Source organism: Carassius carassius, chromosome 46 (assembly GCF_963082965.1).
Source record: "Carassius carassius chromosome 46, fCarCar2.1, whole genome shotgun sequence".
In the NCBI taxonomy this organism is placed as follows: domain Eukaryota; kingdom Metazoa; phylum Chordata; class Actinopteri; order Cypriniformes; family Cyprinidae; genus Carassius; species Carassius carassius.
This window is the reverse complement of record NC_081800.1, coordinates 6,179,754-6,323,932: the sequence shown is the minus strand read 5'-3', so window position 1 is coordinate 6,323,932 and position 144,179 is coordinate 6,179,754. Positions and strand designations below refer to the sequence as shown.

General features: G+C 37.8%; 7 protein-coding genes and 1 long non-coding RNA gene across 10 annotated transcripts; 6 read left to right on the top strand and 2 right to left on the bottom strand.

Moving 5' to 3' along the window:
- The first annotated feature begins 89 nt into the window (after positions 1 to 89).
- LOC132129357 (cysteine and glycine-rich protein 1-like) lies at positions 90 to 6,856 on the top strand. The gene is made up of 6 exons (XM_059540920.1): positions 90 to 264; positions 2,923 to 3,032; positions 4,252 to 4,420; positions 5,020 to 5,149; positions 5,280 to 5,373; positions 6,213 to 6,856. Exons 2-6 carry the CDS (start codon positions 2,924 to 2,926, stop codon positions 6,287 to 6,289), a joined length of 579 nt encoding a protein of 192 aa, XP_059396903.1. The 5' UTR covers positions 90 to 264; position 2,923; the 3' UTR covers positions 6,290 to 6,856.
- Positions 6,857 to 10,491: 3,635 nt separating this feature from the next.
- Positions 10,492 to 13,203, top strand: LOC132129497 (pleckstrin homology-like domain family A member 3). 2 transcript variants are annotated; one of them, XR_009428527.1, is made up of 3 exons: positions 10,492 to 11,235; positions 11,986 to 12,039; positions 12,083 to 13,203. XR_009428527.1 is itself a non-coding variant. In XM_059541127.1 (2 exons), the coding sequence occupies exon 1, from the start codon at positions 10,839 to 10,841 to the stop codon at positions 11,220 to 11,222; it is 384 nt and encodes a 127-aa protein (XP_059397110.1). In that variant the 5' UTR covers positions 10,492 to 10,838; the 3' UTR covers positions 11,223 to 11,224; positions 11,977 to 12,039. The 2 variants fall into 2 exon arrangements, 1 of the variants encoding a protein (XP_059397110.1); XM_059541127.1 differs by lacking the exon at positions 12,083 to 13,203 and having other exon boundaries at positions 10,492 to 11,224; positions 11,977 to 12,039.
- A 1,034-nt stretch (positions 13,204 to 14,237) lies between these two features.
- LOC132129509 (uncharacterized) lies at positions 14,238 to 16,522 on the top strand. The gene is made up of 3 exons (XR_009428534.1): positions 14,238 to 14,661; positions 16,108 to 16,195; positions 16,245 to 16,522. It is a non-coding gene; the product is annotated as an uncharacterized LOC132129509 (long non-coding RNA).
- Positions 16,523 to 40,258: 23,736 nt separating this feature from the next.
- Positions 40,259 to 46,322, top strand: LOC132128986 (troponin I, slow skeletal muscle-like). The gene is made up of 6 exons (XM_059540402.1): positions 40,259 to 40,272; positions 40,359 to 40,509; positions 41,180 to 41,311; positions 43,557 to 43,646; positions 45,020 to 45,196; positions 46,072 to 46,322. The coding sequence occupies exons 1-6, from the start codon at positions 40,259 to 40,261 to the stop codon at positions 46,174 to 46,176; spliced, it is 669 nt and encodes a 222-aa protein (XP_059396385.1). The 3' UTR covers positions 46,177 to 46,322.
- Positions 46,323 to 47,947: 1,625 nt separating this feature from the next.
- On the top strand, positions 47,948 to 59,871 carry LOC132129128 (ladinin-1-like). Its single transcript, XM_059540591.1, has 14 exons — positions 47,948 to 48,018; positions 48,918 to 49,043; positions 51,633 to 51,945; positions 54,112 to 54,185; positions 54,362 to 54,530; positions 55,811 to 55,897; positions 56,154 to 56,197; positions 57,137 to 57,179; positions 57,261 to 57,304; positions 57,400 to 57,466; positions 58,464 to 58,592; positions 58,661 to 58,777; positions 59,455 to 59,539; positions 59,613 to 59,871. Exons 1-13 carry the CDS (start codon positions 47,981 to 47,983, stop codon positions 59,527 to 59,529), a joined length of 1,326 nt encoding a protein of 441 aa, XP_059396574.1. The 5' UTR covers positions 47,948 to 47,980; the 3' UTR covers positions 59,530 to 59,539; positions 59,613 to 59,871.
- Positions 59,872 to 61,618: 1,747 nt separating this feature from the next.
- LOC132129450 (troponin T, cardiac muscle isoforms-like) lies at positions 61,619 to 78,958 on the top strand. 2 transcript variants are annotated; one of them, XM_059541064.1, is made up of 13 exons: positions 61,619 to 61,643; positions 66,629 to 66,683; positions 68,480 to 68,530; positions 69,666 to 69,695; positions 70,111 to 70,132; positions 70,243 to 70,306; positions 71,711 to 71,827; positions 72,140 to 72,217; positions 72,296 to 72,403; positions 72,959 to 73,068; positions 76,021 to 76,111; positions 76,597 to 76,637; positions 78,735 to 78,958. In XM_059541064.1, exons 1-13 carry the CDS (start codon positions 61,626 to 61,628, stop codon positions 78,766 to 78,768), a joined length of 819 nt encoding a protein of 272 aa, XP_059397047.1. In that variant the 5' UTR covers positions 61,619 to 61,625; the 3' UTR covers positions 78,769 to 78,958. The 2 variants fall into 2 exon arrangements, with proteins under 2 accessions (XP_059397047.1, XP_059397046.1); XM_059541063.1 differs by having other exon boundaries at positions 70,108 to 70,132.
- Positions 78,959 to 82,690: 3,732 nt separating this feature from the next.
- Positions 82,691 to 96,558, bottom strand: LOC132128984 (plakophilin-1-like). The gene is made up of 13 exons (XM_059540401.1): positions 96,156 to 96,558; positions 94,774 to 94,889; positions 89,126 to 89,319; positions 88,700 to 88,835; positions 88,355 to 88,562; positions 87,963 to 88,131; positions 86,575 to 86,692; positions 86,106 to 86,264; positions 85,867 to 86,061; positions 85,637 to 85,790; positions 84,336 to 84,522; positions 84,093 to 84,177; positions 82,691 to 82,783 (listed from the first exon to the last, which is right to left on the bottom strand). Exons 1-13 carry the CDS (start codon positions 96,331 to 96,333, stop codon positions 82,691 to 82,693), a joined length of 1,992 nt encoding a protein of 663 aa, XP_059396384.1. The 5' UTR covers positions 96,334 to 96,558.
- A 34,750-nt stretch (positions 96,559 to 131,308) lies between these two features.
- Positions 131,309 to 142,777, bottom strand: LOC132129467 (sphingomyelin phosphodiesterase 2-like). The gene is made up of 11 exons (XM_059541085.1): positions 142,652 to 142,777; positions 142,337 to 142,511; positions 140,664 to 140,760; positions 139,706 to 139,782; positions 138,585 to 138,678; positions 138,252 to 138,341; positions 138,055 to 138,137; positions 137,837 to 137,969; positions 137,649 to 137,753; positions 132,494 to 132,656; positions 131,309 to 132,159 (listed from the first exon to the last, which is right to left on the bottom strand). The coding sequence occupies exons 2-11, from the start codon at positions 142,384 to 142,386 to the stop codon at positions 131,750 to 131,752; spliced, it is 1,302 nt and encodes a 433-aa protein (XP_059397068.1). The 5' UTR covers positions 142,387 to 142,511; positions 142,652 to 142,777; the 3' UTR covers positions 131,309 to 131,749.
- Between the last annotated feature and the right edge of the window lie 1,402 nt (positions 142,778 to 144,179).

The window sequence follows — 144,179 nt, the reverse complement described above, 5'->3', positions numbered from 1 at the left end:
GTTCAGGATGTCTGTGAGTGTCAGAGAGCAAACAAACAGCAGGGTCATGAGGAAGCGCTGTTGCTTTAACAACTGACCACAGAACACAGTTTGACTCACTTCCCTCTCTGCCCCACCCCAGAGCTCCTGTGCTGAAGTTTGACACAGAGCCCTCCACCGTTACGTGTGTTAGGACAGGAGAATCTGCTCTCATTCCCACAGTCTGCTGGACTTTGACTGCTGATTTCTGTCCTTATCAACACCTGGTACAGAAGATTACTTCAGGTAAGAAACTCTTCCACGTCACACATCCCTTGCGTAATGGCTCTGGAAGCTTGTGTGCAACACATAAGTCTGAAACTGTTTCTGAGGTTTTGGAATTCTTTAAATTCTTTCCACCTCATCAACTTTTTGATTTTGTTTAACTTAATAAATTCTTTGCATTCATCAGGAAGCAACAAGTTCAGTTCTTCCCTTTCTCAGTTACGAACTACCATTAACTTTTCTGATCTAGAACCAGGAATGTGACTTGTCTAGTCTTGCTTTGTAGTGGAATAACTGAACTCATTCTGTCCAAAACTTATTCAGTCTATGCAACGTTTTGACCAAGATTTTCAACTGAGTGTCATTTATCACTATGTCTGAGGAAACAATAATCTGCCACAAAATGTCTTTCCTAAACAACATTACTTATATAACTCGATTTAGATTCTTAAATGTGTTACAAATAGTAGATCTTGGATGTCCAATCTTAGTCTTACTCTACAGTTAACAATAAATCCCATAAAGGTGATTTTTTTTATAGTGATATCACAGGTGAACTGAGTTCTCCGGAGAACCTTTAAAATAAAAATAAAAGCTTTAAAATAGTTTTAAAATGACATTTTAATGATTTAAAGACCATTTACACTATAAACTGTAAAAGTTCCATGGATGTTAAAGGAGCCATTGATGCCAATAAAGAGCCTTTATTTTTGTGTGTAGTTGAGTTTTTGTAAAATGTTGCTACAGTATTTTTTGGTTATTGTTAGCGGAGGAAAGTGTGTTTAGATTTTGTTTCCTGGCTTTGCTTAATTTTGCAAGTTTGAAGACATACAGTATAGTTTTACTTAGTCCACGTGGAAATGAGACTAATGCAGCATGGTGGATTTGTACCCATGAATAAAGCTCAAGAATTCTGACATCACGGGAAGTGTGAAGTAGATTGAATCAGAATCTGCTGAGACCACTTCCTTAAACAGTTTAGCAGTACTGTCTAACTTCCTTGAATCTGGCTGTCTACCTTTTCATGACCTTCTGTGGCAACATCAGAAAAGCATGTGCTTGCAATGGAAGAGAAATGGCCATAACAGAGCACAACTTGTGTAATAGTGCAGAACGTTATCAACATGCCGAGTTATGACATTTCCTCACAACCTTGACAACCCAGCATGCTTGGAGTCGGGGCCGGAATTAGTGTTTAGACTGGAGACAGCAGAACTATGCAGGAATGTCTCGATTACAACCACCCATCCCTTTTATGGACAAAACAATTGAGACCTTTACCAGCTATTACAGCCGATCAGACAGCAAGATTCACAGTCAAAAGGGTAGGTGTTAATTAAAATGTACAATCCAGAACCCATACTGAGTCAAAAAAACTTGATTTGGTTTTTTTTGTTTGTTTTGTATAGCCTGAATATAGCCCAACACCGCTTTGGATGAAAGTGTCTGCTAAATGAATAAATGTAATTGTATATCAGAAATCAGAGTGAACAAAATGAAGTGAGCAAATTCAGATGCTGATGTAGGCCTATGCTACAGGTCATAGAGCTGGAGCAGAATCATCTCATGTGTACTTTTATCTTATATGCATTTTCTTTTTGAAAATAATATTAATAATAATAAAACTCTACAATAAAACAAAAATATTATGCACACCTCTAGGCCAGCCTTGTGGTTTAATTGATCAAAAATATTTAATTGCTTTGTAATGCTTAATATAATCATTAGATATTATTAAAATACTGGAAACAAAGTTACACATATTAACAAGTGTTCATAATTTTATGAGGAAGTGGTTTCAGACAGCTTCAGTCTCAATGCATATCTGGATAAAACAAAAAAACAAAGCACCTGATCCTTGTTTTGTGTTTTTTGTTTTGTTTTATGTTATGTTATGTTATATGTTATGTTATGTTATGTTATGTTATGTTATGTTATGTTATGTTATGTTATATGTTATGTTATGTTATGTTATGTTTTAGTTATGTTATGTTATGTTATGTTTTTTGTTTTTTTTTGCAGTTGTGGGTTCTGAATTGTAACATTTTCATCATGCTTTTAAGGTCGGATTAAATTAATTCTGGTTGACTGGAGAACCATTGCAATGTTAGTCTAGTGAAGCGAGAGGCATATTTAGAAAAGAAAACATAAACTTGGCAAGCAGTGTTCAATTTGTTCTCTGGAATCACAATAAGTATGTGCTTTTGAAAGTCCAAATGCGCTTTTACATCAAAATCGCCGAGTTTCAGATTTTAGACGTGCATGTTTTAATAATCTCAATGCCTTTTTGGGCATTGCATTTCTCTTGTGGTATGTCATCACGTTTATGTAAAGTTCTTGTTTTTTTCTTTGCTAAGGACCAACTACAGTATAATTACATACAAATATAGTATTTACAAAACTTCAGGACTTCTCATTGACTTTAATTGTTTGTGACACTCTTATCCTACACCTGCTCCTACACTTAAACTTAACACACATTTTCTGGAATTGAATGAAATATTGTTTGTACCATTAAGATGCCCACCGAAAGTAGGTGATTCAGGTCAGGTTTGTGTGTGTGTGTTTGTTTGTGTTTGTGTGTGTGTGTGTGTGTGTGTGTGTGTGTGTGTGTGTGTGTGTGTGTGTGTGTGTGTGTGTGTGTGTGTGTGTGGGCGTGCGTGTGTGTGTGTGTTACAGGATGCCTCTTGGGGGTGGAAGCAAATGTGGCTGCTGCCAGAAAACAGTCTACTTTGCAGAAGAAGTGCAGTGTGAAGGGCGGAGCTTCCACAGATCCTGCTTCCTGTGCAGTAAGTCCTGTTCATTTTCCTGTGTCCAGTGCCATGACATTGGCCATGAGTCCACAGTACCAGTACTGTAGGTCAGTTTGTTTGACAAAGTTTACCAAGGGCAGAATAAGGATTAATATATAATTTGTTTGTTAATAATTATTCATCTTTTGTACAACTGCAGGCACAACACAAAATGTGTGCAAGAATGCTTTTAAAGCTGTATTGAAAGAGCAAGCTGTCAGATTTTGATAGTTTCATGGTTATTATAATATAATATTTATATATTACAAATTATAACGTTTGTTGCTTATGAAAAGGTATATACTTTTGGTTGTGAAAATAATCTTTTAAAATGGCATCTTGATACCAGTTCAATATTACTTATTTTTTTCTTTCATTTAATAATTAGGGCATCTGCTATTATTTAGGAGAAACTAATTCTAATTATGGATAATGTTATGAACTGGGTCACAGTCATAGTTTAGGTGGTAACATTTTTTCAACAGATGTCAGGATTGTTCTCTGGTGCTCTCTTCTGGTTGTTTCTATAATTCACTTAGGAAAAATAATATTACCCTGATTTTGGCCCTGAAAGGGCTCTGCATTCAAGACAAACTATCTGCAAAATCAAAAATCAGAGTCCCTATAATTATTCAATTAAACACAGAACCTTGCTGAGGTGTTCCTCTAGACAAACAAGACTTTATGCTCACAGACTGCACAAAACTAGCACATATAGCAAATTTTCAGGGAAAGAAATTGACCTATCTTTATCTAATATTAAACTATGAAAAAATACTTTCTCATTGAAATAATGTCTTTCAAACAACAATATATTATGATATCAGCAGCTGTGGCCTAATGGTTAGAGAGCCGGACTAGTTACCAGAAGGTTGCAGGTTCGAGTCTCGGTGCTGGCAGGAGTTGTAGGTGAGAGGGAGTGAATAAGCAGCGCTGTCTTCCACCCTCAATACTCATGACTGAAGTGCCCTTGTGCAAGTTGTGCGTGCTTGGATGGGTTAAATGCAGAGCACCAATTCTGAGTACTGGTTGCCATACTTGGCAAATGTCACGACTTTCATATCCTTTCAGATATCTAAATTGGCTTAAGCAACAGGTTTGCTTTGGTGACCAGGTTACTGTCATTATTATGTTTTTGAAACTTTGAAGCTGAAGGTCACTGCAGAAGACTTTCATCTATGAATTTTGTTATATTGACTCATCCTTGTCATTTCAGTGGTGTGCAGGAAATGTCTAGACAGCACTACTGTAGCCGTCCATGAGAGTGAGGTCTACTGCAAGGCCTGCTACGGCAAAAAGTATGGGCCCAAAGGCTACGGCTACGGCGCTGGCGCAGGAACTCTGAGCATGGATAAAGGAGAGTCACTGGGAATTAAACATGTGGAGTAAGAATACACTTCATTTGCATTTTGATTCTTAAATATTACTTCATATTTATTCTTTTGACATCTAGTCTCACAAAATTAGACTTCTGACTGTTGGCATAACGTCTACTTCATAGCCTGTTATGGCCAAGTAGGACATACTTACTGTAGGTGGAAAGGGACCATTTGAGCAACATATAAAGTAATCAACTATAGTTTATCATGTTTTACACATTTATAGCACAATCTCCAAGCTGTTCTTTTACATGATATGAACACGAATGGTGACTGTCTGTAAAAATTTCACTCTATTCCTCACACAAAGCTATCATATGACTGCAGAAAATTTGGAATATAGCTCACAAGATGCCTTTTTGGAGCTTGACAGCTCTTGTTCTCCTTTCACTTTCATTGAATGGAAAAGAGCAGAATGAACATTCTTCAAAACTACTTCTTTTGTGTTCCACAGGAGAAAGGCAGTTGTGGAAAATGTTTAAGATATCGCAGAATATAATATTTTGAAGAACTATTCCTTTAAAGATTTGGTGGCATGAATCTCGCAGATGTGGCCAGTCTGGTGACTGTTCAGCATCTGACTCTTGTGTGTCTCCTGTTTGCAGGCCTCAGGAACACCGGCCAACCAATAACCCCAACGCATCCAAGTTTGCTCAAAAGTTTGGTGGCTCTGATAAATGTCCTCGGTGTAGCAAGGCCGTCTACGCAGCTGAAAAAGTCATAGGGGCAGGAAATGTAAGCCAAAAGCAGAAACGACAGGAGGAAATGCTGTCGTGACGCACCAAAATGAACTAAGCCACTATTTATGATTCTGCATGCTCTGGACATGGTCTTCATTGAGTGAATGTGGTCTTCTTCTCTGCAGGCATGGCACAAGGCTTGTTTCCGATGTGCAAATTGCGGCAAGGGGCTGGAATCTACAACTTTAGCTGACAAGGATGGTGAAATCTACTGCAAAGGCAGAGTATCCAATGTTATCCTGTCTCTTTTTAGTCATTCATGCCATGCAACCACCTAGAAAACACCCAGAACCACATAATGAACTAAAAACTCTCAGAACAGCAGCTTGGGCTGGGTTGACTACAGTATATTGATTAACTGATTTGAATCAATTTTCATTTTCATGAACCAATAACAATTCCTAAATCCCAAGATCGATTTTTGAGTCAGTGTTGTGTATGTTTGTGCTTATGCGTTTAACAAAACCTCACTGAACATCATTTGCACTGTGACTCCCATTTAATATTCACAATAAGTTACTCAGTAATTACAAAGTCTGTGCTTTAAAATTCTGTCATTTTCATCACATATAGTTACATCTTTTAATGGTTTTAATGGTTATAATTGGTATTGTTGTATTGGTTTTAATGGAAACTGAATTTGTCTCTGTTGTTCTCTACTTGTAATTTGTCGCCTTCTATTGGTAGCATGTTAGAACCACTAAATCCTAAAGTAATATGACCAAAAACACACTACTGGACAGGATTACTAGGTCTGTGTAACAAAACCAGCCCAAAGGTCAATCAAAAATAGCCCCCAAAAAGCCCAACAACCCTATCCAACTATCAAAACAGCATATTCCCCTCCCATGCATAAAATACATATTTGACAGTCAATGTTATGCGTTATATTCAATTTCTCTTTGAAAATAAGCAACAAATCAGCAAATCAGAAACACCCTGGATACCACTTAACATCACCGTAGCGAGATTTGCAACAACACCAGTCGCATTTTCTTCATAATTTGTAAAAAGCATTGTCATGGTGCCATATTTACTTCATTTTGTGCTCTACACAGGTTGCTATGCCAAAAACTTTGGACCAAAGGGCTTTGGATACGGTCAAGGTGCTGGAGCGCTGTCACACACTCAATAGATCAGCGTGACACCAATCGTAAGCATGCTCATGTATATGTGCATGAACGAGTGCATGTTACTGTCTTCAAAACGGAAACCAGTGTAAGTCAAGAAGGAAACCAGAGTCCAGATGATTCTGTCTAAATCTCAAACCAGACACATTCCACATTTCAACACGTTCCACATCATGTCATTGTCTTAAACCCATAAACATCTCTTCTTAACACTTGAAAGAATGTCAAGTATGTAAACAAAACACAGGATTAGTCTTAATCTGCTCAGAGAGGATGATCACTTGAGTTTGGTCAGATTAAGTGGAACCTGATCTGTGCTGTCTGTATTCTTCTGCTTAGATGTACTGTCTGTTCTCTAATGGATCTGCATGAGTTTACTAGTTTGCCACATGATTGTTTGAGCTTCACTCACAGTAATCTTCAGCTCTGTTCAAAGCTTGAATAAGTCAAAAGTACTCCCTGGCTTAAGATGAGTTAAATTTATTTCACTATCATTGGAAAAATATCCCACATATGCATTCTGCACGTACTTTAAGAAGATGTTATGGAAGTAAATGTAAAAAAAAAAAGCACAGTTTTGGTGTCTTTTTTATTTGTGTCCATTAAACTGAATAGCTGGTGAATGTAAATGTTTGTAAGATTTATTTTATGTGAAATGAATGTGCCTTGCAAGTAAGCAGAGCTAGTTTCAATGTATATTTCTAGTAGAGGGAATATGGTATAACACACTGAAAAAACAAAACAAATGAACAGATTTTCACTTGGTTTTTTAACTTTTTTTTTCATTGTATGATGTACACTACCATTAAAAAGTTTGGGGTCTGTACGCTTTTTAAAATATTTTTAAAGAAGCCTCTTCTGCTCACCAAGGCTGCATTTGTTTGATTAAAAATACACTAAAAACTTTAATACTGTGTAATATTTTTACAAATTAAAATAATTGTTTTCTATGTGAATAGTTATTGAATTTTCAGCATCATTACTCCAGTCTTCAGTGTCACATGATCCTTTGGAAATCATTCTAATATGCTAAGAAATATTTATTTTTATCAGTGTTTAAAATAGTTGTGCTGTTTTTATTTTGTGGAAATTGTGCTACTTTTTCCAGTAGTCTTTAATAAATAGAAATGTACATTTCAAAAGTTTTTTTTTTTTTGTAACATTATAAATGTCTTTAGATCAACTGAATGCATCTTCGCAGATGTATTCATTTCTTATTAAAAATATCTTCCTGACCTCAAACTTTTGAACCATAGTGTATATTGAATCACATATCTAAATGACATATAACCTATTGTTTCATATACAGTACATCATTTATACTTACCATTTATCAGACAGTTTTTTATTTACATTTTCTGTATTAACTTGACCAAACAATCAACTGGTCATATGAATTATTCATATAAACTCTCATTGTCTACGCATCAATGTTCTCTGCATTTGTTGCATGTGAATGGTTATCTGTAAAGTGAATAGCACGTAAGCACATTCCGTTCGCATGATCTCAATGACATGTGCTAAGTTCATAACCTAATCATTTTACAATTTTAGAAATGTCCTATGAGTCACTCTTTTATTGAGTTACATTGTGACTGAAAGCTGAACTATCTGACACTTACAGTCAGGTCACTTCCTCCTGGGAAGCAACCAATAATCCTTTAAAAAGTCGCAAACATTTCACTGGTTAAGAACATCGAGCTCTGCTGACTGTGAACAGTCTGTGAATCATCACCCTCACTACTGCTGTATTTCTAGATATAATGCACATTTTAATAGTTATACTTATTAAATTTGTCAGCCAAAAGGGAGTTTTACGTTATTTTAGGATGTTTTGAACATTTATTGCATTATTTTAGTGTCGTGTGTGTTGTGAAGGTTACACTCAGCTCTGTGTATATTCAAGCACTGTTCCTGGATATGCCAGTTTCAATGAACATCAAGTGGCCTGTTCTGCCACATGTATTATTTTTTCAGTATATTCGTTTTTATTACATTCAGGATCTGTATATATATTAAAGTTCCCTAAAAAAAAAAAAAAAAAATTATATATATATTTACTGAAATTGTACTCACCCTGAAGCCATCCATTCTATTTCTTCATGGCAACAGATTTGGAGAAATGTAGCATTGCGTCACTTTGTCACCAGTGGATGCTCTGCAGTGAATGGGTGCCGTCAGAATGAGAGTCCAAACAGCTGATAAAAACATCACAAAAAACAGCTGTGTGTTTGTAGTAAACAAGTACGTCATTAAAGTGTTTTACCTTTGAACCATTAAAACTCTCATTCTGACGGCACCCATTCACTGCAGAGGTGAGCAAGTGATGTGATTTCCTCCAAATCTTTTCCCATGAAGAAACAAACTCATCTACATCTTGGATGACCTGAGGATGAGTACATTTTCAGCAAATTTTCATTTTTGGGTGAACTATTCCAAACAGATTTAAGTATTTAAAAAAAAGGAAAAAAGTGCTTCTGATACAGTTACACCCCACTGCAGCACACCGGCTTGGTTAAACTTTTCACCTGAAACAGAAAAGTTAAATTAATGACTGGAATATGATTAATCTGTCAAACATTACAAACTAAATCCACAGTGTTGTGTGGGTGTAACGCTGTTCATGTTACAAGCTGTCTGCATAATGGTTGTTGAACTCAGGGAAGGAAAAGAGCCGCTGCCAAATCTAGCAATCTAGCATCTAGCAAAATCTTACTGTAGCCGTGCATTCTATTTGTAGCAAATGTGGATGATCTTTAATAACACAAGGTACATCTTTGTGTTTTCCAGTGATTATGTCAGACATTGGTTCCAATAAGAGCAGATGACCTAAATGTTTTTATTTAATGTGGCATGTGTGAAACAACACAGTATGGACCCTTCCAATTAGGTTTCACATGCTACGAAGTAAAGATTGTCCTCTAGTGGACAGAATGCAAAAATAAAACAATGTCTCAACAATGAATAAGAGCAACTATTTCCCACGACCAACAGTGACTTTCGAAGATGTTCATCATTCCATTTTAGTTGTAAGACAGCACTATCGGATGAGTTTCGCTTCCTGCTCTGAAGAGACACGACTTTAAGAGCTTTCAGTCCACCAGTGTTTTGAACTGAGTAACAAGACTCTTCAGGGGTTTTTTCAGTAAATTCATGATTTGGTCATATTTGGTCAGTGGATTTGGAAGTGGATTTACTTTACATAGTGGAAACTAAAGTTATAACGAACATTGTAATGTTCCAGGCAGATGTCAAAACAGTAGACCAGACGTTTTTAAAATGAGCAGTTCATTCATAAATGTTCACACTGTTGAAATACAAGAGGAAGGAGAGCAGCGCTGAAAAGGTGCAGAGCTACATAAGGTCTCTATCTACTTGAGCATAGGCCATATGTTTAAATTATTTGGTAAGGGACTTTTTGTGTAAGTGAAGTATCACATGGTACAGAGCAGGAAAACTAAAATACTAAACAACAGTAACAGCAAAAAAAAAAAAACACCAAAACAAACAAGCCACAAATATCATACTGGTGAAAAATAAAATATCAATGTAAATATCAATGGGGCAAATGTAAGACTGTGTCAAATCAAAGATTTGGTGAGGGGTTTTATTTATTTATTTATTATTATTATTATTATTTTGTAGTGCACTGAAAGTTAAAGGGAGTTTTTGGCCTCAGTTATTAAACAGAAAAAGGCTTGAACAAGAGTAAACTTTGAACAAGAATAACTATTCACCCTCACCTACTACTTTTTACTTTTTTCCTACAATTTTCTATGGGATATTCTTCTGTCAGAACCCATATTTTTTAAATGTTTTGAAACTATAGTAGAGCTTTAGGATTTTTTTTTATTTTTATCTTTTTAAAGATAAGATTATTTTCCTTGTCCTACAGAGACTATCATAACTTGTATAATCAAAATAGAAGATCTAGTTTTAATTTTGTGTTGTATCGGGGTCTTATAAAAAAATTATAATAAATAAAAAATCATATTAGGATCCTTTGGTTCTAAATTAACAGGAATTCTGAAAAAAAAATGACTGAGGGATTAATAAGAGCAGTCAGACGTTAAGTATCCCGTCAAAGAGATTCAACAGAATAAAAGAAAGGCCCTTCACCCAAAAAGCCGTCTGAGGTGAAGATGTCATGACATGAACTAACGTCCAGCAGTAATCCCCATGACGTCACGAGCGGGTGGGGAGCGCCTTCAGAAACACGAGAAGAGTCGCTTTCAAGAGGAGCAAGCACCAACATGCCCAGATTACGGGACTTCAAGTAGACTGTAACAGTGTTTAAAACAGGAAACTGATCTTAACCACAGAGGAGTCTGGCGCGGCAATGCAGCGAATCAAGACTCTTCAGGGGAATTATTTCCAGCAGAAACCTTTAAACTTGAGCGAATGGAGATAAATGAGGTCGTTGTGTACTGTATGTAGCGGGCGCACGGCGGTTACGCGCGTTTGCGTGCAATGTTCGGTCGTTAACGCTGCGCGGATAAAGCAGTGAACGCTTCGCCGATTCTCGTTTTTGTTTCACTCCGACCTTTATTCAGAATGAACCAGTGTAAAGTCATGAAGGACGGCTATCTGGAGAAGAGGAGTAATGGAGTTCTGCAGCTGTGGAAGAAGAAGCGTTGCGTCCTGACGGAGGACGGGCTCCGGCTGTACGACTGTAAAGGAGAGAGCGGTAAAGAGATGCACTTCGAGCAGATGACCACGCTGGACTGCGTGGAGTATAAACGGGGTCTGGTGTACTTCACCATCGTGATGGACGGCGGGAAGGAGATTGACTTCAGGTGCCAGCAGGAGGGAACGGCGTGGAACGCGGAGATCGCGCTCGCGCTCGTGCGCTTCAAAAACCGCGTCGCCGTTCAGACCGGCAGGAACAGACATCTGTCACATCTGGGCAGCTGCGGCGAAGGAGACGTCGAGCTCTGAGGGTAAAGACGACGTTTATGCTTCCTAGCATGGAGAAGCGTTCTGAGGAATCAGTTCTCCTGAATAACATCTGCTATTGATTTACTGGATTGAGCTCTGAAAGACCGCTCTGTCCGGTCTGACACACCGAAAATCAGGACTAAATATTCCTTTAGAGTTTTGAGAGGCTTGTGTATGAAATATCTGCCAGAGTCAAAAAATAAATACATAAATCAATACATAAATAAAAACCCTTCCCAGTTGGAATTTCGATGATAATTTGGAGTCAATTCTAATAGATCATATTGGGAATTTGCTTAAAATTCAATTCCAAATGTTCCCAAATTCCCTAAACAAAGGTGGGATATTTTAAAGCGCATTGCTCTCAATAGGAGAATTATATCTATATAGGAAATATACTGTACACATATGAAACATCATTAATCAATTCAAAAGGGTTCCCAAACACACTTTATTAATAAATAGTTATAAAATCCTGTTGGAAAATTCTTATTTGATCCCATTAGAATCCTTTACAATTGGTTACAGATTTTATTTGAAAATCCAACAGACATTTTAAACACATTCTTTAAGGATTTTTATTTATAAAGGCATTCATGCTGAATGAAACGTGGAAATCAGATCAGATATCACATTTTATTTGCTAATAACAGTAAAAATGTATAAAAATGTAAAAAATAATAGAAAAAATGATTTGACTGGATGAACCTCACAAGTCTTTAAACTAATTCAGTATGCCTGTTGTATCCCCCAGATTTCTCAGCCCAGATGCAGGACCGGATCCAAAAGAGAAGAACCCATAGACAAGAAAGTGAAGGCAGGAGCTCAATGTTAAGAAAACACCTGATAAAAAAACGCAGAGTACTTTAAAACTCATTTATTTCTTTTCTTCTGTGCTTCCTCCATTTATCAAAGTGACACCTCTTGGCGTGCTCACAGACGCAGTGAATGGATTTGTACATGTGGGTGTCACGCCATGGATGTTTTGTGCACTGGCGTTTTTCCATGGCACTTTTATTGCAGAAGTCATCGGCAACAGAGACCCAGTGGATTGCTCTTCACTAAATCAATGCTAATTACACTCCTCACAACGCCAGAGTGGATTTTGGCATGGACTTTATACTTTTAAGAGACATATTTACCTCGTGCTAAATGGAGGACTCCCGTTCAGTATTATAAGTAAAAGCATGACGCTGCTGTAGGAGACATTAACCATAGATGAAGTATGATTTACAGCTGCAATGTTTAACATTTCATAAGTATTTGAAAAGCAAATCTGGATTCATTCACTTGTAAAGGTTTTTAAACCACACAGAAAGCACGGCAGGCTGCTGTTCCTTGGAATGAATCCCGGCTAAACAGAAAACTTGATGGATGTGTTTTAATTAGTTTTTCTCTGGGCAATGCTGTTATTACTACAATTGTCTCCATATTCTGCCTGCATAACTAGAGCGGCTGCCAAAGTTTGAAATTAATCATCTGCATTGTGATGGGTAAAAAAGATTATAGAGGAAATGTGTTCTGCACATGTCTCATTATGCCATTAGGTAAGCATTGTCCAAATAAAAATGATTTTTGAAAGACATATCGGTGAGAATCTCTCTTAATTAGTTTGTCGAGGCCCGAGGCGGCAGCAGGATTTTGAATGCTAATTAGAAGCAGTGTTTTAGCTCTCAGTCGCTTTCTCAACTCTCAACCTCAAGTGTCTCTGCAGCACATGCCCGGACAATGGCCTCGCTGACTAATAATGTCCCGCCTTGCCTGCTTTCCCCAGCTGTCAGTTTAACAGTGAGACCATCAAAGAAGTTGTCAAACAGGGCTTTGTTTTTCATCTGGATGAATGTGTTTTGCTGTTGTGCATAGTAATCTGTGGAAGTGCATGCATTAACAAACTAAGGCGTGAAAGGAAGTGTAGTATTAATCTGAAACATGCCACAACCGGTTTGGTATCATAATAAATGCCTAAATTAAATGACAGAAATTGTGAAAAATCCGTTCAAAGTCAGTGAGAATCTGATGAAATCTTCACATATGCTTCTGATAAGTCCCAAACTAATAATAACTTGCTATGCGTATAACTATGGTAAATGCAAACAATTAGGCAAATCCTTAAATACACATAAAGGTTATATTAGCTCACTGTGTTTTGTCTGAAGCACAGATTTCATTGATAAATGGAGTGAATTGATAAAATGAAGTAGATAATACCCATTAGTCACTGCACATCAGTTCCAGAACAATATAAGGGTCCGGCACCGTTTCATATTAAACATGGCACCAGACATTTATCAACGAATTTAGAGGTTTTGTGGACGACAAAAAAAAAGAAAATCCACAAAAAATAGGAAGTATTATCTGTTTTCAACATTGATAATAAATGCTCTTTGCCAATCAGCATATTAAAATGATTTCTGAAGGATCATGTGACACTAAAAATATTTTACAAATATGTTCAAAATCAAATACAAAAGAGGATTTAACTTGTAATACGCTTCCACAATATTACAGTTTTAACTGTATTTTTATCATAAAATGCAGCCTAGGTGAGCCATGTCTGTATATATATATATATATATATATATATAATATCAGATCTGATAAGGGCTAAAGATGAAACTATTTAATTTTTCAACAGGATCTGTATTTTATGGGTTTAAATAAACTATAATGAACAAAAAAAAAATTTGAAAGTGAATTGAATAACATGATTTTTTAGGCCCCAAAATAAACTTAAAATAAAAGAAGTATAATGAACTAAGTAAAGGGTATTTGGAGCATCTCCATCATGTTTTATAATACCCAAAAATCAAACATAGTTCACCCCCACACATATTAAAATGTCCGTCAAAAAATGTAGGCTTGCTGTTGATCGCAATATTAGAACTAAAAAAATACAAACACTAAGACAAACACACACTCATGGGCATCACTCACTGTAACTGTATTTACATTACTCTGCGTTTCATGATGTTGCAATCAGTTCCAAATCAACAAAAGCACTGGAGTGAACTTCTAATGTCCCCCGATGAGTGCGTAGGCAGCACTGAAGACTGTGTAGGCACTGATCGTTTGTCATATTCCACGCTCTCCAGTGTAGCTCTGGTCTCATCTCCAGGCCATTCGGTGCCCTGGGCTGTGCCTTTCAATAATAGACAGATTGTGTGTGGAAAGCCCCAGAGCCAGAGCTACTGAGGACGCTCTGTTAAAAAAAGTCACAGTCTTGAGATGACTCAGCAGTCTGGCAGCTTCCTTAAAGCCTGCTGGACCTCACCACATGTACGCAATGGCCTTGCTGTGTTGTGTACAGCAGTTTAAGAATAGAGTCCTCTTTGATTGTATGTATAAAGAGTTGAACTGTAATTAGAGTAAAATACAGGCTTCTAATTGTTCTGTAGAGGTCGCTAAACTTTAATTTGCTCCGTCGCAAGTCCTTCAGACAGTGCCGGCCTGAGCCTCTTGGGGGCCCTAAGCAGAATTTGATTTGGGGGCCCCCCTCCCACCACGCGGAGTCACCTGTGCTTCAAGACTATTGACACAAATGTCACGCTATAATGTTACATTATAAATGAATACAGTGAGGTTATGTATTAATACAAAATAAATAAATAAAAATCAATACTTAAATAACATACTTTACTCTTAAACTTCTGAATACAAACTGTCACAAAACATGAAATAAATAATTTGCAAATGTGCATTAAATGTGCAATCTTTTAAATGAAACCAAAATAGACAAATATTAATATAATAAAAAATATAATGTTACAAAAAATAGCCACTGATGACATAAGGACAGCAGGATGGCAAACAGTGTCATCTATAGCAAAAATGTAACAGCAGCAATTACATGGCGTTTGGCTCCCTGTGCAGGCATTTGTAATAACATGTACATAAATTGTTTATTATGTATGTGCCTACATTAAGTATTTTAACAGTGTTATTATTAACCAATCATTATTGCCTCATAGTTTTTTAATATAATGCATTTTAAGTCATTTTAAAGGCTATTGATGGCTTAGGTCTGTTTTTATAGCAACAACGACAACAAAAAAATATTAATACTTCTTTGTAAATTATTATTTGAAGTAACAAAAACATGGTTAATTTGCAGTTGCCATGGCTAAAAGAACTATGATTTGTAGTGTTATTGATAAAACCATGGGTAATTTTCGTGAGGGAACCTGAAAAAAAAGAAAAAAAACTTCCTTTAACAGGAATGTGTCTGAAAGTGATAAACGGGCCTCGTTTTTACCTGAATGATTTATAATTTATTTTAATATATATTAAAAATGTATAAGGTGTGCATTGTAGCTGACACCTGAATGAACACATTACAATACATCCTTTTTGTGACATGGCTTATCATTTATTACAGTGACGCGCACTTGCGCGCCGGCGCGAATTGTCAATGCACGCGAGATGTTTATGCACAATTGCGCATGACTCAAACGCTAGCAGACACAGCAGCAGTTGTCGGTAAATAAGAATTTTCTTGTCTTGAATTATTCATTTATTCGTTCATTATTCATTCATTCATTCATTTATATCACTTGTTTAAGTTATTTAATTGTAAAAAAAAAAAAAAAAAAAAATTGGGGGGCCCCCTGGCTTAGTTCGTATGCCTCGGGCCGGTGTTCTGACAAATAATGCTACCTATCAGATTATGCTACCAACACTGTATTTATCATACTGTAAGGGTAGGTTTAGGGTTGGGGTAGGTGTACATGTTAATAAAGCCTCACACCTTATTAATATCATGCATGAAGCAAAATCTGATAGGTAACACTTTTCGCTATCGAATTATGCTACCATTGGTTTTAATGGGAGGTAGCATTTTTCGACAAGGCAGCACAAATCGACAGAACACCGGCCCTGCCTTCAGAAGTAGATAAGAGCTACACATGTGTGTTTAGTTATTTACTCTAAATATATTATGTCACAACAGAGTTTTCTGATTGTTCAGAGTGAATCAGGTTGCCTCATTTGATTCATGTTGAATGCCACACACATACAGACATACAGTCTCTCCCAGTTACGTAATGCTTCAGTCTGCACCTGGACATGTTGTGACATCTTTTCCCAAAGGTGCAAAGGTGTCTCTGCGGCTTCAATGGGGTTAGAGGCGTCCCGCTCATAAACACACTCACGGGTCATGAGAGCAATGACCTGCAGTAAAACACGTCAACTGTGCTCAACAGCTGAGCTCTGATGATAAACACTGCAGGAAGACTGCTCATATATGCACATCCATCCACAACGAATTAGTTTGAACTGGTAGATAATACGTTTGGTTGAGTCAGAAAACAACATTTTAAAACAAAATTAAAACATACAATAAAAATAACTAAAAACTAAATTAAATTAATTAATAATAATCCAACTATCTTTAGATTAAAAATTCAATTAAAAATTCAATTAAAAATGGTAAAAAAAGAATATATATATTCTCACGATATATATATATATATATATATATATATATATATATATATATATATATATATATGGTGACCACATGTTAACGCTGATTAATTTATTTAAGTAATTTATTGATGGATTTAAAAAATGGGTTCGAAGTAATAGTTCACTCAAAAAAATCAATCAATTACTCATCCTCATGTTTTGCTAAATCAGTATGACTTTCTTTATCAGTGGAACAAGAAGATCATTTGAGAAAAGTCTTTGTGATTTTTTCATACACTTTCAGAAAAAGTGGTACCTTTTCAAAGCTACTAATATTTAGGTACTAATATGTACCCTTAAGGTATAATATGTGAGCTACAGTATATATGCTTCGTTTAGAGGCAAAAAAAGGCTGTAAAGATGCACATTTAGAAAAAAGTACCGCCTCTTATTCCTTTTTTTCTTTTATTTTGAGAGAGTTCATTTAAAGACTTTACCAGCATTGCTCAAATGATCTTCTTTTGAGTTTCACAGAAGAAAGTAAGGAGCAGATATCTTCATGTTAATGTGCTATTTGTTTCTTCTCTTGACTGTGGTTGTCGTGTCTGTCTTCAGACCCATTCCAGAAGGTTGTGTGTGTCATTGACAGAGGCATGTGTGGAGCAGAGGGACCATGTGTGTAAACGCTGTTAAAGTAGCAAACAAGTGTGAGCCTGATGATTTTAACATGACCCTTTAACCTGCTGCTCATGTGTTAATAAAACAGAAAACAACTTTCCTGAAACAACTTGACATTTTCCTGAATGATCTGTGAATAAAGTGTGAATTCTCCTGAAAACTAAAGCCGCACTTGAGTTTTTAACCACCATGAAATATTAGACTATTAAAACTCTCCCAGTTACACAATGCTTCAGTCTGCACCTGGATATATATTAAGACGTGAACGTATGTATAAATGGAAAGTTAGACATAATTAGTGCATTGGTAAATTTTTGTTCAGATTGTTAGTATATATATTTTTATATGTATTAATAATGTACATACTTACCATGTCTTAAATAGGCATGTATTTAAGAATATATATATATATTTTATATTTATTAAGTTATATTTTTATTATATCATATTATAATTTGTCAAAGAAGGGGTTTGTGAGTTAATGAAAAGCTGATCATTAATTAAATAATAATAAAAAATAATATAAATAATAAAAAATGATTTTAAACAATTAAATATTTTATTTGTTTACTTGAATGTCATGTGACCATTACCCAACGTCGGAGAACTGTGAACGTGAAAATGTGTTGTTAATTTATTAAGATATTGATTTAAAATCTCAGGGGTACTTCAAATAAGTATTTTAGATAGACAGTTTCCTGACAAAAAAAGTTTGGTAGTCCCTGAGTTACATAATACAATTTAAAAGTCACATTTGATTAGATGAAAGTGCACATATATCTCCAGCAGAGGGCAGACTGACTCAAAAATCATGTAAACTGATGGTTCCGATGAAGAAATTCTGCAGCTCAAATGTCTAATAATATCACGGGCGTAATTTCCTATGGGGACAGGGGGGACATGTCCCCCCCGCTTTTCAAAATCCCGTTCGTGCCCCCCCCCCCCCCACTTTCAAATTAGTTTGATATTATTTTTTTTACCGCGCGCCGTCATGGTCACGGAGGAGCAGGACCGAGCAGAACAGACATCCTGCCTGTCTGTGTCGATGCGCGCGTCCGTGTACAGGCAGGTACGTCTCGTGCACACTCTTAATAGTGTAAGCGCACTGAAAGTTCTACTGAGCAGCCGGTATCGCAGTCAGTCATGAAACGCCAGCAACAAATGACTTTAATGTCTTCATGGATGAAAAAAAAAAGAAAGGAGATGTGAGTTGGTTGATTCAGCAAATTAGCTCAGGTCAGGGTAATCAAAATGTCTGTCTACTTATTTTTTTACAGTCTATGGTCTACACCTGTTGATGAGCTAACGTTAACATACACTGTTGCTAGGTAACTTCAGCCCGTTAGCTAGCTAACCTAAACATTTAATGTTGCCTAGAACATTCTGTGTCCACTTTAAACAGCAGCGTTTTCTGTCAGCAATGTATGACAAACAGATGCTGTTATAGGCTACTCAACTCATTATACTCAGATGCAGAAATAAAATAAGTCTTAATAATAAATGTTTTTCTAAACTTGAGCTATTGTTGTTGACTTACAATATTTGTTCATTTAAAATGGAAGTTAATTTGTAAAAATTGTTTAACTTGTTCAAAGAAAAGGCTTAATGTCGAGCTAGCCTGAGTTAGCCTATATTTTATATAGTGTTATGGTTATGTGGTGAGCCTGAGTATAGTTTTACACATCAGCCCAGTCTAGTCTGTAAAGTTATTGATACGCAGTCAGGGTTTTTTTTACACATTAATCTGAAAATGAATGTGGCACACCCAGTTTTTAAAATGTACATCCAAAGACTCTTTTCTGGCTATGTGGACTCAATATGATCATAACTCAGTTGTTTTCATATCAGAGAACAGATGAGGTGAAGCTGCTTAAATACAGGGAGTGTGAGACAGGGAGAAGTAGCTCAGAGTTGCAGGTATGTGCTGTGTAAAGGGTCAGGTACTTCATTTTAATTATGTCATGTCAGAAACAGGCTAGCACATTTTCATATTTCATAGGTGAGACAGGGAACAGGCGCAAGAGAAGAAGTGCAGGTAGGCAGGCAGGATGCTGAACCCAACCATGCTAACCCGAAGCTCATTGCAGTGCAGCAGCTCACCAACAAAACTCTAAGGTTCCAAGAAAAGTGGAACCGCGAATTTCCTTGGCTCCACTACAGTTCAGGAGTCAATGGAATCCTATGTTTTTTCTGTGCTCAAGCTTTTGGGCATGAAAAATCAAATTTGGCCAAGAATGCAGATCCAACATTTGTCAAAACTGGTTTCCGAAACTGGAAAAAGGCAACTCAAAAATTTGCAGAACATGTCCAAAGCAATGCACACAAAGTTGCTGTCACTACCCACTGCCAAAAAACAAAACCAGTAGATGTCCAGTTATCTTCAGCCAAAGCTGCACAGCAACAGGAATCAAGATGGTGTCTCCTGAAAATTGCAGGCTCTGTACAGCTCTTGGCACGCCAGGGAGCTGCTCTTAGGGGCCATGAAGCTGAAGAGGGTAACTTAAACCAATTACTGAAAGTAAGATGTGAAGATGACCCTTTCAATTTTGCATCTTGTGTAACAAATAATCTTGTGTACCTGCGGTTTGGTGGATGTGTCTCTGACAAATGTCAGATTTAACAGTTAGTTTGAAATAAAAGTTTGTTTAACAGTGGAAATTGTGTTTCACATTATTTAAATTATATTCACACACAAAACGTGAAAATTTTTAGTGAAAGTTTTTGACTTTCACTAAAAATTATTCCCTCAATAATTATTCCCTCAAGTCTTGGCTATTCAACAATAAATAAAGTAAGACATCTTTTTCTTATACATAGTAGCCTATTATTCTTTTTGGCATAATTTATCATTATTAACAACTTAATTATTTCCTGGATTTTGTATCACCATAGTCCCTAACTGTATGTAAATGGAGGAAATGGGATTCAAATCGAAAACATTTTTCCCCATTTTGTGTCCCCCCCACTTCTCAAACCAAAGTTACACCCTTGAATAATATAATATAATATATGTCAAATGTAACATATATATATATATATATATATATATATATATATATATATATATATATATATATATACCAGGTTTGACCTCATTTTTCCTTCAGAACTGCATTTATTCTTCATGGCATAGATTCAAGGTGTTGGAAACATTTCTCAGAGATTTTGTTCCATATTGATATGAGAGCATCACGCAGTTGCTGCAGATTTGTCGGCTGCACATCCATGATGTGAATCTCCCATTCCTCCACATCCCAAAGCTGCTCTATTGAGATCTGGTGACTGTGGGGGCCATTTGAGTAAAGTCAACTCATTGTCATGTTCAAGAAACCAGTCTGAGATGATTTGAGCTTTGTGACATGGTCCATTATCCTGCTGTAAGTAGCCATCAGAGGATGGTACTTTGTTCATTAAGGGATTGGAGATGATCAGCAACAATACTCAGGTATTCTGTGGTGTTTAAACGATGCTCAATTGGTACTGAGGGGCCCAAAGTGTGCCAAGAAAACATCCTCCACACTATTACACCACCAGCACCAGCCTGAACCATAGAGACAAGGCAGGATGGATCCATGCTTTCATGTTCTTTATGACAAATTCTGACCCTACCATCTGAACGTCGAAGCAGAAATCAAGACTAATTTTTTGAGTCTGTGTGAACTGTAGCCTCAGTGTCCTGTTCTTAGCTGACAGGAGCAGCACCCGGTGTGGTCTTCTGCTGCTGTAGCTCATCTGCTTCAGGGTTCGACGTGGTGTGTGTTCAGAGATGGTATTCTGCTACCTTGGTTGTAACGAGTGCTTATGTGAGTAACTGCTGCCTTTCTGTCGTCTTTAACCATTCTTTTCTGACCTCTGACATCAACAAGGCATTTTCATTCACACAACTGCTGCTCTCTGGGTATTTTCTCTTTTTCAGACCGTTCTCTGTATGTGTGTCAAAATCCCAGTAGATCAACAGTTTTTGAAATACTCAGATCATCCGTCTGGAACCAACAACCATTCCACGTTCAAAGTCTCTTAAATCCCCTTTCCTCCCCGTTCAGACGCACGGTTTGAACTTCAGCAAGTCGTCTTCACCACATCTAGATGCCTAAATGCATTGAGTTGCTGCCGTGTGATTGGCTGATTAGCAATTTGTGTTACCAAGCAATTGCACAGGTGTACTTAATAAAGTGGATGGTGAGTGTTTTATATATATAACTCTAAGAAATAATTCCGTAAAATAACAGAAAAAGTACTGGCAGCTCATTACCCGGACTTTGTCCCGTAATTAAAAAACGAAAATGTTCTGTCAATTCAGTGTGCCCACTGTAAATAAAACAGAAATCTTCTGTTATTTAATGGTGTATCTATGGTAAAAAAAAAAAAAACCTTATGAATTTAGGCAAGTAGAAATGTTACTTTTCTGTTAGTTAACAGTGTACCTATAATCATAATAACTCTTGGTTGTAAACATTCCAAACAGAAATATAGACCCATTTCCCTGGAGGTTAGGGGTTGGCCTTCTAAAGCTCTTGGTGTCATCTTGGAGATGTAATGCAATACGGAGGGCTTGTTCGGACAGTTTGGTCATAGACACAGTGATATTTTGTTCTCGAAGCTGAAATAAATGCTCTTACATAAAATGGTAAATATTAATTCATTTATTATTATTTATTTATATCCAATATTTTGTCAAACCACTGTTGTATTAAACATCTCCAGGGGTTAAAGTGGAAAAAAAATCCTGAGCCTGAATCCTGAGTGCTTAGAAAATGGTAAACAGACTGATATAGACATGAATCTCTTCAATGATTATGTTTGGCACCATTTATTTAAAAGTAGGCCTACTATGTCAAATAAAGTGTTTTCTTCTAAACAATAACAAGTGCTTAAAGTGCTTAAATAATTAAGTGCTCAAAGTGCTAAAGAACTGAACTGCTAAACTGATGATTAGAAGTGAAATCAAGGCTATTATCACTTTTTTTTCTGGGATGTAACTCGCATGTTGATTTGAAACCAACAGGCTAGTGAACGCTTTTTTTGTCTTCTGCCAGTTTTCTACACAGGGTGACCAGTGGCTGCGAAATTCTGAATAACAAATCATTTTCTGCTATAAATGTGCACACACATATTTTTTAATCGCAGACATGGTCAGTTATAGACAACGGTGTGTCAGCTAATAGTTGCTTCCGGCTAGAGACCTGCACTCCCGCGGGAGTACCGTGGGACCCAGCGCCACCGATTGCGGCGCGGGACAATATTTGATGGGTGAATGCGGACGCGGGCGGCAAGATACTATTGTGTGCGGGTTGCGGGAAAATAAAATTATTTGCGGGACAAATAAAAGACAAAATAACAAAACAAAATAAAATAACTAGATACAAATAGACCTTTGTTTATAATGAAATTAAATAGACTTTGCGGAATGGGAGGATGCGGATGATACCATAGACAGCGACGTGTAGGCCTAATTCGATTCCGTAATAGCGATATATTTAAATGTCAAATTGGATGGATTAGAAGCACACAGACCGGATGATGTCCTCCAGTGGTGGAAAAGACGAATTACCGAGATTAAGCAAACACGCCATGTACTTTGCATTCCAGCTAGCGCACCATCGGAGAGGGCTTTCAGTATTTGCGGTCGCATACTGGAGCAGAGACGGATTAAACTGAAGCTCTCAACAGAGAACGACATGATATTCCTGCATGGGCACATTAAAGAGCATATTGCAGGTTAGAAGACCCAACGAGTCAATGTATAGAAAAATAATGTAGGAACTAGATTTTCTTAAAAAAAAAATATATAAATACGCTACAGTGGCTTCTGGAGTCGTTTTTGTGATAAAATTTTACTTCCGCATCTGAAAATGGGCGTGACGGGCGTGACGTAGCAAGAGGGAGAGCGGTCGATTCAAACAACAGGGGGAAAAATGGACCGCAATGACGTTTCAGACGCTGAGGAAATTGTTCATACTTACTTGTATGACGGACCACAGCCATACAATTATGAACCTGCTAGGCTGCCAAGAGAGCAGGGACAGGCCAGGATTAATGTTAGACAGAACAACGGTCAGAGGAGACAAATTGAGTTGTGGTGTGAGGAGAACCAGTGGAGAACAGGGCAGGTGTCTTGGTGAGAGACCAGTGTTAGCTTATAGATACACGTTCGCTAACGATATAAACTGTGCTCACAATATTGTACAGATTATTACCATCGTATAACAGTTAATAGCAAATATATTATTGGTCATCTGGGCGTATTGGAACTTACAATAACAGAAACTAAGCTTTGATCAGGCGTTTGTCATGCTCATTAATATCCGTCCAGACTTACGTTACGTGATATAACTTAGCAGTTTCTCATCGAGACAGAGATATTTTTATTCCTGATACAATTTTTTGTTCCATAGGTGCATGTGTGGGAAATGTGAGGCAATGTTTAAAGCTGAGGAAAGTCAGTGTTGCAGGGAGGTGGATGCCTACTGGGCCTTAGTGGAAAATGTCACACCCAGACTTGATGTGCAGTGCCTGACTCTGCACCCAGGCTTCGAGGCTTGCTGTCTGAACCCATATGTGCTACAGATAGCCTATATGCACTTCAGACAGGAGCATGGACCTCTCCAGGCCAGCAGACATGAGTATGTTTATGGTAGAGATAATTTATTACTTTTGAGCTAAAAAGACATGTTCTAAGCGATCTCACGCGTTTTTTAGGCCAAAACATTTTTCACATACCGCAAACATCTATATCTCCTCACCATCTGCTAGCTGCCTGTCCCCTGAACACAAACGCAGCTAAAACATATATCACACTATTTGATGCCATTGGTATAAGACTATCAATATTGATATTTCTTCCATGTCTCAAAGCAATACCGCTACACTGCATACCGACAGGTTGTCCGCTGGGCCTATGGCATTCTGGGCAGGCACATCAGGAAGCCCTTACCTGCATGTGTTGTGTCAGCCATTAGAAGACAGTTTCCAGAGGAAGGAGGACTCTATAAAGGTTTTGAATGGCTCAATTTTGTTGACAATCAATAGAAAATAAACAAATCACAAATTGTTGTATAAAACTTTTTATGATCATATATACAATTTAACAATCTTTCGGGTATCACACTAAGATTTCGTTAACGTGTTAAATCGTGAATGCTGTGTTATATACACGCCAACAGCCTCATCCTTGTTGATCCTCTGGAGGGATCTGGAAAGGGGAGCAGGTGTAGTGGAAAACAAAACTGTGCTGCGTTCTCGTAGAGCCTGTGGTGACCTGGAGTATTCCTCTCTCAGAGACTCCATGAGGGCTGATGCATATGCTGGGAGAAGGAAGCAAAAGTGTAGATCACATTCATTGCTAACTCGTGGTCTGACTTGCTTAATATTTAAGAACTGACTGAAACTGCCCACCATATGATGGCTTTTCCTTAACAGGACGGACTACCCAGCCACCTTTGCGGAACCTTGGGTAGCGAACCGCATAACACGCCTCACCATCACTGGTTCCAGCAACTTCTCTGCTGCCATTGTGGTTGAAATGCAGGGCTGCCAAGAGAAGTCTGTAGAAAAAAAAGTCATTTTACCCATTACAAGTTGTGCATATGTAAATAAACCCAGAAGTAAAAAACTGGGGGAAAAAAGCATTGCTTACTGCAAATTTAATGAAATTTGGGCTGCTGTGTTAGACTGCATTAGTTTCAGAAAGTACTCATTCTTTCACATCACACACTTACCTGCTGTACATCCCAAGAAAGGAGAACCCAGTGTGCTTTGGTGCAAAGTGCAGGATAAGGGAGTGAAATGCCTCCAGTGAAAAAGTCTGATGCTGTGGGGACAACTGCCGAACATCCTTTACCAGTGCTGTTCTAGTAGCTACACTCTCCAGTTTAACTGCTACAGTTGATCCTGCATAAACAAACATTTTGTTTTTAAGATGAGTCATGAGTGTATGACCACAATGAGGTGGGATTTTTTACAGACAACTTCATTATAAAGAAAAACAACACATCTAAAAAATAATTTATCATAATCTGTGACAAAAATGCTATTATAAACTACATTAGTGGATAAATCAGCAGTAAAATTTAATCTAGAAAAATCTGAACATTTAGGGAAGAAAAAAAATAATTTAGTGGGAAACAAATAAGAGACAATAAGTTTAACGCCTAATCTGGTAAAACAGCTGTTTAATGAGTCACTGTATTATGATATGAAAGGCTCCAATACAGTGCGGCACAAAGCGCTTATACGATACCCGATCTGGCAAAAATGGCAGTATCGAATCCGATACTCAGCATAGGCATCGGCTTGGGCATCCCTAATAAACAGTATTTTGTACCTGGTTCCAGCCATTCCTTGTTCCTTGCTTCGCCCTCCAGAGGTGGATGTGCACAGCAGGGAAACGTAGGAGTGCCATGTTCGTGGATGTCCTGAACGTGGTTGACCATGCTCTTCCACTTGGCCTCCATCACATCTGCATCTCCATTAGGAGTGGAAGCGGCAGTCCAGTAGAGGTGGTTAATAACAGCTGGCCTCCACAGCTTCAGTTCTTCACACTCCCTCTCCTTTGCAGCAGCATCCAATGCTTTCCCTAGACCTGTTTCACAACAGAAACACAAAATGTTAAAAAGGAAAATGTAATTATAGACAATATAAACAAAACTACCTTCATCAAGATACATACTTTTTCCAATATGCCAGATGTCAAAGAAATGGCTTGTTCCTTTGGGACACAACTCCTCCCGCACCCACTTGGCAACCTGAAATGTTTGAAAAAACACATTGATTACAAGAACATTTGATTTTAGCTGTAAATAGAGTCAGGGGCAAGATTCATGTGCGTTTCTTTACCTGCCGATTTCTGTCTGTGATCAGGGCTGACACTTGCATATGTTGCCGAGTCAGAAAACTTATGCTGCGCTTTAGGCCCTCTAACTCACACCAGCTGCTACTTGGGACCTCGGAGCTCTATAAAAAATATTTTGTCATCTCACTGTGTAACATTAAACAGGTGATATGTGTGTTTGATAATATTAACTTACCTGGACAAGTTGAAGATCTAAAACCTTGTTGATTCTGTCCTCAATCAAAGAGTATGTGCCATATTTTGCACAATGGCCAGGAGAATCTGACCTATGAATGTCAAAAACAGTTTAATTCATATGGTTAAGCACAAAAACTAATACATTAAACTATATTATCCAGTTTAGACTTGTTTTCCATTGTAATGATATAAGCTGAAGTGTGCTACCTGCAGTCACCAGACAGGATCAGTCCACCCCTCATCTCTTTCAGATCTCTGATGATCCCTGCCTGCTCATTCTGCCACGCCTGCACGATGGTTGGAATCGTGTACAAGCGCTGATGGCGAAAGAAGGTGCTGGCAGTGATGCTCTGAAGCCCAAACAGCTTCAACATCCTGATGGTCTGGGTAGCCATGCAACCTGAAAAGTGGATGGCCCCACTCAGTAATAGGTTGCAGGCTGGCATATTGCGATGCAGCATTGGCTGGTTCTGCCAAAAACGCTGATACCCACATGCTGCACAGACCTAAGAGATGTATGTGAAAGGCAGAAAATGACTATAACATACAAACAACAAAGTATAATGATTAAAACAAACTATACAAGTTATGTTACAACATCATTTTCTACCAGAAAACACAAATAGTTTCTTACTTGCTTTATTTTTACAAAAGTTCCCTCCTGCTTCTCAACATTGCCTTGGGTTTCCCCACAACCGGCTGGGCAAATGGTAAAGAGAGACATCAACTGGCTTTGGCACACAATGAACTTATCAGCAGCACTGAAAAAAAAAGAAAAACATTATTTTTGACTTGACACAATTTGATCATATAAAAACTTAAATAAAAGAAAAATAACTTTTACTTGAGGTCAGGGTGAGATTCCTGCTGTGGTTCCTCATCAGATGAATCACTTGTCATTTCCCCCTCTGGGATCCATGACATATCACCAGGTTTGTCCATGAAAACAGAGGATGACTCATCATCGGTATGCACAGGACTGGGCAGTGGAGTTGACGTTGATTTCTCAAACCTTTCTGTCCGAGTCCCCACACTGACCATCTTGGACTGTGCCTGGACAGCTAGAATAAAAATAAGTCCAGTTATACAATTGTGTAACAGCATGTATATGATACATCATAAATATATTTTTTTACTTTGAGCAATGATGGAGCTATAACGTAACTTGACTCTTCTTAGAAGCAAATAAAAGAAAACAGCTTCTTGGAAAAAATGAAATTTAATATTGTAACGTTAGTAGGCTAGTTATTAAAGTTGCTGATCTGTGGACACTGGATAGTTCATTCATTGCACATCATATTTAATGTAAAATGTTAATCCACCTGATGAACGATGTGAAGGTCTGAGGTCACACTGTGAGCCAAAGTGATGCACAGATGATTGAGGGGCCAGTGGAGAGAAAGGCTCTTGCTCTGGGTCAGCAACAAACACTGCAGCACTGGCTGAAGATGTATCTCCCACTTCATTACTTGCAATTTCTGATAAATCCTTATAAACAAACATGACAAATTACGAATTAGCTGTGCTAGCAACTAGCATTAGTTATTATGCCTAACAAGCTAGCTGCGGTACTTTACAACAACTTATACACGCCACGTTGCTTCTCATTATTTAAATCATTATGTTGACTGATTTGTTAGTTAGTAAATGTAAAAAAAAAAAAAAAAAAAGACTTACGTTGCACAGTTCACGTTTTCGTCGAGCTGCATCTCTGACGGATCCGTGACCACCGTGTTTCCCGCCGGCGGGAGAACCCGAAGCTACGTGCACTGAAGGAACCGCACCAGCTCTGAGTCTCACTCGGTTCTTACTTCGGTATCCCATGTTGAACTCCATCATATCGCCGGGACGATAATCCTCCGATCTGAAGTGAACGCTACACACGACCGCGTTTTCCGAAGCCGAAGCGGAAGAGAAATCCCGTCTCTTCACCTGCACAAACCGCACCCAGGCACGAAAGATAGCACCGTCCTTTTTCTTGTTAGGAAACCGGTGGACTCGATGTCCTGACAGGCTGGATTTTTTGCAAGCTTCACAAACACAATAATTTACCATGACGATGATAAATTGAAATACAAAACCTACTGAAAACACACTGACTCACGACCGCTCTTACTGAATACCAACCTACTCTGCACTGAGCAGCGGCAGCGCACAGCAGCACACGTCTCCCTCTTGTGACGTAAAATGACGCGATGTTGGAAAAAAAAGCGTTTTTTACGAGCATTCAAAGAAACGCTCACTTTATCTACTAAATTGGTGTCCTTATGTCATTTTAAACCATTTTAAATCCTGCATTATCTTTTTATATGGTATTTTCATACACGGTTAAATATTAATTTAGATTTTTTTTTAACCTGCAATATGCTCTTTAAACCCACATTCTGCAGGCTCCTGTGGCAACACAAAAGATGTTTAATGTCACTTTGGCATGGCATTGCAAAACTAAGTAACTAAGAACTTTGTCAAAGGCCTACCTCTGGATAAATTCCAGAGTCCGGGTTGCTCCCTTGGGGTAAATGATGTTCTGCACGTAGAAGAGGCTGAACACATAGTTAACAGCAAACAGAAAACAGCTGATGATGTGGTTTCTGATATTTTGTTTCTTCCTTCATCTGCAAAACATGTAAATTACGACAATACAATTCAATGAAACAAATAAACAGCACTTTCAAATATTTAAGAGCAGACATGAATATCCTTACCCACAACTATGATGCACGGGTTGCTTGGCAGTTCTGCTAAGGCATCCTAAAAGAGAGGTGAAGACACGGACACATTTGAATCACAAAATGTTGTTTTTCTGTGGAATTTCCCTGCAATGCTCAGGACTCTGTATTGGCAGTGGTAACATTGTTACCAGTGTGTCACTTCCTTCCCTACCTACTAAACCAGATTCCAATAAAATGATGAGCTTTCTTATGCTGTGTGCTTGCTTACTTCTTCATTTAGCAGCAGCACCTTTGGCTCCTCCACAAAGTACTCCATCAGGTCCTGGAGTTTTATTTGATCTGTAGAATCTCCTCTGATTCCCATATATCTTTCTGCAAAATCATCAACAAGTATGTACTTTTGAGTCTTAGACCTTTCCAACAATATATAGTTTGTCATGATTAGATTAGGATTTAGTAGTAAAATATTGAAGTAAACTTAGCCTACAGTTAAACAGTTAAAAGACACACACAGAAAAGACAGACATCTACAGCAAGCAACAGTTAATTTAACCTTACTAACGAACGTGAATAATGGATTAAGGTAGCGTTTTTCGCCCACTCAAAATGGCCCATAATTACATTAAAAGAGAGCCTTCATTTAACGTTCAGCCCCCAAAAAGACACCACTGATGTCGCACATCAACACGTTGGCGTTACTGTCTTAACCACGAACGAACATTTAACAGTTAATGTTTGCAGCTTACAATACCAAGAAAACACTAACGTTAACTTCTATGACATTTCAAAATTACCTTTTACACACAAAGTGGAGCCAGAGATGAAGATTTTGCGCGTTCACAGTCAGTTTGTTAACACAAGAGGAGAGGCTGTGTTTTTTTTTTTTCCAAGCAGTCAAAATCTCCCGCTCCAAATAAAAATACGGACATTAGTTCCGTAAATTAACATAACTAACGTTACTGCCACAAAGAATGGAGAAGTGAAATAAGCGTTGATAGATTGCTCTGACCTAATATAAAAACTCATACAAACCTGATCAGTTTTAAATATTCTAAGAAAAAACATCTCTTTAATCTCCCTAACCAAGCGCTGGTTAATAACAGCAGCTCACGAACGTTACGGTTAAACGTTAAAGTTAGCAATAACCAACGGAAATTCAAAATTGTATACACACGATGAACCCAGACAATATAACATTTAAAACTACTGCAAACAAAAGAGTCACTTGGATAACGTACACCCCCCCCCCAAAAAAAAACTGAAAGGCAGACCATTGCAAATTCTTTTTTGACGTTCTGCTTGGATCCGTCTCTGTCCAAGGCAGTTGGCAGTTGCAGGAGAGATCAAGGTCCCATAATGCAATTCGAAACGTAAATTAACAGAAATACACCCGTAAATGACCTTATATGGACAATTTCTGTAAAAATATACAGTAATACAACTGTTAATAAACAGATATTTCTTAGAGCGTGTGTGTGTGTGTGTGTGTGTGTGTGTGTGTATATATATATATATATATATATATATATATATATGTATGTATATATATATATATATATATATGTATATAATATATATATATATATATATATATATATATATATATATATACACTTTGGTTTAAATATTTTCATAACATTGACCTATGTGTTTACCACATGCTGTTTTTTTAATCTAAGGTCAGGTCTACTGTTAGAGGACACGGTATCAAGCGGCTTCATAAAACTATCACTGAAATCTGGTGTTCCTGCTTGACTCTACAGACATTTTTGGGTTATTTAGCTTTTCATAACATGTTGTTTCAGACTAATGGAAAGAAAACAACTTAAATATAATAATAAAAAAAAATCTATTACACTTTTTTCATTTAAAGATATCTAAAATCAACTTTCCAAAAATCTTTAATATAGTAAATTACTTTACTAGTAAATTTAGTCAAGTAAATTAATACATTTTTTAACCTTGCTTTAAACAATGTTCAGATTTCTTATCTGGAAAATTATGCAAATTAGTGCATAATATTAAATTCGATAATGCCTCTTCTGCACATTTAAAGTCTGTGTAAAGCGATATTAAATACGTGTTCTCAGTTTGTCACACCTCTGACAAATGTGTTAATAACCACCCAGCCATATTTGATAAAAAAAAATAATAATAAAACCGACGGTAAATAAAATAAATTATCAAAATCTTGAAAAATGAGCCGTAATCTCTGCTCTCAAACACTGGGGGCGTGTCTGCTGTCGGCGCTGAAACCACGCGCTCTCGCGGGAAAAGTGCCGCCTCTCTCTGTCAAATACTGCCACAATCTGAATGGACCAGACAAGATTTCAGCACTGCCCAAAATAAACCATGAATACAAAAATGGTGAAAAACTATTTAACGCCTTTACAAGGACTTTAATGTTTGCTAATATTTCAGCTGGGGAAAGTAAGATATCTTTTTTCTTATTACAATTTTACCCTATTCACCCATGGTGCCTGTACTGTATCTTTAGTTCTGCTCCAAAACACATATTCACTGCAGATGAGACCATCATACAGTGTTAGTGTTTTTCTAGGTCAACATACAACTTATCATGTCACAGATGACATTAATTGATGGACTGGAGTGGTGTGGATAACTTGTGGATTATTGTGATGTTTTTATCAGCTGTTTGGACTCTCATTCTGACGGCACCCATTCACTGCAGAGGATCCACTGGTGAGCAAGTGATACAATGCTACATTTCTCTGAATCTGTTCTGATGAAGAAACAAACTCGTCTAAATCTTGGATGGCCTGAGGCTGAGTACATTTTTTGCAAATTTTCATTTATGAGTGAACTATTCCTTTAATTCTAACATTTTATTGCTGCCAGATATTAGTGGGCCATGTTGATAGGTAATGTAATGATCTAAATCCTGTGTTTATTCCAACAGGACACCTGTGTGGAAAAATCACAGTAAAACGCCTCAGAAAAGCACTGTTAGTCCTGAGAAAATCTCCAGCAACATATGTTTTGATATTTCATATCTAATACAATGACATTCTGAATTAAGAATGGCTTAAGTGTCCAAATACTTTTTGGAGCCACTGTATAATGACATTTCACAGCATAGCAGACATGAGCAGATAAACTGGCACAGCAGACAGATAGTAAAGAGCCATGGAGCCATGAGATGAACCGAACGTGTAAGGAGAGAGAGAGGGGAAAGATTTGTGCTCTAATAATATCCTCCACTGACAGATTAGAGATAAAGAGACGTGTGGGTTAAATAAGGGAGCACATCTCGATTCTGTTATCAATAATCAGTTTGAGGACAACTCCATACAAACCCATTGTAAGGTAAGATGCTTCTACTGATGGGAACTCTGCTGATCACAAGAGACATTGAAAACATATATATCTCATGATAAACTAAATGTAAACATTCTTCCGTTAATTTTGAGGTACTCTTGGTTTTTTATATTTAACTTTTAGACACTGTTTAATTGAGTTCGTAATAGCTTTTTGAAATATTGAAAGTCTCATTTTATCAGCATTCTTCATCTTTGCCTAATAATTTTCATAACGAATTAGAGTCTCTTGTTATGGTCGGGTAATTATATGGGTTATTATGATGAGAAAAATATTAGTAGTTTTATCAATTCAGTTGATGCATCTCATCAAGAGGACTGTTTATTGTGAATAAATTTCTGCAGATAGATTGAATAATCTAATCTAATCGAATATATCAAATAATTTACCCTGTGTTGATTTTTGTAAGTAATTGACGGTTACAAGCATTTTGTACTGTTCTTAGTGTAGTTTATTTTTAGAGCCACTAGATGGTGCTAGTCCATTTATGTTTATTGATGTTGTCAGAGAGAGTAACCTCTGACCTTAATTGCAGTCATCTTGTTTTACTCAGTTGATTCTGATAATCACACGGTTAAAGCAGCTCAATCTCTTCATCATCCTTGCAAACATTTATAGAAGCTTTGTCTGTAAGTATTAATGTGTTTATTAGAAGCTTGTTTTTTCATCTTTTGTTGGAATTAGTGCCAGTAATTTAAGGATGAAACTGATATTAATAGAGACTTTTCAGTACGATGTTACATGCATCTAGATTATTATTGTAACGTTATATATTATGTTCAGTTATACCTTAAGCGAACTGTTACAATTATTAATGTACAGTCTTTGGAAAACTACTTTTTCCTTTTTTCTGTATTTCAGTTTTACTCTGTTCCACTTGCATTTGAAGTGGTGGTGTCAATAAATCCATGCTTCAGTTCAACTGTCTTGTGGAAGGAGTCATCTATCTGTCTAGTTGAAGAAGGGGAACTCTTTTACGAGGGCAGAATAGTAAAAAGACACTTAACGGTGATTGCTGCATCAGTGATTGAGATTTCAAGCCCTGCTTTCATATCAGAATGTCATCGAAAGAGAAACATAGTCTGAAAACCAGATCAGTGACTTCACGATCATCAAGACATTCAAGCAAGTCAGCAGCAAGCGTGGCTGCATTAGAGGCTCGTGCAAAGGCAGAAGCAGCACTGACTAGAGCCACATATGCACAAAAGGAGATAGAAGTGAGAGTGAAGCAAGCTCAAGTGCAAGCTCAGCTTAAAGTAGAGGAGACTCGTTTAGATGCTACACTGAATGCTCTCCATCATGAAAGCGAAGCAGAAGCTGCTGCAGCTGAGGCATTAGTGTTTGAGGCAGCTGCAGATACCGGGGAAATAGAACAGCAATCTGAAAGCAAAGAGCCCCATTCTTCACATGAGTCATTGGAAAGGACTAAGAAATATGTAGAAGATCAGCATAGATATAATAAAGAGATGCAGATACCAAGGCTTCCAGAGAACTCTGTTCCTAATACTGTACACAAGCCGCTAGCTCCATTCTGTGTTGATCAGCCACAGACTGTTTCCTTCAATCAGAATAGTCCTTTTCAGGACTTGCCGGAGAGACAACGTTCTGCTCGTGTTCTCACTCACTCTGAGACACTCCTCAGCTGCCACCCCATGCATACTCAAGCTGAATCAGTCAAGCATGCAGGCGAGATCACATCACAGTTTAAATCCACATTGCATGATGCTTCAGCTCCAAGACACAACATTAAATTGACAAGCCACTCACCCTCAAATCACAATGAGTCCCATACTGCTCACTCAAATGTATTTGAACTCGCAAAGTTCCTGGCTCGCCGTGATCTTTTGACAGGTGGACTCTCAAGGTTTAATGATAAGCCTGAGAACTATTGGGCATGGAAGTCTAGCTTTTGCAATGCTATTGAAGGGCTCGATCTTAAGCCTAGTGAAGAACTCGACCTGCTCATAAAGTGGCTTGGCCCTGATTCTACTGAGCATGCAAGACGCATCAGGTCGGTTCACATCAATTATCCAGACGTTGGCCTCAGCATGGTCTGGAAACGGCTAGAGGAATGTTACGGCTCTGCCGAAGCCATGGAGGCAGCGCTCTTTAACAAACTTGAGCATTTCCCAAAGCTGTCTACCAAGGACCCTCAACGTCTCAGAGAGTTAGGGGACCTACTTCTTGAGCTGCAGGCAGCAAAAGCAGAAGGTTATCTACATGGCTTGACCTTCCTGGATACGGCACGTGGCCTCAGCTCCATATTAGAAAAACTCCCATATAGCCTACAAGAGAAATGGATGTTGCAGGGAACTCGTTATAAACAAGAGAATGGTGTCAGCTTTCCCCCTTTTTCATTCTTCTGCGATTTTATTCATTGTGAGGCCCGCATGAGGAATGATCATAGCTTTAACATGAGTATGCACACTGTTGCACCATCTAAAGGTGAGAGATTCTTCTCAAAGACAATCAGAGCTCCTGTTACAGTTCACAAGACAGAAATAGACAATGCCACACAAAAGGACGAATTTAACAAGACAAGTGACAACCTCAACAGACAATGTCCTATACATAAAAAGCCACATCCCCTCAGAAAGTGTAGAGGTTTTAGGGAAAAGACCTTGCAGGAACGGAAAGCTTACCTCCGAGAGAATTCCATATGCTTTAGATGCTGCTCCTCAACTACACACCAGGCAAAGGACTGTACAGTGTTAATCCAGTGCTCTGAATGCAATAGCGACAAGCATATAGCTGCACTTCACTATGGCCCAGCCCCCTGGTCAAAAAAGGAAGATAACAGCCCCTCTACAAGCTATGGCGGGGAGCAAGAAGAGTTGCCTCCCTCCCCAATCGCTACATCCACCTGCACAGAAGTGTGTGGAGATCACAACAGTGGAAAGTCCTGCTCAAAGATCTGCCTGGTAAATGTGTACCTGGAAGGTGAGCCTCAGAACAAACAAAGGGTTTATGCAATCATAGATGATCAGAGTAATCGATCCCTGGCGAGATCTGCCTTCTTTGAGATGTTTAATGTTGCAGACAATGCATCACCTTACACACTCAGGACGTGTGCCGGTGTCACGGAGGCTGAAGGGCGTAGAGCGGAAGGATTTATGGTGGAGTCCTTTGATGGAAAGACATGCCTTGCTCTTCCATCCCTCATTGAATGCAACCTCATCCCAAATAACAGAGCAGAGATTCCTACTCCAGACGCAGCACAATACCACAACCACCTAAGATCAGTAGCCTCCAAAATTCCATGTCTAGATCCCAAGGCCAAAATTCTGCTTCTTCTCGGAAGAGACCTCATTCAGGCGCACAAGGTGCTGGAACAATGCAACGGACCACAACATGCTCCCTTCGCTCAGAGGTTGGCCCTTGGGTGGGTGATAGTTGGAGATGTATGCCTCAATGGAGCTCACAAGCCTTCGTCAGTGGATGTTTTCAAAACTCATATACTAGGAAATGGGCGTCCCAGCTACATGAGTCCATGTCCAAACAGTATGCATGTGAAAGACCATTTCAACCGTCATAATGAGCCTCAGATATCCTCTGCCCTGAACCTTAAACAGAGAAGCTTGCCCATACATGATGAATGTCCCATAGGCGAATCAGTTTTCTGCAACACTAAGAATGACGACAAACCAGCTCCCTCTATGGATGACCTTGCCTTCCTGAACATTATGGAAAGAGAGTTCCATCAGGATGAGTCAAATAGCTGGGTTGCCCCACTTCCGTTCCGTAGCCCACGGCAACACCTCCCTAATAACAAGATTCAGGCCAGCAAACGGCTCACTTTTCTGACTCGTAAGCTTGAAAAACACCCTGAGGTAAAGGAGCACTTTGTTGATTTTATGCAAAAGATACTTGAGAATGGGCATGCAGAGTTGGCACCACGATTACAGAATGATGAAGAGTGCTGGTATCTGCCAATGTTCGGGGTGTACCATCCAAAGAAGCCTGGCCAGATAAGAGTAGTGTTCGACTCTAGTGCTCGACATGAAGGTGTATCATTAAATGATGTCCTCCTTACTGGCCCTAATGTAAACAATAGTCTTTTGGGAGTTCTACTGCGGTTCAGGAAGGAACGTGTGGCAGTGATGGCTGATATCCAGCAAATGTTCCATTCCTTTGTGGTCACAAAAGAGCATCGGAACTTTCTACGCTTCCTTTGGTATGACAACAATGACTTAAACAACAAGGTATTGGAGTACCAGATGCGAGTTCATGTTTTTGGTAATAGCCCGTCACCAGCAGTTGCCATATATGGGCTCAGGAGAGCTGCCCTCTCAGGTGAAAAAGACTATGGACCAGAGGCAAGACACTTTGTGGAAAGGAACTTTTATGTGGATGATGGACTTACTTCCCTCCCCACAGAAGAGAAAGCCATCAAGCTGCTCAAAGCCACCCAGGAAATGCTGGCTCTGTCTAATCTTCATCTTCACAAGATTGCCTCCAACAAAGTGGAGGTCATGAAAGCATTTCTTGCAGAGGACCTTGCAAAGGAGATTAAGAATCTGGATCTGAGCACTGGCCTCCCTCCAGTTCACAGAAGTTTGGGGGTGAGCTGGAATTTGTCTGAGGATATGTTCATTTTCCAGGTTGCAGACCAGGTGAAACCTTACACCAGACGTGGGGTTCTGTCTACGATTAACAGTTTGTTTGACCCACTTGGGTTTGCTGCACCTGTCGTCCTTCAGGGAAGACTCCTGCTCAGAGCGCTTACCACAGGGTCTTGTGACTGGGATGCACCTCTGCCTGATGAGAAATATAAGGAATGGAAGGTTTGGAGAGATTCATTAAAGGAGCTTGAGTGTGTCAAAATTCCCCGCACATATGCCACTATCTCTCTCAGTCAAACACAAGGCAAAGAGATGTGCGTCTTCTGTGATGCATCCACAAATGCTATTGCAGCTGTTGCTTACATCAGGGTTACCGATATGAGCGGAAATGTAGAAGTTGGCTTCATCTTTGGTAAGGCTAAACTAGCTCCCCTACTTGAGATCTCTGTCCCCAGACTTGAGCTGTGTGCAGCTGTTCTAGCTGTGGAAATAGCTGAAACCATTGAAGATGAGATTGACACCAAGCTGGATGCTGTAACATTCTATTCTGACAGTAAGGTCGTCTTAGGCTACATTTGTAATGAATCCAGGAAATTCTATGTGTATGTCAACAATAGAGTGCAAAGGATACGGAAATCTACACGCCCTGAACAGTGGAAATACGTACCTACCGATCAAAACCCTGCCGACCATGCCACAAGATCAGTTAAGGCAGCTGACCTTCCCCGTAGCATGTGGCTGACTGGTCCAACATTCTTGACTAAATCAACACAGCCTGAAACTCACATGGGTCTCTTCAGTATGATCGACCCAGAAGTAGACATTGAAGTACGTCCTCAAGTCACTTCTTGCGCTACACATACTTCAAGAAAGGAGTTAAACCCCAAACGGTTCGAAAGATTCTCAAGCTGGCGATCACTGACTCATGCAATAGCAAGACTTGTGCACATAACTCACTCCTTCAAGCAGGATAGTAACAAGAGTACTTGCAGGGGCTGGCATATATGTGACAAACCCTGCTCAGTTCAAGATCTAGAAAAGGCCAAGTCTGTTATCATCCACAGCGTGCAAACAGAAGCCTTCTCTGAGGAATTGAAATGCCTTCAAACAGGCACAGCGATTTCCAATCAAAGCCCTCTCTTTAAACTATCCCCCTACATTGACAGTTTTGGCGTACTCAGGGTTGGCGGACGCCTTTCAGAAGCAAACCTTAGAAGAGATGAAGTGTGTCCTCTAATTCTCCCTGGTCGTTGTCACATCACATCACTGCTCATTCAACATTATCATAAACAGGTCGAACATCAGGGACGCGTCTTCACTGAGGGTGCAGTGAGAGAGGCTGGTTTCTGGATCATAGGTGGTAAGAGACGCATCAGTAGTATGATCTTTCAATGTGTTCAGTGTCGCAGACTGCGGGGAAAGATTTTGATTCAGAAGATGTCTGACCTACCTCCTGAACGGCTCAGTATGGACCCTCCATTCTCCTTTGTAGGGTTGGATGTTTTCGGGCCTTGGATGGTCACCTCACGTCGAACTAGAGGAGGACAAGCGAACTCCAAACGCTGGGCAGTGCTGTTTACATGTATGAGCACTAGGGCCATACATATCGAAGTCATAGAGTCGATGGATAGCTCCAGCTTTATAAATGCTCTCCGCAGATTCTTCGCTGTTCGAGGTCCAGCAAAGCAGTTGCGGTCGGACTGTGGCACCAACTTTGTTGGAGCATGCAAGGAGTTGAAGATGGAGTCAGTCACAGAAGACAGAAGGGTACAAGAGTATCTGAGTGACATTGGATGTACTTGGGTGTTCAACCCTCCCCACTCATCTCACATGGGTGGAAGTTGGGAACGTATGATCGGAGTCTCAAGGCGGATCCTTGAATCCATGCTACAAGGTCTTGGACCATCAAAGTTGTCCCATGAGGTTTTGACAACCTTCATGGCTGAAGTCACAGCCATAGTAAATGCTCGTCCCCTGGTACCTGTATCCACAGATCCAGACGCTCCATTTATTCTGTCCCCAGCAACTCTACTCACTCAAAAGACTTCTGTAGTACCTTCTCCATCAGGTGAATTTGGAGAAAAGGACCTCTTCAGTCGTCAGTGGAGGCAAGTCCAAGGCTTGGCCACTACATTCTGGCATCGCTGGAGAAAGGAATATCTTGCAACCTTACAAGGCCGAAGAAAATGGCAGAATGAGAGCGGCAATCTTCAAGTGGGAGACGTTGTGCTATTGAAAAACAGTCAAGCCAAAAGGAATGACTGGCCCATGGGAATGGTATTGAAGACATTTCCTGGGAGAGATGGGCGAGTGAGGAAAGTTGAGGTCAAGATGGTCAAAGAGGGATCATCTAAGGTGTTTCTGCGACCTATATCAGATGTTGTCTTACTGTTGTCTCCTGAGACTGAATAGACAAGCTTAATTATGTTTAATGATGGCATCTTACAGATACCAGACGGGGAGTGTACTGTTCTTAGTGTAGTTTATTTTTAGAGCCACTAGATGGTGCTAGTCCATTTATGTTTATTGATGTTGTCAGAGAGAGTAACCTCTGACCTTAATTGCAGTCATCTTGTTTTACTCAGTTGATTCTGATAATCACACGGTTAAAGCAGCTCAATCTCTTCATCATCCTTGCAAACATTTATAGAAGCTTTGTCTGTAAGTATTAATGTGTTTATTAGAAGCTTGTTTTTTCATCTTTTGTTGGAATTAGTGCCAGTAATTTAAGGATGAAACTGATATTAATAGAGACTTTTCAGTACGATGTTACATGCATCTAGATTATTATTGTAACGTTATATATTATGTTCAGTTATACCTTAAGCGAACTGTTACAATTATTAATGTACAGTCTTTGGAAAACTACTTTTTCCTTTTTTCTGTATTTCAGTTTTACTCTGTTCCACTTGCATTTGAAGTGGTGGTGTCAATAAATCCATGCTTCAGTTCAACTGTCTTGTGGAAGGAGTCATCTATCTGTCTAGTTGAAGAAGGGGAACTCTTTTACGAGGGCAGAATACATTTCTTTTTTCCAAAATTCACCCTTCACCACATGCTTAACATCTTTAGATAACTTTCTATTTGTGGAACCGGACAGGTTTTGTGTTAACCCAACTGAAAATGTGGTAGGATCACTCATGACTTTGTTTGAGGGGTGTTTCGGTCACTGACTAGGCATATGCAGAAAATGTAAATGTGGGTCAGATGAGGACAGGATGTGGCCATGATGTATTCCTAAAATCAGTCAGTGGGAGTTCAGTGGGAGTTCGTTTTGATTTGATGTGTCAAATTCAACTAGAAATCACTGAATAAAACGATTGTGCTCTATTTTTTTTTTTTTTTGTAGAAAAGATGCCTGAACAAGGGTAAGTGTGGATCTCTAATACCAACAATAATCTCTGGTAATACGTTGCCAATATATACTAAGGTATATTTTATGCTGTATTTTCAGGCAAGAGGTAAGTTATGCATTTTTTCCCCTAACAAATCAACTAAAACTTAGATTATTTGATCATCTGTGCTACCTGTGCTGTGGTTTAACTGTCACATCTCTGGCCCAGAGGGAGTACAAGATCTCAGCCTCAAGAAAGCTTATGCTAAAGGTTGGTTTGCAGCACATATCAATTCAACATTATTTTTTTTTTCCATCTCGACAATATAGAATATTTGAGATTCAAGATTATAATACTTTGAGGTTAAAGGTTAGTTCAAATCACTAATTCATCAGGATAGTATAAACATTTATTTTTATAAAAAAATATTTTTTGGAGTCAATAACACACCACTAGATGGCAGACATGTGTCTTAACCAAGATAATGTTGGGACTGTCCCAATTCAACACTTCTAGTCTTAAAAGTACATGGGTTAGGGTTAGGACTGAAAAATACCAAATCTTAATGAAAACTAAATCCACACTTCAGAGCAGTATTTGTGTATCCCATCATTCATCATATTAAGATATTACATATAATTTGGTAGTTGCAAGGGATTTTTATCACTTTATTGGAACCAGCACAATTAATAAACAATGTGGTGTTATATAGGGATACTAAACAGGCATTAAGAAATTTATTTGAAGTATTGAAAACCAAAATGTGCAAATGCTCTGTAAAAGCTTTACTTGGATTTTTATACAACACATTATGGTCCCACTTGAACACTTGGGCCAAATACCCCAAATATGCCACACAAGTAGACAAGATGTCAAAAGCAAAAAACACAAATTGGGTATTGGGACAGGCTCATTGACATTTAGATGTGTGTGTTTTCAGAGTTTGATGGTGGCAAAAGCCAAAGAGGAGCTGGATCAGGAGATGTTGGATAGAGAGGAGGAGAAGCAGGGGTATCTGATGGAGAAAATTCCTCCTCTGAAAACACAGGGCATGTCATTCACTGAGCTTCAGGTAACCATGTTAAATCAAGCCCACCTTCAGACTTACAGGTTTGCTTATTTGATGCCACACCAAAATCCTCCTGACTTGAAATCTAAAGGTACAATCACTGCTCCTTGTGCTACTGAAACCTTTGCTTTATTTGCATATTAGCTTCCATAAGGCTGATGCAAATGTCTTGCCCAATGCCTATCTTCATTTGACTAATTGCAATGTAAATAGCCATCCATGGATATTTCAATGAGATGTATGTTTGTGTGAAACGATAAGTAGGAAAATTGCCATATGATATTTGTCTTCTTAACAAAAAACCTTTTAGTTGAGCTGGTATGCAGTGTTGGGGAGTAACTAGTTACATGTAACGGCGTTACGTAATTTAATTACAAAATAAATGTAACAGTAATCAGTTACAGTTACTAAGAAAAAATGAGTAATTAAATTACAGTTACTTATGAAAATTGTAACGATTACAAAGAGGATTACATTTGAATATTTACACACATCCACATACAGCTTATTTCTTTCCCAAATTGCACTAAGACATATGGCCCATAAACTCCGCGACGCGGAAAACACATTCGTAGAATCCAGTCATAAAAATGGAGTTCAGCCTATAACGCGGACGCAATATGCCACATTTTGGACGAATATATCAAAAGTAGGTCAGTACACTTGAATCAAAACCCGATTTGGACTGATGTCTGTGAATATTAAGCCGCAAAAAGACTGAATATGAATCCTGCACGTTCTGCGTGTCTGTGGAAATCAGGCGCTGACTGGACATCGGGAGAACCGGGACTATTCCCGGTGGCCTGGCAGACGATTTGGCCTTCTACTTTAATATTGTTATTGTATAATTGCAGGCCGAATATACTAAAGCGATTATTTCCGAATCCGCCATTCGATAATTAAATCTCTAATAAATCATGGATCGGTTAGTCGTGACTGGCAATGGTTGGGCTCGCGCGCTCTCCGCGCCTCCGCCGAACGGTTTGGATCAGACTCCGAGTAATCAATGCGAGAGAGAGAGACCGGAGTGAACTGTGTAAGCGCACAGCTCGAGCAGAGAAGCGACACTTCTGTTCAGGGTTTCAGGTGCAGGTCAGTTTCATCTGTAAAGATGCTAATGTAGTTTTGTCTTTGTTTACTTAGTCAAGCAGCAGCACACTGCTCGCAATCACACAAAATACTGTATAAACGACGTCATTATTATCTTTTGTAATGTTACAGTAGTAAGTTAGCAGACAAATCATCATATTTTATCATAGGTTTAGGGGGAGCTAGTGGATACAAAAACACAACCCTGAGGAAAATTAATGTAGCCTATGGTATGGCACTAACCGTGGTTTAACTATGGAATTTATAGTAAAAATAAATACAAGTGGTAATTCATTTGCCAAAAAAACAAAATTGCACTTACAAAACATGGTAAAAGTCAAATAAAAATCTTCAGTATTAAAGTCATGAGAGAGATGGGTTGTGGGTGTATGAGTGTGAGATTTCCCAGCCTATTTTTTTTCCCAGTCCGCCCCTCATGGAAATTAATCTCTAGAACAGTCACTTCATGAGCATTTTTTACTTATTTTGAGAAACTATCATCATATCATATACAAAGAGACAGCAATGTTTCAGAAAGACACCAATGTTTCAGGAGTTTAGTACACAAAATAGGACACATGCTTATTAGATAACCGTATTTGAGTTGATGTATATGCTTTTATTTTTTTTCCCCAAACCATTGTTAGATGCAGTTAGATGCCTGTAGTTATGCAAAGATTTGGTTTCGAAAACAGTATCTATAAACTATTTCTTTTGATTTTAAATCTGCTTTGAACTTCAGATCAATCTCTAAGTAAAGTCTGATTGTGTGGTGGATGTGTTCAAATTTGATCATCTTAATTCAGGTGATGAAGAATGATGAAAGTCTGACAGTATTGAGCACTACTGTTAAGGTTAAACCTGCATGGTGTAAAATGGTTGAAGATGATTAACAGTTGCAAATTAACATTCATTAGAAATTTATAAAAGTAATCAAAATGTACTCAAAAGTAATTAGTTACATTACTTTATTAAAGTAATTAAAAAAGTTACACTACTATTACATTACAACAGGGTAACTTGTAATCTGTAACCTATTACATTTCCAAAGTAACCTTCCCAACACTGCTGGTATGTTGTTAGTCGGCACCCGGTGTAATATAGCACACATTTGCATCAAGGATTCCTGAAATTCAGTTAACATTTCTGTCTCTTTTAGGAACTCTGTCAAGAGCTTCATGCTAAGATTGATGTGGTGGATGAGGAGCGCTATGATATTGAAGCCAAAGTCTTACTGAATAAGCGTGAGGTATGAAAATCCACATAAGCCATAGTTTAATAACCAGCAGGACAATGGCACAACTTGCCATCTTCATCTGCTCTATTTGTAGGCTTCTAATATTAGCATGCAGTTGGGAGTAATTGCGATAGTGATTTCATAAAAAGTTGGTATGAATTTTGGTATAGAAAACTAAGCGAGCTGCCTTGCTGTCTACTCCCTACATAGTCAATTGCCTTCTAAGGGAACATACGAACTGAAATGGAACCTAATTAGATGCAATGTAGATAGACTACAACTGTGTCATACAAAAAGTGCTACTCGTGGGAATCAACTCCCCATTGATTCCAGTACAGTTTGGCATTAGCAATGTTGATAAGCTAACAACATGAGACTCTAATCAGCATAAAAATGACATCGAAGTACACACAAACATTTGCTAAAATAGTAAATTTTAATTAATATGAAATATATTTAGATACACTATTCACTTTTGAAAAGAATTTTTTTTTCCATTATTGACATTTCTCTTGCTTCGCTTGCTATCTTGCATGGATTTTTACATTGCAGTGCATTATGGGATTGCCTTCTCCACAACTAATACATGAGCTGCATTCGAAATCTCACGGTGTCATAGTACTACAGTGGACAGTATGAATTTGTGTAATTTAATCCGCACATACTACATTCGTCATGCTGTCACTAGCTGTTTCCAATCAAAGCTGCGAATTTAAATTATGCGCAAAATTGGAATATTGCATAAAACATTCGCATGTGAAACACCATTTCCATCCAGCAAGATGGAGAGAACATCCTCACGTCCTGATAAACTGGTGCCAAATATCACTAAGAAAAATATAATTTTCTGTATGAGAACCCACTGCGAGTCTTAATCATATAATAACAATTTATTTGGTAAATGTGTTGACATCGTGTTTTTGCTGCATGTTTTATTATCGGATAAAAATCTATCCGAATCAGTTGAGTGCATTTTTTTTATGTATGTTTTTTAGACTCTATACATATCTTGGCATTTCCAGTAAGCATTTTTTTAAAAGCGATATCCCAAAATGCTCATAAAAAATAGGTGGATTGAAACAGGTGGACGCTATTGTCGTGACTTACTGTAAGCTGTCATTTGCAGACAATAGCATCGCTAGGGATTCTGGGCCCTTTGTCCTTATTTTGCTATGGGGTCCTCTCAAAATAACATTCAGTGGGGGGATAGGGTCATCATTTTTTTTCTACTGAATACTATGATTATGAATTCGGAATTTTTTTTAGCTATGCTACCTTTGAACCTGTGAAGGCATAATTATGCTATTTATGTTATTTATTGGAACAAATCTTTATGCATATAGGTATCTAATAAGTAACTAAACAAATAACCGTCCATCCTCTAGGTCAAAGACCTGAACATCAAGGTTCTGGACCTGAGGGGGAAGTTCAAGCGGCCCACCCTGAGGAGGGTGAGGGTTTCTGCAGACGCCATCCTCCGATCTCTCCTAGGCTCAAAGCACAAAGTCTCAATGGACCTACGAGCCAACCTCAAATCTGTAAAGAAAGAGGATACTGAGAAGGTATGACGTCATCTGAACATGTAATGTTATACGACCAACCCATCCAAGCCATGTCAAATGGGGTACGAGAGAAACCTTCTAAAACAAAACTACTCAAGAAGAAACATCATGGAATGTTCCATGTAAGATAATAGGAGAAATCTGTTAATCCTTCAAGGTTACACCAGTTAAAACATTACTAACCTTCTATCTGGACTGGCACTTGGACAAGATGAGGATCGAGCAACAGGCGATGAAAAGAAACAAAGTACCCTGAATATTCAGAGCTCAGACAGAAGGTTGACATCACCAGAAGCAGCTGTCTGAAAGGCAGAGGCTCATGGGATGTGAAGCGGAGGAGTAAAAGGCAATGATTTTGGAGAGCAAACAGTGACAATGTTCATTCTTTTCAGCGTTTGTCTCACAAGAGACAAAACCTTCAATAGTGTAGTGAAACCAGTAAATTAAATGGATGTTCAGTTGAACGTCTTTGCACAAGCTGATTCTTTCAATGAACATGTTGAATCAGTTGGCAAATCGCACTGAATGATTTATTCCAGAATGGGCTAAACCAATTCTTGGAGCTGTTCACAAGCCAACAAACAACTTATTGATTCAGTGATCTGGATCCAGATAAAGTCGGTATGAAATCAAAAGCAAGACTTGCATTCATCTCAGTGCCACGCCCACATCTCCACATCCAATCAACAACTATCCATAGAACCAAGTGACAATCGCTTTATCTCTCGTTAATCCATTACTTTTGAATTTCCGTTATAAAAGATCTGTCGCTACTTCACCCAAATGGCTAAACTAAAATTACTGCTAGTGATCATACAATCATGTTTAATCACAGCTACAGTAGTTAGTAGTAACCCTTCTGTTTCGTTCTGCAGAAGAGGCCAGTTGAGGACAGCGACTGGAGGAAGAACGTGGAGGCCATGTCTGGTATGGAGGGAAGAAAGAAGATGTTTGATGCAGCAAAAGGCCCCACCCAGTGAAACCTTGTCGAGTACAGTTAACACACAAGATTATGACACTCATTGTTTGGCAACTAAAAAGGATTAGGTTTTGAGCTACATACTAAATATACTATTAAATACCAGATATACTGTTATTTCAGATGCCACTGATATTGTAATTCATTGCAGCTGCTTTAGCATTGTTACAAATGATTGTGCAACTTCCATGTGGCCAATAAGTAAATAATTACTAGCTTAGTCGATCTTTTATCATGTCAATATTCAGTTATTAGGAAGAGTCAAAGGAAGATGTAGATGCATCATTAGGATAAACTAAGAGAAATATGTATTGAGGTGCAAGGCTCATTATATATGTTTAATCTTTCCAACAGGATCCCATGCTCAGTTTGGCATGTTTTTTTCTGATAGTCTGGCTGTGAATTATTGTTTAGGAAAGCTCTCGCAGTGCTGAAATTAAACATATAAAATAAAAAGCACAAAAAGCTTGTCAAAACTATATGTAACTATACTTGGAAAAAAACAGTGTATACTAACACAGCCAGGATTGTGTGAGAATGTCCTTTTGCATGCTGTTAAGTAGCTGAAGAATTTAAACAGATGTGTTGTGTTTCTTTGTTTAGTCTAATTTGATGCAAATGTTTAAAATGCTATTGTGCAGGATCATGCAGGAGATAGGGAGCTCGTTCAGGAAGTGAAGCGTTAACTATGAAGGCTGTCATTTGAAGACAGTGGACTCCAACCCTAATTTGCATATTGGATATCTCTGTCTTCCCTGTGTTGGCATTGGGTGGGGTGTTCAGGCCACTTATCCATACTGTACTTATTTAACGTTTAACAGTCAAAGTTTATTGTGACACTCCTTACTTGGAATGTTTTTTTCTCTCTACTTGCATGAGTGAATAAAGAGGCAATTGTAAACTAAACAATATAGCGGAAGCATGCCACAGCAGCTGACTATTATTTCCTTTAAGACCAAACCCTGTGGTGTACTGGATGGTCTACTATGGCTTTCATATTGCTCTGGGCAAAGTACAGCAGGTCTAGCTGTCTCTTATAGGTGTGGCACAGGGAATAAAGCAAACACCTCTAGCCTTTGAGCTTCAATTAATTCTGAACTTTAGAGCAAATGCAACTGTGAACGATATAGAGTGATGCCCTATATGCTTGACTTCATGTAAAATGCAAAGATATCAGTGTCTGTATAGGATGAGATTGATTTATAGTAGGAATGGTCTTTGTTTTCATTGAGTCACTCGTGTGAAAAAATTGATAACTAAAAGCTAAGTATATGTAATGTTATAGGTAAAATATTATGTTTTTGTATTTTATATATATATATATTAAGTATTCTAAAATACTGTACTTAAGGCAAATAATATTATGTAACAATTGAAACATTTGGCTTATAGCTTTCTTACATTTTATTTAACTAAAACCATTATGATTATATAAAAAAGTTTATATACTCTACCGTAAAATTTCAATATATTTTTGCCCATTTATTTTATTGCTTCTAGATTTTTGACATTGTATTTAACTAAAACAATATAAGTTTTACGATTTTAGCCATTTATATTTTTTATTTATATTTATCCTAAAAAAAATACGAAAAATAATATGTATATAATATTAAATTGCTCAAAGATTTTAATAGGATGTCCGAGTAGTGGACAACATAGATGCAGTATCAAGTCTGAAGATGATGATGCTGGTCACGTGACGCGCCTCTGCTGAAGGTGCGGGGTAAAGGTAAAGGTGACACACCGCGAAGAGCGCGACACTTCACACTCTCCAGCCGACTGCAACACGACGACACAAAATAATGTCTATTAGCCGGAAAAACTGGTCTGCTTTGTCGACGTAAGTAGATTGAAATATACATGTAGCGTTTATTTTGTCTGATCTGAACGGTTTTGCAATCTAACAGAGAAGTATCCGAGCTATAACCGGGGTGTCTACGTTTTTATTTCTTCGCTCAAAACTGTGAATGAAAAAAAAAACTAATATATATATATATATATATATATATATATATATATATATATATATATATATATATAATGAATGAAACCTTAAGACTTTGAAATAAGCAAAAAAGCCAAAGGGGCACTTGAGTTTCAGAAATATAGCACCCACGGCAACACTTCCAATATGATAGTTAACATTTATAATCCTCATCCATTGCATTTTGGACGCCAGCTGTATGACTGAAATTAAAGCTGAATGTCTGGACATGCACTTGTGGTTATTTTGACAGTGCAATGCACTCATATGGAAAGTAATGTCACGCTTTCAGATTGAAGGAAATTAGTATCCTTTTACCAAAACAGAGCTTGAAGAACCAGTTTATTGCACAATGAAACACTGTTTTCAAACTGAAATACAATAGTCCACCTCTGGGGTATATCATCGAGACCTTTGATCGCTATGCATCTTCTCATACTTTCAGAAAGACTGACGGGATGGATTTCAGTCGTCAGCAGCTCAGAGCGTCCCTGCCATTTCTTTCCTTTTGCCTCCGTGTGAATAGAGCTTTAAATCAGTTCAATGAAAACAGTTTGAATTAAATGCTTTTATAATGAAAGTGGTTGGAGCCAAAAGTTCCAATGTTTTTAAAGCTTCCAGGCGACATGGGCAAAATTATATTTTGGGGATGCAGTAGTAAAAGACGATCTACCTTTCTACCTCTCGTTTAACACCAGTGTTCACAGAGAAGTGGAATGCTGAAAAGCGTATGTTTCTATGTGTTTGATCTTCAGGCTGGCTCGACAGTGGACTGTGGAGGATGAGGAAGAGGTGGAGAGAGAGAGGAGGAGGAAGACAAGGGAGTCTACAGCAGACACGGATGAAAGTCCCACTGAAGAGACCAAACCACAAACCAGTAGGTGCGAGATCAAAAAATTACAGAGAAAACCCAACTTTAGACAACATTAAAGGTGGATTTATGCTCTCTCTTTTCACTTCAAATTGCTTAAGACCCGTAATGGGCTTGAGACTCAGTGATATATATCAAATTTATGCAAAATTAGTGTTAAATATTTGCATGAAGCAATTGACCTCACAGAACATAATGATGAGCGCTTTAGAGTGCTTTAGATAAAGGTTTATGGTATCATAAAAGCAAATATGAATAGGATCTACATGTGATGTTGTAATTTGGTCTCATAAGACCATATGTGGACACTGCCCCCCAAAAAAGCAGTTTGCACCAAAATAAGAATCTTGTCTGATTAACAAGTTAAGTTTACAAGTATAGTTTCGTCTGATGGCCGGGTGGCAGAAATGGGTGATGAATCTATCAAAGTACAAAGTACTTTAAAAGTACAAAGACAATGGAATTCAGATCCCCAGTGGAGGAGAACGGGAAGAAAGATCATGTCAGTTTACTAGTGCTGTCATCTATGGGTAAAAAAACAAAAAACATTCTGCATACCCTTGTGAAAAGAATTTGTACTGAATGTGCACTTGTCAACAAATGTATAATTACAAATATATTTAAATGATTCAATAGAAATTGCACTAAATCCATAAACATTGCTAGATTCATCAGTGCACTTAAACCATATTTCAAAGACAACAGAAGTGATTATGAGATTACATTAAAGGATGTACTAAAGTGGTTCAAAAACAGCACTCTGAAGTTAAGTTAAGCTAACTGCATTTAACATACATTTAAACTATCGTACATTTTCACTGAATCTCAATTTACATGCAGGTGTCCGAAAACAATGCATTCAGTTTACACTTATATTCTTTTAAAGTGTATTATTTCTGTAATAAGTCGTCGTTCTACAACCCGAATTCCGGAAAAGTTGGGACGTTTTTTAAATTTTAATAAAATGAAAACTAAAGGAATTTCAAATCACACGAGCCACTATTTTATTCACAATAGAACATAGATAACGTAGCAAATGTTTAAACTGAGAAATTTTACACTTTTATCCACTTAATTAGCTCATTTAAAATTTAATGCCTGCTACAGGTCTCAAAAAAGTTGGCACGGGGGCAACAAATGGCTAAAAAAGCAAGCAGTTTTGAAAAGATTCAGCTGGGAGAACATCTAGTGATTAATTAAGTTAATTGATATCAGGTCTGTAACATGATTAGCTATAAAAGCTTTGTCTTAGAGAAGCAGAGTCTCTCAGAAGTAAAGATGGGCAGAGGCTCTCCAATCTGTGAAAGACTGCGTAAAAAAATTGTGGAAAACTTTAAAAACAATGTTCCTCAACGTCAAATTGCAAAGGCTTTGCAAATCTCATCATCTACAGTGCATAACATCATCAAAAGATTCAGAGAAACTGGAGAAATCTCTGTGCGTAAGGGACAAGGCCGGAGACCTTTATTGGATGCCCGTGGTCTTCGGGCTCTCAGACGACACTGCATCACTCATCGGCATGATTGTGTCAATGACATTACTAAATGGGCCCAGGAATACTTTCAGAAACCACTGTCGGTAAACACAATCCGCCGTGCCATCAGCAGATGCCAACTAAAGCTCGATCATGCAAAAAGGAAGCCATATGTGAACATGGTCCAGAAGCGCCATAGTGTCCTGTGGGCCAAGGCTCATTTAAAATGGACTATTTCAAAGTGGAATAGTGTTTTATGGTCAGACGAGTCCAAATTTGACATTCTTGTTGGAAATCACGGACGCCGTGTCCTCCGGGCTAAAGAGGAGGGAGACCTTCCAGCATGTTATCAGCGTTCAGTTCAAAAGCCAGCATCTCTGATGGTATGGGGGTGCATAAGTGCATACGGTATGGGCAGCTTGCATGTTTTGGAAGGCTCTGTGAATGCTGAAAGGTATATAAAGGTTTTAGAGCAACATATGCTTCCCTCCAAACAACGTCTATTTCAGGGAAGGCCTTGTTTATTTCAGCAGGACAATGCAAAACCACATACTGCAGCTATAACAACAGCATGGCTTCGTCGTAGAAGAGTCCGGGTGCTAACCTGGCCTGCCTGCAGTCCAGATCTTTCACCTATAGAGAACATTTGGCGCATCATTAAACGAAAAATACGTCAAAGACGACCACGAACTCTTCAGCAGCTGGAAATCTATATAAGGCAAGAATGGGACCAAATTCCAACAGCAAAACTCCAGCAACTCATAGCCTCAATGCCCAGACGTCTTCAAACTGTTTTGAAAAGAAAAGGAGATGCTACACCATGGTAAACATGCCCCGTCCCAACTATTTTGAGACCTGTAGCAGAAATCAAAATTGAAATGAGCTCATTTTGTGCATAAAATTGTAAACTTTCTCAGTTTAAACATTTGCTATGTTATCTATGTTCTATTGTGAATAAAATATTGGCTCATGTGATTTGAAAGTCTTTTAGTTTTCATTTTATTAAAATTTAAAAAACGTCCCAACTTTTCCGGAATTCGGGTTGTAAAAGTATCCTGAAGTGTACTTATTTTTCACAAGATTGTAACCCCTCGAAACGACGTCTCACTAATATAATGTTTCCAGTGTTAGCGGTCCTGCTGATGCTGGCGACTCCGGTGGGGACTCCGGTGGCGGTCTGGCCCAGCTGCAGCTGGACTTTGTGGAGATGCTTCGAGTCCGTGACGAACGGCGGAGGATGAGGCACGTTGAAACCCTGAGGAAGAATAAGGAGGAAGATGATGGATGCAGAGAGAGCAGCCCGGATAAGGAGCCCCACGTGGAGCTGCTGGGGGAACAGCAGGACGAGGAACTCTTCGAGAGCGTGCAGCGCTGCGTGGAGACCTTCATGTCTCCAGATCCTCCCTCCAACTCCACAGACTCAGAGACACAGGAGAAGGTAGGAAGACATGGGTTCTCAATCTACAGAGGTTCCTCCGTGTGATGTGATGCTTTTAGAGGATGTTTTTTTAGAGGAAGCACCCCATCACTACACATATTCAGACTCGTCCTAATCAAAAGTCATCTGCTCATCAGTTCATTATTCATATAAGAGACTTCAGTACATGAAATAATAGATAATGGAGACATCCAAACTATGTACTGCTAGGGGGACTCCAGGATATTCGAAAGCTAGACAATCCTAGTTTCTGTAAATTAATTTAAAGCTGCGTGTTCTCTAAGGTTCTCACTCTATGTAAGCAATAAATTGGCATAAATAGAAAAATGCATTTTGATTATAATATTTCCTACGGAGCCCCGCACATGACATGCAGGAAAAAATATTAGGCTAAATCGTGTGCACGATTTACTAATTCGTTCCTTCAATGTACTAAAATGTGCACACGATTACTATTTAGTTCCCTCGATTTATAAATTGTGCGCACAATTTAGCAAATCGAGCGAACGCAGTAGTAAATCGAGGGAATGCAATAGTAATTGTGTGCACGATTTAGTACATTGAGGGAACAAATTAGTAAATCGTGCACACAATTCTTTTTTTCTTGCATGTGTGGGGCTCCGTAATTTCCCACTGAGTTTTAGGATTTTATTAATTGACATGACTTTGCAGGTCTAGAAATCACGTTGGAAGTTTGGCCCCTGGTTGAGCACACTGTTTAAGAGCTAGATCCTCTTATGTCAGTACCAAAATACCAATTGCTTCATCAGTGGACAATAACTGATGTTTTGGATTTTTTTTCCCCCTTAAGTAGTACTAGAAGTAGTTATTTATTTTTGTTGCCATGTCATTAAGGCTATCTTCAGGGCAAAAACTGATTTGCAGTAATACAAGAGTTACATAAACACAAAATAAAAACCAAGCAAAAAATACAGCAGTTACAATCATACAAGATTTTTTAAATTACCATATGAATAAAAAATTCTAAAATCTTTTCTGGTAAAAAAACTTACTAAACAAGTCCCTAAGTGAGCGTACTTCATAAAAGAGTTGGATCTCCACTTTTTAGCAAGAAAGGCATGGATGAATATCTTGTATGACCTATATACGTCTCGTAAACACAACTTGATCAAATCTTATTTTATGGGAGAGGAAAAGTCTCTTTGAGATTTTAGGATAAAAAGTGGTGTTATTTGAATAGGTATTCAAGAGAAATCTAAGGTTAACTATGTGTTCTCTAAGTGAAAATGAACTTGTCGGATGAACATGTTTTGTAGTGGTTTAATCACAAAAGGTCCTCTCTGTTGCTTTGTAAGTTGTCAGTTCTGCGCAGTGTAAATCTGACAGGTTTCATCATGTGGCTAGGGGTCAGAGGTCATCTGCTTGCTCTAAGTTGTCTCTGTCGTTTGAGTGTGTAATTAATCATCTACAGAATTAACAGAAATAGCTGTGGGAGGCCCAGTCTCCCTGACACACACCTTCAGGGCCTCCGCATGAGAGAACATGAAGTCATCTGACCCACTTCTGAAGTGTGGCATCACTAATGTGAAAGATCAAATGCACAGCAGTGCTGAAGAACTATTAAAGGACCAAAATAAATCCATTCAAATGTTTTCACTGTAATAATGAATCTGTAGTTTGAATTATTAATCTGCTTATGTTTTTTCGAAGCAATGTTACTAGCATCAGCCACTTACTGTATGTCAGCCAATAATTGTAAATGTGTTATTGATCTTTAATCAAATGTGCCTGGATTGAAATCCAAACTACAGAATTCTTAAAGATTTTCTCAGAAATAGTTTGGAAATATCGTTTCAGTTTGAGGTTGGTGGCATGACCAATATCTTAGTGGTGTACACTATAGTGCAAAGGTTTGATTTTATTAACTAATGCTTTTATTGAGCAAGGACACAATAAATGCATCAGTAAAGACATAATATAGTAATATAACACATATAATGCTGATTAGGATTTCTATTTCAGATAAACGGTGTTCTTTTAAAAGTTTCGTTTTGTTCTTTCCATTCATCAAAGCAAATTGAAATCAGAATATCAGAATGATTTCTGAAGGATCGTGTGACAATGAAGGCTGGAGTAATGATGCGGACAATTCTAGAACAAATAACTTTTTTGCAAATACGAAATACTTTTTTTGTCTGTTTATAGCAAAAAAATGGAGGCACGAACCAAGATTCAACAAACTCTCAAACTCCCCCGAAGGCATCCCGAAAGTTTGTGAGGTACTACATTTCTAACTATTCTAAACAGTTGAATTAGCCTTTGAGCTCACAGTAGTGTATTATTTCCATTTTTTTTTATTGGATAATCAGATCTGTTTGCAGTTGCTGACTATGATGATGAAAGCACAATCTTTGCCCTGCTAAAATTATATCATACTGTCGTTCTCTTTTATCAGCTCTCTCTCCGTCTCCTTTGATAAGAGTCCCACATCACCCTCAGCAACCAGCAGACTGGTTTCTCCCCTGAGCCCCAAGTCTCCGCCCCCTCAGTCTCAGAGGGCGGAGTCACCTCACAGCCCCGCCCACTCTGGCTCGGTGAGCCCCACACCGAATGGAGACACAGAGGTGAGACAGCCACAGATGCACACAAACAGCACTGCTGTCTTGTTTAGTGTAGAATCAGTTGCACTTTGTTACAGTATGTGTTCTTACCTAAGAAAGTATTGGATAATATAAGCTAACTTTATGAGTTAGAGTTTAGGGGTAGGTAGTTGTTACCCAGATTTTGCAATTACTAAAAAAAGTAAATAGTATGTACAGGCGGAACAGGAGAGTATGACCATAGTTTCCCTACAAGCTGTACTATGGTGATACCATGGTACGTTGACATATGTATGTACCAGTGGCATTTATATAGCACTTTAAAGAATAGTATAATATTCCCTTTGTACTAAAGAAGAATGATGTTAGGGCTCCCTCTAGAGGAACATTTATGCTATGACAATTACTGTTATACTTGTAGCCAAAAAAAGCGGGAAATTTTCACAGATATGATATATAATAAAGGGGACCATATACATTGAAATGTGTAGGATTTAGTTTAACACAGTTTTCACTCAAAAATGTATAGTAAATTTCATAGTTACTTACAAAGAAATGGCACTGGATTAAATGTGAAATAGTATTTTCTTATAAAAAAAAAAACTCCAGTAATATTTGTCTTATGCCAGCAATTTAAGTAAAAGTTTCAATTCAAATAACATTGAATTGAACGTGAAATTTTGAAGAAGACTGAAATAGTACTTTCTTATAAAATAGTAAGCAATCGTCTTTGTTTTATTTACAACTTTGAAGTCTTTTTTTATGTTTATTTTCTTTTCTTTTTTCTACTGAGATTTTTTTTTTTTTTTTAATAGGATTGACTTTGTAATTATTTGTGAAGTTATCAGCAATTTCTGAGTGAATGTTTCAAATAAATGACAAATAACACATTTAATTAAATATGCAATTCTGAAGTAGAAAGACTGAAATAGCATTTTATTGTGAAAATACTTTGTTTTTTTTTTTTTTACAAACAAACTTTTTAACAAAGAGTGTTTAAAACAAAATTGCACCCAGAAATTGCTAGTAAATCTCACAAATAATTAAAAAGTAACAGTAAGCAACAAACTGAATTAAACATGAAATCTTGACGACAGATAAAATATGCTTGTCATTCCTCTAATGCCTCTTTAATCGCATTCTGTACACAGATGTCTGTTTTTTTTTTAATTCCAGAATAATATGGGTCAATTCTAGAGATCTAAAAGACTTCATTTATTGACTGATTTTACATGTGGAATTCATTATGCATTCTCTCACAGTTTCTCCTCTTACTGCCTTATTTTATTTGCATGTGTGCACAGACACATGAAAATGGGTCACCGAGTAATTTCGAACCAACTGCGAAACCTGCGTTCACACGGCAGAGCTCCAGAACGGTGTCCTTCAGGGTAAAGCTCTAATTAAGGATGAGAGTCAAGATGTTACATAACACAGTGTTAACATTTGTATTTCATGTGGACTGTATATACTGTCACATTTGCTTGTGTCAATAACCTTATACGATAGTGATGCATCATATACAGCTTTCATTATTTATGGCATGTGCTGTCAGGACTCATTTGTTAAATATTTGACTAACTCAACACACACACACACACACACAGACTGTACTGCTTTGTGCCTGAGTGTCATTATCCGTTTCAGATGATGAAGAAGAAGGAGGAAGAAGACATACCGTTACAGAGAAGGTACTGATAAACACACAGATAAAAAAAGAAATGTGCATGTGCAATTTTACCTTTCGGGGAAAAAACAAGCGTGCTCACTTGAACTAAATGTGCACTTGTACTTCAAATCTTAGAATATATATATTTTTAAACTGTACTTGCAGATAACATAATATTAATGAATTATGAGGCCACTTAAGTGTATTTAAGTTTACTTTCATGACTGATTCTTAACACACTTAAGTACACTTCGTCATAATGGCAAATTAAAAGATTTATATGAAATCACTGTTATAATAATCTTTAAAGAAGTGCATATATTTTGATGTGTTGACTAACATACTAAAGCACATGTAAAGGACTTGATTAGAATTTGAACTGCGGCATGTTATTCAAGATCACATTTTAAATCGAGTTAATATATTTTAAATCTTTGACACCTCAACTTCATCATTACCAATGTGCAATTTTATATGTTAAGATACATGACATTCAAGATTTAATGACATTCAATTATATTTTAGTTTACCATAAACGCTTGCCAGGTATATTATGCATTATATTTTAGGCTTATTTCAAAAACTGAAATTACTTATAAACATGTACTAAAATGAGTTTGTAAAAAACATGGGTTCAGTTGACTGCATTTATTAGAAATTTAAACTGTAATACATTTTAATTTAATTGCAAGTGACATGCAATTTAATTAGATTCAACAGTAGTTTACAATACATCTTCAAGAAATCATTTAGTTTGGCATTTTATGCACAATGAATGACCTAAAGAAAATATGATTATTTCCATAGACTCTTTCTATACTTGTGTTGTATTTTTTTTATTCTACTTTAGAGTTTATTTGATGTTTTCCAAATAGCATAATCTTTGTTTTGCTTATAATCTACAACAGTACTGTATAAATGACAACAATCTGTGTTGACTACGATCCAATCTGATCCACAGTGCAAGTGTGCGGATTGCAGCGAAGACCTTTGAATCCAGTAAGGTAAAACGATCCAAGTCAGATCTGCTATAAACACAGACAGCCCAGTCTCAATCTCACACTGATGAATGTTCTGGCCCACAGAGCTCCAGCCAGGAGGAGGAGCAGCAGAGCCCGTTTCAGAGAAAGTGAGAGTGTTTGTATGAGCACGTTTACAGCGAGCTGTCAGTTTCAGTAAAATGAGGTTGTGTTGAATGAACTGCTGTCTGTGCTGTTTCATAAGCTCCCGGCAGAGGCTGTCATCTCACTCCATTCAGGAGAAAATGGAACGACTGGCTCAAGCCTCACAGGTCTGGATTTCCACAAAGTTCATCTGAAACGACAAAAAAGTTGTCTAATGATAAAAAAAAAAATGCATTATAGATAAAAATGCATTTTTTAACTGTGAGAACTATGTTTGAAAATCAAGGTTTCAAATTGAGGCCTAAAATGGCAGCAGAAAGTCTTAAATTCATAAAGACATTACAGTATATAATGTCACATACACTGCAAAAAAAAAAAAAAATATCTTCCTCAGTGTTTTTGTTCTGTTTTCTAATAAATGTATCTAGACATTCGTAAATCAAGATACATTTACTCAAGATGCAAATTGAAGATTTCTGGAAAACTGAACAAAAATAAATGAGTATCTGCTTAAAAATAAAAATCTGTCAGTGAGGTATTAAAACCTTTTCATTTGGATTAAGTAGTGTTCTGAGCCCATTGGCAAATATTTGTTCTTGTTTTAATCATGACCTCACTTTATTTGGTCATTTTGCATCTCTGGTAAATATATCTTGATTTTTCATCTTTGATTTGGACATTTGCATTGGAAAACTAGACACAAATACAGAGAAAGAACAGAGAAAAAAACAAGAACAGAACTTGTTTTGTGATCAGAAGGTACAGGTAAATACATTTACATAGTTTTTGTTAGTAGCAGAGTAATTCAAGTCATCAAATTTCTTTTTCTTTTTTCTTTTTTTTCTGAGATCTGTTGGATGTTGTATTTTCAATTAAGAGACCATACTGACATATTCTGTCCGGTTTATTCCTTACATTTTCCTAAAAAGCTCTTTAAAGTCTTACATTTACCTATATTATAAAACCTGCAGAAACCCTGAAACTGTTACAAGAAAATTAACCTACAGCATAAAAGGTTGTTAGTTTCCAAACAAATAAAAAGTTGCTCATTTAATCAGTTGTTGAAAGAGTTTTAGGCCCATTTTGTGATCCGCACCAGATACTGCTGAACGTGTGAAGAACAGAATCATGCTTGAGAAATGTATTGCTCTGTCTAACTTTTAGAAATGGGAAATCTCCAAATCCCCAGCGGTTCACAAGACTGTGTGTTTAGCGGATGAGGTGCAGAGGAAGAGGGAGCTGTTTGAGAAAGAGCAGGAGGGATCCGACAGAAGCCATGTGTTCTCCAGACAGGTGAGCAGCGTTTCATCTCTGGAACATGGCCTTTCAATCATTGGTTAACATCATTTACTTTGTTTCAGGAATTTCGCAGCTTTTCTTCGGGAATCTCTGATCGAATTAATCGCTGGGTTCAGAAGAAACCATTTCCTGAGTCCTCATCGTCATCACCATCTTCATCATCATCTCATGGTCCTTTGGTAAGTGCTGCTTTATGTAGGCATGAGCTTACATTTATCTTTTTCTGTGTTTCATTTTTTTATAAATTGTATCACAGGGAAAACATGATTAGTGTCCCACTGTTCTTCTCCAGGCTTCGTCTTGGTGGCAGTATTTCACTTCGCACAGAGCCTGTTTCACTCCCTCATTTGACCTTGTTAGTAATCACACAAATATGTGTAGCGTTTTTGGTGAATTTGGAGTAATTATTCCCACAAATCAAATGACAGGTTTGAACCATCATTTATGCAGTCTATGTAATGATACGTGGCCTCACACTACTTTTTTCATTTTCCAAAAAGATCTTTAAACAAGCAATCATTTACAGAACAATAATTGACCTGTTCATTTTTCACAGTAAACATGCTGCAGTTAAAGTTCATGTAGTATTTCGTTGCTGCCGTGGATGCAGTCAACTACATTTGTCGTAAAGAAACATCCCCGGTTTAAAATAAAAATAGATACTTATGTTTTTTATATATAAAGTGAAACCTGATTTATTTAACTGTATTTCTGTTTGCGGTGAAAGTGTGATCAGCGGTCATGAAAATACTGTTGCATTATAAATACAAATCTTAATAGTCCTAAAACAGGCTCTTGCCAAACTTGACCTGAATGCGTTAAAAGCTTAAAACACATCTCATTTGTTTATGCTCAGGATCTGAGACACGTGAACATCTCCATTAAGAAAAGTTTGTTTGAAAGAGGACAAGACCAGGAGGACCACAAGTGACACTCTCAAAGTAACACAAATTGTATTATTTAATGATTGTAGATAATGTGTGCATGTTCATTTTTTTTCCCCCTGCATTACAGCTCTAATGAGATTCATTTCATAATGTATCTCTGCAGTTTCTGAAGATTTTGAAGGAAGCGCGATCGACTCTTTCAGACACTCAGTGCCAAGGATTGTCTCTAAACTCCCTCTCCTTCTGCTTCTTTTCATTGGCTAATTCCTCAGCACTTTTAAGGCCTAGGACTGATCTACATTATTTGGGTATATTCAAGGCTTACATTTTATGGTTGTGAATGTGTGTACTAATGGATTGAGGAATGTAGCAGGACTGTATTACCGGGTCTTCCCAGGGTTTATCATACAGCAGGAATACAAACATACAGCTTCATACTGCTGTTGATAAGTAAGTTATTAGGAGAAAGAGACATAATCTGTGACCTCAGCTGTAACTCGTAACAGTCCGAGGTCAACTGTAATATCATGAATGTCTGTTTCAGTGAAGCGACTGGAAGTAAGCTTGATAATTAATTTTTTAATGAAGTGGGAATCACGCTGAAGCTCACATATGCTCTCACTGCTGTTGTTTCAACTTGCCGGAGACTTGAGTCATGAAAAGGAAATGTCATTTAGATGTAATCTTAGTAGTGAAATGTGTCCTATCAAGCCCTTTGAAAACTGACTTCAATCCATTCCAACTCAATCAAAGCCTACATTTGTTTTTTTTTGTTTTTTGCTGAACAAGCTGTCATGTAATTATCTTTTGCCCAGAAGGGTTATGCTGTTGACAAATACAATTTTTATACCAGTGGTGATATTGTCTCATGTTTTCAAATGATGCAGGCTTATGAGGATGTGAATTTGTGTATTTATTTTTATAAATAACAACAACAGTAATGTAATATTACCAGCAATAATAATTATATTATAATTATAACATTGGTTATATGTGGCTATGTTGTCTTATGTTTTCAGTAATGATATGCTAAAATAATTTAATTATAATTAACTATATTTTCAATTCATTAATAAAAAAACAACTATTGTTAATACTAAAAACTCATGTTTTCAGTAACGATATGCTAGAAGAAACATTTTTCATGTTGTACAAAAATAATGTTTAAATGATAAAGACTTTAAAGTTAACTGACTATGAAAATTAGAAATATATATTATGATATTTTTTCAAAATAGTCACAAAAATGTTATCATTAATACTGTTTTGTCGTTAATACTAATACAATTAATACTATATTATTGCTATTACTAGTAACATTAATATTTCCCACTTTTTTGTGCAGACCTTTGAGTTCCACATTACATGAATATTTAAGTGTCTCTCTCGATCAACCATCTAGTAACCATCCAAAGCAGATTAGCAACCGCATAGAAAACTCAGAGCATCAAACAAAGGCCTAAAAACTTAAAATAAATGCAAAAAAAAAAAAGAAATAAAAAATACAACATGAAGGTATTCAAACAACATAAGGCCTAAGTTCAAACTAACCTTGAAAGCTTGTTTTAAACCTTCCATCATAGCTGGACTAAACTGTAGATCTGAACGTGTTGGCGTGAGTGAGATCTGGAATGGTAAGCATGCTGCCATGAAGTGAGTCAGACTAACAGTCCCTCGTGTTATCAGAGACACGTCTAAGAGACTCGTGTTGATATGGACATTAGCCATCGCCATTCTCTGCATCATAACAATGACAGCTGCCTTTTAGGGAGTGTTTGCTCGACTGTTCTCCACTTATCTCTGAGGGTAAAAATAACCACAATGAGCCCCAGCATATGAGATCGTATAAGAATCAAGAGGAGAGCCAGAGCTCGCCTCTGGGACAGACAGCCTTCCTTCACACATCTCTGCTGCTATATCAGGTAAGAGTATTGTGTGTCATGTAGTATATTACTGATGTATTACGTACAGAACAACGGATGCATAATAGTACAAAAAGTTCATTTCAAATTAGAATAAATAATTTTTTTTTTTAGAATGTTTAGAAAAGCAAAAATGTGTGTTTTTGGATCACTTTTGACATTGATTATTCTATTAAATATATTATATCATTTTTATGCATTTTTATTTTAGAGTAAAAATGTCAGACAACGAAGAAGTGGAGGAGTACGAGTAAGTGTTCCTGTTCATTGTTCAAGAATCATCCATCCATCAGTGACAAATTGGTCTCTTACGACATTTCTTTTCTAGTAATATTAAGTAAAAAAAAAAATAAATGACTGTGCATTAACTGTGTACAACAGTGATATAGGTTATTTTAATAGCATCTGCTTGTCATATATCCCACTCATCTGATAATATATTTGATCTGAGAGTTCAGGCAGCTGTTGGGAAGGTACTTGAGCTATGAACAATGGAAATAACAGCACTATTCTGTCTTGTTCTCTAGGGAGCAGGAGGGTAAGTCTTGTGTTTCGAAATATTTCTCTCATACCTCCACTGTAAACAAAAATAAGTCATAAATATTGGCCTTGCAGCTACATAGCTTTAGAAAAGTGAAGTGGCCGACCATATGCTGATATAATGATACTTCAATAAAACCTTCAAAAATACCAGTTGATCAGGTTTTTTGCACTGCATGCGTTACGGTCACGGTTACTGAGGGAGAGGACCCAGATGCAGAATGAACAAGGGACGTTTATTGACAATTTAGACAAAGCACGATAGGGGGGAGTGGTTTAAACAGTCCAGACAATAGGATGGGGCATACAACAATGGAGCAGGCAGATGGGGGGGGGGGGTGGTGACCGCTGAGGGGGGCCCTGGGTGACAACCGAGTGCAGGACTGTAGAGGAGGCTGTGCAAGGGACCAGACCACAGCACCAGGAACCAAGGGCACTTGGCTATGGAGGTGAAGCCACACACGTCAGACCTCCAGGCGGGGAGACCCAGTGGCCAGGGAGAAAGCAGCAGGCAAGACAGGAACAGACAGAACTCACAAAACACTAGACAAGACTTAAGATAACAAGAGAACAACAACAACAACAATAATAATAATAATAATAATAATAGGCAAAAAGTCAGACAAGAATGCTATGACCTAGAAACAAGATAAAAGGGGAACTAGAGAAATAACCAAAGCTAACTAACTAAAGTTAACTAAAAAGGTAAAGAAACAAATACCAAATAAAGTTCTAGAAATAACTGGAAAAACCAACCAAGAAAATAACTCAAAGGGGAAAATACTTTAAGGAACAAGTCAAACTCACGAGAAAATAAAAATGAGATCCAAACAAAAAGAAACACTTAAACTAGAATAAACAATGACAAGAGAAACTTAAACTAATAAATACCAGACTTTAACAGACAAGGAAAAACTCTATAGTATAGATCAGCTAGCAAGCTAAGCAAACACTAACTCGCGTACAAAACGAACCAGCAACCACAAGAGGGAAATGATCACAATAAATAGGAAGGAAAGCACACAAACACAAGGTGAGAACAATCAATTAATGAGCACCAAACAAGGACTAAACAAGGGGGCGTGGTAAAGTGAAACAAGGTGGCAGGACGAAAGGAGCACATGGCCAACATAAACAGAGACAAAGCCATGTGGTCATACACAGGGAAAACAGAGAAACACTAAACAAAGACAAAATAGACACAGCTGCCAGGGCAGAACCCTGACAGTACCCCTCTCCCAAAGGACGCCTCCTGGCGTCCAAACCAGGCAAACAAGTCCAGGGGGGTGCAGATGTTGCAGGACCAAAGCAACCAGGCAGCACATGAGAGGGGGTGGGAGTAAGTCCAGGGGTGTAGCCTGACAGGGTAGAACTGAAGGCAGTAGGCATGGTTTGAGTATGGTTAAAGCCTCGCCGGAGAGAAGACGGGGCCATAGGGATACAGGTGGTGGCATCAGTAGAAGTACTGACCGGTTTGACAAGTGATGGCTTGAAAGTGGTAGGTGAAGTGGGGAGTTCTGGAGATTTGGAGTTTGGAAGTTGGAGTATGGTAAGGTACCCCTTCCTGAAGTTGGACTGGATCAGGAATGAGTGCTGGGACTGGCTCTGAGGGCTCTTGGATTGAATCTGTAGCAGACTTTGACAGACTCTTGAATGAAGCAGACTCGGGAGCTGGAGCCGACAATGGAGCGGGTTCAGGGGCAGACCCTTGGCCTTCCACAGGAGCTGCAGAACTGCCCTCCAGGACCTCTGGAATGGACTCCGGAATAGGTTCTGGACTGCCCTCCGGGGCTACTGGAACAGACTCGTGAGTGGATTCTTGAACACCCTCAGGGGCTGTGGAGCTGCCCTCCGGGGCTACTGGAACAGACTCGTGAGTGGATTCTTGAACACCCTCAGGGGCTGTGGAGCTGCCCTCCGGGGCTACTGAAACAGACTCGGGAGTGGATTCTTGACTGCCCTCGGGGGCTGCTGAGCTGCTCTCTGAGGCTACTGGAATGGACTCGTCAGTGGACTCTTGACCGCCCTTGGGGGCTGTGGAATTGCCCACCGTGGTGATAGTTACATCTTGACCACCCCCGAGGGCTGTGGAATTGCCCAATGGGGCCACCGAGATTGGAGTCCTCTCTGGGCTAGACACAGAGGCTGGAGCCGACACAGAAATGAGCTCTGGGGCTGGCTGCTCGCCACTGGACTCCAGGGTCATGACTGAAGCAGCTGACCACTTGATATCTTCCAGGGAAACTGCAGGATGGATCTCCAGACTAAGGTCTCTAGCACTCCTGGCGCGGGCCCTCCTACCCCTTCGTCTCCTGGGCCTGCAAGCGTTCACATCACCTACATCTTGACTTACTTGAACTGACGTTGACACAGAACTTTCAGAACTGGACTCGACTGGCTTTGAATGACCTAGAACAGGTTTGACTGGCACAGGAACACGGGCTAACAGGGGAACCTCCCTCACAGCTTCCTTGAGCTTGACTGCTTCAGAGCACTTGGTTGATTCCGATGTGACTGTGAGGGGTTCAGCAGAGTCGGAGGCTGGAACCAGCACAGAGGCCTCCATGGTAGATGCAGCAGCTTTGGCCGCCCTCATTCTTCTGTCTCTCCTCTTCTCAGTGGGAGTTGGAAGACGATCAGGGACTTGACTCGATGGATGAGGGAGAGTGGGGTGATCACTGCAGGGGGACTCTGGTGGTGTAAGTATCTGCCAATCCTTGCGGTGGTGCAAATAATTAGAAAAGTTCCAAAAGTCCAAGATCCTCAATTGCTCCATCTCCCACTGAGGCAGTGGATCATCCAAAAAGAGGTTGAAGACATCCTTAGGGGCTGCATCCTGGTAATCAAGGCCCCTGGACATAGTCCAAAAGAATTGGGCAAAGGCCCTCACCTCTTGCCCCTGCTGCCGAAGAGCACCCAGGCCTTGCTGGCGGGCCAGTCTCTCCTGAGCATTTGCAGGGGGTAGAAACTTGACTCATTCTGCTGGGTCCTGACTTGGCTGGTTCGTTCTGTCACGGTTACTGAGGGAGAGGACCCAGATGCAGAATGAACAAGGGACGTTTATTGACAAATTAGACAGCACGATAGGGGGGAGTGGTTTGAACAGTCCAGACAATAGGATGGGGCATACAACAATGGAGCAGGCAGATGGGGGGGGGGGGGGGGCTGTGACCGCTGAGGGGGGCCCTGGGTGACAACCGAGTGCAGGACTGTAGAGGAGGCTGTGCAAGGGACCAGACCACAGCACCAGGAACCAAGGGCACTTGGCTATGGAGGTGAAGCCAAACGCGTCAGACCTCCAGGCGGGGAGACCCAGTGGCCAGGGAGAAAGCAGCAGGCAAGACAGGAACAGACAGAACTCACAAAACACTAGACAAGACTTAAGATAACAAGAGAACAACAATAATAATAATAGGCAAAAAGTCAGAGAAGAATGCTATGACCTAGAAACAAGATAAAAGGGGAACTAGAGAAATAACCAAAGCTAACTAACTAAAGTTAACTAAAAAGGTAAAGAAACAAATACCAAATAAAGTTCTAGAAATAACTGGAAAAACTAACCAAGAAAATAACTCCAAGGGGAAAATAAATACTTTAAGGAACAAGTCAAACTCACAAGAAAATAAAAATGAGATCGAAACAAAAAGAAACACTTAAACTAGAATAAACAATGACAAGACAAACTTAAACTAATAAATACCAGACTTTAACAGACAAGGAAAAACTCTATAGTATAGATCAGCTAGCAAGCTAAGCAAACACTAACTCACGTACAAAACGAACCAGCAACCACAAGAGGGAAATGATCACAATAAATAGGAAGGAAAGCACACAAACACAAGGTGAGAACAATCAATTAATGAGCACCAAACAAGGACTAAACAAGGGGGCGTGGTAAAGTGAAACAAGGTGGCAGGACGAAAGGAGCACATGGCCAACATAAACAGAGACAAAGCCATGTGGTCATACACAGGGAAAACAGAGAAACACTAAACAAAGACAAAATAGACACAGCTGCCAGGGCAGAACCCTGACAATTACACCTTTCAGATTAAAAACTAATAATCAAATATTCTGACATGTAAGTGCGGTTGGAAAATATGGTGACCTGTCACATAGATTTACGAGCTTGAAAGCTTAGCTTTTCTTATGAGTTGCAGCAGCTCTGTTTATTCTGTGTTACATTCCTGCTCACGGAAGTAACAAAATAAAGGGATCAGAGTCCAAAATTAAATTAAACAAAATATTTATTTTACATCTAGGGGTTATATCATAAAGAAAAAAGATGTTCGACAAAAAATAAACAAACAATAAAGAAAAAAACAATATGAAGGTCCAGCTCCTGAGCACAACTGCAGGATAGGGGTCAGAGCTCCTTCCCACAAAGGACAGCCATCTTAAATACTGCTTTCCAAATTCAACACAGGTGTGGATCCTTACCTAGCAACCTATAGGAAAAAGAGAAAACAACAGAACAAACCCAAAACAAAACTGAGCCGTAACATCTGCTTGCTAGAAACATCACACATGGATTAAAGCAGAAAGTTCTGAAGTATCTGCATATCATCACTAATCCATTACGGTCTCTCAGTGTGAACAGACCTCCTAGCTTCCATCTCTGTGATGTGTTTTTGTTTGTTTACTCACCTAACCTGCATGATGTGGCTTAGAGGTGCAAGAGGATGAGCAGCAGGAGGAGCAGGAGGAGGTGCAGGAGGAGGCGCAGCATGAGGAAGGTAGTTACTGCTTATCTGCTAAAGGCAAAGGGCACAAGCCATTCACAAACATTAAAAAATACTAAAGTAGCATGGTATATACCATGGTATATATATATATGTATATACCATGATATTCTGTGAGTAAATACCGTAGTATGGTATATTCAAACAATTTTGCATGAACAAGAAAGCTGTTGTTTTGAGGTGGCAAAAGGTAATAAGCCTCACTGCCGATATTCCCACCAGCAGCACGACTGTGACTGTGTTAATAAAGATGCTGTCACATTAGCGAAACTGTAAGATCAAAAGAGACACTGGTTAATCAAAAATAAAATAACAATAATAGCAACCGCTCCCATAGAAGACACTCAAATTCACTCGCCCAATTTGAAATGAGCGAAATCCTTGTGGGGAACTTTCTCGCCCCTACTTAAAACTCCCAATCGCGCAGATTCTTATTGCAATGTCTGATTTTAATCTGAGCAACAGTACATTTGACCTCTCTTAACAGTCATAATAAACAAGAAGAAAAAGTTTACTGAAATTTAGACAGAAATTTGTGGGCCAAAAAGTTCGTTGTCAATAGTGTAGAGATTTATGAAACACAGCTTACACTAAAGTTATTACAGCTTTCTGTTGGTCAACATCAGTGTTGCCAAGTCCTTGGTTTTCTCATTGAATTGGGCTATTTTTCTACTATTTCCTGGGTGTCTGCCCATTGAAGTCAAACCCCCCGTCCCCCTGGAACATTTCAACCTTGGTGGAACCCCCTGGAAGGAGGTTTTGACCCCCTGGAATTAGGGTTGGGCAATGTCTACAAAATTGTCATCGGACAATGTCTGCATTTTCCTCTCATCTCGTATGTATTCCATTTAGGGATTCCGTATACAGGTCATTTTCTTTCCGAACACGATATCGGGATGTGCTGGATTGTGGGGGTATGGGGGTATGCACCCCATTACAAAGTGTGGATTCCTGTTGAAATGACTGGATTTAGCTGAAAATGTGCAGGCATACAGTATTTACCATTGTTCAGTGAATTTCCAGTCATTTCAATAGGAATCCACACCGCTGGGAATTTCACACAGATTTCACTCATGTTCAATTATGTGAAGTAAATTCACAACAATTACAAAAAAGTAAGCTACTTGGCTTGAAAGCAACTTCAGGCGAGCCATGATTATGTCACTACACTATCAACAATTGAAAGGGACCCTTTCTGCCCAAGAAATTTCGCTAATGTTTTTAGATAATCTTGTAATTTTTTTAGACAGATTTTTTTTTCATTGGTGAAGTGAATAATTCAAACAGTATTCACACAAAAAAGGATTAATATAAAATGAACATTCTAACAACGATCCGCATTTTGTTACGTTTTCAAATATTGCTCGGTGAATCAGACTTGACGAAAGGAACTACCCCGGAGTATGGTATTACCATCTACAATACTTTTTAAGGGTGGTCTGACTTCAGATATGCCGGCACATTTATATCATAGACAACAGTTGTGCGGCTGGGCAGAGACATGTGTATTGCTGTGTGTAAGTGTGTAACCATCTGAGAGATTTGAGGTATGCGTAATCTAACAAGTCTGCCATCTGTACCCATCATGCCCAGGCTGGTATACAGCTCCTTGGCCCACGGGAATTAACTCACATCTTCCAAATAAGCTTTCTCACACACTCTTACACACGTACTTCTATTAGAGTTTGTCTTTTTGGAATTGTTATGTAATTTGATACCTAAAGAATGGAAAACAAATGATTCATAGTTCACGGTAATGCTAACTACATCCGTCCTCCAACCTTCTCCAGAGGCTCATGAGGAGGAAGCAGGAGAACAGGAAGAGACCACTCAGGAACATGGTGAGTCCTGCTGGTGAGACCCTCAGTTTGACCGCAAACCCCTCCAGAGCTACATAGCCCAAATAACCAGTTTGCGAATACTGACAGCTTTGCCAGAAAATGTAACAAATCATTTATAGAACTTACAATTTACATTTGAAAAGAAACTGATTATTGATTTGTTCCAATAACTTTAGCAAGCAAAGACAATTCAGAGTTCTGCTGAGAAGTGTTTCCATTCATTCATTCCCTCATTCATTCATTTAGATTAAATAAACTACTAAAAATATTCAAAAATAGATTTTGGTCAATAAACAAATCAATAATAATGATGTGAGGAGATCATGAAGAGTTATAAAAAAAGAAAACAAAAAAAAGAGAAACTATTAGTAATTTAAGTAATTTACAGTATTACAGTACAGATTTTCTCACAAAATAATGGCATATTCTCTCTCTCTCTCTCTCTCTCTCTATATATATATATATATATATATAGCAAAAAGCAAAACCAATTTTGTAAATTTGTATTATTTCAAAATAAAATAGTTTTTAGGTGAGAAGTGAAAAAAAAAATAATTCAATTGAAAACCTTGGTATTATATTTTGAAGCGAAATTATTTTTTTCCCCCAAAAATTAATTTGATCCATTCAGTCTCAAATCAAGTCGATGTAGTAAAATACACTGAAACTAGAGTTCGACCTGTCATCATAACACTTTTTAAAACGAGTGTTTTAAATGCTAAACATTTAATTGAAATCTACATCAAATCTACTTTGTCCAACTTCCTGCAAACTTCACATCTTAAGGGTTAAAACAAGAAACAGATTACTTTTTTTTTTCCAAAATATATTATTTTCTGTTCTATAGAAGACAAAAAAAGTTTTTTGTGTTTGTGTGTGTGTTTTTTTTTTTACTATTATATAGTTATAAATAAATCCCCAGCTGTTTCATTTCTGTTTTATTTTTCTGTTTATCATTTAATTGAACTCATGAGAAACATGTAGAGTTGTAGAGTTGAAGTGACGAGTGTTTGGTATGTGACAGCAAATTTTCCACCATTCTTCCGTTATCAGTTTCTATTTTTGCCCCTCTGTTTTCTGTGGGACCGTCAGTGATGCAGAATACCCCTAACCTCCTTTCCTTTCCTTCCTTTAGATGGCGAAGAAGACACCGAAGATGGAGGAGGTATTTGGTCTTTATTGCACTTCACAGACAGGAAACCTGAGATTTATAGCTCTGAAGTAATTGTTCGAAACATGTAGAAACCTGTATTATGACACACACCCTTCTGGATAACTGTATCTCCAAATCTTTAGATCATCCCAAATCCTCTTATGATAACATTCATTCCATCAGAAATAAGACATCTGTATACCGTTTATAATCTCGTCCCTGGATTTAATGACACATTCTTCTTCACCTGTAACGGTTTGCTATTGTGCAATAACTGCCATGAGAACACAAAGACAAGATTAGCCTTCAGATATCTTTAATCAGACATGACTTTTTTACGAAGAATTAAACAAAAAAAGTATTTTTAAAAAGTCCCTCATATAACTTTGAATAACTTCTGTTGTTTGTATGGTTGATTCTTCAGAAGAGGCGAAACCCAAATTCCTAAAGTAAGTTTAAATGAATAACCATGGATTGGTTTTATGTTTTTATTTTAAAGATCAACAAACTTGTTTTCATTTCATACAGAATTTTGACACATCATCATTATATTTTCCAGACCATTTATGTTGCCGAACCTGGTGCCCCCAAAGATTCCAGACGGAGAAAGAGTTGATTTTGATGTGAGTACAATTACCAGAGCAAGACCCACAGCACCATTAAACTGTCTTATGGCATTTGTCTTTTAATAACCATGCCATCACTTTGACATTATAAGCATATTTGCCATATTATTTCAGAACTGAAATGGATTCTACAAGTTATTTTCTTATTAATAATGGATGTCAAACCACTCGTGTCATGTCAGGTCAAGTCAACTGTATTTATATAGTGCTTTATACATAACAGATTGGGTCAAAGCAGCTTGACAGTATTAAACCGGAAAATACATGTCTACAATGCAAGAGAACAATAGTAAACACAATGCAAAAATAAAAAAATAAATAACATTAATAATGTATATAAATAAAAGATAACAAAAAATAAATAAAATTCTTTAATCAATAGAAACTTCAAAATAGCAGCAATCAATCAATTTAAGTTGTCATTGCTTTAAACCAAATATGAATTCCTTTCATAATAATAATAATAATAATAAAATCTGTGACTAATATTTTTAAATGGTGGTATCTGTCATATAACAGATGTTATGAAATATTAGATAATAAAATATAACATAATAATAAAACTTTTTTTTTTGTATAATTAAAACAATTATCATTTAAAATATGTAAACTATATTTATAATTGTATAATTACTGTCATGTATTTTTTTTTTTTAATCATTTTAAATATCTGGGGTAATTTCTAAAGCCGAGAGACAATCAGTCTCGCTTTTCTGATTAAAATATTTCAAAATACGGGTAAATTCTGTGCCATCATTAACCAGAAACGACCTCTAAACGGCTGCGTGTCCCGGTGTTGTGTTTGGAGCGTTAAACGCGGTCTGTGTTATTGCTGATGTTTTCATCTTTGTGTCAAACGTTCACATTCATGCAGCTGCTTTTGGCCCAGAGACATCGTATGAGACGACTTCAGACATTTCTATGACTTCTGTAAATCTGTGTCAGAGTGTTATGATTGGCCCAGAGGAGACGTCTTACGTCAGCACTTTCTGAACTCGTACTCGTTCATACTCGATTCAAACGGAGCACATCACCGCTAATTTACTGCTAATGTTACAACTTCTCATACAACTGCTGAAACGAAAGTAGCGTTATTTCTGTAATCTACCCCTGACTGTATGTGAGAAAGGGGCTCTTCTCTGACCACCCATTTACTTATTAGAGAGTAGACAGATGTTTTGAAGTACTGAAATACCCTGACCAATGAAAACATGCATTATAAGATTTGTAGAAACCAGCAATTCTATGAATTCAACAGAATGTTTCACTGAACACAGACAGTTCAAGATGCAAATTACTGAAACATTTCAGCTTTTGATTTATGCTTTTGTATACCTGCACATTTTTGTCAGGCAAACTGTCTCAGTCTCAATCTCAAAGGCCAAATGTTCTCCCCCTCAGGACATCCATCGTAAACGTATGGAGAAAGACCTGAATGAGCTCCAGACTCTGATTGAAGCTCACTTTGAAAGCCGTAAGAAGGAGGAGGAGGAACTCATCAGTCTTAAAGATAGGATTGTGAGTGAGCAATGTTGTTCTGTTACATCACAGCTGCTTATTACCACGTCAACAGACTCGTGCATTAATCCTAAATTAATGAATCCCTAAAGACAGAGAAATTATAAATATGCAATCATTAGGGCAAACATGTCACCCAGAGTAAAAATATTCCAACAGGTCTATTAAGGGTCAGTTCAAGCCTGGATGAGCCTGAAAAGGACTTAACAGACATTAAATGTCAAATCTATCAGCTCTGTCATTTTCTAGAATAAACGTCCCCATAAGCTCTTGTTGAGTGATCTCTGAGTTGTAATGTGAGTGACTGTGCAGGAGAAACGGCGCTCGGAGCGAGCGGAGCAGCAGAGGATCCGTAGCGAGCGCGAGAGGGAACGACAGAGGCGTCTGGAGGTGAGCGCAAGGGATTTCTGGGACCACACACTGATGGCCATTAGCTTTACAAATCCTTTCCTCTTTTCAAATGTTCAGGAGGAAAGAGCTCGCAAGGAGGAAGAGGAAGCCAAAAAGAGAGCGGAGGACGACGCCAAGAAGAAGAAGACGCTCACCAGTCTGCACTTCGGTGGATACATGCAGAAGGTCAGAGATGAGAGAGGAGACAGTATGATAAAGACCGATACATTTCTGAGTTTAGTGACAGAAATCGGACAATATTTAAAAAAATAAAATAAAGGCCATGGTTCAATGTTCTACTTGACTGGGATGGCTTTTAGAAATGTTATGTAATTAAAAGCATTTAAACCATTAGCTATGGCACTTCTGAAACACAATATGCATTGTTTAACAACTATCATAATTTACACTACTGTTCAATTTTTTTTAGGAAAAAAATCATTACATTGTTAAAAAAAATATTCACTCTGTTATCAAAAAAAATCTTTTATTTTTTACATAATTTATTTGAAGTAAATTAAATTTTATATATATATCAAATACATTCTGTAAAAAAAAAAAAAGATCACAAAGATCAACATTGATGATACTTTTTCTTGAGCAGGAAAAATCAGCAAATAAGAATGATGTGCATTTTAAAATATACAGACACTAAAAAAGGTAAACAGGAAATACATCATCAGTATCAATGCTTTATTAAAATAGATTGTCAATACTGTTGTCTCTGATGTTGTCTTGCAGATAGAGAGACGGAGTGGAAAGAAACAGACTGAGAGAGAGAAGAAGAAGAAGATTCTTAGTGATCGCCGCAAATCTTTGGACATCGACAATGCCAGCGACTCTGCTCTCAGGTTTGAAGAGTGATTGTTAATATAACTCATTAATATGCAGTGTTGGGAAGGTTACTTTGGAAATGTAATAGGTTACAGATTACAAGTTACCCTGTTTAAAATGTAATAGTAGTGTAACTTTTTCAATTACTTTATTAAAGTAATGTAACTAATTACTTTTGAGTACTTTTTGATTACTTTTCTAAATTTGTGAAAATTAAAGAATAATAAATAAAAGCATATACATCAACTTAAATACAGTTATCTAATAAGCATGTGATGTATTCTGTGTAATAAACTCCTGAAACATTGGTGTTTTTTTGAAACTGCTGTCTCTGTATATGATGATAGTTTTCTCAAAATAAGTAAAATGCACATGAAGTGACACAGAGCAGTTCTAGAAATTATGTTTATGTGCTCGTGTACTCCTATATTGAGGCGGCAGAGGTTGAAAACACTGCGAGCTTCAGTAGGACAATGTGTAGTAAATGAAACCATGTCTTTGCCATTAATTTACAGGAGGGGCGGAAGGGGAAAAAAATTCAGACTGGAAAATTCAAACTCATACAAACAAATTCATGGACAAAACTATTTTTTGTATGGACCTGACATAAAAAAAGGTTTAAATCTTTAATTTGGGGACATGCAAAATAATTTAAAGTTCTCTCCTGAACTGCACCTTCACTTCTATTTTTCTCTTCAGTCTTTTTATTTTGCTCTGTTATCCATCTCTCTCATGACTTTAATACTCAAGATTGAACAAAACTATACTTTACAATACAATACTCTACAATACTACAATATCTTTATAGAAAAATCCTAATACTGTACACGAGTCATGTTTTTCCCTTACAAAAATTAACCTTGCTTTTATTAGCCTATATAAAAGTAAAATAACCTTGTTTTGTTTTTGTTTTTTTTGCAAATGGATTTGTATTTATTTTTAAATAAATACATTTGTAAAATAATTTTACATTTTTGGTAACCACAGTTAAACAATAGTAACCATTTTCTCTGGATTTATAGTTAAATATTAAAATGTTAATTTTCGTAAGGGTTGTGTTGATGTCTGTCGTAGCTCCCCCTAAACCTATAAAAAAATCTGATTATTTTTCAGCTAAATTACTACTGTAACATTACAACAGATAATAATGATGTCCTTTATATAGTATTTTGAGTGATGACTGATGAGCAACGTGCTGCTGCTTGATTAATTAAATAAAAAAACAAAGACAAAAAAGCATCTTTACAGATGAAACTGACCTAAAACCCTGAACAGTAGTTCTGCTTCTCTGCTCCAGCTGTACGCTTCCATAGTCTCTCTCTCTCTCTCTCTCTCTCTCCCTCTCTCTCTCTCTCTCTCTCCCTCTCTCTCTCTCTCTCTCTCTCTCTCTCTCCCTCTCCCTCTCTCTCTCTCCCTCTCTCCCTCTCTCTCTCTCTCTCTCTCTCTCTCTCTCTCTCTCTCTCTCCCTCTCCCTCTCCCTCTCTCTCTCTCTCTCTCTCCCTCTCTCTCTCTCTCTCTCTCTCTCTCTCCCTCTCCCTCTCTCTCTCTCCCTCTCTCCCTCTCTCTCTCTCTCTCTCTCTCTCTCTCTCTCTCTCTCTCTCTCTCTCTCTCCCTCTCTCTCTCTCTCTCTCTCTCTCTCTCTCTCTCTCTTTCTCTCTCTCTCCCTCTCTCTCTCTCTCTCTCTCTCTCTCTCTCCCTCTCCCTCTATCTCTCCCTCTCTCTCTCTCTCTCTCTCTCTCTCTCTCTCTCTCTTTCTCTCTCTCTCCCTCTCTCTCTCTCTCTCTCTCTATCTCTCCCTCTCTCTCTCTCTCTCTCTCTCTCTCTCTCTCTCTCTTTCTCTCTCTCTCCCTCTCTCTCTCTCCCTCTCTCTCTCTCTCTCTCTCTCTCTCTCTCTCTCTCGCATGTATTACTCTGAGTCTGATCCAAACCGTTTGGCGCAGGCGCGGAGAGCGCGCAAGTCATGACTAACACTTCATGACTTATTAGAGATTTAATTGTCAAATGGCGGATTCGCAAATGATCGCTTTAGTACATTCGGCAGGCAATTATACAATAATGATATTAAATAGTGGGGCAAAATCGGCTGCCAGGCCATCGGGAATTGTCCCGGTTCTCCCGGTGTCCAGTCCGCGCCTGATTTCCACAGACACGCAGAATGTGCAAGTCATATATTGCATTTTTGGGGCTTAATATTCACAGACACTAGTCGATGTCATGCTTTGATTCAAGTGTACTGACCTACTTTTGATTTAGTCATCCAAAATGTGGCATATTCCTTCCGCGTTAGGCATTTCGTTTTTATGACTGGATTCTACGAACCAGACTGTATTTCTGCATCCCGGAAATTATTAGGGCGGTATGTCTCTGAATAGTCAGTGCAATTTGGGAAAGAAATCAGTTAAATCTGTATGTGGATGTGTGTAAATATTCAAATGTAATCCCCTTTGTAATCGTTAAAAATTTCATAAGTAACTGTAACTAATTACAGTTACAATAATTTTGTAATTAAATTACGTAACGCCGTTACATGTAACTAGTTACTCCCCAACACTGTTAATATGGCACATCAAGCATGAAGTAATGGAAATTGGCTCGTTGGCAATTTAGCACCGACATGTAGCGCCGTTGTGCTTCGGGCATCCCCAGTTCGAGTCCCAACTTGTGGACCTTTACCGATCCCGCCCCCCTTCTCTCTGTCCCACTTCACTTCCTGTCAAGGCAGCAATGCCAAAAAATAAAGTTTTGGTTACCATACGAAAAAAAAAAAATCTGAATATACTTTTTGATCCACTTTTTTTTATGACATGATGGTTTATAATGACAGAACTGTAATGTTTATAGTGTTCTGAAAATTATTATTATTATTATTATTTTTACCAATCTTTAACTTTTGTAATAGAATTCCATAGACTAAAAATTAAATAAAGTAATTCAGTGATATAAAACAATGCTACTTTCTTTTTCATCAGGGAGAAAGCAAAGGAACTGTGGAGCTGGATGCGTCAACTGGAAGCAGAGAAGTTTGAGTTACAGTACCAGTTTACCAAACAGAAATATGAGGTCAGCTCAAGACTAGATCACTCATGACTAGAGTCAACATGACATCCGAAATGACCCTGTTTTGGTCTCAATGTATAGGAATCATCACTGCATGTTATATAAATGTAATATCTTGGTCTTCAACAGATTTCCTTACTGGCCGTGTCACTGTGTGCAAGCTATTGATAATGTAAAGCAATAGTCAGTTGACTCTACTAGTGTCAGCACTTCAGGCTTACAGTTAAAGCAGTAAATAAATGCCAGGTTACACCAATATGATAAAGTCTGCAGCATCATATTATGTAAGTGAAATGGGTTATGCAAATCATTTCATGTTAACTCTGTTGAAATGATTTCGAAGAAAAGCACTTGCATCAAATGTTTTCCTGGATCTAATTATATGGGGAAAGAAATGTAAGCATTGCTCAGAGTTTGCACACATAACTCATTCATCGCAATCTCATAACCCTGTGTTCACTGAGATGTGATTGCGGATCTCTCTACAGATCAATGTCCTGAGGAACAGAGTCAGTGACCACCAGAAAACGTGAGTTCATCTGTGTCTGTCCAACATGATTTCATTAGAAAGCTATTTTACGAGATGTTGATTTTGTATGAATTCACCCAGTGTGCTTTATATGGCAACGTACACGGAAAAAACACCCCTACATTTAACCAGCTATGTTCACATGCACTAATTTCAGCAAACAGAATATATTCACATACAGTTTCCATGCAATGCGTTAAGATTTGGAGAAAGCCACTGCAATAATGTCACTGGAGCTACCGTGAGAATAACATATCTGAAAAGCTAACACTTATGTACTGTAAGACTAGGGCTGGGTGATAAAACCATAACAATAATTATCTCCATATAATTTCCATCTAATTACACAAGTTTCTTAATATTCATGTTCATAATGCACTATGCAAATATTAGTAAGACACCAAAATGAAAGCCAGTTTTAGCCAAAATAACTCTGTAGGGCATTTTTTTTTTTTGCATTTTGACTGTGATTGTGTCTTTTTCATGCACACAACATAAATGAACTACAACAATAAGTGTTTGTCAGTCTGACTGAGCCATCAGTTCAGTTATTAACTGATTATGTGGGTGCATGTAAATAATATAGCTATAGTGTGGTGTTAGCAGATTACACCAATTTTTTTTTATAATAATAATAAAATATTTAAAATAAAAATAAAATATTCATGGGATCATACAAATTTATAAGAATTACCCACCAACTCATCAAAACCTAAAATAGTTGAATTGTATTATTAAATGTTGAGCTCCATTTTTACACATCTACCCATCATTGAATTTGCATGCAGATTAAAAATCTTGGCACTCAGAAGGTTGGCAAGTTGGTGTTTGTTCTCCACTGAAATGAATCTGGCATTTCCCAGAGTTTGGTATAGGTTTTTTTTGTTTTTTTGTTTACCCTTGTTATACTTCCCAGAAGGCTTTCTCATTCAAACCAAGCTGACTCATCCGCTCCTGCCTCAGGCATGTAACACAGACACAGTCTTTGTGAAAGCAGTTCAGAGCGTCAGTCCTGTCAGCTGGCTGAGCTGCTTCTGCAGCAGAAAACGATTGTGGGTGCCAGAACTAAAGAGCTTGAGGGCATGGAGGTTTGGGCTGCAATCTGCTGCTGCAAAATCAGCATTTACCCGTGCATGTCCAGCACTGACCTCAGTCACCTGATTATTCAGTCAGCAGAGATCTGTTCTAAAACCTTGTGAGCTGCCTGTTCATACAGCATTTAAGACATCAGTGCACTCTTATATCTTAAAAAATGCATTTCAGCCAAATGTAAGGGTGCATTCAGTAGTTTTTCAGCTAGCATCAGCATTAAACAATGCTTTTGAATGCTATCAGCACGAGTTATGTAAATTACAGTGAGTACTGCTGAGATAATCACTCTCTTACCTGTCTTAAAAAAAAAAAACCTTTTGCAACTTTAGCGTCACTACTCTTGCCACTCGGATTTTCTCCGTCACCTAATGTTTCCATATTGTTTTTGACGTAGGTCATGTTTATGTTTGTTTTGTGATTTCGGAGCTTCTGCTTCTTCGACCGCACATGCACTGATTCTCCCATTCTCACTGCTGGTACGTCGCGATAATAAGTGTTCGTTCGTCATGAAAGCATAGTTTGGATGAAAACCGGGAGGCTTGTGACTGTCCCATTGACTGCCAAGTAAATTACTGTAATGATAAAACCTTCCTAATCGTCGGGAAGAAGGAGGCGGGAACCGGCGAACAATCAAAATGAAACTTTAAATTACAAAACAAACACAAAACAGCGCACCAGCCCCTCACGGACGACTGGTGCGCGCAAATAAAAACCAAAACAGAACTAAAACATCTAGGACAACTAGGACATCGTCAGAATAGTCCATCTGCCATCAGTGATTCAACTGTAACATTATAAAGTGACGTGAATACTTTATGTACGTGGAGTAAACAAAAATAACGACTTTATTCAACAATTCGTTAAATTAAATCACAATATAAGATAAGTGTATACGTCACCCATTACAAATAAATGTTTTTGTTTTCAGTGGTTTTTGCATGTACTTCAACAGGAGAAAACAGACAAACAACAAAATGAACATACCTACATTATTTCTTTCTATAGGTCAAAGAGAACCAAGAGGGGCCTCAGGAAGTGACTGCTGTGTGGAAAGACAAACTGGACTCCTCTCAAACCCACAGAAATCATGAAGAGAATGCCCAGGAGAGCCATGTGTACTACTTTACAGATTCTGTAGCTTTTATTTAGTCCTCGCTGAATAAACACTGTAGATTTTGACTGAACAATTGAACAAAAATAATAAAAATGAGAAAATGAAGAAGCAAAAATGAATTTGTTAGTTTGTGTAGGTCTGCACAACTTAATAATAATAAAAGAAAAAATCTTTTTTTTAATAAAAAAAATATTTTTATTAAGCAAGGATGCATTAAATCTAAATTTCTATTTCAAATGCTATAATCACCTTTGCATCACAGGAATAAATACAATTTTCAAATACAATAAATTAGTGTTATTTCAAATTGTACTGTAAATTTGACTGTATTTTTAATCAAATGCAGCCTAGGTGAGCATAAGAGACTTTGCCAAAAAACATTGATTAATTGATAAATTAGTAATTTTGTCTGCTATCTTTTTATAAATGTAGAACTGTAAAGTCAAAGAACTAACTTGCATATAAATGCATGACTGAAACTAGAAAATAACCACTCACTACATGAGCTTCAGGTTGTGTGTTAAATTCAGTGGTGCCCAATTATCTTATTATATTATAATCTTATAATTATCTATCATAAAAAGCTCAATTGCATTTTAAATCTTCAAGTAAACGCGTTAAATAACTATAATAACACACACCCAACTGTTCTCCGTTAATGTCCCCTCAGGCCTTTCTGTAGTTTTAGGGTTAAAAACGTCAGGAGATTCTCATCTCAAATGATTTGCATATTAACATATATACTGTACGAACACTCTGCTATTCACATTGACTTTCTGCTTGAGCTCTGCCCATCTGAAACAAAACTTAGTGGAGAACCAAGAATGTTTTTAGACTAATATTGGCACAAAAAGAATTATTGATTATGAGCAGAACATGCCTAACGCAGCACCAAAGCGATGTGCACAGCTGTCATGTTTGGATTAGCAGTCCAGTGTTCAAGCTCTCTGATATTATGAAAGGAAAGGAGGAACTTTATAATTGCACAAAGGAATGTGTGTGACTCATAAAAGCATCTCCTGGCTCATCGCCAACCGTTTCTAGTGTAGGGTGGAGATCTTATGTAAATATGAAACAAGCATATCAATTTAAAGGACTACTTTCTTAAGAAGTAATAAAAGTCTTCCTTCTGATGGGGAAATGACTTTCTATAATCTGTCTGTACAATGAAGACATATGTTTAACAACTGTTGGTGTCAACTGCATTTTGGCTTCTAATGAAATCACCAAAAGGAAAAGAATCCTTGTCATCCACCACGCCATGTTTCTCATGCCGAGTGATTTGAGGTGAAAAATGTATGAGAGGGTTTCTCCACCTTTTAACATTCATATGCACTCACATTGTAAATGTATGTATTGCTTACACATGTAAAAAACTGACAACTTAATTATAAAAGTCATTATATTTATGTCTAACTGCATAGACATATAATAGTCAAAAGCAACACACCACAAAAGCATTTCTTGTTGATTTTTTATTTATTTAAATCTTTTATTTTAGAAATACATTTTAATGCAAGATTAAAATGTACATTTTGGTCATGTACTGTAGATGCAAAATGTAATTTTACACAGCCACATTTAATATTTTTATACAAAAATATGATTTTGTTTATCAATTTTCTATTTGTCCGTTTCCATATATTTTTTTTTTTGGATAAAAAAGAAAACTAACAAAAACACTAGACATTTCCCCACGAGCAGAGATGCAACACAATCCAGCCAAAGTAACATCAAATAAAAATAGAACTCGCATAGTACAATATCACACATTAAGGCAATAGTATACAAAAAAAGGTTTTGCTTACAAAAGGGATTTCAATCAAAATATTAGATTAGAAAACAATTAATTAATTCAACTGTGCAGAGTTATTTTTCATATAATGTATTTAACAGAGGAACAGAAACAACAGAAATTACCATGAGAACTTCAAAGTTTAAGGTGATTCTGATTCTATAACAGGTGAGACTGGGTTTAATACAGTGTTTAATCCACATAAGTTGAAGAAGGCAAAAGATCCAGAGCTGTGAGTGTAACCAAAAGTTCATTAAGTTCCAATGCAGCCGTCATTCCACTGATCGGTCTCTCTTGATTTCATTTAGATGTTTGTGCCCCAAATCACAATGTTCCAACATGTTTCTGCACAGATCTTATTAAAATGTAAAAATTGATTCATTGGCGTTTTTACTTAAAAAAAAAAAAAAAAAAACATGCTTTCAACATTTTTTCAACGTTAATACAACCACTGACATTATTCTATCTCCATTTCAACATTGAAGGTCTGTTACATACTAGCTGTGAAGTGTTTTAAACATTTGTGCTGGTTCGCATTCCTAAATCTACCACAGAACAACTTAAAGGGACATTGAGAAGAAAAAAGAAAGTAGTGCACTTATATATTTAAGCTTTTAATAACTGCTACATAAAAGCACATTTAGAAACCAACAACTATCCAGGCACCAAAATCCAAAAGCTTTAGCCAACGTGTATTACAATCCCCAATGTGCCTAGTATTATGAATATACAGCACAGCAGGACAGGGGAAGGAAAGCAGCAGCAGCAGCAGCGGGATTGGAGGGCGGGATTGTTTCTCCGCAGGACTTGTAATGCAAGTTTGTCAAGCCTAAGTGTACAAACGCTTTCCCATTATAAATGTGCATATCGGTGTATTAGGCACTGAACAGGCCTGAACTAGAAGTACAGAGAGCCACATCATCCAGAAATCCCAGAAACAGGGATTTTAATCATAAAAACAGATGGCTGATTACTCAATTTCTCCACCTGTGGATGTCAAGCTAAAAAAAATAAAAATGACAGAAAAGCGCCATACAAATATAATAATTAAAAAAAAAACATCTGTGTGACCTGTGTGCTAAATTCCAGATCAGTCCAATTCATGAATGAATCAATCTCTGCGTGTAAACCTCTTCACTGAAAAGATCGGAGAGGATATGTAGTGAATGACAATTTTTGGTGTTTTGTTTACACCGATCACCTGGTATATAGCATCACGCAAACACTTTTATGATTTTTGTGGGGATTTATGAGACTTTTTCGTCATTTTTGCCCACATGACACAGTGAGAATATAACAGTTCTTAAGCAACATTTTTTTTGCAAAAAATACAAAAATTAAACTTTGCAGAAATTGTTTTCCATATGTCCTGTATATAACCATAATGTCCTGCAATGTACAGTGGAGATCAAAATTAGAGAACAACCTACAATTTCCTACACTTCAGGGTGACTGCTTAGCCCTATTTTTTAAGCATATTTAGTTGTATTACAAATTAGTTGTATTCTGAAGCACAGTATAAAAAAATGTGTATTTGAAAAAGAAATCTGATCAATATTAGAGAAAACTTACAGATGCCTCCAAGTTATTGGTGTTAATCTAGTACCTGTTGCCAATTTCTTTAATTATATAACGAACCCTATTTAACTTCATTCATTCAATCATTCATTCATTCAAGTTCCCCAAAAAGGCTGGTCATGCACGAAAGACAAATGCATGAGAGGAAAGTATAATGCAAAGGCTCTCAATAGGGAATCAGTTCAACACTGCAGCTGGAATTGCTCAGCAAAAAACTGGCAGCAGAGTGGACAAAGAGACCAGCGAAGTTTGAGTAACTATAGAAGTCCTGCGGCCGTGAACACACCCCCGGAGCAGTGGGCAGCTATAGATCCATTAGGCCACAGCTGACTCCTTATAGATTCTCTAATTTTGATCTCCACTGCACGAAAACAGGGCAGTATTCGGAAACTCTGTGGCTTCCTGCAGAACTGAAAAAAAGATCATATTAAGTAGAAGTATGAAAGGTTTCAGAATCAAGCCAATAAAATAAAACTAAATTATCTTTCGGCTTGCTTTCATGCCTGTTGCTTCCTCGTATGCTACAGCAGTAACGGGATTTATAAATGTGTCCTTGTTCATCTTTTGCTGCAAAAGAATAAAAAAGGACAAAACTATAAAAGGAGCATCATTGTCTTGTCAAAATCACACACATCACAATCACAATTAACAGTGTGAAAGCTTTCAGAGCTGAATGCATGTCGTGGTTCTCCACTGAATCACTGCTTCATCATCACGTGTTCATGTATGCATGTCTGTTTGTTTTTCTTCTGTCACTGGGTATAACTAAAATAAATCTAATAATATATATGGTGTTATATTACTGGAAAATATTATTCTCCTGTTATTACAAGTATCTACTGTAATAATGCAAATTTCTGCATCACAACATTATCATGAAACGTATGAAAAATGGATATTCATTTTAAAATTTGCTACATTTCACAGGGTTATTAAATTATTAGGGTTTTTAAGATTGCATTTAAGTGAGCACTAGATGATGACACCGCTCATTTAATAATAAAAATCAAGTAAATATGTTGATCTAAATATCCAGCATCAAGTCAATTATATATAAACAAATATATACGTTTTATTCTAATATACTGTATGTTTTTTTGAAATGCCAAAATACACAATGAGCATTATAATTATAGTCCATGAGCATGTGGATGTGGTATACTGTATGTTCGTATCTTCCAGTAGATGAGTGTGTGTGTGTGTGTGTGAGTGTGTGTGAGTGTGAGTGTGTCTGTGTGTGTGTGGGTGTGTGTGTGTGGGTGTCAGAGGGTCACATTGGGAGGAGTGTGTTGTGTGAAAGCTGTTTGCTCCGCCCAGAAAGAGCTCATAACTCGTCTCCCTGGATTCCTCTCTTATCCCGTTGAACCTCTTCCAAGGTTGGGTGGAGTACATGTCAGGGCCTGGATGTGTGTGTGTGTGTTTGTGTGTGTGTGTGTGTGTGTGTGGGCGGGTGGGTGGGTGTGAAGACTATTCACGCAACCAAGTGAGAGTCTTGTCTGATGTGTAAACTTCCATACAGACAGAAAGATGGATCGCAGCCTAGGGATTTTTTTTTCTTTTATATTTTTTTCTGCTTTGAGGTAAAAGCTCCAAATGTGTGTGTACACACACCTTACCACACCCTTCTTTCTTAGAACCAGATGTTGTTTCCTTTTCTTTGCCCTCCCATCTTATATCCTTCCAAAATTGAGGAGATATTAAAAAAAATATATACCTTCACTCCTCCTCTTAACAGCATCTTGTGATGAACCACTCTGAACAAGCGTATCTTAAGCATGTCGTTTTGGTAACACTTTAGAATAAGGAAGACGTATTCACGGTTAACTATAAGGCCTGATTTCTCTCCAGTGTATAGATCGAGTCAGGACAGTCTTACCTTTTTCAGCACACTCTGGATGTCTTTTTGTCCCCACATACTCCAGAGTAGAAATCCAGCAGCTTTTCTGCCTGTCTCGAATGACCTGCAGAAAAACAAGTGATTATCTGCTAATACACATCAAATTCTTACAGAATTCTTACAGAACTAGAGTCGGCTGTACTGTAGGTTTCCTGCCCTCGAACTCCTAACAGCTGCTTGCTAATGTTTGCGAATGCCGCATTTTCCTTTGGAAATACTTACATATTTGAGCTGAGCGCGGTCAGAGAGTCGACGAGTTTGTAGTTGATCAGCTTCTTGCTAGTGTTGGGCTCTGCCAGCATGAGCATCTGCATCACACGGCACATTGTAGCGACGGAGCTGTCAGACTTCCCCATGTCCGGCGTCACATTCGAGAGAACAGAACCGAGTGTGGGAATAATTTCCTTGGCTGTGGTTGACAAGAACATCAGGGACATCAGGGATCAATGAAATGCTGCCATGTTCAATATTCATGTATGGTACAGTGTACTGTGTATTGTAATATTTAACTGCTTCTTTTGTTTTCTGCATTTGTAAGTCACTTTGGATAAAGGCGTCTTCTAAATGATTACATGTAAATGTAATATTCAATTCTGTACGTTTCTTTGTTGACTTGCATGCTTAATGCTTTGGCTTTTTTTTTTTTTTTTTTTTGCTCTTCCACTGGAAACACAAGTTACTGGCCTTTTTAAAATTAATTTCTTGCACTTCTCATTATTTCTGTACTTTTTGTATACATAATAGAATACATTTTAACATAGCAATAATTTAATACATATTAAAATGAATAAAATCACACTTACAGAAAGTATACTGGCCTGATATTAATTACAGGTGTATTTGTTGTATACATAATGCAAATAAAAATCGAATAAATATTTAACTAGCAAATGAATGTCAAAAAAAAAAAAAGGCAATAAAAAACTCAATGTATTTTTGGGGCAATTGAAATGTGATTATATATAATAAATGAATAAATAAAATGTTATATGTTGTAAAGCAAACAAATAAACACATATGAGCATACATTTATTCATAAATGTTTTATATATATATATATATATATATATATATAAAAATAAATAAAAAATTCACACTAACATGACATGTTTTGGGTAAGTTGCTTTGATATTAATTATAAATCACACGCTTGCAGGCCATATATGTTAATGCTACCATTTATACAGTTCATATCAGCTGGCCTAAATAGTAAACACAGTTTTAGTAAAGTTATTTTCAGAAATGGCACTGGGTAAGAGTATTTTTACTACCTCTGGGGTATCATTTGACAATCTGCTAGTGTCCATTCACACAAACACAGACCTGCTATTGAGAGAAGGAGAAACAAAAGCACCCTCAGCAAGCAGATGTTCAGGAGACTCATTGTAGAGCACACTACTTTTTCTTGTCTGTTCCTGCGCTTGTGCAGATGTTGCTAAACAGGCACACGCAAACTAAAGCACAGAGCTGACATCACTCTTTCATAGTTCATCTTTAGTAGTGTTAAAAAAAAAGACTCTTACCCATAGTTCCCCGCAGAAATGACACCCGGGACATGTTGCCCACTAAAGACATGGCGGTCTTCTGTAGGCCTGGGTTTGCTGATTTCAGCAGGGGCGAAATGAAACACAGGCCTTGCAGCTTCTCGATGATGTTTTGACTCATCAGAGTGGAAAGCTGCGCAGAGGTCAAAACACAAGTTAAAGAACGAGTTCAGCTGCATGTGTATTTCCAGTAAGTGTACAGTACATACGGGGCTCTTTGAAGCGGTCAGGTTCTGCAGGGCTCCACAGCACGCCTCCAGAGTGGCCTCCTTCTGACTTTGGCTCAGCAGAGACAGATACAGCTGAAGGGACTTCCGGTGGTACAACCAATTCACTCCTTCAGGAGGTTCCCTCTCCATGGCTGGGAAGATGATGTCCTGATAACAAAAATGTCTGTGAATGTACTGAAGATGGCTTTTAAACACTCAGTTTGGACAGCAGTTCGTACCTCTTGGGTCTTGGACCTCTTGGTGCTGAAGATGCTCTTCTTGCTATTGTTATTGTTCTCCTTCGGTTTGTCTCCTTCGAGTGATTTGAAGTGTTCGGGAGCCTCTGTCTCCAGCTGGTAGCTCAAGTTATGAAGTATGCAGACACAGTTTTCCACCGACTGCTCCCACATCACCAAAACAAACAGAACCAGGTCACAGAAGTCACTTTTAGCTTGTTGCACTACATTTTTGTCAATATACTGAAGTATTCTTGTATACGTTAAAAAAAAGTATTTAATAACATGTTAAGTAAAGATGAAATTAAAATACATTAATTTCAAATACAGAAGATCACTTGATATGTGCATTTAATAATTTCAGAGTAAATCAGTTTTAGAGAACTTTGGGGCGTCTGTTTCGCTGTCCATGTAATTTTCCATGTGGTGTAAGAGCATGGAGATCATGCAGTATAAATGAAAGCATGATAACCTTGTCATCTGGCTCGCCTCTATCCATCTGAGTCTGAACGTAAGAAATGAGAGAGTCGATAAGTTGCGGGCAGCTCCTCATTGATATTCTCTCCTCCTCGCTAGCACTGCTGAGGTTTCTGCGAGAGCACAACCAAAACTTAACATTAAACCCGACAATGCTTCTGTAAAGCAGCACAATGATTAAACGCATGTCAGTCTGTGGTGTAACAGTCTGCCAACGCAAGTACGTCAACATCTTGTGATATGCCGCCGATAACAAACAACTTTCAACACTGGTATGAAAACATGCACGAAACAACATGACAGCTCCAAGAAATCTGCTGCTATGAGCACAGATGAATTACCAGGCATCACTCAGGTGCTTCGAGTGTTTTCAACCCATTGTCCGAGTGAGGGAGGTGTTAAAGATGACATCATTTGATAAACAGTGTGAGTATGACTATTGGGCTTGAATACTGGTGCATATTTCACTTTTTCTTGCTAAAAACAACCCACTGAGCCTGAAAACAGCACTACTGGCATAATAAGCCACCATATAAGAAAGTGAAAGCAAAGTTGTAGTACAGCGCGAGCGGAGCCACTGATGTGTGGTTTCACTCTGGGTAAGTTACAGAGACAGAGAACTGAGCTGTGCGTCATCTGAAGCTTTTAGATCCAGTCAATGTTCTTCACTGGAGCGATTTCTTGTTCTGTGCATGACGAGATGCTGAAAAAGATGCAAGTGCATGTACAGGCTTTTATTCAAGACCCTACTGTTAGCTGCTTTGGAGCTCTTTAAAGAGTTCAGATGCTTTCTAAATTACTTGCTTCTGTACTAGGATCTTTTCTTTGATTGTGTAAGGGGAAACGCCCACATTTCAAAGAATTTTCTTAGAATTTTGTCAGTAGGAACAATTGTTTGCTTAGTGCCATGATAATATTCATGAAAATACAGGCCCTGATTTTTATCAAGGTATTAAGCAAACATTAAGGTGTATACATGGTTATGACTTTGACAAAGTAAGAGTTATGTACTCATCTCATTTAAAACCGCATGTTATTTTTCTGTGGAATGATATAAGCTACAGTATTAATTGTTACTTTTATGGTGCTTTTCTTATATATACATATAATAGAAATGTATAATATAATTATTAATTATAATTCTATATAAATAATAATAATAAAAAAGAAAAAGAAAAAAAAAGAAATATATATATATATATATATATATAATATAACGTTTGGAATGACAAAAGGGTGCCTAATTTAAATGACAGACATTCCATTTTAGAATGAACTGTGACTTTAAGTGAAAGCAGCAAGTAAATCAATTATTGCATTTTGTTTAAAAATATAATTGCATTCATGTCACTGTGTTCTTGTTTCTCTGACAGTGTAACACACCTCAAACAGCCGGTGGTGTTGTAGAACACCTCGGGGTCAATGTGTTTGTTAGCATTGCTGTCAGTCCAAACGTTGTACGGCACCACAATGGTTTCTGTAAGCAGCGGCAGGGCCTTCTCGATCAGCTCGGTCTTCAGTTTATCAGTCGAGGACAGATTCCACAACAGACCTGAACACCAAAGGGTCATACTGCATACTTCATTCTGATTTTTTCTTTTAAACAGCTTTTGATAAACACATAACTATTTAACACAATCCTAATTCCAGCCATTTTCTTTTGTTTTAACTATAAAGGACACCATTCACATACAGTGTGATGAGATCATATAACAACAGATGACACACAACTCATTAAGCACAGGAAAGAGTCGAATGAGAGATGCACGTCTTACCAGTGAGTTGTTTATGCGTTTCTGTATTGTTGGTGTTTCTGAGCAAGGTCAGAATGGTCTCTATTCCTTCACAATGGTCCACTTCAATCTTGTTATTGTCGTCTTTAAAAACCAAGTTGCGTAGTGCAGCGGCAGCGGTCTGTTGCAGCTGTGAATTGTCGATTTTCAGCAACTGAATGAGAGCAGGTATCCCTCCCAAACGCCAAACCTTTCAATGATGCAAAACAAGACGGATAGATAGATATATAAATGGACGGACGGACAGATAGAGACAAGACATTTTATCAGAATATGCATCTATAGGCAGGTTTAATTCTGACTGAAATCTTGTTTTAGTTTGCAGACCTCTTGTTTGATGTGGTCTTCGTTGAAGCTGTGGTGCTGTATGAATGAAGCTCCACACAGCTGATAGCTGATGTCTGAGTGTGACAGATACTCCACTGCCTCCGGCAGAGTGATGTTAGACATAGATCCAAACGCACTGAACAATGTTCATCAAACAAGGGACAGACACAGATATAAAGACGGTGTAATGTGTATTTGCCAATAAATATTTTTTTAGAAGCACACTAGCATTTAGAGGATGCAATGCATCTGCAAAAGGAATGTGTCGAAAACATTTCATACTGGTGCACTCATTTAAAAAAAAAAAAAAAAACATTAGCGCAATGGTTATGTAAAGCATGTAATGTGGTTTTACATACTATTATTAGCACATAATATACAATAAGTCAACTAAATTGAGACACAGCCCAGATGGAGCACACTCACCCCAGTGCTTCTGATTGGCTGTTGGTCGCGGTGACTTTGCTCACTGTCAGTGATTGGCTGCGGGAAGGTTTGATGCTTGTCTGTGATTGAACCAGCTGTTTATTCTCCTGGAGTTTCATGGATTGGCCAATTGCTCGGTTATATCGCATGGTAGTAGTCCTCACCGCGTTGGGCACAGACAAGCTGCGAACAGTCTAGCCAAGTAAAAAGCAATGAAAACCATTAATGGATTAAGAAAAATCCAATTAACATACAGTAATATTTAGGGGCCAAGCACCGAAGATGGGATGGCACCTATTAAATCCATTGGCCTTCTTCTTTTTCTTCCTCTCTGGAACTCTATGACCTGAGGCTATCTGCACAGTTCTGAGTCAAAAACTGGTCTTTTTAGATTCGGTGCGGCATATCGAGTCGAACCATATGCATTGGTGTATCGTTACGAAACTTGGTGTGTGTGACAGTAGGGGTGGACGATCTGTTGATTTTATATCATGAACGATCTCGAAGACATCTACGATCTACTTTTCACGTGACCCATACAGATTGTGATCTTTTATGTCTGCATAATAATAATGTTAAAACTACAGCAATGGCTGCTTATTAGATGACTGTGATTGGTCAAATTATACTATGCATCTCTATCATCTGTCTTTCATGCGTGGTGACCTATTTAAAAAAAGAAAAGAAAAAAAAAAACACCTTGTGAGCTAGGAGCAGAACTGCGATTAATCAAATTTTAGCTTCAGTTTCGATTTATGTCGCAAGCGGTTCCAAACATAAAGCGGTAAGCTTTCGCCTCTCTTAATGTCTTAATTTCTGAATTAAGTACAATTAAGTACACTTAATGTCTGAATCAGTACAATCATGCAATGTGAAATGCAGTCTATTATGGACATGCTTTATTTAAAAAAAAAAACTATTTTGCGTTGTGCCGCAACAAATTTGAGGCCTGATGCCAAACTACGTCTGAGGCTGTAACACAGAACACACCACATAACAGCACCACCTATTGGTCAAACGTAATAAGCCATAAAATCCGATTACTAGCAGTTGCATATATGATTTTTCAGCCATTTTAACTAAAATCTCTTTTTTTCTCAAATCAGAGAATAATTATGAATTGCCTCTTAGTCTCTACAACTTTTTTTATTTAGAATTGTGAAGCTTGTTATGTATATTTCTGCCAGAGAATAAAAATATAAAAAGTTAATTTTAACTTCATCTCACAAATCTGACTTTTGTCTCAGAAATTGCAACTTTGTATCACAATTGTGAGTCAAAACTTAGAATTCTAACTTTTTTTTCTCAGAATTGAGACCTCATATCTCACAGTTCAGACATTTTTCCTCAGAATTGCGAATTATTAATCACGAGATGTATATGTGCAGATAAAAGTTGTAATGACCTCTTATACATTTGTTTTCCATGGCAGAAAAAAGTTTGGTTATGCATTTCCTATCTTATCACTTTGGGTGTAGTTTGCTCCCTGTAAAATCTTCATTGGCAAGCGATTTTAACAATTCTCTAGAATAACATCTACAATGCAGTATGGGCATACTATCAAAACAGTTTGACAGTTGCATTATTCTAAACTCTAGTTGCATTATCTATTCTATTTGCAGTGCTGTTAACTGCATTGCGTCTTTTTTCCCCTTTTGATTTTACAAACTGAGTGCCAATCAAAATTATTTTCTGCAGTAATGGTAATGATAGATAGTGAATAATAAGTGAATAACTGTCTTGCACAGCGGTGCAGTAACTCCTTCACTCTGATCCAGTGGGGCACAGAGCTCTTAGGATTCAGTTACAAAAATGATCAAGATGCAGAAAAAGAAAAAAAATCTGAGGCACAGGAAAGGACTTGCATAAAGTGTAAGTGAGTACATTGCTAGAAGGCAATCAGTTTGTTTAAAAATAGTCTTGGCTTAAGAATATGAACACACAGGGAACAAAAGGAACCAAACTGTTCCAACAGCTTTCTTGTTTTAATAAACAGTTTCAAATCATAATACAGAAGACTGCGGAGTTCTTAGTGTAAATGCTGCTGATTCACAAATTATGTTTTATATATCTACTGCAAATGAAAGGGAGAGCTTAAAGAGTGATGGAAATTTTCAAGATGGAGAAAAGGGGAAAAATGATGCAGAGAAAAAGACTTGTGTTTGCTTCTGAAACCATGGTTTCCTTTCACTATCCCATCAAAATCTGCCAATAAGAGAGAGAGAGAGAGATTTTCACAATTCATCTTTCTACATGATATTATTGTACATTAATGCTTGTCAACAATATCATGCATTATTTAACATGCACATACAATTTAAAAAAGGGTTGGGGAGACCAGGGACAGTTGTAACAGGGGACGGTTGTAACACCTTGAATTCCTCCAATCAGAAACAACCTAGAGTGATGACACTCACTGTGCACATGCTCAGTTAGTTTCCCTCCATTTTTGCCATAAAGGGAGCCACATTTGAATCTTCCTGACGGAGTTATCTACAAAAGATTGTTTCTGATGTAAAAAAATTACTTTTCTTTCTGATGTACTTTTTTGGATGCTGTTATAGGATCAAATGTCTATGAATTCAAACAAGTATTATTAGAATCACTTTTTTTTTACAAAACACAATTTTGTAAGCTAAAAATAGAAATGGCTAACAAGTGTCAAACTAGCAGTCAAGCTAGCTCACATGAGATGAAAACATGTTTGGTGGTACTGGGACGGTTGTAACGCCCCGTTACAACTGTCCCAGTATCACCAACCAAGTTTCATTTATATTTTAAAAACTAATCAAGCTTAAAAAAAAAACTGCATAGTTTCCCTTCAATGTGCAAATTAAAAGTAAAATGTACAATGTGCATTGCAAATTAAATGTAAAATGTCATCAAATCACATTTTAAGGCATTTATCTTTTTTTATATAAAGATAGTCAGTGTGATAGACAGCATGCCAAATATCGGAAAGAGGAAGACAGACAGGGGAGTCCCATTTCCTGTGCTGGAAAGGGCATCCGATGAAATCAGACAGGGAAAGTCAGTCAGGGGAGTGGCCAAATCATATGGCATTTGCCATGTGACCCTGCACCGATTCCACAAGAAGAGGAGCCAGGGATCAAAGACACTTTACAGAGTACTGGACTCCATTTTTACACTTGCCACAACTGTGACTCAGACTAGGCCTAACAAGCCCCCCCCCTTCTGTTTTTGAGAATGTTTGAGTTCATGTTTAACCTTTTTTGAGGTGTTCTACCCAATAAACACTTTTCTTGCATTATAATTTGACAGTTTCATCCTCTTTTTGTGTGTCATTTGTGTGAAAAAGGTAATCATTACTTAAAAACATGAAATGAATAGTCACAATAACATGACTGATAAATAATATTTTCTATTTTGAGTATATGATTGATTCATTATGCAGATTTTAGACATGTTACAACCGTCCCTGACATGCGTTACAACCGTCCCTGTACACTGGGACTGTATTCAAATCAATTTTGCAACCTGTACATATTTCATAAACCCACTTAAATACATTGTTTCAGCAGCTTATAATATATAAGATTGTAATAGATTGAAGTTTATAATATAATAAATTGGTTATTCCAGTAAAAATGGTTTTTGATGTATTGCTAAAAATTGCAAAAAGTGTTACAACTGTCCCTGGTCTCCCCCTTATATTTCACATGCCATCAAAAATTATATTTTACATTTTAGTGTATATCCAAACACACAAAAATGTATGAGGTGTACCCGTTTTTTTTTTTTTTTTTTGCATCACCTAGATATTATTAGTTACAAGGGTTAAAGCAAAAAGCAAAAAAATAAATAAATAAAAAAATTTCCTTCGCCAAACCCCGTTCCACAGCCATAACTGTCACACACTCAGTTTAAGAGCAATTTTCTCTTCTTGTAATTAGAAACTCTTGTCCTCCTAATTTTAAAAGTTTAGGAGTACCTTCTAATCAATAATAAAAAAATTCTTTGTCTTTATCTTGATAATATGAGGCGACATTTGACTCTAAGTGATTTACACGGGCATTTTCTTTTTACCTTTATAAGGTATGCATTTTTCTAATTCTATTAATTGTAAGCAGTGTTTCCAGGATATTTTTCCAGCTGCGATATTTGAGATATTTTGTGCCAGTTTATCAAGAAGTGACGATTTAGTTCTCTTTGACTCGCTGGATGGAAACGGTGCTTTATTTTTAAATGTTTTAGGCGATGTCCAATTTTGTGAAAAACTTACATTTGCATCTTTGGATGGAAACATAGCTATTATCCCATTTGCAAACTCCCTTAATAACTATTAAAAGCTGTCATTCTCCTTATCGCGATCTGTGGACACATAGAACATGAAAGTGTGCGAGTGAGTTCTCAAGACTCAAAAGCACATGCAAATGATACGTTTCGTCATCCGTCATCGCGTTATAAACTCTGAACCAGTGGGAATGAGTAGAATTGTTATTAATAGCCGCAATCCTTTGCCGAAATTCAACTTCTGCTCTGTGTTCTCTGCGAATAACCCGACTGTGAATGATGCCAATGGTGTTAGTGAGACGCTGCAGCCGTGGCGAGGATGATTTTTTATAAATGTCAATATAATTTATTTTAACATCGACAGTGCCACTGAACTCTTTTCACACTGCCACCTCTGTTTGATTGAAGCGATCTTAAATCAATGATTTACTGATCATGTACACAATCTATTATATCCCTGTCATATTGTGGTGTGGTGCATTTCCTGGCATCTGGCCTTTAACACACCTCTCTTCTAATGAAATACTTTTCTGCAAATCATTAACTTTAGCCCTCAAATTATGTGAGTTAATGCTGTATGTTAATTTACAATATCACTAAGCAGCAATAACCTGGAACTGTGAGACTCTGCTTTATATGAATATTACACAGAACATGCAGACACATTTTCTAAGTCAAAGATAGTTCAAAGTTAATAAGTATGGACAAATTCATCATAAATGCACAAAACCATTCCACAGTAATTACACTGTGATGCTTTGAAACACAAAACCTTCTTTTACTTTCATGTATCAAATTTTTACATTTAATCTGACACCATTCTTGACGTGCTTGCTTGAAAAAAAAAAAACTAAAGCCAGTCTGATCAAAGTTAAACTACAATATGCTATAATCTTATAATAAATGACCCTGTAGCATATTGTATCTAGTATCTTACATTAATAAACATATTATATATTTTACATAATATCTTTTTAGAAGCTGTTGTTCAATAAAGTGTAATAAAACACAACAGAACAAATGCCAAACACAGAGCGAAAGAGCTCATTCTTAGGTTTTTGCATAAACGAAAATACTCTTGGTTTAAGAATATCCACACAGGAAACAAAATGAGCAAAATTCCACCAGCCTTCTTCTTTACAACAGCCCCAGCTTGTTTTAATAAACTGCCGAGTTCTGATTGTGTGAAAAAGTCCATCTAAAAATAATGATCAATTGCAATTTAGTAATACTGTATACTTGTAAAATGGAGTCAATTTATGTTCATTTCTTTACTGAATATCAAAATGTTTCTATAAGTTAGGTGGAGAATAGGCAATCGCCGATCAATCAGTGTTGTGAAGCAGTACAGTACAGAGATCATGCTGCTGAGCACACAGTGTGTGAGACTTTACCATTCTGCTGCGGCTTGCCGTCATGTTGGAGCCGTTGACTTTGAAGAGTGTGCCGTTCATAGTTGTAGGTGAGAACTGGAACTTAGGCTCACTGTATTCTGTCACCGATGCCGGAGCTACAGAAGATGAAATAAAGTTACAAATTACAATAATTCACTAGTGTCTACACTACTGTAGCTTATTAAACATGATACCTTCAAGTTTGGCTTTGTTTGTTTGTAGAGCAGTATATATAAATATGCCTATAATAATAATAATACAAACTATTATTATTATTATTATTACTAAATTAAAAAAAAATTAAGAAATGTTCCTATAGTAAAAAAAATCAAAACAAATCTAGAATCATATAATTTTATCTTACTGTAAATGTTAAATTAATATATTCATGTCAAATGCTTTCCTAATTTAATTAATTTTAAAATGTTAAAACCCCACACATTTATTTTAATAAACTCAATTTAAAACACTAGACATTTATTATAATAACCGCATGAAGCCATATCATGATTTTGGTTTTATTTCGGTCAGTTATGCAGCGCTTTCCAAATGTCTCGCTTGCTGTATATAACATAACTTTAATTTTCGAAAAATGACAAATATTATTAATAAATAAATATTGTAGCTATATGTACTCTGTTAGCAGAGTGACACTCAAACTACTTCAAACTACAAAAATAACTTTCTATTTCTTGTACAAGTATGCATGCAGTTTTGACTACGTTCATCGAGAAACTGCATATATTCTTAAAAGATTATTTTGTTACATCGAATAACTATTTAAGTCAATGCACAAAAGCGTATATACAGCAATTAAAATGCACACTTTCAAAAAAAAAAAAAAATCATTGGGATATTACATGCAACTAAATTAAATGCAAATCAGCAAACTTCTGAACTAGACTTCACGTCGCTTCTAAACACTGGCTGGATCCCGATATAGTATATTCCTGGCTAATGGTTTTACAGTAGCATTGTACAAGTTTTCATATTTCAAAGACAATGCAAGTATGATGAATAGAATATTAAGTATTATGCAGTTACATGTAAAGATACTTAAATGGGTCTAAAAGCTTCCTAAGGTTCAGCTAATTGGAATTAATAAAATGTTGTTCACAAGACACACCACTGTCAAAAACTCGATTACAATATCGATATCGATTACAAAACATAAATAAATAAATAAATGCAGCCTTGCCATAAATACCTGCTCGAACTTGCTAATGAGAAATGTTTTCAGATTCAAGTTAACTTCCAAAGAAGCATGCATCCGTGCTAGTGAAGGTTTTTGTTCTTGTTGTTGTTTTTAAACTGTAATATTTATTCCACGCTGTCTTAATGGTATTATAACACGCATGTGTGCATATAAACAGCGCACTTACATGTTGGCGACGGAATGGAGTCTTTCTTGACCATCTTCGACTTGCTTCTCTTAATGGACTTCACCTGCTCCAGCACGCGCTGCTGCCCCGTCCGCCGTGTTTTGTCGGACGGCAGCACCAGAGAGGTGTCATCCGTCGTGACGGTGGCCAGAGTCGAGCGGATCGGTTCGACAGTCATCGCTGCTCTCAGAGGTTCTGCCAAACCCGACAGGCTGTGTCCCGCGCGTCTGCTGCGGCTGCAGTGAAAGCTTGTGCGCTTCAGTTCAGTGGGGAACCACACCTAAGACCACGCCCACTCGATGTGTCGCGCTGCGGACCAATCACAGGCCCACATTCACATTTAAACCTGTCAATTACTAGGTGTTTCTGTCTCCTAGCTACCCGGTTTAAAAGCGCAATTGTGGTTCACAGGTATCTATCTATCTATCTATCTATCTATCTATCTATCTATCTATCTATCTATCTATCTATCTATCTATCTATCTATCTATCTATCTATCTATTCTCGAGGTCGGACATCCGGGACTTTTACTCCCATAATGCATTGCGCGCGCATAGCAACCGCGGCGAAGGGTAAAACAAACAAGCGCTCACCATTAAGCAACACGAAGCGGAAGACAAATGAGCGCAGATATGTCGAGAAAACTGCCGAGAATCATGCCTAAAAAATTAGCAATGATTCGGCAAATCAAAGAATAACAAAATAATACCACTGCAGAGATGGCCACTCAATTTTCTGTTGCTATGTTATGACATTGCTATGCATAAGCAACAATGAAATGCACTAGTTGTATGGGGAATAAGATACGTTTCTGCAGTTAGTCTATTTTTGCTTTTTTGAAAAAACCGTGTCCCTCACTGACACTGTACAAGCTGTGCCACTGACAGACTGAGCTCATTACAGCCATTTTGTAACACAGTGCTTTTGAATAAACATTTTTTTTTTCTAAATGAACAGTTAATGTAATCGATGCTTGATGGGTATTTAAACATGACTGCAAGTGTAGGACACATGGTATGTACACATGGTGTTCACACCAGGGGATTTGATGAGGTAATTGTATATGTCTGGATACTCGAGCCTAGGCCATGCCTTTGGGTTGTTCTCCCAGGACTCAGCTGGATGTCGATAGGGACAAGATTGTAACGTTAAACCTACAAGCGACAGCTTTCTGTGGTACCTGGTCAATGCAGGCGCAAGTAGACTTTCTATATATTGATAAGACATTCTGTTATAGAAGAAAGAAGATCTGTATTTGTATAGCTGCTGGCGCCTTTCACATACATGTAACGTTAGCTAACGTTAGTCACAAAGCGCTTTACATGAGTGTTTTATTACATTCACTTCACTTCTCACCACCGACATACATTCGCATACACAGATATCATTCATCATTAATACAAAGTAGTCCGTTAGTATCCATAACTGACATAATCCACAACAAAACTTCTGTGAATAGATACCTTTTTGATTTTCCTCGGGCTTTGCCTTGATTGCCTTCGGTTTGTTTTACCCTTCAAACACGGCGGCGGCTTGTTGCTATGCAGGTCACATGATTTGTGACGTAACGCCGACCAAGAGAATCTATCTATCTATCTATCTATCTATCTATCTATCTATCTATCTATCTATCTATCTATCTATCTATCTATCTATCTATCTATCTATCTATCTATCTATCTATCTATCTATCTATCTATCTGTCTGTCTGTCTGTCTGTCTAGCTATCTAGCTATCTATGGAAATCTGTCTCTATCTATTTTTAAATTTTAAGTAGGGTCATAAAAATTGATTCTGTTTTTGTTTGGTACGTAGCTACATACTTGAAAATATTTTACTGAAATTGATTAAAGATTGAAAAGTGTCTTTCTTTCTTTCTTTCTTTCTTTCTTTCTTACTTTTTTATTTCTTTCAATGGTAAATAGTCGAATATAGTTAGCAAAACTTGGCATTCCGCTGAGAAACTTTGGGTTCACTTTTTGGAGGAAAACCTGTATTTAAATGCTTTTCCGAGTGAAAGCAATGTTTTCTCGGAAAATGATAGCGTTCCAAAATGAAACTGTGAATTTTGATGGCGTTCCAAAAAGAGACTGAAATTTGCGTTCTATTGCAAAATAACCACTTTCCAAAAAGAAACCGTGAGTCCACAATAAATAAATAAATAAATACATTTACATTGAAATGATATTGATTATACATTGATTATAATCTTCAAAATGTACATACCTTTGATTATAGCAGAAATAGGCCTGCATCAATAGACTATTGTTACGGCCTCAGCCTTATGGGTGTTGCCTGTGTGTATTTGTGTGTTTGTTTCGTTTTCTAATCGGGGGTTTCTTTCTGAATGTAGGCTCCGCCCTTGCGCACCTGTGGCCCGTTGCTCTGATGGCTCGTGCTGAGCATATAAGTGGAGTGTGAAGGAGGGTGAGACACGCGACGGTGACTCCGTGCGCGTCATGATGCCTAGCCGCTGGTCAACTCAAACTGTGTTCTTTGTCTTTTGTGCTACTATTTTGTTTATCTTTGTTAGTGTTTGTTATGTCTGTATTGACTTTAGTGTAGAGTAAATGTGTGTTTACATGTGAAGAGAGAGAAAAATTGAGAGACGTGAGTTTGTGCAGTTATCCTATTAGTCTTAATAAATGTTTTAAACTGCTCTCTGCCTTGCGTCTCCTTTTATGTTGCTGAACCCTTTAGCAACGAGCATTTTACCAACACGGGTTCGTAACATAAATGGGGGCTCGTCCGGGATCTTGTCGTCCAGGATTTGTGTCCGAGTAGTAGCAATTTGATTGATCTCATTTGATTCAGGTGATCCATATTCTCTGGTTAGAAAGAGTAAACCAGCGGGGCTGTGCTTAGCGCCAGTCCTGACGACGGTTTACTGTTTATTGTTTTTCTTTGTTATTTTAGTTTGTTGTTTTTGGAGGTATTCCGGGGGAGAGAGCGATCTCTTAATCGGTACCCTCTGAAGATTAGGTAGGGGATAGTTAGATTAATGGTGAGGTAGGTAGGTCCAGAGAGTGTTGGATCATTCTGATTGTTTTGTGTTTTCTTTTTTAAAAGATGGCAACGTTTGAGTTAAATCAATTTATAGATCAGCCTAGTGTTGAAATATTAGAGACATGTCGGAAAAATGATTTGTTTCTTATTGCTCAACATTATGAGATTTCTATCTCTAGAACACTACGTAAAGAAGAGTTAAAAGCTTGTTTAGTGGCTAGTTTGATTACCAAGGGGGTATTTCCTTCTGAGACTGTTCCAGCAGCGGAGTTGGCGGCACCAGCTGCAGGAAGTTCGCCCTTACGTGTATTGAGTGGTATTCCAGTGACTCCAGTGACTGTGGCTGGCGCGGAGGTAGGTCCGTCTTTTTCGATGCCTAAATTTGAACCTCTTTCACTTTCCACCGAGGCATCATCTGGTTTGCCTTTAGAGTCACGTTTAAAGATACGTTTAGCACGGTTACAATTAGAGACTCAAGATAGAGCTCAGGCGAGACAAGATGATTTGAAGCGTCAGATCGAAATGTATCGAATTGATGCAGATACAAAAGTGCGACTGCGGGAGTTGGAGTTGCAGGTTGTTCCAGAAGTCCCTAAAAAATCTACTTTAAAAACATCTAGTTTGAAGGGTAATTCGGAGACACCGGCTGGTCCATCAAATTCGAGTATTAATTCTGTCTCGGCTGGTACCGCATCTGAGTCTGTAGTAGCGCCGGTTTCGACACATTTTGATGTGGCTAAAAATATCGCTATTGTTCCACCCTTCCGTGAGAAGGAAGTTGAAGCGTATTTTCAGGCGTTTGAAAGAGTTGCGGGTGTATTAAGATGGCCAACCGAGGTTTGGGCACTAATGTTACAATGTAAACTATCAGGTAAGGCACAAGAGGTGTGTGCATCTCTCTCGTTAGAGGACAGCGTGCAGTATGATGCCGTGAAAAATGCAATTTTACGAGCATATGAATTAGTTCCTGAGCACTATCGACAACGATTTCGTACCACGAAAAAAGGTACGTCTCAAACTTATGTCGAATTCGTTCGCGAAAAGGGCATTTTATTTGATCGGTGGATCAAAGCGTGCAAGGTAACTGATTATAATTCATTGCGAGAATGGTTGCTGATCGAAGAGTTCAAAAACTGTGTTTCGGAACGTACTGCGTTGTATTTAAACGAACAAAAAGTCAGCACGGTACAACAGGCTGCTGTGTTGGCTGACGAGTACGCATTAATGCACAAAACGGTGTTTTTTAAGCGTTCGTCTGATTCTGGGGGTCCCTCACTAAAAGAAAATGAAAATCTTTCTGATTCAAAAAATAAATGGGTTCCTACCAGTCCGAAGTCCAATAGAGAGTGTGGTTATTGTCACAAGATGGGACACATGATGGCCGAGTGTCGTACTCTAAAACGGAAACAAGAGCGACAAGAGTCCTCATCGTTTCAGCCTCGAGGTTCTGTTTTGGTGAAAATTTTGTCTCCATCATTCTCTGGTTTTCCTGCGACTCCTGATAGCTGTTTTCAGCCTTTTGTGTTCGATGGATTTGTGTCGTTAAATGAGAAGGTCGAAAGCCGAAAACCTGTAAGAATTCTCCGTGATACCGGAGGGTCTCAGTCCTTTATATTATCAGATATTCTGGATTTTTGTGCTGATTCGGCGTGTAATACAAGCGCGATTGTGCAGGGTATTGAAATGGGTTTTGTTCCTGTTCCACTTCATCGTGTATACGTTTCTTCTGATTTGGCATCTGGGTGTTTTGAGGTTGCCGTTCGTCCCTCTTTACCTGTGAAAGGTGTTGACTTCATCATGGGAAATGACATAGCTGGAGGTAAGGTAATGCCGGTAGTGCAAGTGGTTGATGTCCCGTGTAATGATTCGCAGGCTGATGCACTTGGTAAGAATTTGCCAAATGTGTTTAGTGCTGTGGTCACGCGAGCACAAGCGAATCGTGACATTCAGGAAAGTGATATTCTTGGCGATTCTGTCTTTTCAAATATTTTGAAAACTGATGTTCTTCCTGATTCTCCAGACTCGTCTAAAACGACTTCTAGGTCATCTGTTTGCTTTGATCTTACCGCTGACTTGTCTGTCTCGCGTGAGACTCTGATTGAAGCTCAGCGAAGTGATCTATCATTAGACAAATGTCGTGCGAGTGCTGAAAATGATAAAATGTTGCTGCGTAACCACCAGTTTTACTGGAACGATAATGTGCTCGTGCGTAAATGGAGTAGATCGTTAAATCCTGAGCAGCGGGAAGAGTGGAATGCGGTGCATCAAATTGTGGTACCTTTAAAATATCGACCACATGTTTTAAGTCTGGCCCATGACCATCCTTGGTCTGGACACCTAGGGATAACTAAAACCTATAACCGGGTGCTCCAGCATTTTTTCTGGCCAGGGTTAAAATCTGATGTCGTGAGGTACTGTAAAACATGTCATATTTGTCAGGTCAGTGGAAAACCTAATCAGGTGGTACCGCCTGCTCCTCTCTGTCCTATTCCTGCAGTCGGCGAACCATTTGAGCGTGTTCTAGTTGATTGTGTGGGTCCACTCCCTCGGGCTAAGTCTGGTTGTCAATATTTGTTAACAATCATGTGCGTAGCTACACGTTTCCCAGAGGCCATTCCGTTACGGAATATAACGGCTAAGACTGTAACTAAGGCTTTAACGAAGTTCTTTACAACTTTTGGGCTACCGAAAACTGTCCAAACGGATCAGGGTTCAAATTTCGTGTCGCACGTTTTTCGTACATCATTAAAGGCTCTTGGGGTATCTCACGTCGTATCAAGTGCATATCACCCTGAGTCGCAAGGAGCTTTGGAGAGGTGGCACCAAACATTAAAATCTGCGCTGCGGAAGTATTGTATAGAGACTGGAAATGAGTGGGATGATGGAGTCCCATTGGTTTTGTTTGCGGTGCGTGAGGCGCGACAGGACTCGCTTGGGTTTAGCCCATCAGAGCTTGTGTTCGGACATAATGTCCGTGGTCCTTTGAAAATGTTAAAGGAGGAATTTCTCTGTAATGATTCGTCTGCGAAGCCCAACGTCCTTGATTTCGTATCACGTACTCGTGAACGTTTGCAAAATGCGTGTACTGTGGCGAGGGAAGCACTTTCTCTGTCACAAAAGAAAATGAAGAGAAATTTCGATAGGAAAGCAGTGGTGCGTAATTTTCTGCCAGGAGAGAAAGTTCTAGTGCTGTTTCCCATTCCTGGATCCCCTCTCTCTGCGCGTTTCTCCGGTCCTTACGTGATAAAAAGTAAGTTGAGTGAAACTGACTATATCTTATACACTCCAGAACGGAGGCGAAAAACCCGTTTATGTCACGTGAATATGATGAAACCATATTTATGTCGTGTTGAGTCAAAAGAGAACACTGAGGATTTGGTCTGTGAACCGGTGACTGAGTTAACCACTGAGCATGTTTCACTGCTAACTTATGCTTTGCCTACCGACACTGAGGATGATGGGTTGAATGTATCTATGGAAGCTTTAAAAGGAGGATGTTTTGAGAACTCTGAAGTTTTATCTTCGCTTCCTTATCAACTATCTTATCTCTCGCCTGAACAGCGAGAAGACGTAATGAAGCTGATAGATAGTTTCTCGAGTTTGTTTAACGACGTTCCTCCCGGTACTAATATCATCCAGCATGACATCGAGGTCGGTAGTTCATTGCCAATCAAGCAACATGCTTATCGTTGCCCAATAAATAAGAGAGAAGCAATGAAAAGTGAGGTTAAGTATTTATTGCAGAATGGTTTCGCTGTCCCGAGTAATAGTCCATGGAGCTCGCCGTGCGTTCTCGTACCAAAGGCTGATGGGTCTTTACGTTTTTGTACTGACTTTAGAAAGGTAAATTCTATCACTGTGGCTGATGCTTTTCCGTTACCGCGAATGGACGATTGCATTGACAGTCTTGGGGGTGCGAAATACATCACTAAGTTAGACCTTTTGAAAGGTTATTGGCAGGTGCCTTTAACCGAGCGCGCTTCTAAGATCTCCGCGTTCGTAACCCCTGATGCTTTTCTGCAGTACACGCGTATGGCCTTCGGTTTGCGGAACGCACCAGCAACGTTTCAACGTTTAATGTTTATCGTGTTAGGCGAAGTTCCAAACTGCAATATCTATTTAGACGATGTGGTCATTTATTCGTCTACATGGGCTGAACACATGTTGACTTTACATGACGTGTTTCACCGATTAGAAGCGGCTTCCTTAACGTTAAACCTAAAAAAATGTGAATTTGTGAAGGCTTCTGTCACCTATTTAGGGAAGCAGGTGGGAAACGGTCAGGTACGGCCAGTGGACGGAAAAGTGGCTGCTGTCCTCAGCTACCCAGTGCCTACTACGAGGAGAGAATTACGTAGATTCCTGGGGATGGTTGGGTACTACCGGTGCTTTTGTAAAAATTTCTCGAGTGTCGTTGCCTCTTTAACAAAATTGTGTAGTCCTAAAGTTTGTTTTAACTGGACTAATGAGTGCCAGCAGGCATTTCTCTCTGCAAAATCTCTCCTTTGCAGTGCACCTGTTCTGTCTGCTCCAGATGTGACTCGTCCATTCCAGCTTGAGGTAGATGCTAGTGCGGTTGGAGTGGGAGCTGTCTTGCTGCAGGAGGGTGCTGACGAAATAGGCCACCCAGTATCGTACTTTTCAGCTAAGTTTAACCGTCATCAGTTGAATTATTCAACAATTGAAAAAGAGACTTTAGCTATGTTGTTAGCATTACAACATTTTAACGTTTATGTGGGGTCTAGTTCTTCTCCTGTCGTTGTTTACACGGATCATAATCCGCTGGTTTTTCTGAGCAAAATGTACAACCATAATCAACGATTGATGCGTTGGGCTTTAATGGTTCAACCATATAATTTAGAGATCCATCATAAAAGAGGATCTGACAACGTGGTAGCAGACGCGTTGTCTCGCGGATTAGTTTAAGCTTTCTGTGTGATTTCATGCAGAATCAGTTTTCTTTTCTCTTCTAAAGGAAGGAAAAGAAAAAAAAAAAAATATCTGATTCTTCCTTTAGGGGGAGAAGTGTTACGGCCTCAGCCTTATGGGTGTTGCCTGTGTGTATTTGTGTGTTTGTTTCGTTTTCTAATTGGGGGTTTCTTTCTGAATGTAGGCTCCGCCCTTGCGCACCTGTGGCCCGTTGCTCTGATGGCTTGTGCTGAGCATATAAGTGGAGTGTGAAGGAGGGTGAGACACGTGACGGTGACTCCGTGCGCGTCATGATGCCTAGCCGCTGGTCAACTCAAACTGTGTTCTTTGTCTTTTGTGCTACTATTTTGTTTATCTTTGTTAGTGTTTGTTATGTCTGTATTGACTTTAGTGTAGAGTAAATGTGTGTTTACATGTGAAGAGAGAGAAAAATTGAGAGACGTGAGTTTGTGCAGTCATCCTATTAGTCTTAATAAATGTTTTAAACTGCTCTCTGCCTTGCGTCTCCTTTTATGTTGCTGAACCCTTTAGCAACGAGCATTTTAACAACACGGGTTCGTAACACTATCTGCTTGCAGAATTGTGTGATAATTGTCTGTGAGTTAAAGAATTGTGGTTCAACTATTTCTGCCTATCTATAGAAACGTTTGTTATATTCATGAAACTGTGATATGCTGTTATTGGATAGTGTCATGTTGACAGTGTGGATGATGGGAGACTCGTACAAAGTACGAAAAACACAGAATAACTCTACACACTTCAGTGTATGACAGGGCCTGCGCTTCCAGAACAAAACAGAATAACTCTACACACTTCAGTGTATGACAGGGCCTGCGCTTCCAGAACAAAACAGAATAACTCTACACACTTCAGTGCTACCAGAACAAAACAGAATAACTCTACACACTTCAGTGTATAACAGTGCACGACCGTCCATGACTCAGTCTGCTGCGGTGATTAAACACAGAAAGTGCTGTAACTCTATATTACAATTAGCCCTTCTTTTACAGCCACACCTGGAAATACTTTGTTCTTGTTCTGGTTTGTTAGGTTATATAACAAAAGGGTTAAGATGTTAATTATTTTGTTTTAAATATTATTGTTATGTCAATGGTTTCCCAAACTACTGAACAATCATCAAAACCTACTAGAAGCCAACATCTTTACCTGTGTTAATTGCTATTGAAATCTGGTGTAGCATTACTAGACTTGGCATAAAATATCAATTCGTCCTGCAGTATGTAATGCTAAAATAGATTTAGAAAAAAAACAACAACTATAACAATATTTTAGTATAATTATTATGCAAGGATTTCTGACCTCATATAGTTACAGTCTTCAAATTTTATGAAAATGATAGTTGTTGTTGCTGACTGTTTAGAATTTCTTTGGAACAAAATGAAAGCTAAAAATAAAAATAGCTTGCTAACCACAGAAAACAAATGTCGGCTTAAAGGCTACAGACTACGACAGAAACTAAACTGTTATTGTTCACTCTTCAGTTCCACAAACCAGATATTAGTTCATCACACAGATTTAATTTCATAACAATGACTGAATATTTGTGTTTAAAGTCTGCGTGAACCGGAAGTTGCAAATGATTTTTTCTCCAGTGTTGTGATCAGGGCCGGATTGGGACTTCTTTTCACCCCTGGAGTTTCATGCCTTAGACCGGCCCACTTTAGTTCACAACTGACTATATTAAAATAATGTAATTAAAACCTCAGAATATAATTCCCTACAGCCTTGTTAACTGGGAAGTTGTGGCCTAATGGTTAGAGAGTCGGACTGGCAATCGAAAGGTAGTGAGTTCGAGTCCCGGGCCGGCAGGAATTGTAGGTGGGGGGAGTGCATGTACAGTTCTCTCTCCACCTTCAATACCACGACTTAGGTGCCCTTGAGCAAGGCATCGAACCCCCAACTGCTCCCTGGGTGCTGCAGCATAAATGGCTGCCCACTGCTCTGGGTGTGTGTTCACAGTGTGTCTGTGTTCACTGCTCTGTGTGAGTGCACTTTGGATGGGTTAAATGCAGAGCACAAATTGGGTCACCATGCTGAATGTCACTTCACTTTCATTGTATTTTTAAAAACATCATTTCCAATTCAGTGCAAAAACAATAGAAGTTTTGCTTCACAGTGAAGATTTATTAGAACAGTAAATAACAGGATAGTGTTAGAATCTCTTTTCTTTAAGATTTAGTATTCATAAATATCCAAACATTGAAATAAAGAAAAAAAACTAATAAAAACAAATATATAACACAAAATAAAAAATAAAGATTAAAATAAATGTATTGCACTTTCTAACGACAGTATCATCTCAGTTTCATTAATGTATTGCTGAATCATCAGGTATCATTAATTATCTCAGGGCATTTTTCATTGAGCAGGGCTCTTCATTACACTGCGGTCAAGCCAGCCGCACTTTGAAAATACACGGTCAAGCCAGCCGCACTTTCTTTTCCCTTGCGCGTGTAATCATGCCCTTACGGTACGGGTGCTGAGAGCAGTCAAAATGCATGTACAGAAGCTGTCGTACACACGTGTCCTTTATACTTTTGCTTATTTTAACTAATTTTTAATTTTTAAATGCTTAATTTTTGTATATAAACGTTTGTGTCGTACAATAATTATTTTAAATCGTTTATTAGAGATGATAAATTATTAATGATTTTCATTCATTGTTTTTTTATTTCATGTTTGAGTGTGTGTATATGTGCATATATATATATAATTCATATATTATATATATATATATATATATATAATGCATCCTAGCAATTGCACTGTCCCAGTTTCCTACACACATAAGTGTTCCTTTATATGTTAGCTCATTCTTTCATACCATATGTATTCAGAATGACCCTGACTATCACTGTATTCATTTTCAAAGCATTTTACTGTATAGTTGTGGAGAAAGCTAAAAGCAAAATCACCCAAAACAACAAAATTCATCCTAGCAATTGCAGTGTGTCCCATATTCCAACATTCATAAAAAGGGTTGCTTTATAGGTTAGCTCAATATTTCAAGTCATATGTATTCAGAGTGACACCGACTATCACTGGATTCATTTTCAAGGCATTTTACTGTATAGTTTTGGAGAAAACTAAAAGTATATTTACCCAAAACAACAAAATGCATCCATGCAATTGCAGTATGTCCCATTTTCCAACACCCATATAAAGTGTTCCTTTATAGGTTAGCTCATTATTTCAATGTATATGTATTCAGAGTGACCCCGACTATCACTGTCTTCATTTTCAAGGCATTTTACTGTATAGTTTTGGAGAAAACTAAAAGCAAAATCAACCAAAACATCAAACTCCATTGTTGCACTTGCACTTTTTCCCATTTACCAACATTCATAAAAAGGGTTGCTTTATAGGTTAGCTCATTCTTTCAAGTCATTTGTATTCAGAATGACCCCGACTATCACTGTATACATTTTCAAGGCATTTTACTGTATAGTTGTGGAGAAAACTAAAAGTAAAATCACCCAAAACAACAAAATGCATCCTAGCAATTGCAGTTTATCCCATTTTCCAAAATTCATATAAAGTGTTCCTTTATAGGTTAGCTCATTCTTTTAATGTATGTGTATTCGGAGTGACCCAGACTATCACTGTATTCATTTTCAAGTCATTTTACTGTATAGTTTTGGAGAACACTAAAAGTATATTCACCCAAAACAACAAAATGCATCCAAGCAATTGCAGAATGTCCCATTTTCCAACACCCATATAAAGTGTTCCTTTATAGGTTAGCTCATTATGTCAATGTATATGTATTCAGAGTGACCCCGACTATCACTGTCTTCATTTTCAAGGCATTTTACTGTATTGTTTTGGAGAAAACTAAAAGCAAAATCTACCAAAACATCAAACTCCATTGTTGCACTTGCATTTTTTCCCACTTACCAACATTCATAAAAAGGGTTGCTTTATAGGTTAGCTCATTCGTTCAAGTCATTTGTATTCAGAGTGACCCCGACTATCACTGTATTAATTTTCAAGTCATTTTACTATATAGTTGTGGAGAAAACTAAAAGCAAATTCACCAAGCAATTGCAGTATGTCCCTTTTTCCAACACCCATATAAAGTGTTCCTTTATAGGCTCATTATTTCAATGTATATGTATTCAGAATGACCCCGACTATCACTGTCTTCATTTTCAAGGCGTTTTACTGTATAGTTTTGGAGAAAACTAAAAGCAAAATCAACCAAAACATCATTTACCAACATTCATAAAAAGGGTTGCTTTATAGGTTAGCTCATTCTTTCAAGTCATATGTATTCAAGTCATTTTACTATATAGTTGTGGAGAAAACTAACAGCAAATTCACCCCAAATAAAAAATGCATCCAAGCAATAGCACTGTGTCCCATTTTCCAACACAACGAAAAAGTCTCCGGAGTATGTAACGGTTGGGGGGTGGCTGAGAGTCGTGGGAACGGAGCGAGGTATGAATAAAAAATATGTAATTTTTTATGCAATGAAACAAAAGCCTAATATGAAAAGATGATTTTAAGAGTACGCATCAGTGTGCAGAAGACAGTTAATAATTGTTCACAGGTGTTGAAGCCACATTAGGCACTGTTGTGCAGTCTGATGGGATATACAACAGTATGCCCAAAGTGCTATTATTCCTTAAGATGCACAAAGTTGTTTTCTAAAACAAGAAAGGCAAAAAAAAGAAAACACAAATAAATGTATAATATATATAAATATCATGTATTTTTATAAAATGCATAATGTTAATAAAAGTACAAAGAATACGATAAAATAAAGTTTAGTAAAATTAAAATAAAAGTTTGATCATTTTCAAACAGCGGCACTGATACTATTTTACTTATTTTTACTTTGTGTTGTCAACTAGCTTACCATGTGTAATTGAGATCTTTAATTGAGATTGATCATTCTAAAATCCGTTTTAATACAATTAAAAATTGATCAGTTACATGTAAGGAGAAACAAGAAATTGCAGCTAAGCAGACCTATTCAACAGACTTATGATTATGGTAAACAAACAAAGCAAAACAAATAATAGCTTTTCAAGCATAATCACCATTAACAAATACAACAACCTCAGGGCTATAAAAGCAAATACATAAGAAATTTAACTAAAAATTATAAACCATGGACACAAATAAGGACTTCTCAGAGGTAATTAACCTAATCATTTCCTAAGGTTAAAATTAAGATTTGAACTTAATTAAATGTGACACTAATAATTAAAATGTAAGAAGAGGTTGAGTGTATCAGGAGGGTATTTCCTAGCAATTTTGACCAATACTATTTATGAAATAAGAGTCAGTTTCATGTGGTAATAAGCATGGTACATTTGCATAATAATTCCTTCAAAATCTGAAACTTTATGTTGGAAAATGGGATATGAGTGCAACAATACACTCTATAAAAACATTTTTGAAGTGAGTAAACTGTAAAGTAAGATGACATGAAAATGAATACAGTAATAGTCAGGGTCACTGTAAACAGGAATCAATGAAAGAATGAGCAAAACCTATAAAGGAAAGAATTTTATGAGTGTTTGAAAATGAGACGTGATGTAATAGTGCAAAGGTGCACATAGATACTTGGGTTGAATTTGGCATAAATTTTCTCCCAAACTTTACAGTAAAAATATTTGAAAATTACCACAGTAATAGTCAGGATCACCATGAACAATAATCAATTGAAAGAACGAGCAAAGTTACAAAGAAAATATTTTTATGGGTGTTTGAAAATGGGTAATGGTGCAACTGGTAGAATGCACTTTTGTTTTTTTAAGTGATTTTGCCATTAATCTTATTAAAAACCATACAGTCAAAAAAAAAGAAAAAAAAAGAAAATATGATCATCCCACCCCTATCAGGAATGCTGAATCCCTGACAATTTTCAAGCGACAGCTGAAAACTCATCTCTTTCAAAACTACTTGGCTTAATCGTAAAAAAAAATCCCAACTCTATTTATTCCTTCTTTTTCTAGCTTTTACTTATTTGAACAATGTCTAAAACTTGGTATTACAAGCACTTTCTGTGTCTGTTTGCCTCTAAGAAGAATCACTTTATGTATCCCGAAATTGTGAATCGCTTTGGATAAAAGCGTCTTCAAAATGACTAAATGTAAATTTTAAATAATAATAATAATAATAATAATAATAATAATAAAAGTAATAGCCAGGGTGACTGTAAACAGGAATCAATCAAAAGAACACTGTAAAATATTTCCAGGATTTCACAATATATAACTGTAATATTTCACAGGCTTTAACTGTGATATTTCACAATATAATACCGTATTTAGACTTTTACTGTGAAAATATTGCAATCGCAGGGCTTTTACAAGAAACTACTGTGAATTCCGTCATTTTCGCGCTGCAACTGCGTCATCTGAGCTCCCCCGGAGCTCCCTGGCCTGATCTCCTCCATGGTCTCACTCGACGGATTCAGTGCGGTAAGTGTTTCACTTCAAACTTTGTCAATTTGATGACTGTTTTTAATATGAAATTTCATGTTATTTAAAAGTATGAACCAAATTAGCGTTAGTTAAGTTCTGTTTCATGTTTTTGTAACTTAGCTGGAGCAGACTCGCGTCTAGGTTTGAGCGCGCAAATTTGAATGATCAGACGTTGGTTGTGTTAATAAGTGTATAGCTAGTAGTACCGTATTAAGTTATTAACTGTGAGGCTTCACGTTAACTACACCGTCAAAATTGAACTTTAGCTTTGCTTAATGCTTTTCTTAGTTAACGTTCGTTACTCTAACAGCGCTTTCTCTTTTCCCACAGCATTTTTCTACCACCGGGAAATAAAGTTATAAGGTAAGCTGTGGCCTTAATGTGTGTATTATGACAGTTATGATCAACTAGATACATTATAGTGTTGTGGATTTGTGCAAAGGTGGAATAAATTAATCTCAAATTAGTAATGTTAGCTAGCTGGGCATCGTCCATATTTTTACTGCTGTGTGTGTGAAACGGAGCAGCCGTTGTCTGTCTCGTCAACAGAAAAAATAAAGTGCATTTTATTATAAAAAAGATATAGGAAAATAAATGTGTTTATCACTGAATTAGTGGAGCTTCGTTAGCTGTGCTATTCTAAAGTAAAACAGGTTGACATCTGGAGATATTAGGAGCCATTTTGTCTGTGAACGGGTAATAATTCTAGGAGGAAGAGTGCAAGCAGAAACAGCCACATGGAGATGGACTGGCAACAGGCTCTTCCTCCATCCTCTGCAAACAGTACGTGTAAATGATGTAAATTGTTGTGTGCAAATGCATTGCCTTGGTAAATCACACACATCTAACTTTGTTGCAGGACTATTCTTGACTGTGTGTTTGTGATGTAAATGTTTTTCAGTTGCTGTTAAGTTATTTAAATGGTTGCTGTTTAATTGAATCCAAGTAATGTCACCTTGTTAAAACTGAGCTAACTTTAGTTTTGCTCAGTACTGCAACAGCAGTGACCCACTGAAGGTGATGACTGGGAACTGAAACCTTTTTAATCCCACTTGAATTAAACTAACATCTTTCTTCTCTGTCTTTTTGTTTATATGTGCTTCTTGGGCATCAACCCAGAGACAGGTACAAAATCAAAGAGGCAGAGAGGACACATAAACCAGCAAGTCTGTACAGTGATCAGGAAGCTCATTGACTTTGAATGGATGTTAGTCTAATGTAAGTTGTGTTCCAACTTCAGAACAGACTAACGAAACACTGTCTTTGTTTTAAGCTAGAATTAGTTATGCAGTAAGATGTTTACTTAAGCTATTAAAGGGTTAGTTCACTCAAAAATGTAAAGTCTCTCATTAATTACACTCCCTCATGATGTTCCAAACAATTTTGTTCAACACAAATTAAGATAATTTTAAGAAGTCCGAGAGCTTTTTGATCCCACTTATAGACTGCAATGTTATAACCGCTTTCAAGCCCCAGAAAGGTAGTAAAAACATTGTTAAAATAGTCCACGTGACTACAGTGGTTAAAACTTATTGCTATGATGCGACGAGAATACTTTTTGTGCGTTCCGCACTATTAAGTATTTTTGCATCGCTTCATAACATTAAGGTTGAACCACTGTAGTCACATGGACTATTTTAACAATCTTCACTACCTTTCCGGGCCTTGAAAGTGGTAATAAAATTGCTGTCCATGGAGGAGTCAGAAAATGTCTTAATATGTGTTCCAAAGATGAACGAAGGGCTAACGTGTTTGGAATGAGAGTGGGTTTTTGGGTAAACTTTCCCTTTAATCTGTTCTACGAGTTTAGACAGGCTGCAAAATGTGTAAAATTCATTGTTCTTATGTTTATTTGAATTAAACATGCCTTTTCAATGTTATAGGTTATTGATATGTTAGAATAAAAACGTCAAATTTACAGACGTACTTTACAATAGTTTTAAGTGTAAATTTACATCACATTACTGGCTTACTGAGTTGCATTACTATGTACGCATGTCATGTAATTTTTACTTAACCTCAATCATGTTACTATCAGAGTCCTCTGGTTTGTTGATTTAATATTAATTGATATAGTACTATTCACATGATTTATCTGATTTATCATGAGTTTTACAATTGTAATTTCTTAAAATGTACACATTTTAGGATTAGTTTTACAATGCGAGTACCATACTTGCAGGTACTTGCACCACAAAGTAACTTAAACTTTTTGTCTTTCTTATCTTTTGTAGATAGTGGACAGAACCCATACTATGCAGGTGCCTGCTGCAAGGGAAGGAGTGAGACACCTGCAACCCTCTCTTTTCCCACCTTTTTGTCTTTTCTTCCCTCTCTCACTCTCTCTTCTCTCTCTCCTTCTTTCTCTTTTCAGCTCCTACGTTGTGAAGTACCATTATCACATAGTAAACACATGCACAGTGCACACACATAGACACACATTCCTGTTACCCAGTTTTCATTCCTGTTACCCAGTGTTTATTCCTGTTATTAAATTGTATTTTTCAAGTACCATTATCACATAATGGTAAACACAGTAAACCCATTCACACACATATTGACAGACATTCATGTTACCCAGTGTTCATTCATGTTACACAGTGTTTATTCCTGTTATTAAAATGTATTTTTCTTCTAAAAAAATAAAAGTTAAACCATTGTTTTTATCAGTTTTGTTTGGTCCATCATTTATGTTAAATCACAGTATAGACATGGTTAAATACAGTAATTCTACAGCAGCTTACTGTTAAATTACAGAAATATGATAGACTAACTGTAATTGCACAGTAAAATACAGTAATTATACAGCAGCTTACTGCTAAATCACAGTAATATGACGGTATAGTTATTGTGAAGTCACAGTAAACAGCTGTCATTTCACAATTATTTACTGTAAAAATGATACGGTAACTTGCTGTGAAAGTCATGCAATTATTAACCTGCAATTTATTGTAAATTTACATGGAATAATTAACAGTGAACAAGCAAACCTGTAAATGAAAGATTTTTATGAGGGTTCGAAAATTGGACATGATGTAAAAGTAATTCACTTAAATGCTGTATGAATCTGCCTTTAATTTTCTCCAAAATTATACAGTAAAAATATGTGGAAATTAATACAGTAATAGTCAGGGTGACTTTGAACATTAATCAACTGACAGAACACGCAAACCTATAAAGAAAGACTTTTATGAGTGTTTGAAAATGGGACATGGTGTATAAAGGGTGAATTTGCCAGTAATTTTCTACAAAACCATACAGTAAAAAGACTTGAAAAAAGAATGAACAAACCTATAAATGAAAGATTTTTATGAGCGTTTGAAAATGGGACGTGATGTAAAAGTGCTTATGCACTCAGATGCTTGGGGTGAATTTGCATTAAATTTTATCCAAAACTGACTTGTAAATGAAGACAGTGATAGTCTGCGTCACTCTGAATACATATGACTTGAAAGAATGAGCTAACCTATAAAGGAACCCTTTTTATAAATGTTGGAAAATGGGAAAAAGTGCAAGTGCAACAATTGAGTTTGATGTTTTGGGTGAGTTTGCTTTTAGTTTTTTTTTTTTTTTTTTTTACAAAACTATACAGTAAAAAGCCTTGAAAATTAATAAAGTGATAGTAAGGGTCACTCTGAATATTGTGATTTGAAAGAATGAGGTAACCTATAAAGGAAACCTTTTTATGAGTGTTGGAAAATGGGACAGTGCAATTGCTAGGACGCATTTTGTTGTTTTGGGTCAATTTGCTTTTAGTTTTCTCAAAAACTATACAGTAAAATGCCTGGAAAATTAAAACAGTGATAGTCGGGGTCACTCTGAATACATATGACTTGAAAGAATGAGCTAACCTATAAAGCAACCCTTTTTATGAATGTTGGTAAATGGGAAAAAGTGCAAGTGCAACAATGGAGTTTGATGTTTTGAGTGATTTTGTTTTTAATTTCTCAAAAAATATACAGTAAAATGCCTTGAAAATGAATAGAGTGATAGTAGGGGTCACTCTGAATACATATACATTGAAAGAATGAGCTAACCTATAAAGCAACCCTTTTTATGAATGTTGAAAAGTGGGAAAAAATGCAAGTGCAACAGTGGAGTTTGTTTTGGGTGAATTTGCTTTTAGTTTTCTCAAAAACTATACAGTAAAATGCCTTGAAAATGAATACAGTGATACTCAGGCTCACTCTGAATGCATATCCATTGAAAGAATGAGCTAACCTATAAAGGAACCATTTTTATGAGTGTTGGAAAATGGGACACACTGCAATTGCTAGGATGCATTGTCACGGTTCATGAATTCACTGTCTCAAACCCTCTATGTGTGCGGTTGTGTTGGGGGCGCGGTTACTGATTACCTATCACTCTGATCACTGCCACCCGCTGCACTCATCACCGGGGCTATTTAAACCTGTGTCTCACCCAGCCTTGTTGTCAGATTGTTTCAGTGTGTCTGGTGGTTCTGGCTGTTTCATGTGTGTCTTGGTCTTGGCCCTTCGTTCCGGATTCCTGGATCCCGCAAGTTTGGTTCGCCCATTGCATCCCTGCATCGCTGTCCTGAGCGGTGGTCTCTTCAGCCTGCCTGCCTGCTTCAAAGCCCTGCTTCCCTCGTCTGTTCTTTGTCCAGTGAAACTGTCTTTTACTATTGTCGAGTACTTCAGTATAATAAACCTCTGTTATTTACTCGCTATTGGATTCTCTGCCTTTTTTCCAGTCGCTAGACGTAACATGCATTTTGTTTTTGGGTGATTTGCTTTTATTTTTCTCCAAAACGATGCAGTAAAATGACTTGAAAATGAATACAGTGATAGTGTGGGTCACTCTGAATACATATACATTGAAATAATGAGCTAACCTATAAAGGAACAATTTATATTAAAGCTGCAAGCAGCGATGAACGGGCCCTCGCACCCGGGCTCACCGGCAGCGAGTGGCTTTAGTAAAGAGGTGAACGGTGAGAAATATGCGTTTAAACTCATAAATATAAGTAGAATATATCAACGTTTATTCCATATATATGCCAATCTTCCTGTTGCCAGCAGGTGGCACTATCATTACAATGGAATATTGGCCTTAAGATGTGTTCAGGGCTGCACTCTTATCGAACATGTGAAGTTTGGGGAAGATCAAACATTTTATGCCTGAGTTACAACTGAGTTCTCTTGCTGTGGCGAGACATCAAATTTTGTTATTTTTGCCATGGACACGCTCTTTAACAAAAACTCAAGATTGCCACAATTTAACATTACACAGGCCTTTAGATTAGACTGACCACAAAAATACATTAATGTCAAAAAATCTCTAGGAGTAGTTTGTCTCAGCGTAAAATATGTCACTTCCTGTTGCCAGCAGGTGACTATAATTGAATATGGGCATGTAGATCTGTTAAGGGCAGAAGTCTTATCTAACATGTGAAGTTTGGGGCAGATTGGACATTGTATGTCTGAGTTACAGCAACTTCCTTTTTCATGGCGAAACATCTAAATTTGTCAGGCCGCCATGGACACTCCCTTTACCGAAATCTCAAGATCTTCCCAATTTAACTTCGCAAAGGCCTTTAGATTTAACTGACCAAGTTTGGTGTTGATTTGAATAAATCTCTAGGAGGAGTTCGTTAAAGTACAACCTCTGAAAATGCCAAAAACAACACCAATTTTGCAGAGAAACTTCTAAATAACTGACTTCCTGTTTGGATTCGGATTTCGTACCAAGAGACTTTTTCGTAGATATTGGTGTGTTACATGTGTGTACCGATTTTTTTACATGTACGTGAAACATAGCTTGAGGCGCACTCCGTTGAAAGTGTATATGCACTCAGTTGAAAGTGTATAGGTGGCGCTATCGAGCCATTTTGCCACACCCAATGGAATTTTGGCCTTCAGATCAGTTCAGGCCAGGACTCTTATCACACATGTGAAGTTTGGGCAAGATCGGACATTTTATGCCTGAGTTATAACATCTTTTATTCCCATGGCGACACATCGCACTTCGTCACGGCGCCATGGACACGCCTTTTAACGAAAACTCAAAATCTTCACAACTAAACATCACACAGGTCTTTACATTAGACTGACCACAAAAATAACATTGATGTCATAAAATTTCTAGGAGTAGTTTGTCGCAGTGTAAAACATTTCACTTCCTGTTGCCAATAGGTGGCGCTATGACTATAACTGAATATGGGCATGTAAATATGTTCAGGTCAGGAGTCGTATTAAACATGTGAAGTTTTGGGCAGATTGGACATTGTATGTCTGAGTTATAGCAACTTCCTTTTTCACGGCGAAACATCGAAATTTATCAGGCCGCCATGGACACGCCCTTTAACGAAACCTCAAGTCCTTCGCAATTTAACATCACAAAGGCCGTTAGATTAGGCATACCAACTTTGGTGTTGATTTGAATTAATCTCTAGGAGGAGTTCGTTAAAATACAACGCATGGAAATGACAAAAATGACACAAAATTTGCTCATAAAATTTAAAATAACCGACTTCCTGTTGGGTTTCGGATTTCATACCAAGAGACTTTTTTGTAGGTATTGGTGTGTTACATGTGTGTACCGATTTTTGTATATGTATGGGAAACTGAGCTCGAGGAGCGCTATGTTGAAAGTGTATAGGTGGCGCTATCGAGCCATTTTGCCACACCCGATGGAATATTGGCCTACAGATGTGTTCAGGCCAAGACTCTTATCAAACATGTGAAGTTTGGGGAAGATCGGACAATGTATGCCTGAGTTATAACATCTTTTATTCCCATGGCGAGACATCGAACTTCGTCACGGTGCCATGGACACGCCCCTTAACGAAAACTCAAGATCTTCACAACTTAACATCGCACAGGCCTTTAGATTAGACTGACCACAAAAAAACATTGATATCATAAAATTTCTAGGAGTAGTTAGTCGCAGTGTAAAATATGTCACTTCCTGTTGCCAATAGGTGGCGCTATGACTATAACTGAATATGGGCATGTCAATCTGTTCAGGTTCGGAGTCTCATCAAACATGTGAAGTTTGGGGCAGATTGGACATTGTATGTCTGAGTTATAGCAACTTCATTTTTCATGGCGAATCATCGAAATTTGCCAGGCCGCCACGGACACGCCCTTTAACGAAAACTCAAAATCTTCGCAATTTAACATCGCAAAGGCCTTTAGATTAGGCATACCAACTTTGGTGTTGATCTGAATTAATCTCTAGGAGGAGTTCGTTGAAATACAACGCATGGAAATGACAAAAATGACACAAAATTTGCTCATAAAATTAAAAATAACCGACTTCCTGTTGGGTTTCGGATTTTGCTCCAAGAGACTTTTTTGTAGGTATTGGAGAGATACATGTGTATACCAATTTTCATACATGTACGTGAAACGTAGCTCGAGGCGCACACCGTTGAACGTGTATAGGTGGCGCTGTCGAGCCATTTTGCCACACCCACTTCTGAAACCCATATCAGACGTAAATTTTCGCCAGTTCTGAGGTGTGTGCAAAGTTTCATGACTTTTCGAGCATGTTTAAGCTCTCAAAAATGCGATTCATCTTAGAGAAGAAGAATAATAATAATAATTAAAGCTGCAAGCAGCGATGGACGGGCCCTCGCACCCGGGCTCACCGCCAGCGAGAGGCTTTAGTAAATTGGCGAACGGCGAGATATATGCATTTAAAGTCGTAAATATAAGTGTAATATATCAAAATCATTTATATGTGCCAGTCTTCATGTTGCCAGCAGGTGGTGCTATCACTATAATGGAATATTGGCCTTCAGATGTGTTCAGGGCTGCACTCTTATCGAACATGTGAAGTTTGGGGAAGATCAACCATTTTATGCCTGAGTTACAACAACTTCTCTTGCTGTGGCGAGACATCAAATTTTGTCATTTTTGCCATGGACACACTCTTTAACAAAAACTCAAGATCTCCACAATTTAACATTACACAGGCCTTTAGATTAGACTGACCACAAAAATACATTAATGTCAAAAAATCTCTAGGAGTAGTTTGTCTCAGTGTAAAATATGTCACTTCCTGTTGCCAGCAGGTGGTGCTATGACTATAATTGAATATAGGCATGTAGATCTGTTAAGGGCAGAAGTCTTATCTAACATGCAAAGTTTGGGGCAGATTGGACATTGTATGCCTGAGTTACAGCAACTTCCTTTTTCATGGCGAAACATCGAAATTTGTCAGGCCGCCATGGACACTCCCTTTAACGAAATCTCAAGATCTTCCCAATTTAACTTCGCAAAGGCCTTTAGATTTAACTGACCAAGTTTGATGCTGATCTGAATAAATCTCTAGAAGGAGTTCGTTAAAGTACAACCCCTTAAAATGGCAAAAACTACACCAATTTTGCAGAGAAAATTCTAAATAACTGACTTCCTGTTTGGATTCGGATTTCGTACAAAGAGACTTTTTCGTAGATATTGGTGTGTTACATGTGTGTACCGATTTTTGTACATGTACGTGAAACATAGCTTGAGGCGCACTCTGATGAAAGTGTATATGAACTCTGTTGAAAGTGTATAGGTGGCGCTATCGAGCCATTTTGCCACACCCAATGGAATTTTGGCCTTCAGATCTGTTCGGGCCAGGACCCTTATCACACATGTGAAGTTTGGGCAAGATCGGACATTTTATGCCTGAGTTATAACATCTTTTATTCCCATGGCGACACATCGAACTTCGTCACGGCGCCATGGACACGCCTTTTAACAAAAACTCAAGATCTTCACAACTATACATCACACAGGTCTTTAGATTAGACTGACCACAAAAATGACATTGATGTCATAAAATTTCTAGGAGTAGTTTGTCACAGTGTAAAATATTTCACTTCCTGTTGCCAATAGGTGGCGCTATGACTATAACTGAATATTGGCATGCAGATCTGTTCAGGTCGAGGAGTCTTATCCAACATGTGAAGTTTGGGGCAGATTGGACATTGTATGTCTCAGTTACAGCAACTTCCTTTTTTATGGCGAAACATCGAAATTTGTCAGGCCGCCATGGACACGCCCTTTAGCGAAACCTCAAGTCCTTCGCAATTTAACATCGCAAATGGCTTTAGATTACACTGACCAAGTTTGGTGTTCATCTGAATAAATCTCTAGGAGGAGTTCGTTAAAGTACAACCCCTGAAAATGGCAAAAACAATGCCAATTTTGCAGGGAAAATTCAAAATAACCGACTTCCTGTTGGGATTAGGATTTCGTACCAAGAGACTTTTTTGTAGGTACTGGTGTGTTACATTTGTGTATCGATTTTTGTACATGAACGTGAAACGGAGCTCGAGGCGTGCTATGTTGAAAGTTTATAGGTGGCGCTATCGAGCCATTTTGCCACACCCGATGGAATATTGGCCTACAGATGTGTTCAGGCCAGGACTCTTATCACACATGTGAAGTTTGGGGAAGATCGGACATTTTATGCCTGAGTTATAACATCTTTTATTCCCTTGGCGAGACATCAAACTTCGTCACGGCGCCATGGACACGCCTTTTAACGAAAACTCAAGATCTTCACAACTTAACATCGCACAGGCCTTTAGATTAGATTGACCACAAAAAAAGACATTGATGTCATAAAATTTCTAGGAGTAGTTAGTCGCAGTGTAAAATATGTCACTTCCTGTTGCCAATAGGTGGCGCTATGACTATAACTGAATATGGGCATGTCAATCTGTTCAGGTTCGGAGTCTCATCAAACATGTGAAGTTTGGGGCAGATTGGACATTGTATGTCTGAGTTATAGCAACTTCATTTTTCATGGCGAATCATCGAAATTCGCCAGGCCGCCACGGACACGCCCTTTAACGAAAACTCAAAATCTTCGCAATTTAACATCGCAAAGGCCTTTAGATTAGGCATACCAACTTTGGTGTTGATCTGAATTAATCTCTAGGAGGAGTTCGTTAAAATACAACGCATGGAAATGACAAAAATGACACAAAATTTGCTCATAAAATTAAAAATAACCGACTTCCTGTTGGGTTTCGGATTTTGCTCCAAGAGACTTTTTTGTAGGTATTGGAGAGATACATGTGTATACCAATTTTCATACATGTACGTGAAACGCAGCTCGAGGCGCACACCGTTGAACGTGTATAGGTGGCGCTGTCGAGCCATTTTGCCACACCCACTTCTGAAACCCATATCAGACGTAAATTTTCGCCAGTTCTGAGGTGTGTGCAAAGTTTCATGACTTTTCGAGCATGTTTAGGCTCTCAAAAATGTGATTCATCTTAGAGAATAATAATAATAATAATAATAATAATAATAATAATAATAATAATAATAATAATAATAATAATAATAATAATAATAAACGGAGCAATTCCAAGAGGGTCCTCACACCATCGGTGCTCGGGCCCTAATTAAAGCTGCAAGCAGCGATGAACGGGCCCTCGCACCCGGGCTCACCGGCAGCGAGTGGCTTTAGTAAAGAGGTGAACGGTGAGAAATATGTGTTTAAACTCATAAATATAAGTAGAATATACCAGCGTTTATTCCATATATGTGCCAATCTTCCTGTTGCCAGCAGGTGGCACTATCATTACAATGGAATATTGGCCTTAAGATGTGTTCAGGGCTGCACTCTTATCGAACATGTGAAGTTTGGGGAAGATCAAACATTTTATGCCTGAGTTACAACAACTTCTCTTGCTGTGGCGAGACATCAAATTTTGTCATTTTTGCCATGGACACGCTCTTTAACAAAAACTCAAGATTGCCACAATTTAACATTACACAGGCCTTTAGATTAGACTGACCACAAAAATACATTAATGTCAAAAAATCTCTAGGAGTAGTTTGTCTCAGCGTAAAATATGTCACTTCCTGTTGCCAGCAGGTGGCGCTATGACTATAATTGAATATGGGCATGTAGATCTGTTAAGGGCAGAAGTCTTATCTAACATGTGAAGTTTGGGGCAGATTGGACATTGTATGTCTGAGTTACAGCAACTTCCTTTTTCATGGCGAAACATCGAAATTTGTCAGGCCGCCATGGACACTCCCTTTAACGAAATCTAAAGATCTTCCCAATTTAACTTCGCAAAGGCCTTTAGATTTAACTGACCAAGTTTGGTGTTGATTTGAATAAATCTCTAGGAGGAGTTCGTTAAAGTACAACCTCTGAAAATGCCAAAAACAACACCAATTTTGCAGAGAAAATTCTAAATAACTGACTTCCTGTTTGGATTCGGATTTCGTACCAAGAGACTTTTTCGTAGATATTGGTGTGTTACATGTGTGTACCGATTTTTGTACATGTACGTGAAACATAGCTTGAGGCGCACTCCGTTGAAAGTGTATATGCACTCAGTTGAAAGTGTATAGGTGGCGCTATCGAGCCATTTTGCCACACCCAATGGAATTTTGGCCTTCAGATCTGTTCAGGCCAGGACTTTTATCACACATGTGAAGTTTGGGCAAGATCGGACATTTTATGCCTGAGTTATAACATCTTTTATTCCCATGGCGACACATCGAACTTCGTCACGGCGCCATGGACACGCCTTTTAACGAAAACTCAAGATCTTCACAACCAAACATCACACAGGTCTTTAGATTAGACTGACCACAAAAATAACATTGATGTCATAAAATTTCTAGGAGTAGTTTGTCGCAGTGTAAAACATTTCACTTCCTGTTGCCAATAGGTGGCGCTATGACTATAACTGAATATGGGCATGTAAATATGTTCAGGTCAGGAGTCGTATTAAACATGTGAAGTTTGGGGCAGATTGGACATTGTATGTCTGAGTTATAGCAACTTCCTTTTTCACGGCGAAACATCGAAATTTGTCAGGCCGCCATGGACACGCTCTTTAACGAAACCTCAAGTCCTTCGCAATTTAACATCACAAAGGCCGTTAGATTAGGCATACAAACTTTGGTGTTGATCTGAATGAATCTCTAGGAGGAGTTCGTTAAAATACAACGCATGGAAATGACAAAAATGACACAAAATTTGCTCATAAAATTAAAAATAACCGACTTCCTGTTGGGTTTCAGATTTCGTACCAGGAGACTTTTTTGTAGGTATTGGTGTGTTACATGTGTGTACCGATTTTTGTACATGTACGGGAAACGGAGCTCGAAGAGCGCTATGTTGAAAGTGTATAGGTGGCGCTATCGAGCCATTTTGCCACACCCGATGGAATATTGGCCTACAGATGTGTTCAGGCCAAGACTCTTATCACACATGTGAAGTTTGGGGAAGATCGGACATTTTATGCCTGAGTTATAACATTTTTATTCCCATGGCGAGACATCGAACTTCGTCACGGTGCCATGGACACGCCTCTTAACGAAAACTCAAGATCTTCACAACTTAACATCGCACAGGCCTTTAGATTAGACTGACCACAAAAAAGACATTGATGTCATAAAATTTCTAGGAGTAGTTAGTCGCAGTGTAAAATATGTCACTTCCTGTTGCCAATAGGTGGCGCTATGACTATAACTGAATATGGGCATGTCAATCTGTTCAGGTTCGGAGTCTCATCAAACATGTGAAGTTTGGGGCAGATTGGACATTGTATGTCTGAGTTATAGCAACTTCATTTTTCATGGCGAATCATCGAAATTCGCCAGGCCGCCACGGACACGCCCTTTAACGAAAACTCAAAATCTTCGCAATTTAACATCGCAAAGGCCTTTAGATTAGGCATACCAACTTTGGTGTTGATCTGAATTAATCTCTAGGAGGAGTTCGTTAAAATACAATGCATGGAAATGACAAAAATGACACAAAATTTGCTCATAAAATTAAAAATAACCGACTTCCTGTTGGGTTTCGGATTTTGCTCCAAGAGACTTTTTTGTAGGTATTGGAGAGATACATGTGTATACCAATTTTCATACATGTACGTGAAACGTAGCTCGAGGCGCACACTGTTGAACGTGTATAGGTGGCGCTGTCGAGCCATTTTGCCACACCCACTTCTGAAACCCATATCAGACGTAAATTTTCGCCAGTTCTGAGGTATGTGCAAAGTTTCATGACTTTTCGAGCATGTTTAGGCTCTCAAAAATGCGATTCATCTTAGAGAATAATAATAATAATAATAATAATAATAATAATAATAATAATAATAAATAAAAGCAATTCCAAGAGGGTCCTCACACCATCGGTGCTCGGGCCCTAATAATAATAATAATAATAATTAAAGCTGCAAGCAGCGATGAACGGGCCCTCGCACCCGGGCTCACCGGCAGCGAGTGGCTTTAGTAAATAGGTGAACGGTGAGAAATATGCGTTTAAACTCATAAATATAAGTAGAATATATCAATGTTTATTCCACATATGTGCCAATCTTCCTGTTGCCAGCAGGTGGCGCTATCATTATAATGGAATATTGGCCTTCAGATGTGTTCAGGGCTGCACTCTTATCGAACATGTGAAGTTTGGGGAAGATCAAACATTTACGCCTGAGTTACAACAACTTCTCTTGCTGTGGCGAGACATCAAATTTTGTCATTTTTGCCATGGACACGCTCTTTAACAAAAACTCAAGATTGCCACAATTTAACATTACACAGGCCTTTAGATTAGACTGACCACAAAAATACATTAATGTCAAAAAATCTCTAGGAGTAGTTTGTCTCAGCGTAAAATATGTCACTTCCTGTTGCCAGCAGGTGGCGCTATGACTATAATTGAATATGGGCATGTAGATCTGTTAAGGGCAGAAGTCTTATCTAACATGCGAAGTTTGGGGCAGATTGGACATTGTATGTCTGAGTTAAAGCAACTTCCTTTTTGATGGCGAAACATCGAAATTTGTCAGGCCGCCATGGACACTCCCTTTAACGAAATCTCAAGATCTTCCCAATTTAACTTCGCAAAGGCCTTTAGATTTAACTGACCAAGTTTGATGTTGATCTGAATAAATCTCTAGGAGGAGTTCGTTAAAGTAAAACCCCTGAATATGCCAAAAACAACACCAATTTTGCAGAGAACATTCTAAATAACTGACTTCCTGTTTGGATTCGGATTTCGTACCAAGAGACTTTTTCGTAGATATTGGTGTGTTACATGTGTGTACCGATTTTTGGACATGTACGTGAAACATAGCTTGAGGCGCACTCCGTTGAAAGTGTATATGCACTCAGTTGAAAGTGTATAGGTGGCGCTATCGAGCCATTTTGCCACACCCAATGGAATATTGGCCTTCAGATCTGTTCAGGCCAGGACCCTTATCACACATGTGAAGTTTGGGCAAGATCGGACATTTTATGCCTGAGTTATAACATCTTTTATTCCCATGGCGACACATCGAACTTCGTCACGGCGCCATGGACACGCCTTTTAACGAAAACTCAAGATCTTCACAACTAAACATCACACAGGTCTTTAGATTAGACTGACCACAAAAATAACATTGATGTCATAAAATGTCTAGGAGTAGTTTGTCGCAGTGTAAAATATTTCACTTCCTGTTACCAATAGGTGGCGCTATGACTATAACTGATTATTGGCATGTAGATCTGTTCAGGTCAAGAGTCTTATCCAACATGTGAAGTTTGGGGCAGATTGGACATTGTATGTCTGAGTTACAGCAACTTCCTTTTTCATGGCGAAACATCGAAATTTGTCAGGCCGCCATGGACACGCCCTTTAACGAAACCTCAAGTCCTTCGCAATTTACCATCACAAATGGCATTAGATTACACTGACCAAGTTTGGTGTTCATCTGAATAAATCTCTAGGAGGAGTTCGTTAAAGTACAACCCCTGAAAATGGCAAAAACAACACCAATTTTGCAGGGAAAATTCAAAATAACCTACTTCCTGTTGGGATTAGGATTTCGTACCAAGATACTTTTTTGTAGGTATTGGTGTGTTACATGTGTGTACCAATTTTTGTACATGTACATGAAACATAGCTCGAGGCGCACTCCGTTGAAAGTGTATAGGTGGCGCTATCGAGCAATTTTGCCACACCCGATGGAATATTGGCCTTCAGATCTGTTCAGGTCAGGACCCTTATCACACATGTGAAGTTTGGGGAAGATCGGACATTTTATGCCTGAGTTATAACATCTTTTATTCCCATGGCGAGACTTTGAATTTTGTCATGGCGCCATGGACACGCCCCTTAACGAAAACTCAAGGTTTTCACAACTTAACATCGCACAGGCCTTTAGATTAGACTGACCACAAAAAAGACATTGATGTCATAAAATTTCTAGGAGTAGTTAGTCGCAGTGTAAAATATGTCACTTCCTGTTGCCAATAGGTGGCGCTATGACTATAACTGAATATGGGCATGTCAATCTGTTCAGGTTTGGAGTCTCATCAAACATGTGAAGTTTGGGGCAGATTGGACATTGTATGTCTGAGTTATAGCAACTTCATTTTTCATGGCGAATCATCGAAATTCGCCAGGCCGCCACGGACACGCCCTTTAACGAAAACTCAAAATCTTCGCAATTTAACATCGCAAAGGCCTTTAGATTAGGCATACCAACTTTGGTGTTGATCTGAATTAATCTCTAGGAGGAGTTCGTTAAAATACAACGCATGGAAATGACAAAAATGACACAAAATTTGCTCATAAAATTAAAAATAACCGACTTCCTGTTGGGTTTCGGATTTTGCTCCAAGAGACTTTTTTGTAGGTATTGGAGAGATACATGTGTATACCAATTTTCATACATGTACGTGAAACGTAGCTCGAGGCGCACACCGTTGAACGTGTATAGGTGGCGCTGTCGAGCCATTTTGCCACACCCACTTCTAAAACCCATATCAGATGTAAATTTTCGCCAGTTCTGAGGTGTGTGCAAAGTTTCATGACTTTTCGAGTATGTTTAGGCTCTCAAAAATGCGATTCATCTTAGAGAAGAATAATAATAATAATAATAATAATAATAATAATAATAATAATTAAAGCTGCAAGCAGCGATGAACGGGCCCTCGCACCCGGGCTAACCGGCAGCGAGTGGCTTTAGTAAATAGGTGAACGGTGAGAAATATGCATTTAAACTCATAAATATAAGTAGAATATATCAATGTTTATTCCATATATGTTCCAATCTTCCTGTTGCCAGCAGGTGGCGCTATCATTATAATGGAATTTTGGCCTTCAGATGTGTTCAGGGCTGCACTCTTATCGAACATGTGAAGTTTGGGGAAGATCAAACATTTTATGCCTGAGTTACAACAACTTCTCTTGCTGTGGCGAGACATCAAATTTTGTCATTTTTTGCCATGGACACGCTCTTTAACAAAAACTCAAGATTGCCACAATTTAACATTACACAGGCCTTTAGATTAGACTGACCACAAAAATACATTAATGTCAAAAAATCTCTAGGAGTAGTTTATCTCAGGGTAAAATATGTCACTTCCTGTTGCCAGCAGGTGGCGCTATGACTATAATTGAATATGGGCATGTAGATCTGTTAAGGGCAGAAGTCTTATCTAACATGCAAAGTTTGGGGCAGATTGGACATTGTATGTCTGAGTTACAGCAACTTCCTTTTTCATGGCGAAACATCAAAATTTGTCAGGCCGCCATGGACACTCCCTTTAACGAAATCTCAAGATCTTCCCAATTTAACATCGCAAAGGCCTTTAGATTTAACTGACCAAGTCTGATGCTGATCTGAATAAATCTCTAGGAGGAGTTCGTTAAAGTACAACCCCTGAAAATGCCAAAAGCAACACCAATTTTGCAGAGAACATTCTAAATAACTGACTTCCTGTTTGGATTCGGATTTCGTACCAAGAAACTTTTTCGTAGATATTGGTGTGTTACATGTGTGTACCGATTTTTGTACATGTACGTGAAACATAGCTTGAGGCGCACTCCATTGAAAGTGTATATGCACTCAGTTGAAAGTGTATAGGTGGCGCTATCGAGCCATTTTGCCACACCCAATGGAATATTGGCCTTCAGATCTGTTCAGGCCAGGACCCTTATCACACATGTGAAGTTTGGGCAAGATCGGACATTTTATGCCTGAGTTATAACATCTTTTATTCCCATGGCGACACATCAAACTTCGTCACGGCGCCATGGACACGCCTTTTAACGAAAACTCAAGATCTTCACAACTAAACATCACACAGGTCTTTAGATTAGACTGACCACAAAAATAACATTGATGTCATAAAATTTCTAGGAGTAGTTTGTCGCAGTGTAAAATATTTCACTTCCTGTTGCCAATAGGTGGCGCTATGACTATAACTGAATATTGGCATGTAGATCTGTTCAGGTCAAGAGTCTTATCCAACATGTGAAGTTTGGGGCAGATTGGACATTGTATGTCTGAGTTACAGCAACTTCCTTTTTCATGGCGAAACATCGAAATTTGTCAGGCCGCCATGGACACGCCCTTTAACGAAACCTCAAGTCCTTCGCAATTTAACATCGCAAATGGCTTTAGATTACACTGACCAAGTTTGGTGTTCATCCGAATAAATCTCTAGGAGGAGTTCGTTAAAGTACAACCCCTGAAAATGGCAAAAACAATGCCAATTTTGCAGGGAAATTTCAAAATAACCGACTTCCTGTTGGGATTAGGATTTCGTACCAAGAGACTTTTTTGTAGGTACTGGTGTGTTACATGTGTGTACCGATTTTTGTACATGTACTTGAAACGGAGCTCGAGGCGTGCTATGTTGAAAGTGTATAGGTGGCGCTATCGAGCCATTTTGCCACACCCGATGGAATATTGGCCTACAGATCTGTTCAGGCCAGGACTTTTATCACACATGTGAAGTTTGGGGAAGATCGGACATTTTATGCCTGAGTTATAACATCTTTTATTCCCATGGCGAGACTTTGAATTTTGTCATGGCGCCATGGACACGCCCCTTAACGAAAACTCAAGATCTTCACAATTTAACATCGCACAGGCCTTTAGATTAGACTGACCACAAAAAAGACATTGATGTCATAAAATTTCTAGGAGTAGTGTAGTAGGTTTTCGAAGTGTAAAATATGTCACTTCCTGTTGCCTATAGGTGGCGCTATGACTATAACTGAATATGGGCATGTCAATCTGTTCAGGTCAGGAGTCTTATTAAACATGTGAAGTTTTGGACACATTGGACATTGTATGTCTGAGTTATAGCAACTTCATATTTCATGGCGAATCATCGAAATTCGCCAGGCCGCCACGGACACGCCCTTTAACGAAAACTCAAAATCTTCGCAATTTAACATCGCAAAGGCCTTTAGATTAGGCATACCAACTTTGGTGTTGATCTGAATTAATCTCTAGGAGGAGTTTGTTAAAATACAACGCATGGAAATGACAAAAATTACACAAAATTTGCTCATAAAATTAAAAATAACCGACTTCCTGTTGGGTTTCGGATTTTGCTCCAAGAGACTTTTTTGTAGGTATTGGAGAGATACATGTGTATACCAATTTTCATACATGTACATGAAACGTAGCTCGAGGCGCACACCGTTGAACGTGTATAGGTGGCGCTGTCGAGCCATTTTGCCACACCCACTTCTGAAACCCATATCAGACGTAAATTTTCGCCAGTTCTGAGGTGTGTGCAAAGTTTCATGACTTTTCGAGCATGTTTAGGCTCTCAAAAATGCGATTCATCTTAGAGAATAATAATAATAATAATAATAATAATAATAATAATAATAATAATAATAATAATAATAATAATAATAATAATAAACGGAGCAATTCCAAGAGGGTCCTCACACCATCGGTGCTCGGGCCCTAATAATAATAAACGGAGCAATTCCAAGAGGGTCCTCACACCATCGGTGCTCGGGCCCTAATAATAATAATAATAATAATAATAATAAACGGAGCAATTCCAAGAGGGTCCTCACACCATCGGTGCTCGGGCCCTAATAATAAACGGAGCAATTCCAAGAGGGTCCTCACACCATCGGTGCTCGGGCCCTAATAATAATAAACGGAGCAATTCCAAGAGGGTCCTCACACCATCGGTGCTCGGGCCCTAATAATAATAATAATAATAATAATAATAATAAACGGAGCAATTCCAAGAGGGTCCTCACACCATCGGTGCTCGGGCCCTAATAAGTGTTGGAAAATGGGACACACTGCAATTGCTTGGATGCATTTTGTTGTTTTGGGTGAATATGCTTTTAGTTTTCTCCAAAACTATACAGTAAAATGCCTTAAAAATTAATACAGTGATAGTCAGGCTCACTATGAATACATATGACTTGAAAGAATGAGCTAACCTATAAAGCAACCCTTTTTATGAATGTTGGTAAATGGGAAAAAGTGCAACAATGGAGTTTGATGTTTTGGGTGATTTTGCTTTTAGTTTTCTCAAAAACTATACAGTAAAATGCCTTGAAAATGAATACAGTGATAGTCGGGCTCACTCTGAATACATATACATTGAAAGAATGAGCTAACCTATAAAAACAACCCTTTTTATGAATGTTGGTAAATGGGAAAAAGTGTAAGTGCAACAATGGAGTTTGATGTTTTGGGTGATTTTGCTTTTAGTTTTCTCAAAAATTATACAGTAAAATTACTTGAAAATGAATACAGTGATAGTCGGGGTCACTCTGAATACATATACATTGAAAGAATGAGCTAACCTATAAAGGAACACTTTATATGGGTGTTGGAAAATGGGACATACTGCTTAATTTCCCAGTTTCCTACACACATAAGTGTTCCTTTATATGTATACCCGTACCGTAAGTGCATGATTACACGCGCAAGGGAAAAAAAAGTGCGGCTGGCTTGACCGTGTATTTTCAAAGCGCGGCCAAAGCTTTCTTTTTTATTTATCCTGTACTTTTCAGCGCCACATTTGCGCTTTCTGTTATCCATTTTTTATCTTACTTTTTTTTTATTTTGAGCAACTTGCAAGATGACGTGTTGGGGGCGGGGCCAGGGAGTCAACAGATAATCACGTCATCATTATCTTGCAGGCTGCACTCTGCGAGAAAATATTAAATAAAAAATAGTGGGATGGTGGTAAAATAATAAATAAAAATAGTGGGGCTGCGGTAAAATAATTATAATTATATATATATATATATATATATATATATATATATATATATATATATATATATATATATATATTTCAACCCAGTGCCATGACAAAAACGGCCCTCGCAGCCAAAAAAACATAAAAATTAAAAATTCGAGCCATCTGGACCGTAACGAGGGAATTTTAGGAAATGGGAAATATGTTTAGTGAGTGCCACAACCAAACATGCACCTCCTCGCCATCTCTCCTCTCACACGCTGTCAATGCTCACAAACACACAGGCAGCCTGTCTACTATCAGTTGGAGGGGCGTGGTTACGGATGCTAAGCAGACACCCAAACCGTCAAACCTATGTCATCAGGGAAGGTCCTCCAATGCAGAGGGGAGGGGCATTTTCAGATTTTGACTAAAGATTACGAAGCCAAATTTATTTTTTGTGTGGATTGACTTGCATGGTCATAAATATGGTCAATTTTGATTTCAGTTGGACTTTAAGCATAACTTTTTCTTTTTTTTTTATATATGTCACATCAATGTTAAATATTCCATTCAATAAAGAATGGATCTTAAACTTATATATATATATATATATATATATATATATATATATATATATATATATATATATATATATATATATATATATATATATATATATATATATATATATAAATACATTTCTTTATAATTTTTTATTTATTTCACAATTTATGCTCTTAAAAAGAGCAAGAGCGCAACCTTGTGGAAAGGGAGGGAATTACCTAGAGTAAATATGAAAAAAGCTTCAGAATAGTGATATATTTATTCATGATTATGATGAAATGACATTCAAACAGTGTTTATTAGTTACCTAAAATGTGGTCTAGTAATACTTCAACAACAACCATTAAAAAAAAAAATTACTTAAGTCTCTTTTGAGTTACACTAAAATATCAGCAAGCACACTGTTTGGAGTGTCTTTACAGGCATACACAAGCACAGAATTAAATAACTTCCCTCAAGGAAATAAACAGGGCTTTCCATTCAAGCGTTGGAGATTTTCGGTTTGTTAAAATGCAAAAGAGCAGCAGCTCTGTGATGATTAATCTGTCTATTCACTGAGCTGAGGTAGGTATAGCCTCATAGCACTGATCTCAGATCAGCTCTTCGAGTTATATCCTAACAGCTATTATGTAACACTGAGCTACAGTAACCTGATCCATGACCAGCTCTTACTGTTCAGACTTATTCCTCCCGTTTAAAAGGACTCAGCAGCTGGAGCTCTGGAGAACCATCTGAGGACGGGGATCCAGAGAGCTGACACCTTGTCAGTTTAGTCTGGAGGTCATTAGAGGTCAGCATCATCTGGTCTTCAGTCTCTTTCAGGACTTTGATGTGTGTGGTGAAGAGCAGGTAGAGCAGAGCTCCAGAGAGAAGCAGGCTCATGCACACGGCTCCCAGAAGCCCCAGCGTGCTGAAGGAGCAGGAGCAGGAGCAGGGCAGGAAGGCCAATGCCAGCGGCAGCAGCAGTAACAGCAGCGCGCTGAGCATCAGATGCCTGGCTTTGTCCCGCAGGGCCTCGGTCTTACACAGACCTTCCTTCACCACCGCACGTGCCTCTGCCACCACGTCCATCTGCTCTGACACAGCAAGCGCTGGAGGAAGATAAGAGTATCATATTAAAAATGTCAACATTATTTCACAATATTACTGTTTTACTGTATTTTTGATTAGCCTTTGTGAGCATAAGAAGACATAACCCTAAATGTAACTATGATTATAATCAGAAATTAAATTATAATTTTATTAGAACTAAAGCACTTTAAAGTTGCATGTTTTGATATAACCCAAGCCATACAGTATCACACCATCTTGTACGAACGATCATGAGGGTGCATTACAACAGGGTTTCCTCGGTTATACTGATGTGAACTTCTCGTCTGTGCTGTTATAAGCACTTTGCAGCCATGTCACTATCCGAGTCCTCACCGTCCTCCCCGTCGCTGTCGCCATGCTGTCTGCTGTCCTCTGAGCGCAGCAGGGCCAGTTCAGCAGTCAGAGCCTCATGGTCAGAATAAGGGAAGGGTTTATCAGCCACTGGACCCTTGGTGGTGGAAAGAGACTCACACTTCATGCTCACTCTCTGAGAGCCCTACACAAGGAAAAGAAGAACACAAACACTAATGTTGAGTATGTCACATGGAAAAGAGCAGCGTGAAAACTTGAACAGTTTGTGGTCTCTTCAAAAATACTGTAAAAACAGTAATTCTCTGTTGTAATATATTATAAAATGTAATTTATTCTTATGTTACAAAGCTACATTTTCAGCATCATTACTCCAGTCTTCAGTGTCACATGATTCTTCAGAAATCATTCTGATTCTATGCTGATTTGCTGCTTAAGAAACATATTCATATTATTCTCAACAGTTAAGCTGTGTATTTTTTTTTTTTTTTTGAAAACCATAATACATTTAATTTCAGGATTCTTTGATGAATAGAGGGTTCGAAAGAAGAGGGTTCTTAAATAGCATTGTAAAAATCTTTTCTGTCACTTTTGATCACTTTAATACGGTGACGCATTGCTGCCACACACATATTATTTTTTCCACTCACTTATGTTGTAATAATGAGATGTTATGTCGTTTTAACGTCATCTTTTCTCGTAATAACGAGATGTTTTCTCGTTAAAAACAACATATTTTCTTGTTAAAACGACATCTTTTCTTGTAATAATGAGGTTTTCTCATTAAAACGTCATCTTTTCTCATTAAAACGTCATCTTTTCTCGTTAAAACGACATCTTTTTTTCGTTATAACGAAATATGTCATAAAATCGAGGATCTGCACGCTGCTAAAAATTATTTCAATACTACACTGTTTTAAAAGTATTTTAAAACAGTGTAGTAAAGACTCATGGGTCTGAGTTGCATAGCACTGTATTGTAGACAGTGTAGCCGCACTGGGTTGTACATTATAATTAACTCAAATGATATATAGGGAATTTTAATAATTAATCAGGAATATGATTAATATATCTCATATGACAGTTACATTAAAATTATTGAAGATGAAAAAATAGGTCAATTGTATATATCAATAACTCATTACAAGGCACTGTAATTTACTCATTAATATGTCAATATTCCATTCTTCATATCAATTATAGTGATATCTCTTACTGTAAATTACTGCAAATCAAACAATGGTTTGTCCAGCAAACAGCCGTAAGATTAACTTATCAACTTTCAATAAAGTTATTCTTATAATTCAAGGAAAAATATTCTCTGGCCATGAAAACATTATCCTATCATTATGAAATTTTGGTTACTAAAAAGTAAAGAGCTCGTAGCTAAAGATCAGACATTTCATTGACTCGTGAAGTGAGCGTTTCAGTCAGAGGAAATCATGAATATATATTGGGTTTTAATAATTGAACTAATAATACATCAAACTACAAATAACACAGAGCAAATACACGTACGACAATATAGACAGTAAACTTTGTACAAGACATAACGGAATCCAAATGAGGGAGAGAGAGAGAGAGAATGAGTGAGAGAGGATGAGAGAGAGAGGTGAGAGAATTAGGCGTGATCACAGAATTACGCTCAGTTATGCAAACTCACAGACAGTAACCCTTGAAAGACAACAACGAATCAAATCAACTTGAAAAGGTTATAGACAAACTTTAAGCAGCATTTAAATCTCCATAGAGAATGGTACTTGCATGTGGTCGCTTTTGTGACTCACCAGACCAGCGTGCGTGTGAGCGTGGTCCTTTGTAGCTAGGCGTGTTCTTTCGTGTCTTCCGGGGCTGCTGCGGAATCAAGCGATATTTGAAAGGTCCAACAAACGTAATGATTCAGAATTCGTCTTCCTCGTGTGGAGAGGCGAATAGGTGAATAAACTTAGTAAGGAAAAGAAACTAAAACAACGGCGATGAAAGCTCCCGAAGGAGCCATGAGAACAGGCTGTTGTCTCAGCCGCTGTGCTTAGATCAACGGCGATAGAAGAGCGGACCAAGAGCGCGAAGAAGAGCAAGAAAATAAAACGGGAGGAACTTTCTGGGTCAGTTCTTATGGCTTGACTGGTTCACGCCTCTGTTTGCGTGAACAACCAATGAACAACCTGAAGCGGGAAAAACGTTCCTTTGTCTCTGGGGAACCACCCACTCTAATAAGTTATGGCTTATCAGATTTCAGCAGTGATATTCTAGCAAGTTCGTAATTCCAGATTAACACATTTTTCATTAATTTCCTTTATATAAGTGAGTCTGTCAAAGCATGACAATTAAATAGATACCAAAAATAACATATATAACTGATAGAAACACGACGTTACATTCATATGCAGAATTACACACATTTAAAGTTTGATTAACACAAGATAAAACTGCAGATACTCCAATTTATATGGGGAAACATCTACTGCACAAAAAGGCAATACTCAATACATTTAGAATACATTGAGAAAATAAAAGGGTACTATTCTGTTTTCTAAAGTTAGCTTTCCTGTCCTGTTTGTTAGGTCATCAAGTTTTACGACCTGGTCAGGGGGTAGGGTTACAACTCATGATTCTATTTGAGAACATTAAAATTAGGAGAAACATTTCCAATTTACAAGTCAGCAACTTATAATCCTCGCATAACATGATTAACCATTCTATGCAACGCACAAACCTATTCAAAATACATATTATTAAGGACTTACATAAAAAGCGTAAAGAAAAGTTTGTGTGTGTGTTTAGGAATGTGGGGGTTTTGTTTCTTCTTTGAGGCTCGCGCGGGTATCCCTGGACAGTCTCAATAGGTGTAATAACTGTCACCCACGCCAGGATGTTGCCGACATCGCGGCGCCCCAAATGGTGAATGTTTGCCGCGTTTCCACCAAAATTACCCGGAACATTTGTACCAGGAACTTTTTTTCCCAGGAACTTTTTTCCCCCCAGACCTGTTGCTTTCTGAGTTTCCACCGCGGTGTAAAGTACCGAGAAGATTAGGCAAATAGACTGGTGACGTAGCTCTGCGCGCGTTTCTCAATACAAAGTACGCTGATTTTGGATGTGCATCCTCCTCAGTAGTTCAGACTTTGTGCATTCGTCTCGGGAGTGTGATGTCCGCGACGAGCAAATCCGGTAAATCTGTAAACAGCAGTGTACTTGATAACTTCAGTCAACTGACCATGGCTACTGAAATTTTCCTCTCTGTATATTAACAATAAAAAGAAATAGGATATCATATACCACTGCCTCCTTTCGTTTTCATTTTAACATAAGAACAGCTGCAGAAATGTACTTAGTTCAGGGATATGTGTGTGTGTGTGTATATATATATATATATATATATATATATATATATACAGCCATTACAATGAAACGAAATATTATATAGATTCGCCTTTTTTATTTTCATTTTAACATATAGATAAATTGAATACAGACCAAAGATAACCTGTTAGATTTACCCAAAACAAATTATATTTTATGTTTAACCACTAAAGAGACATCAGAGCCAGCGGCACATATCAGAAGGTCTAGCCGAGGTGAGGCTGCTTCTCGGCGGATACATGAGGACTGAGCTCCCGCTGATCGCGTGGAGCTCACCGTCTCTGAGATCGGCGAAACACATTTTTAAATAGGCGCTGTCTTTATAAATAAACCACAGATTTGAGTTTTAAACAACTACATTCTCACCTGAAATACTTTTAAAATTACATTTCATGACACAATAACAGTAATATTTTGAAAATGTTGATCCGAATAAATGGTGGTTGAACTCAACCAATGCTGCGTGAACTCAACCAATCAGGATGTTTAGCACCCAAGTCCCGCCCCCGAAAGTTCCGGAACTTTGAAAAAGTACCACCTCGCCAGCAGGGACTTTCTGAGGGGCATTTTTTTACCTGGAACTTAATTTAGTTCCTGGTTCCTGCGGTGGAAACACACCGAGTACCAGGCCAAAGTCCCTAGTTCCTGGGTAAAGTTCCTGCGGTGGAAACGGGGCATATGTTGGAAGATGTTGTAAAAATGAAGGTCCTTGTTTACTCACGTTCTGGTCTTTGAGTGCAGAATGTGTTAGAGGGTCAGGATTCATTAATATGGAACAGATGGCTGAAATATCATCAGCTCATTAGTGTTACAACAGATGGGAAATTAATCCTAATAAACATGCTTCTAAAATTAAAACCATTACATTAAAATACATTTAAAACAGTGTAGTATTTAACTAATTTCAGAAGCGTGCAGATCCTCGTTTATATCAGACTGTGGCGACAGCAGCGCGGACTTATCGCTCACATAATGTAACATCTAAAATAACGGGAAAACATATCGATTTTATGACATAATATGTCGTTATAACGAGAAAAAGATGCCGTTTTAACGAGAAAACATCTCGTTTTAACGAGAAAACATCTCGTAATTACGAGAAAACATCTCGGAATTACGAGAAAAGATGTTGTTTTAACGAGAAAACATCTCGTAATTACGAGAAAAGTTGTCGTTTTAACGAGACAACATCTCGTAATTACGAGAAAAGTTGTCGTTTTAACGAGAAAACATCTCGTTTTAACGAGAAAACATCTCGTAATTACGAGAAAAGATGTCGTTTTAACGAGAAAACATCTCGTTTTAATGAGAAAACATCTCGTAATTACAAGAAAAGTTGTCGTTTTAATGAGAAAACATCTCGTTTTAACGAGAAAACATCTCGTAATTACGAAAAAAGTTGTCGTTTTAACGAGAAAAGATGACATTTTAATGAGAAAATATGTCGTTATTACGAGAAAAGATGTCATTTTAACGAGAAAAGATGTTTTAACGAGAAAAAATGTTGTTATTACGAGAAAAGATGTCATTTTAACGAGAAAAGATGTTTTAACGAGAAAATATGTCGTTATTACGAGAAAAGATGTCATTTTAACAAGAAAAGATGACGTTAAAACAACATAAATTATCGTTATTACGACATAAATGAGTGGAAAAATTAATATGTGTGTGGCAGCAATGCGTCACCGTACTTTAATGCATCCTTGTTGAATAAAAGTATTAATTTCGTAAAAAAAAAAAAAAACAACGTACTGATCCCCAAACTTTTTAATGTAGTATATATATAAATATAGAATTTCTTTCAAGATTATTTTACCTTCATGAGAATGTAGTCAATCCTGATGCCCTTCTCGAAAGGAATAAGGTCTTGCTTCTTTGAGAAGTGATTGTCTGCTATCAGCGTGTGTCCATCTTCACAGCCCTGCCGAGAGCAACACACCGAGACGATTCCGATAAAAACTGGACACGCGAACTGAATAAACATGTAACAGGAAGTGTGCTCACATCAAAGGTGTCTGTTTCAGTATAGCAGTCTCTGAGCCCCGTGTGGGATCTGAGGAGACGGTTTCCCAGGTCCTGAGGGTGCATGTTCAGATCCCCTCCCAGAACCACCAGATCTGCTCCGCAGGACGTGTGGCTAAAGAGGACACACGGTGTGAGTTTATGAAAAGCATGTGACCTCCTTTCTCTACAAGACACTTAGAAAACACACTTTCTCTTACCGCACAAACTGCAGTAGCTCCCACGACTGCACTGTTCTGTGGGGCAGGTATTCATCTTGAGCCCTGGAGTACTCTGCGTGTAACTGAGAGGAAATCAGTATCATTACTGAAGGTGCATCGTCTCCAGTGACTCATGAATAAACCCGAGTGAACATGAAGAACACATCTCGAGACCATTAAACCCAGATCAGACTTACATGAGTAACGTAGACGTGCGCCTTTAATCCAAAAATGTCTACAATGACCAACCCAACTGCTTTCCCTCCAAACCAGTCGCCATGGTGCAGCTGAGATGAACACAAACACACACACACACACACACACACACACACACACACACACACACACACACACACACACACACATATACACACACACACACACACACACACACACACACACACACGTATAAAAGTGAATGCAATTCTTGCTGTGCTAAAACATATTTGAAGTACACTACAAATGCACATTCAATACAGTTACTAAAGGCAGATTGACCAATCAGAATTAAGTATGTGGAAATAATGTACCATATGTGGGTAGCCGTTGAGAGAGAACTGGTGGAGCAGAGCGTCCTGGATCCTGTGTTTGGAGAACACAGCAAGCCCACTGCCAATGACTCTACTGTAAAAACACCACATACTATCAGATACTAGAACATACACCTACAAATAACATACGACTTTAAGTATCTCTTACTGTATAAACAGGCCAGCAACACTGCTGCATTCATTTCTCAAGACAGAGGACAAAAGCCTTTTGTTTGACTTAGGTTATTATCTATTTTGAGTAGCCCTAGAAAACCTACTTTCTTTTCTTTTGAACATATTGGCCATATAACATATTGTCCTTCGTTTTGTGCAGATATAATAAAGTAATAGTTCACCCTCAGGGCATCCAATATGTAGATGAGCTTGTTTCTTCATCTAAACAGATTTAGCATTACATCACTTGCTCACTATTGATGGATTTGTTTATTGCTTGCAGCTTTTCACGAGACATTAACTGGTGGACTGGAGAGGTGTGGATTACTTGTGGATTATTGTGATGTTTTTATCAGCTGTTTGGACTCCCATTTTGACGGTACCTATTCACTGTAGAGGATCCATTTAGTGAGCAAGTGATGTAATGATGCATTTCTCCAAATCTGATTAAGAAACAAATAAATCGTGGATTTTACTCTGATCATAATGATAAGGATAAGATATAAAGGTCACCGAGAAGACTCAGAATATGAAGTTTGGAACGGCATGGGGGTAAGTGATTAATGACAAAATTTTCATTTTGGGGAAGATTTAAATGTTGGTCTGTTCCTGACAGAATGCTTTACAATTTCTCCTTTTGTCTTTCCATGGAAGAAGAAAAAAAATCACACAGGTTTGGAAAGTCACGGGGGTGGGGGGTTGGGGGGTGGGGTAGAGTACATGATGGCTGATTCTTAATTTTGTTTTTGGTGGACTATCCCTTTAAGTGGGGATTTTCTCTCCTGTCGTTTGACCAGGAATCTTTTTCTCTCTGGAATGTGTGAGAGCGTCTAGCAGCTTAATCGCTGATCAGAAGGTTTCAAGGTCTTTATATTTTAAAAAACCCAATTGCTTTGAAGTACAAAGCAACATTCAAAGTCCCTCATGCAATGGCGAGTTGAACTGACCTCTTGAAATAGTGAGTGTAAGGATGAGAGGAGGACAGCTTTCTCTTCAGGAAAAGGAAATCTCTTTCACTCCACACCTAGAACATTGTTAAAGATACTAAGATCAGTAAAAATTAAGCTTGTGTGCATTTCTAGCAAGCATTGAAAACTTATAAAGACATTTAATTTAGTTTTTTCATGCATACAAGAGACCTGGTCTCTTACACTGTGGTATAAGAGTAAGGATTTTTTTTTTTTAAATCACAAAAAGCAAAAGTATATTTTGGAGCTGAGTACAGATAGAGAAAAACTACATTCAATTCAAAAACAGTCCATTATACTTTTGAAGAATTTGTTAACGTACATTTTTTTTTAAAGAAATCTCTTATAAAGGTGGCATTTAAAAAAAAAATACAGTAAAAACTATATTGTGAAATATTATTACAATTTAAAAAGGTTTTTTATTTGAATACATTTTAAACTGCAGTTTATTCTTGTAACGTCAAAACTGAATTTTAGCATTTTTTTTTTTTTTTTTTTACCGGTAAACCAAAACTTTCAATAGTAGTGTATCATGGTTTCCATAAAAATATGAAGCAGAAGCACAAGCACAAATCAGCATTTCAGAATGATTTCTGAAGGATCATGTGACACTGAAGACTGAAAATTCAGCTTTACATCGCAGGAATAAACGACCTTTTAAAACATAATCAAAAAGTACTCAAAAAACAGCAATTTAAAATATTTTGCAAATAATTGCTGTCTGGTTGACCACGTGAGACTGCGTTCAAAAACATAAGCACATTTATCAACCCAAATGTTTTAACCAGCCACAACCACATACAGTATCTGTTGACACAGTCTTATTCATCCATCAGGGGAATGAAGCAAAATGAAGTGCTAAAGCCACAAGGGCACTGAATTAATCCAAAAAGACAGTCAGAGAATGAGGTGGTTAAAAGTGTACTGTAAAACCCACTTCCTGTAATAGAGCAACGTCGTGCTGCTCTCGGCCCAGTAATTCTCCAATCATCTCATACCGCTCCGTACAGAGCTGACTGAAGAATCGAATTCCCCTGAAAAACATGACACCATAGTCACTATTGTCTTACGGTCTACCTTACCCTCATACAAAACCTAAAGAGCATGTATTGTGTACACATATGCAGTCATTATGCTCCATATAAACACAGCTGACTTCATCATTTCACAGCTCCATCACATGCACGCTTATAATTAAACTGCTGTGTCATCTAAATCTGGGGAAGTATTAAAAACCACATTTTCTGTCTCAGCTACAATCACAGTTTGCATTATTGCGTCTTCTGGAACATATTGCTGACAGTGCTGGCATCAGCAAAGCAGGAGGCCCTCACCACAAGTCATGTGACCGCTGAAGCTCTGTCTGCTCATGTGCTTCACACTCATACTTATTCAATTCAATTCAATTCAATTCAAGTTTATTTGTATAGCGCTTTTTACAATACAAATCGTTACAAAGCAACTTTACAGAAAATTATGTTTCTACAATATTTAATAATAGCTTATAAGTGGTGACTGTCAGTTTGTGCACGTATGACAAGATTTGTAGAAAAATTAATACAAAACGTAGTCAGCCAGACGATGAACATTATTAATATTATTAATAATTAATAATTATTATATGATGCAGTCACACTTGTAGCAATATTTGTTATTTATGTTTGTTGATTCAGGGTTATACTTATGAAGACAGCAACTAACACAGACTTCTAGAAAACAGATATATATATATATATATATATATATATATATATATATATATTTATATATATATATATATATATATATAAATCAAATAATAGAGAACAATTTCTAGCAATAAAATATTTTGAAGCTGAGAAACTAGAAAAAAAACATTACAGTGTACAGTGAAAGAAATGTACAGTTCTTTATTTTTGAAGAGTTGATAAACCAAGGTCTATATATATATATATATATATATATATATATATAAAAAATGAAAAAAATAATTAATACAATAAACATTAACTGAAATAGGCTAACATAAAAAGTTATTTACCAATGCACCGTTTTTCACTTTTATGTACTGTCACTTGATGTCCAAAAATAACTGAAAGTTAAACTGAAATAAAAATGTGTATAAAATAAAAACTGTATAGATATATAAAGAAAAAAAATGAATAAAAACTCACAAAGAATAAATAAATAAAATGGGAAAATTGAACGAAAGAAAAAAATATATATAAACTAATCCATATTATAAATATAAATAAAATAAAAAATAAACGCTATTATTAATAATTACCATAAGACTGTATATAAAGCATCCAAAAATGTATTAATTTATATATAGAACGCTAATTTTTCTTTCTAACATATTACATTTATAATTTACACTTCTAGGTGTTTTATTTTGCTAAAGCTTTCAGCTGCATGGATGGAAAAAAATATCTAAACAAATTACTAGATTAGGCTATTTACTATTTACCGTGCAGCAAACCCATAAAATATTCATAAATAACTCCATGCATAATTAACTCAGTAAATGAATGCAGCGAGCTACATTTGTATCTCACACACAGCACCGCACATCGTCCCGGAGCGCGTCACAGAAACGCGTCTTTAGCGCAGAAGCATCAGAGAGCTCACCAGCAGTTGAGAGAGAAGATGCGCAGTGTGTCGGAGCGCTCTGCTGACATGATGCCGCGCTGCTCGGGCTTCAGTCCGGCCGTCCGTCCGTCCGTCAGCGGAGAGCGCTTTAAACCCGCTCAGTCCGGGGGCGGAGCTCCACACTAATCCACCGAGCAGCCAAACTCAGTGACATCTGAAACCCTGCTGTGTATTCATTCGTTAAAACTATTCACACCGACTGTCAGATTTTATTGTGATCTATAGTATCTCTTAGTTTAGCAAAATAGGTTCAAGCGTACTTTAAACTCTTGAGTCTTGTAAATAATAGCCTACCTGCATGCGCCCGGAGCTCAGATGGATGCTCCGCCCTCTTTCTGAGCTCCTGACTGATCGATAACCATCACCGTCCCGTCAAATGAGCTCAACTGTATACAGTGCATCACCCAGCACAGTGCAGCTCATGCGCTACTGGATAGAAACACCCGCGTGCATTATGGGTAGTGTAGTTGGCCTATTTAATGCAACATTTACCCCAGTGTTCGGAAACTGCAGTAAATAAATGTTGCTTACAAGTAATAGGATAATTAATAATCCTAATCATTCGATTGATTATTTCATTATATAGTGTATTAATTCATTTAAGGGGTTATTTAAAGAGCTTTCTGATTCCTGCAGTAGCCTAGCCTACTCTGTCAGTGTAAAATCAATATGTTTGCATTCAAGTTACAAGGTTTTCATGCTATAGTCAAGCTCAGTCACTTTATTATTATTAATTAAAACTTATGGTGTGGCAGTTAAAGGGGTGGAAATGAAGAGATAAAGTTTGATTGAACTTATTTCATCAATTCCATTAATGATGCTTATTTACTTTGTTTAATGCTTTTATGCTTATTGATTATTTTTATCAACAACAACAACAAAAATTCCAGGAAAATGGCATGATTAAGGAACTGTCTTTTGATGAGGACAGAGGAAAAACCTATAAACTGATCACAGTTGTAACCAATAATGCTCTTTAAATCGAAGGGTTGTGAGTTCGAGTCCCGGGCCGGCAGAAATTGTGGGTGGGGGGAGTGCATGTACAGTGCTCTCTCCACCTTCAATACCACGACTGAGGTACCCTTGAGCAAGGCACTGAACCCCCAACTGCTCCCCGGGCACCGCAGAATAAATGGCTGCCCACTGCTCTGGGTGTGTGTTCACAGTGTGTGTGTGTGTGTGTGTTCACTGCTCTGAGTGTGTGCACTTTGGATGGGTTAAATGCAGAGCACAAATTCTGAGTATGGGTCACCATACTTGGCTGAATGTCACGTCACTCACACTTAAAGACTATGAATGCAGCTGCTGCATGCAGTAAGCAGAGTCTGGTTCCTCACTAAAGTTAAGCAGAGCAGAGCATGGTTGCTATACAGATGGGAGGCAGTTTGTGAAATGTAGATTCCTGCTGCAGCTAGTTTTATTCCAGCCAGCAGCGGGTGATCATTCTGTGGCTTGGGTTCAAAAGTCCTAATGTATCAATCACAAATTGGATTTCAAAAAGTAAAAAGAAGCAACCTTTTGTTAAAGCGTTAGACCTGCACCTGTAAAAAGGAGCATTGTTCACATGCAGCATTAAAATAGACTCTATGTGCATTTAATTGTTACGCTGCAAAAGCTGGTAACCTGTAATCATTACCTTGAAGAGCAATTTTATCCATAAAAAAAACATAAAATAAAAATTTTGTTGGTATAAATTAATGTATTTCGGTTGATGTATGCTGCTAAATAATAATTTATTTTATTGGAAAAACAAACAAACAAAAAATATTAATTTTAATGTTATACCATTTTTTTTTCATTGTACTTTATATGAATAAATTCA

Coding starts and splice junctions, on each gene's coding strand:
- LOC132129467 (XM_059541085.1), bottom strand. CDS start 142,386: ATGTCAGCAGAGCGCTCCGACACACTGCGCATCTTCTCTCTCAACTGC. Junction 140,761..142,336: donor ATCTTCTCTCTCAACTGCTG/GTGAGCTCTCTG, acceptor CATGTTTTTCAG/GGGAATTCGATTCTTCAGTC. Junction 139,783..140,663: donor ACGTTGCTCTATTACAGGAA/GTGGGTTTTACA, acceptor ACAATGTTCTAG/GTGTGGAGTGAAAGAGATTT.
- LOC132128986 (XM_059540402.1), top strand. Junction 41,312..43,556: donor TGTCATTCACTGAGCTTCAG/GTAACCATGTTA, acceptor TGTCTCTTTTAG/GAACTCTGTCAAGAGCTTCA. Junction 43,647..45,019: donor TCTTACTGAATAAGCGTGAG/GTATGAAAATCC, acceptor TCCATCCTCTAG/GTCAAAGACCTGAACATCAA.
- LOC132129357 (XM_059540920.1), top strand. CDS start 2,924: ATGCCTCTTGGGGGTGGAAGCAAATGTGGCTGCTGCCAGAAAACAGTC. Junction 3,033..4,251: donor CAGATCCTGCTTCCTGTGCA/GTAAGTCCTGTT, acceptor TTGTCATTTCAG/TGGTGTGCAGGAAATGTCTA. Junction 5,374..6,212: donor TGGTGAAATCTACTGCAAAG/GCAGAGTATCCA, acceptor TGCTCTACACAG/GTTGCTATGCCAAAAACTTT.
- LOC132129497 (XM_059541127.1), top strand. CDS start 10,839: ATGAACCAGTGTAAAGTCATGAAGGACGGCTATCTGGAGAAGAGGAGT.
- LOC132129450 (XM_059541063.1), top strand. Junction 68,531..69,665: donor AGAGACCACTCAGGAACATG/GTGAGTCCTGCT, acceptor TCCTTCCTTTAG/ATGGCGAAGAAGACACCGAA. Junction 69,696..70,107: donor AGACACCGAAGATGGAGGAG/GTATTTGGTCTT, acceptor TTGATTCTTCAG/AAGAGGCGAAACCCAAATTC.
- LOC132128984 (XM_059540401.1), bottom strand. CDS start 96,333: ATGACTGTCGAACCGATCCGCTCGACTCTGGCCACCGTCACGACGGAT. Junction 89,320..94,773: donor CGGCAAGCCGCAGCAGAATG/GTAAAGTCTCAC, acceptor TTACTTGGCTAG/ACTGTTCGCAGCTTGTCTGT. Junction 84,523..85,636: donor ATTTCTGCGGGGAACTATGG/GTAAGAGTCTTT, acceptor TGTCAACCACAG/CCAAGGAAATTATTCCCACA.
- LOC132129128 (XM_059540591.1), top strand. CDS start 47,981: ATGTCTATTAGCCGGAAAAACTGGTCTGCTTTGTCGAC. Junction 48,019..48,917: donor AACTGGTCTGCTTTGTCGAC/GTAAGTAGATTG, acceptor TTTGATCTTCAG/GCTGGCTCGACAGTGGACTG. Junction 57,467..58,463: donor GACTGGCTCAAGCCTCACAG/GTCTGGATTTCC, acceptor TCTAACTTTTAG/AAATGGGAAATCTCCAAATC.